This window comes from Budorcas taxicolor, chromosome X (assembly GCF_023091745.1).
Source record: "Budorcas taxicolor isolate Tak-1 chromosome X, Takin1.1, whole genome shotgun sequence".
In the NCBI taxonomy this organism is placed as follows: domain Eukaryota; kingdom Metazoa; phylum Chordata; class Mammalia; order Artiodactyla; family Bovidae; genus Budorcas; species Budorcas taxicolor.
The window spans coordinates 19,952,062-20,087,481 of NC_068935.1; the positions used below are offsets into that span (position 1 = coordinate 19,952,062).

Sequence of the window (135,420 nt, forward strand, 5' to 3'; positions counted from 1 at the left end):
GCACAGGCACTACAGAACTCAGCAGCCAGAGATTCTAGGAACTGACTCCACCCACCAGTGGGCAGGCACCAGTCCCAGAATTCCAGGCTCTGCCTACCAGCAAGCTTGCTCTAACCTTGGGACCAGCCTCATTAACCAGCAGGTAGACACTAGCCATAATATAAACATAGCCCTATAGCCTATGGACCCAGCCCACCCATTAGCAGGCTAGATCCTATTCTGGGATGAGTCAAGCCCTGGTTTTATCCCCAGCAAGCTAACACAAGTGTTGGGAAACCCTGGACCCTGCAGCTAGCCGTATCAGGAACTGGTCCCACCCACCAGCAGTCTGACACCAACTCTGAGACCCCTGATTGCTGCAGCCACACTCCAGGACCTGGCTCTGTCCACTGGAAGTTGACACTAGCCACAGAATCTGGTTTCACCCACCAGCTGGAGGGCACTAGCCCCAGGGTCACCTAGACCCTGACTCTGCCCATCAGTGAGCCAGCACTAGCCCTGGGACCTTGGACTCCTTCCCCAAGGTATTGCAGCCAGCTGCTTCATGATCCATCTCCACCAACTGGCAGCCTTCACAGAAGACAGGGCCTGGCAACCAGTAGAACTGGGGGCTAAATAAGCCTACCAGACCACCCACAGTAGTCAACCTGCCACAACAAAAGGATCCATGCAACCCACATAGAGGACACCCCTAGAGTACAGAGATCTGGTATGAGAGGGGAGTGTGTTGCTGGGATGCACAGGATGTACCCTCTAAAATGCTGCTTCTCTAAGGTTGGGAAATATAAGCAACCTACCAGATAAATAGAAAAAAGAAAAAAAAATCAGCAAGTTAGGCCAAATGAAGCTACAGGGGAACATGTTCTAAATAAAGGAACAAGATAAAACCCCAGAAGAAGAACTAAGAAAAATGGAAATAGGTGATCTGCTTGAGACCGTGGTAATGATAATGATAATTATGGCAATAATAACAAAGATGATCAAATAACTTGAGAGAAGAATAATAGATACACAGAGTGAGAAATTAGAAGTTTTTAACAAAGAATTAGAAAATACAAAAAACAGTCAAACAGAGATGAAGAATACAATAACTGAAATGAAAAATACACTAGAAGGAATCAGTAGTAGACTAAATGATACAGAAAAAGAGATCAGTGAGCTGGAAGACAGAGTAGTGGAAATCACTAACACTAAATAGAAAAAAAAGAATGAAAAGAAATGAAGACAGTTTAAGAGACTTCTGGGACAATATCAAGCACATTAATATTTGTATAATAGGGGTTCCAAAAAGAAAAGAGAGAGAAAGGGGCTAAGAATTTGAGGACACAATAGCCAAAACCTTCCCTAACCCAGGAAGGGAAACAGATATCCAAGTATAGTAAGTACAGCGAGTCCCAAACAGGATTAACCCAAACAGGAACACATCAAGATACAAGTTAATTAAAATGACAAAAATTAAAATAAAGAGATAATGTTAAAATCAGGAAGAAAAAAGCAACAGGTTATATACAAGGGAACACCAGATAAATCTATCAGCTGACTTCAGTAGAAACTCTGTAGGCCATAAGAGAGTAGCACAATTTAGTTTAAATGATGAAAGGGAAACTTTGTAACAAAGAATACCCAGAAAGACTCTTGTTCAGATTTGATGGAGAGATCAAAAAGTTTTATAGACAAGCAAAAGTCACAATAGATCATCACTACCAACTAGCTTTACAGAAACGTTAAAGAGACTTCTCAAAACATAAAAGAAAAGGCCAAAATTAGAAAGATGAGAATTATGAAAGGAAAAAGCTCATCAGTAAGGGAAAATATAAAATAAAGACAATAAAGCATCCATACAGAAAGCTAGCAGGAAGGTTAAAAGAGAAAGGTAGAAAAATTATCTATAATAGTTCAGGTCAGTTCAGTTCAGTCACTCAATTATGTCTGGCTCTTTGTGACCCCATGGACTGCAGCACACCAGGCCTCTCTGGCCATCACCAGCTCCCGGAGTTTGCTCAAACTCATATGCATTGAGTCAGTGATGCTATCCAACCATCTCATTCTCTGTCATCCCCTTATCCTCCTGCCTTCAATCTTTCCCAGCATCAGGGTCTTTTCCAATGAGTCAGTTCTTTGCATCAGGTGGCCAAAGTATTGGAGTTTCAGCTTCAGCATCAGTCCTTCCAATGAATATTCAGGACTGATTTCCTTTAGGGTTGACTGGCTTGATCTCCTTGCAGTCCGTGGGACTCCCAAGAGTCTTCTCCAACACCACAGTTCAAAAGTATCAATTCTTTGGTGCTCATCTTTCTTTATAGTCCAACTCTGACATCCATATATGACTACTGGAAAAACCATAGCTTTGTCTAGATGGACTTTCGTTGGTAAAGTAATGTCTCTGCTTTCTAATATGCTGTCTAGGTTTGTCATAGTTTTTCTTCCAAGGAGCAAGCATTTTTTAATTTCATGGCCACAGTCACCATCTGCAGTGATTTTGGAGGCCAAGAAAGTCTGTAACTGTTTCCATTGTTTCCTGATCTATTTGCCATGAAGTGAAAAACATCTATTTCTGCTTTATTGACTATGTCAAAACCTTTGACTGTGTGGATCACAATAAACTGTGGAAAATTCTGAAAGACATGGGAATACCAGAGCACCTGACCTGCCTCTTGAGAAACCTATATGCAAGTTAGGAAGCAACAGTTATAACTGGACTTGGAACAACAGACTGGTTCCAAATGGGAAAAGGAGTACGTCAAAGCTGTATATTGTCACCCTGCTTATTTAACTTCTATGCAGAGTACATCATGAGAAATGCTGGGCTGGAAGAAGCACAAGCTGGAATCAAGATTGCCAGGAGAAATATCAATAACCTCAGATATGCAGATGACACCACCCTTATGGCAGAAAGTGAAGAGGAACTGAAAAGCCTCTTGAGGAAAGTGAAAGAGGAGAGTGAAAAAGTTGGCTTAAAGCTCAACATTCAGAAAACAAAGATCATGGCATCTGGTCCCATCACTTCATGTGAATTAGATGGGGAAACAGTGTCAGACTTTATTTTTGGGGGCTCCAAAATCACTGCAGATGGTGACTGCAGCCATGAAATTAAAAGACGCTTTCTCCTTGGAAGAAAAGTTATGACCAACCTAGATAGCATATTGAAAAGCAGAGACATTACTTTGCCAACAAAGGTCTGTCTAGTTAAGGCTATGGTTTTTCCTGTGGTCATGTATGGACGTGAGAGTTGGTCTGTGAAGAAGGCTGAGTGCTGAAGAATTGATGCTTTTGAACTGTGGTGTTGGAGAAGACTCTTGAGAGTCCCTTGGACTGCAAGGAGATCCAACCAGTCCATTCTGAAGGAGATCAGCCCTGGGTGTTCTTTGGAAGGAATGATGCTGAGGCTGAAACTCCAATACATTGGCCACCTGATGCAAAGAGCTGACTCATTTGAAAAGACTCTGATGCTGGGAAAGATTGAAGGCGAGAGGAGAAGGGGGCGGCAGAGGATGAGATGGCTGGATGGCATCACTGCCTCGATGGACGTGAGTCTGAGTGAACTCCGGGAGTTGGTGATGGACAGGGAGGCCTGGCATGCTGCAGTTCATGGGGCTGCAAAGAGTTGGACACGACTGAGCAACTGAAGTGAACTGAACTGAACTGATGGGACTGGATGCCATGACCTTAGTTTTTTGAATGTTGAGATTTAAGCCACTTTTTCACTCTCCTTTTTCACTTTCAAGAGGTTCTTTAGCTCCTCTTTTCTTTCTGCCATTCAATATCATAGTAATCCAAGTCTATGTCCCAACCACTAATGCCGAAGAAGCTGAAGTTGAACGGTTCTATGATGACCTACAAGACTTAGAACTTACATGAAAAAAAGATATCCTTTTCATCATAGTGGCATGCAAAAGTAGGAAGTCAAGAGATACTTAGAGTAACAGGCAAGTTTGGCCGGGCCTTGGAGTACAAAATGAAGCAGGGCAAAGGCTAACAGAGTTTTGCCAAGAGAATGCATTGGTCATATCCACAATAAGCAGTTAAGAAATACATGAAACAATTTTATATAAAATATTATATCAAAAATAATAATTGTGAAGGGAGGAGAGTACAAATGAAGCATTATTAAAGTGCATTTGAGATTAAGAATTCAGCAATGATATAGACTGATATACTTAAATCTCATGGTGACCACAAGCCAAAAATTTATAATAGATACACACACACACAAGAGAAATGAATCAAAGCATATCACTAAAGACAATCATCAAATCACAAAAGAACAAAAGAAGAAAGGAGTAAAAAAGTACTGATGATTAATAAAATATCAATAAGAATATAACATATCAATACATTACTATAAATGTAAATAGAAAAATGCTCCAATCAAAAGACATAGAGTGGCTAAATGGATACAAAAACAAGACATGTATATATGCTGCCTAAAATATACTTCAGATTTAAAGACACAGATTGAAAATACGTGGACAGAAAAAGATACTCCATGCAAATGGAAATAAAAAGAAAGCTGGGGTAGCAATACTTATATCAGACAAAACAGACTTTAAAACAAGACTGTTGCAAAAGACAAAGAAGGACATTACATAATAATCAATGGATCAATTCAATAAGAAAATATACAAATTATAAATGTTTGTACCCAACATAGGAGCACCTAAATGTATAAAGCAAATATTAACAGAAATAAATGGAGAAATTGACAGTAACACAATACTAGTAGGGGACTTCAACACCATACTTATACTAATGGATAGATGATCCAGACAGAAAATCAATAAGGAAACACTGGCCTTAAATGACACATAAGATCAGATGGACTTATATACATATATAGAAAACAATGCATCCAAAAGCAGCAGAATAAACATTCTTTTCAAGTGCACATGTAACATCCTCCAGAACAAATCACATGCTAGGTCAAAAAAGAAGCCTCGCTCAGTAAATTTAAGAAAACTGACCACTAAACATCAACTCCTAGGGGAAAAAACACAAAAAAGACAAACACGCAGAGACTAAACAATATACTGCTAAACAACATTGATCATTGAAAAAAATAAAAAAGGAATTTTAAAAATACATGAAGACAAGCTAAAATGAAAACACTATGATCCCAAATTTATAGGCTGCAGCAAAAGCAGTTCTAAGAGTGAAGTTTATAGGGATACAAGCTTATCACAGGAAACTGGAAAAATCTCAAACAACCAAACTAGAAAGAAAATAACAAAACTTAAATTTAGTAGAAGAAATCATAAGGATCAGAGCAGAAATAAATAGAGATGATAAAAGTAGAAAAGATCAATGAAACTAAGAGCTCATTTTTTGAAAAGGTGAACAAAATTGATAAACATTTAGCCAGACTAGAGAAAAAAAGAGAAATGGCCCAAGTCAATAAAATCAGAATGAAAAAGAAGTTAAAACTGCCACCACAGAAATACAAAGGATCATAAGAGACTACTATGAACAACTATATGTCAATGAAATGGACAACCCAGAAGAAATGGAACATCTCCCAAGACTGAACCAGGGAGAAAATAGAAACAAGAAATAACAGAAAATATGAAACAGATCAATCAACAGTAACAAAATTGAATCAGTAATAAATAACTCCTAACAAATGAAAGTCTAGGACCAGATGGATTAATAGGTGAATTCTACCGAATCTTTAGAGAAGAGTTAACAGCTATCTTTCTCAAACTACTCTAAAAAGTTGAAGAGGAAGGTACCAAATTCATTCTATCAGGCCAGCATCACCCTGATACCAAAACCAGGCAAATATATTACAAAAAAAGAAAATTACAGGCCAATATCATTGATGAACATAGATGCAAAAATCTTCAACAGAATATTGACAAACCAAATACAACAATACATTAGAAGGGTCATATACCATGATCAAGTGGGATTCCTCTGAGATGCAAGGATTTTTCAATATCCACAAGTCAATCAATGTTATAGACCACATTAACAAATTGAAGAATAAAAACCCTATGATCATTTCAATAGATACAGAAACAGTTTTGACAAAAATTCAAAAATTCAATATCCATCTATGATATAAATTCTCCAGAAAGTGAGTATGGAGGGAATATACCTCAGTAAACGTCATACATGATAAGCCCACAGCTAACATTGTTCTCAATGGTGAAAAGTTGAAAGCATTTCCTCCAAGGTCAAGAATAAGACACAGATGCTCCCTCTCACAACTTTTATTTAAATAATATTGGAGGTTCTAGTCACAGCAATCAGACAAGAAAACAAGGATTCTGTTTCAATAGGTCTAAGCCCTAACTAGCTTCCAGATGATGCTAACGTTGCTGGTCTTTAGACCACACTTTCAGTAACAAGGGTCTAAACCAGGAGTACACAATAGAAATATTACCAAAGCCACAACTGTGAGCTACATATGTAATTTAAAATTTTCTACTGGCTACATTAAAAATGTAAAAAGAATAGTTGAAATTAAATTTAATAACTTATTTAACCCCAAATATAAAAATACTATAACATAATTAATATGAAGATGATTAATATTTTACACTTTTTTCATAGTAAGCTTTTAAAGGCAGTTTTTATTTTTACATTTAGAGCATATCTCAGGTCATACTAGCCACACTTCATAATTCATTAGCCACAGTTAGCTATTGGCTATCAAAGTGGATAATTCAGAACTAACTCTTCCATGTAGGAACCATAAAGGAGCATCTGAATGATTATTTATGATACTTCCTCTCCTCATTTCTTTCTGTCAAGTAAATCATTATTAAATGAGATTTATATTCAGGAATCCAAGTGCATTTGAGCACAGACATTAACAACATCAAAGCATGGGACTGACTTATGCAGATAAACACAGCTTTTCATTCTTTTTCTCTAAGAAATAGAGAAACATTTACATTTAGCAATAGACATAATAAGAGATGTGAAATATTGCATTGGTTTCTGATGGTTGACTGCACACATGACATTTGCCCAACCTTCTCTTGGTTCTGTCAGGTGAGAGTGGGGTCAATGCAAAGATCCTGGACCAAGATGCTGGTATCTCAGAAAAGCTGATCAAGAGAGCTGGCCAAAGATGTTCAAAGGTGACTCCAGCCCCATTACAGTGATTCAACAGTGTCCTGTGCCTCAGTACAAATGCCTTTGAATACCATAACCCAGCTGAAAGAAAGATCCCATTTGCTGGGAAGAGGATGTGGATCATGAAATGCTTCACTTAGGAATTGTATTAGAGCTGGCACTTAATAGACTGGCAACAATTTTGCAGGAAAAGTTGGAGGGAAATAACATTGCAGAAATAAAAAATATGAACAAAGCTATGTATGAGCCTTGAGGTGAAGAGGAAGGTTTTGAGTTGAATCTTTGTTCTACCACAAACACTACTGTGACTTTCATCCCATTTACTTATCAGTGTGAAATTCCTGCCTTGTTCCTTCTAGTTTCTTGCTCCCCTGTTACCTAACTCATGCTCAGTTGGTTAGCTGATTATTTTCTGTGTAGGAAATTTCTGTAGGAAAATTCCCTTATGTATTTCACTTCTCTTCCCCACCACCCCCATGGGGAAGCTGACTACTGGGCAGCCATTGTACCTCATTGCCTGATATACAAAAAGAAAGACAACTAGATTGAATTCTGAAGAACTATGCTTAATCCTTTTTTTCCTCTTACCTTCAATAATTAATTTAACCTCTTTGAACAATTTTCTTTATTTATGTACTAGTGATAACAAAGTCTTCTGCATAATTTTGTGAGCATTAAATACAATATGTAAGTAAGAATGACTAGCAATTAGTAGATCCTTAATACATTATTTAGTCACCCTTAAAAAAAGTGTGTGAGTGAGAGAAATTAGTAACTTTGAGAAGGCCCTAAAAGTTAATCTGAAACTTTTCTGACAAAGAAAGTATCTAAGGATTAAAGATATATTTTAATTGGTTAGCTTTTCCTTAACGTATTACCTCCCGGAAAGATTGCTTATATGCATTTACAGTTAGAACCCCAATGCATAACTGTAAATAATAAATTATTAAAATATATTACCTGCATCTAGAAATAGTCATGTGTGTGCATGCATGCTAAATTGCTTCAGTTGTGTTCGATTCTTTGTAGCCTATGGACTGCAGCCTGCCAAGCTCTTCTGTCCAGGGGATTCTCCAGGCCAGAATACTGGAGTAGGTTGCCATGCCCTTCTCCATAGGATCTTCCCAACCCAGGGATCGAACTGCGTCTCTTACACCTCCTGCATTGGCAGGTATGTTCTTTACCACTAGTGCCACCTGGGAAGCTACCCAAAATAGTCACGAGAATAAATGAAATTGTATGTTGTTGAATTTAGGCCTTGCAATAAGGTGGGGTTGTTATGAGACTGAACTGCAAAGTCAACTCTAAGGAAATTGTCCAGGGTCAAAATGCCAGTAATATGCATACGTATGCCAGTACCTCAGTTTATGTACCCAAATTGAAGTTGGAGTATGACCTAAGTCAAGGAGACAAGGTTGGGTCTTACAACTTCAAGAAGACTGATAAACAAAAAGGAAAGAAATTAATAAAGGGCTAGGCATCTAACCTAGGTCAGGATACAGGTGGTAGAGTATAATCCTCCTGGACAGAAGTTGTTTTCCCTCTGCATAAAAATTTGATGGCTGACCATCATACACTTACAATTATTTCTCTGTGTAAGTAAAATTTAAAAAGTTCTCTGTTCTAAGAAATTCATTAATTTCATGATATTTTCCTCAAATGAAGTTATGTTTTTAATAAAACAGTATACTACTAGTATATAGAATTTTCATATTTTTATGCCCTTTTCCACTTTGCCAGGGTTTCTAGGAACTCTAAGAAGATGTTTACATAATGTAGCAATGTTGTATAAGTAGACTCATTCAGCAATTTGCAATGTATTATTCATGGCAATGAGAAAAGTTCAGTGTGAAAACATTGTGGCTGAGGTGAACCCAGAGGAAAATTAATAATAGAGATACTTGGGAAAGAATGATACAATACTACATTGATGTTGAGCTATGCAATTTTAATTTTATTGAGGACAATCACTAAAAATAATATGTGTAAGAATCATTTAAAGAATCCTCTAAAGTCTCTGAATATTTGAAGTAACCACTAGAAAAACCATAAGAAGTTTGATCATGGGTTTATTATCCCATGACACATTCAATATACTTGGTCAAAAAAGAATCAGTTAAGATGATATCATTGATTAAGAAAATTCCCAATTGGGAAAACAAGCACAACAGAAATGAAATAAAGGCCAAATGAGGTTCAAATCAGTATTTTCTGGTGATTGGAAATTTATTGTTTTTCCTCCTTCAACCATTTACTCTTGGGGTCTCAATCATTAAAGGGAGGGATTACATTTTATGCACTTGAAGTTTTGACAGCCAATACAATGCTATGGCAGAAAGTATGATTTTTCCAGTAGTCATGTATGGATGTGAGAGTTGGACTATAAAGAAAGCTGAGTGCCGAAGAATTTATGGTTTTGAACTGTGGTGTTGGAGAAGACTCTTGAGAGTCCCTTGGACTGCAAGGAGATCCAACCAGTGCATCCTAAAGGAGATCAGTCCTGGGTGTTCACTGGAAGGACTGATGCTGAAGCTGAAACTCCAATACTTTGGCCACCTGATGTGAAGAGCTGATTCATTTGAAAAGACCCTGGTGTTGGGAAAGATTGAAGGCAGGAGGAGAAGGGGACGACAGAGGATGAGATGGTTAGATGGCATCTGACTCAATGGACATGAGTTTGGGTGAACTCCAGGAGTTGGTGATGGACAGGAAGGCCTGGCGTGCTGCTGTTCATGGGATCGCAAGGAGTCGGACACGACTGGGCAACTGAACTGAACTGAACAATGTTATATTCAGGACTACTGAGAGAGCCCTTGATACCAGAGGTTTCCAAAGTGGATGTACAAGATGATCTATGGGGCACAGGAAGGAAAACGAGAATTTTTATTTAGACTTTTAATTTATTTTGTCTCACTTCTTTTTTACAGAGCTTTATCATAATATCTCATATAACTTACATACCATAAAATTTACCATTTAAAGTGCAAAAGTTGATGATTTTTAGTATATTAAGATTTGTGCAATCATCCTCAGAATCTTATTTTAGAACATTTTTAATACTCCAAAAAGAAATCTCATACCCATTAGCAGTCATCCCCACTCCCTCTTCACCCCATCTCCAGACAATCATTTATCTAATATTTATAAGTTTTCTTATACTGGACACTTCATATACATGAAATTGTATAATAAGTAGTCTTTTACCATAGGTTCTTTCACTTAGCATACAGATTTCAAGGTTCAACTACAGCATATTATGTTATCATACATCATTGTTTCTAAAGCCAAAAAATAGTTCCTTGTATAGTTCAGTTCAGTTCAGTTCAGTTGCTCAGTTGTGTCTGACTCTTTGCAACCCCATGAATCGCAGCACGCCAGGCCTCCCTGTCCATCACCAAATCCCGGAGTTCACTCAGACTCACGTCCATCGAGTCCATGATGCCATCCAGCCATCTCATCCTCGGTTGTCCCCTTCTTCTCTTGCCCCCAATCCCTCCCAGCATCACAGTCCTTTCCAATGAGTCAACTCTTCGCATGAGGTGGCCAAAGTACTGGAGTTTCAGCTTTAGCATCATTCCTTCCAAAGAAATCCCAGGGTTGATCTCCTTCAGAATGGACTGGTTGGATCTCCTTGCAGTCCAAGGGACTCTCAAGAGTCTTCTCCAACACCACAGTTCAAAAGCATCAATTCTTCGGTGCTCAGCCTTCCTCACAGTCCAACTCTCACATCCATACATGACTACTGGAAAAACCATAGATGTACCATATTTTATGTATCCATTGGCTGATGAAAATTTGGGTTGTTTCCACTTTTTAGCTAGTATGAATGGTGCTGCTATGAACACTCATGTAGAAGTTCTTGTGAGGACATACTTTTTTCAATTCTCTTGGGTATATAACTAATTGTGGACCATATGGTAACTTTAACATTTTGAACAACTGCCAGACTTTTCCATAATATCACTTTACATCTCTATCAGCAACACAGAAGGATTCCATTTTCTCCATATTCTCACTAACACTAGCTATTTATTTGATTATAGTCACCTAGTTGTGTGCAGTGGTATCACATACAATTTTGATTTGCATTTTCCTACTAACTAGTGATATTGAAGAACTTTCCATGTATTTATTGGCTATTTGTTTGTCTTCTTTGGAGGGACATATGTTCATATATTTTCTTCATTTTTAAACTGGAAAAATTTTAATTTTTATTTTAAAATTTAAAATAAAAAATTTGTTTTTATTGTTGAGTTGTAAGAATTCTTTATATATTCTGGATACTAGTTCCTGTATTTATTTATTTACTTTTTTGTATTTTGGTTTACAATTTCTAATTTTTTCTTTCTTATTTTTTAAATTATAAAAGTATAATAACACATTTACAGGAGACTTGGAAAATACAGAACAAAGTTACATATCACAATTATTACAATTATAATTACATATTATAATTATTTTTAAGTACATAAATTAAGATTTTCAGTTAGAGTTTCAATATCAAACTTTCAAAAATTAATAGAATGAACAGACAGAAAAGTAGAAGGACATAGTAGACCTGAAAAGCACAATGAACCAATTGAACATAATTAAGATTTATACAATTTTCACACTATAGCAGGATACAAATTCTATTCAAGTTCCCATAGACTATAAAGAAGACACTGGAATATTTCCAGGGATATGAAACAAGGTGCAAAAATTTCATGGTCTAAAGGTATTGAAATCATAGAGTCTGTTCTCTTATCATTGGAACTAGGTTAGAAATCAATATCAAAAGATATTTGAAAATAACCCGCATATTTTCAAGTACAATGTGACATCTACCAAGAGAGATCTTTGGCTTACTCATTGAGAGCCTCAATAAAGTCAGAAGACTGAAAAAACACAGAAGGTGATTGCAGAGAAGAAAGTGTTTAAATGAGAAATTAATATCAAAGATAATTTAAAAATCCATGTATCAGGAAACTAAATGTCCACTTTTAAATGAGGGTGTATCTAAGAAGACATAACAAAGAAAATTAGGAAATATTTGTAACAAAATAAAAGTGAAAAGAGAATTTATCAGAATTTCTTGCATGCAGCTAAAGCTGCTCAACGCAACTAAATGCAATGTAGAATATTGAATAAGGTATGAAAACAAATAATGGACACTAGCATAACATTTTGTGAAATTTGAACAAAGTCTGTAGTTAATAATACTGTGAAAGTGAAGTCGCTCAGTCGCTTACTCGTGTCTGACTCTTTGCGACCCCATGGGCTGTAGCCTACCAGGCTCCTCCATCCATGGGATTTTCCAGGCAAAAATACTGGGGTGGGTTGCCATTTCCTTCTCCAGGAGATCCTCCCGACCCAGGGATTGAACCCGGGTCTCCTACATTGTAGGCAGACGCTTTACCATCTGAGCCACCAGGGAAGTCTGGGCCACCAGACTTCTGGCTCAGACTTCTGGCACCAGCCACCATAATACTGTATCATACATTAATTTCCTGTGTGTGTGTGTGTGTTTACAACATAGTATTTCTTTATATTCTCAGAACTGGATTAGAAGTTTTAAGTTTCATTCAAAATATTTGTTTAAAAAGTCACTAAGATGATAGACTTTCTAGCCTTTTAGCAGTTACATTAGATGCCAAAATACATGAAGTTATATCAAAGTTTTGAGTGAATATAAATTAGAAATCTGGTATTCTACTCATACTAAGTCAAACAAGTGGAATCATGATGTCATAAATTGTTTAGCTAGGCAGAAATTCTTAAGTTTTCTATATAATTTATAATTTTTGAATATGTTTTATAGTAAAAACAATAGTACAATAAGTATATATTATTTATAACTAAATTTGGGGGAGTGTAGTTTAGTGAAAGTCACTCAGTCGTGCCCAGCTCTTTGTGACCCGACTATACAGTCCATGGAATTCTCCAGGCCAGAATACTGGTGTGGGTAGCTGTTCTTTTCTCCAGGGGATCTTCCCAACCCAGGGATTAAACCTAGGTCTCCCACATTACAGGTGGATTCTTTACCAGCTGAGCCACTAGAGAAAAAATAATAGTACAATAAGTATATATTATCTGTAACTAAATTTGGGGAAGTGTACTCAAAAGTATTTTTTTATGGTTAGTGGCTTACAATTAAATCTCTGTAGAGCACTGGTTTAGACCAAAATTATTTTTCCCATTTGTTGTTTTCAAGAAGGGAAAGTTGAGTTGTTAAAGATAAATTTAAGCTCATATATCTTTTAATCACTGTCCTATTGAACTATGTCTGGTAAATACAAAGTAATTTAGGTTATGCTAGATAATTTAATACTTAGGACTTAAGAAACTTTAAATACAGGATATGAGGAAGGGTGGCTAAAATGTGCTACCACATAGTGACCACTCCAGTAATTATCAGTCAAGATAGACATCATCATCATTTAGATTCTACAGATGGAAGATGAACCATGTTAAGTAATGTGGACAAGTCATATAGCTCATGAATGGTAAAGAAAGAATTTGAACTCAAGTCTGACTCCAAAGCCTATTGTTTTCTATGTGACATTGCCTATCAGTTAAATTATAGGTGAGATTTCAGGAATGAGCAAGAAATTAGACTAGATGACTTCCCTTCCAAGCCTGATGTTACAATAACATTTTGATATAAAAAAGCATTCAGGTCTATGTCCCCGGTAATGTTCATAGCTAATAAACATCTAGGGGCAATTACCATTTTATTTTACTGCCTGTAAATAATACCCAGTACAGTGACATGTATAAGGGGAATTAATAACTGTCTGGCATGGTGACATGCCAAACATTCACTTAAAAAAAAGATATGGAATTACTATTTCTGAATTATTATTTCTGTAGATTTTAGTCATCATTTATGTAAGTCAAGAAATTTTATTTATACTTATTGTACTTAGAATGTGACTTTGTATTTATAGAACACATTGAATTTACACTTATTAAAACTAAATTTCACAAAATAAATGTGACATACTTTCATTCTAATGAGGGAGTCATACTCCATGTCTAAATAAATGAGATGAATGGATTACAGCATGAAGATCAATTCATTTTAACCAACTAATTTTTTACAAATCACCATATAAATAAGTTATCACTATCGGTCTGAACTAAATTGCTTTATTAGTGTCTGGTTAAATCATAACAGTTAAGCCTAACCAATAGTCTGCTGCTGCTGCTAAGTCACTTCAGTTGTGTCGGACTCTGTGTGACCCCATAGACGACAGTCCACCAGGCTCCCCCGTCCCTGGGATCCTCCAGGCAAGAATACTGGAGTGGGTTGCCATTTCCTTCTCCAATGCATGAAAGTGAAAAGTGAAAGGGAAGACGCTCAGTCATGTCCAACTCCTAGCGACTCCATGGACTGCAGCTTACCAGGCTCCTCTGTCCATGGGATTTGCCAGGCAAGAGTTCTGGAGTGCCATTGACTTCTCCAACCAATAGTCCAGGGCTTAGATTATACTGCTACCCAAATTATATCCTGAGCAATAAGTCCATTTCATACAGATAGTAAATTAGAGGAGAATAATAGTACAATTATTCTCCATGGAATAGAGAAAGTTCATTTAATTTTACCCAACAGCAAAAAACAGATTTTAAAACATTCCATGTTTAGTGAAGCAAAATCAAGAATATATAAAGTCAATTAAGTTATTTTATATACTCAATGCTTTTACTTGCTCCCAATGTTAATCTTTCCCTTAACTGCCATCATTTTAATACATTGACTGGTACATGCCTCCTTTGTCAAAGGTATTGAGAAATGCATAATAACTGGTATTCTATAATATATAAGATTTCTGTTGGGAATTACTTCTTTTCAGATGAAGCGTTTTTTTTTCTTTTTCCAATGAAGGACCTACACCATAATTAGAAAAATGATGGTCTAAACCCCAGTGGAAAGATCATAATACTTTAATTGGTATTCATTTGTTTTAGGCAAGCCCATGGAGAAAACTAGAAACCACTTTTTATTGAAGTTAAATTGCCAACTGTGAAATCAACTAAATCACATTCTCACTTATATATCTGAAATAATTGGTCCATTTAATTACTTTTTAAGAAGAGCTAGTCATCTGACATTAACTGAACAATCCTGAACAAAAAATTTTAAAATTCTTCAGGTGAAAATATAGGCAAACTTGGAGAGGCAGTAGAATATTTCAAGTATACTTAAAGTTACTATCTGCTAGAAAATCTTATATTTTAAATATGTCAAATGAAGTAATATGTTTCAAATTTTGAGGGTTTCTTAGCAGAAAGATTTAGCTTAATGCCATATGAGCCAGGATTAAGGCCTGTTAAGGGCAAAAAAATTACACTTGAACTTCTCATTCATAAGATAAGAATGATAGCATGTGCTGCTCAGCCGTATCCTAACGTTCCATGATAGGATAAAACCACATTTCAAATTAATTTAGATGATATTTATTGAGTTCAATTTGCATGGTGACCTGGAATTTTTAGGGCAATCAAGGTAACATTCAGTCTGCTTGTCTATATAAATCATCCAAATGTCTGGGAAAATCCAAAATTTCATCATTCAAACTATCTCTTAGACTATGTGTTATACATGAAAGTAACAAAAAAAAACCTTTTACCATAGAATGCTTATTCCATAACAGTATGGTTTTCAGTGATTTTGCCACTGTCAATGCTGAATAAGATTTTATTGACCAAATGTGTTAGTTCCTAGTAAGAACAAGTGCTAATAAAATGCAAGTTATTTATTTTGGGTCTGGAATATTCCAAATAGGTCAGTAACTGGCAAATACTATTCATATCATAGAGATGAAGAAACTGTGGAACATCATAGATAACTGATTGGGTCCTTAGAAATAATAAATTCAGCAGGAGAATTTATAATGTTTTGCATTTGTATAATTCTACGCAGGACTTCATTCACCTCTCTGCCATCCATCCCTGCAGTCCTCCATAAGTAATCCCAACCTCCAGCCTTACCTGAACTTTCATATTCACATTTCAGTGAAAATTTATTGAATATTTACTCTTTGCAAAGTACTGTGCTAAGTGCAGATATAAAGATGAATGAGATGTTCTCAGTAAGCTTAAATCTAGTAAAGGGATCATAATACCACAGATAATATTATAAGAAAGATACAAATAAATATGTGAACATAAAAGAGGAAGACAGCATTTTCACCATGGCAGAATCAGAGCAGTATTAGGAAAAGTATCCGAAACTGAAAAATAAGGCAAAAAGATTGGGGCCACATATTTTCAATGTCATAAGAAAGTGAGGGTCATCCAAGAACTGTTAGGGCAATGATCAGAAAATGTTTTCTATAGAGGTCCAGACAGTAAATATTTTCACTTTTCTGAGCCATACAAGTACTCAACTCTGTCATAACATGAAAGCAGCCATACGCCATTTGTAAACAAATGAGTGGCCAGACTTGGCCCACAGACCAAGCCCTGATCTGGGGGACCTAGCCTGTAATTTGCCAGCCCCTGATCTGGGAGACCTAGGATAATAACTTGTTCAGCTCACTATTCACTATTGATTCAAGGTTCCAGACTTAGTGACGTTGTATGTTAACTTGTAGATTTTTGTCTTGTATAAATGCAAATAATTTCTGTCTGTAGACAGATAACTCCAAAATTGCACATTACTCAGTTTGTATCTAATTAAGTAATCTTATATTCCTATCAACGTGCTGTGCTCTGCTTGACTCAGTTGACTTAGCTGAGTCTGACTCTCTATGACTCCATGGACTATAGCCTGCCAGGCCCCTCTGCCCATAGGGATTCTTCAGCCAAGAATCCTGGAGTGGATTGTCATGCTCTCCTCCAGGGGATCTTCCTGACCCAGGGATTGAACCAGTGTCTACTTGCTGCAGGTGGATTCTTTACCATCTGAGCCACCAGGGAAGCCCATGAATACTGGGGTTGGTAGCCTATCCCTTCTCCAGGGGAACTTCCTGACCCAGGAATTGAACCGGGGTCTCCTGCATTTGCAGGCAGATTCTTTACCAGCTGAGCTATCAGGGAAGCCCATTCCTATCAATATTCTGTTTTAAGATGGTCTTTGATCCAGTCATGACACCTTAATGGTTCCTTCATTAGTTAATAAGTTAAATAAAACCTTTGACATGTATTCATTTTATATATGCTTGATTAGTATCATTTTAGTTGCTTGAAAGTTATGCTTTGACAGTTTTGGAGGTTCCATGTGAAGTGAAAGTCGCTCCCTCATGTCTGACTCTTTGAGACCCCATGGACTATACAGTCCATGGAATTCTCCAGGGCAGAATATTGGAGTGGGTAGCCTTTCCCTTCTTCAGGGGATCTTCCTAACCCAGGGATTGAACCCATGTCTCCCACATTGCAGGCAGATTCTTTACCAGTTGAGCCACAAGGGAAGCCCAAGAATAATGCAGTGGGCAGCCTATTCCTTCTCCAGGGCATCTTCCCAATCCAGGAATCGAAACAGGGTCTCCTGCATTGGAGGCAGAATCTTTACCAACTGAGTGATCAGGGAGATTCTATGGAGATGCCCAAATTGACTCACCTGGTAGATACAAAATACTACATTATGGGAGACTGTAGTCTGTTTAAGACCAAATACATTTTTCTTGGCTGTCAGAGGGAATCCCAAGCAGCAGTAGACTAAAGTTCAAGTAGAACTTGAACTTTGCTTATTCTGTTTCTATAGATTTTATTTTCTCCTCTCTAGTGATTTTTCTGTTTTTCTTTCTTGTTTGTATTTGAAAAAAAGTTATTTCCCCTTGGTGGTAGTAATGATTGAGAATTTGTTTTTATTGTCTGACCATTTGGTGATTTCTGTTGGATAGATGGTGGAGAGCTATTCTCTCTTGAATGAGAAACAGAATCTAGCTTGTTTAGGCTTTTGTTTGCTTATTTATGAACTCAAATCAATTAAGAACTTTTTGCCCACTGTAAAGGAGAACAGCTCTTTCATATCTAGACCTATGAGTTTTTCTGTTTACTCTTGATCTGTGACAGAAGTTGTACAATTGAAGCCATAAGCTTTCCATATATCTGTGTTTCTGTAAATCACAAAGACCTATTCATGAGAACATGAAATAGTTTCCTTCCTATGAAGTTCAGTTCAGTTCAGTCGCTCAGTCATGTCTGACTCTGTGATCCCATGGACTGCAGCACGCCAGGCTCCTCTGTCCATCACCAACTCTTGGAGCCTACTAAAACTCATGTCCATCGCATCGGTGATGCCACCCAGCCATCTCATCCTCTGTCGTCCCCTTCTCCTCACGCCTTCAAACTTTCCCAGCATCAGGCTCTTTTTAAATGAGTCAGTTCTAGAGATGTCAAATTAAAATAATATTCACTAGTTCCAATGGTCTGGGTGTACCGAAGGCTAGATTTGTTAGTATTATATGACAACGAAGACAAATTCCAACTCTGTAATGTAATGTGAATGTGTCCTCCTCAATCTAGAAGGTGGGGCACTGAGATACTAACAAAATTTTAGACAAACAAGAGTCAGATTTTCTGACCTCTACTTATGTAAATAATATCTAAAAGCAGGCATGTTAGGATCCAAAGATAGATGAGCTGCCAAAATGCCGACCATTTGTCTATAATGAGGAATAGCATCTAGGTACATCTACACCATATTTAAAATGTATAAGAGACTTAAGTTTGCTAAAAATCATTGAATGATATACTTGAAATGGGTGAAGTATATGATATGCAAAATATGCCTAAATAATGTTATTAAAATACCCAGGATACTGAGAAAAATCATATTTTTCAAATATGGAGCTTAGAAAATATACAGATATGAAATAAAGTCAATTATAGTCATAAGAAAAGGCAGTCTGTTAGGCATTATAGATATTTAATTCAAACAGATGTCTTACACAGTTGCATTTTAATGTAGGTGAAGCATGCCACTAGAAATAAATTTATTAATGAAATGTCAGTTGCAATTACAACTCTAATTATTTAGGAATAAAATTTTTTCAACAATTTTTTTTTTCTTTTTCTGGAACTTTTCCTATGGTGCATATTTTCAGAAATTTGCAACTCATATAACCGACTCATCAATGACTTTCACCTTGACCACAGATTTATTTGTATGGAAAAACACAACACTATTTGCTAAGTATATGCAATATCTTCCACCTAATTAGTACCTCAGGGCAGGTTGTTTATAAACAGAAAAGAATAAGGGACATGTTAAATATCCCTAGCAGTACTCTCTGCGTACTATCAGCTTTAGAAATAGAGAAGACAGTTTGTATTTTAAGCTACCAAACTGCCATTAAGTACAAGGAATCCAACTAGAATAACAGTATGATTCATGGGGAAATAATGCTCTCTGCAGCTTTATACACTGGAGAAATGAACAGTTTCCTTTAGTTTCAAATTAGAAATATGTTTAGAGGGCAACATGGAAATAGATACTATTATTTCTGTTTTTAATATTAATTTAAAAAAGAATGCTAGTAAAAATGTTTCACACTTGATACTAAATATATCTCAGCTTTGCACATCCCCACCTTCCTACAGTCACTGCCAAGTGACAACCTAGTATCCATTTACTGGGGTCACTGTAGAAATCAGCCATTAATCAGGGAGCATTTGGCTCAAGGGACCTGTAATGGGTTGCAGAGGATTGCACATCATGCTTCACATGCAGATGAGGTTGCCATCTGGTGGATTTTCTCTAACCAAAAGCTAACAACATTTATACTGCTACTGCTGTCACTTCAGTTGTGTCTGACTGTGCGACCCCATAGACGGCAGCCCACCAGGCTCCCCCGTCCCTGGGATTCTCCAGGCAAGAACACTGGAGTGGGTTGCCATTTCCTTCTCCAATGCATGAAAGTGAAAAGTGAAAGTGAAGTCGCTCAGTTGTGTCAGACTCTTAGTGACCCCATGGACTGTAGCCTACCAGGCTCCTCTGTTCATGGGGTTTTCCAGGCAAGAGTACTGGAGTGGGGTGCTATTGCCTTCTCCAAACAACATTTATAGATAAAGCAAAATAATCCTTTTCTAGGTGGGAAAAGCTGCTGCTTTTAGAAAACATCTGATTTCTTTTGACATTTATTAAATGCCCATTATGTGATTTGCTCTGAATGGGTGCCAGTTTTTTATAACTTAAATATGAGGAAGAAATACCTCATATTTATATTATATTATAGTATATTAAAACTTTGGATTTAAAATGTAAACAATGTGGGATGGAAAAAGATTCCATGCAAAGAGTAACCAAAAGAGAGCAAGACTGGCTACATTCATATCAGATAAAATAGACTTTCAATCAAAGTCTGTCACAAGATACAAGAAGGTCACTGTATATTGATAAAGGGATCAGTTCAGAAATGGCAATCCAATAATAGTAGGGGAGTTTAATACCCCACTTGCAACACTGTATAGATCATATAAATAGAAAATTAATAATGAAAGAGCAGATCTGAATAATACTATGGACTAAATGGATCTAACAGACATACAAAACATTGTATCCGATAACACCAAAATATACATTCTTCTCAAGCACACACGGAACATTTTCCAGGATACATCATATGTTGGGCCACAAAGCAAGCCTTACCAAGTTTAAGAAGACTGAAATCCCATCAAGCATCTTTTGCAATCACTAAGGCATAAAACTAGAAATCAATAAAAAGAGGAAAACTGAAAAATTCACAAATATGTGGAAATTAAATAACATACTCTTGAACAACCAATGAATCAAAGAAGAAATCAAAGGGGAAATCAGAAGGCATCCTGAGATAAATGAAAACAAAAACACAACATACCAAAATAAATGGAATGTAGCAAAAGCAGTTCTAAGGGTGAAGTTTAAAACAATAAATGCCTACATTAAGAAAAAAAAAAAAGATCTCAAGTAAACAACCTAACTTTACACCTTTAGGAAATCAGAAAAAGAACAAATTGAGCCCAAAATTAGTAGAAGGAAGGAAATAATAAAAATTAGGAGAGAAATAAGAGACTAGAATGACAATATCAAGAAATCAATAAAACTAAGAGTTGGTTTTTTGAAAAGATAAACAAAATTTAACAACCTTTAACTAGACTAACCAAAAATAAAAGAGAAAGGACTCAAAAAGTAATAAATGTGGTTTTTTAATTTAGCAGACTCTTGCTAAACAAAATATTATATTAATAAAAAAAATATCTAGAAGTAATTTCTGTGACATCTCATTGGTTCCGTTTTAAATGTCAAAGTGACTTCTGATATTAAGTGTATCTTTACCTAACAGCCTTACTATGAGGATTCAGGAGAAGATACATGGCAGAACTATGAATGGTTCTTTCTCTAATTTACTCTAATACAAAATGGCTGTTGATTCAGATATCATCACCTAATGTTTCTACTTTTACTCTTCTCTTCTTCTTTTCCCTAATGAAACTACCCAAAAGTCATTTCCCATGTATTGATATATAAAATCTATCCCTCAGAAGGTGTGACAGTTACTTAAAAGAATGTGTTATGATTATAATAGCCAGGACATGGAAACAACCTAGATGTCCATCAGCAGATGAATGGATAAGAAAGCTGTGGTACATATACACAATGGAGTATTACTCAGCCGTTAAAAAGAATTCATTTGAATCAGTTCTGATGAGATGGACGAAACTGGAGTCGATTATACAGAGTGAAGTAAGCCAGAAAGAAAAACACCAATACAGTATACTAACACATATATATGGAATTTAGAAAGATGGCAATGACGACCCTGTATGCAAGACAGGAAAAAAGACGCAGCTGTCTATAACGGACTTTTGGACTCAGAGGGAGAGGGAGAGGGTGGGATGATATGGGAGAATGGCATTCTATCATGTATACTATCATGTAAGAATTGAATCGCTAGTCTATGTCTGACGCAGGATACAGCATGCTTGGGGCTGGTGCATGGGGATGACCCACAGAGATGTTATGGGGAGGGAGGTGGGAGGGGGGTTCATGTTTGGGAACACATGTAAGAATTAAAGATTTTAAAATTAAAAAAAATAAAAATAAAAATAAAAATAAAAAAAAAAAGAATGTGTTATGAAACCACAATTACTTCTTCCATTTTTACACAAAGGCTAGTTAGCTAACTAAATTCTCTCTCATGGCCATTAGTCAGCTATTTCACAACTACTTATTATTTATTGATCATAAAGGAGAACAGGTGAAAAAGAGCATGGGCTTTGGAGTTGGATCTGGATTAAAATCTTCTGTTTGCTGAGACTCATTTCTCAGCTGTAAGAAAATTAAGTGGGGGAAATGACACTAGAGGAATAGTACTAGGTTGTTTTACGTAAAAGAGCACCTAACAAGTAGATTTTTAATACATCTCAGTAAATATGAGAAATGGGTATTTTTTGTCAGTTGTTAATGTTGTTGTTGTATGTGTGTTTTACTGAAGTCCTATTTACTTTTCCATCCTGAATGTTTTCTATTAACATGACTATGTCTGTATGAAATGCCCCACATCAAAGTTAGTTTAAAAAATAAATCAGCAAGCAAATACATAATATGTAGATACATAAATATATCAATACAAATTTAATACAAATGTAGTGACTACTCTTGGAAATGTGACATCGCCACTGCAGATGGGATGTTATGTGAAAGGGTATTTGTGACTTTGGATAAAATTACTTTTACAGTAAGATGATGCATGTAGTTTTGTATGTAGAAGTGAGGATGATGAGCTCTGGAAAACAGATGACAAGAATAGGCTCTGGTGATGCAGATACTAATGTTGAAAACACATGTGAAAAATCAGGTATTCCATGAAATAGGGGAGAAAAGCAATACAGCTAAATTAATGTATTTAATTTAGAACTTAAATAGAACTTATTTTACTAAATTTAAAATGTAAATGACCTAAATAGATATTCAATTCATTCATTTATATTTCTAAACTTTTTTACAAACCAGTTGACAAGAAAACCTTTTTGGTATCTTCTTATTGAGGTCTCCTTATATTTGAGGATCTATAACACATGCTGCAGAGAAGGTGATGGCACCCCACTCCAGCACTTTTGCCTGGAAAATCTCACGGACAGAGGAGCCTGGTAGGCTGCAGTCCATGGGGTCATGAAGAGTCGGATACGACTGAGCGACTTCACTTTCACTTTTCACTTTCATGCATTGGAGAAGGAAATGGCAACCCACTCCAGTGTTCTTGCCTGGAGAATCCCAGGGACGGGGGAGCCTGGTGGGCTGCCGTCTATGGGGTCGCAGAGAGTCGGACACGACTGAAGCGACTTAGCAGCAACACATGCTGATGACTATATAATCTGTATCTCTAACCTAACCTTTCCTCTTGAACTTCAGACTCAGATACCTAAATATCTCCTAGACAGCTCTACTAGCATGTTCCACAAAAGAGACAGAAAACCAAATTATTAAGAGTGTACACTAGGGGTTAAACAGACTGGGTCCAACTCCTGATTCTATCATTTATCAGCTGTGTAACTTTAGACAAGTTATTTCTCTGATCTTCAGTTTCTTCATTTGTAAAATGGGGATAAAAATAGTACTGATCTTACAGGATTATTGTGAAAATTAAATGAAATATATACCTAATGCACTTGGCTGAATGGACTCTGCTGCTGCTAAGTCACTTCAGTCGTGTCCGACGCTGTGTGACCCCATGGACGGCAGCCCACCAGACTCCCCCGTCCCTGGGATTCTCCAGGCAAGAACACTGGAGTGGGTTGCCATTTCCTTCTCCAATTTTCCAGGCAAGAGTACTGGAGTGGGGTGCCATTGCCTTCTCCGGAATGGACTCTAATAAACAATAAGTTACACATTCCATTATAAGAAACACATGCATATATCTCCCTGAAACCAGTTATTTTTCTGAAGCGTGCCTTAGCTGGCAGCTCTTTTTCTAGACTTGTTCTACCTGAACTGGTTTTAATGATGTTTTGCAGTGATTGTCAAAGGTTAGCATATATGAATGGTACACAAAGAAACATATATATGGAATGTCACCTACAAATTCATTACATTGCAAGTTGGCAAAACAGAAAAAATAAAAATATTTTGCATCATTCATGTAGTATTTGTCACATAATATCATATAGAGTATAGCAGGTATTTTGTATATGCTTTACCTTCAACACTAGATTATGAGCAGCTTGAACAACATTTTAGGCATTTTCATATCCTTTCTCCTGTAATGCTAATCACAATGCCTTGCAGAGAATATATTCAATAGATACCAATCAAATAAGACAAATTTACCTTGTCTTTTTTTTTTAAGACAAATTTTCCAATCTTAAACAATTGGAAGGCTGAAATATATTTTACTAATCACTGGAAGAATTATTTAAATTCTCATTTCTTCATATTACTTCCTTTATTCCTAAACCAATTTTATACATGTTCTTGACCCATGCATTCTTAGTAGCTTGTTTGACTGAATGTGTATTAATCATCACAGGTTGCTATTTTGTAAAGGTTTGATCACTTGGAAATATCAGCCATATTGCTTTAAAAATGTTTAAAAATTATAGAAATGCCTTGATGGGTTTCTCTTTCTTTTTTCTCATTTTTATTCCATATTCTCTCTTATGAAATACTTGATGGTATATTTTGCAAAACAGTGAACTATTGCAATCAAAACTCCTGCTTGAAGTTCCAAATCATTAACCTTCAAATTCAAGTACCTAAGATGAATCACTTAATATCAACACACTCAAAGAATAGCAAAAAGCAAGGATAGAGTACAAAATTATGCTAGGAATACAACTAAGTCTACAGCAGTACTTGAGAAAAAGAGGGATGGGATAGGGAAAGGAAATGAGAATGTTGACCATTTGGTGGCATTCTTTCCCCTCTCCTCCTCCTTACAGACTTATCCTTCCTTTTTTTACTGTTTAAATTCACAGGTCAAATAATCACTAACCATTTATTATGAAATAATTCACAAAGTTTTTAGCATAGTTACTGACATACAGTAAACACTCAAAGGTTAATAAATATTAGTGACTAGTATTATTACTGTGTACAAGCCCATTTCTTTGCTCTTACCCTGACCTCTTTTCCCAAATGTACATATAGGCAGGTGTGTGGTCAGGGTCGAAATAGAGGAGGATCAGACATATTTTGATTTTTAATACTTAAGGTTTGTCTGAATGAATTTTTTAAAATAGTGTCTTGAATTCACCCACTTCATGAAATCAACACTAAAATGCCTGTTCAGTCTCTCAAATCAGGAGTCTTCTCCAACAAGGAACTAAATGACATGCTTCTCAAGATTCCTCAATGAGGGCAATTTATGTCTAAATGTAATTTTTCATAAAAATGCGTTCTGTATCCAAAAAACACTAGAAAAGCACATATAACTTATATTTGTGTATCCAGTTAAATTACCTATAATTTTAAGTATTTGAAAGTTAATATAATTCAGTTTTCTGTAGTAACAGACTTTTCCAGTACAGTAAATAGTCATATATATGACTTACATATTATAGAACTGCTTATTTCATGTTTCTCTGAAACAGATTTTCTTTTTGCCAGTGGGCTTCTCAGTCTCCCATCTTTAATGTTATTAGCTTGGATGGCATTATTTCTCCATATAGAGTGTGCTATAAGACTTCCAGTTAAACCAGGAAGATTAGAAACATCATTTATCTCTGCTGCTGCATGAAGCTCCACTGAAGTGACAATAAAGGAATTTTTTTAAGGTATAAATAGAGAAGGATGAAGAGAACAGGAGAGGAGAAAACAGCAGACAAGTGAAGTCAACAAAATTTTGGAAGCTGGAGAGCAACAGATGAGATGACTGTTAAGCTTACTTAAACTGGAAAAGCTGAAACCTAAGGTTGATGGTGACAGGTTCAGTTTTTAATTTAAAGTTACTGGATATCTCTGAGGTAGTTTGAAGGGAGAGCTAAAAAGAAGAGGATTGATCAAAAGTATGTATAAGAAAAAAATTAGATCCTCAAAGTTCCTTATCAATTTCAACAAAAGATTCAAGAGTTAATACAATATTCTTTTTCACTGTGTGGAGGGTCAGGTGTTTCTTGTTGTTAAGGAAGCTGGCAATGACGACCCTGTATGCAAGACCGGAAAAAAGGCACAGATGTGTATAACGGACTTTTGGACTCAGAGGGAGAGGGAGAGGGTGGGATGATTTGCGAGAATGGCATTCTAACATGTATACTATCATGTAAGAATTGAATCGCCAGTTTATGTCTGACGCAGGATACAGCATGCTTGGGGCTGGTGCATGGGGATGACCCACAGAGATGTTATGGGGAGGGAGGTGGGAGGGGGGTTCATGTTTGGGAATGCATGTAAGAATTAAAGATTTTAAAATTTTAAAAAAAAATAAAAAAAAGGAACCTTGTTTGTTGATTTAGTTGAAAGTAAAACAATGGTTTAGGTTGAAAAAAAGAGTCAAGTTTTATTTTCTATAGTGCTTGAAACATCTTTCCAGAAAAGAAGCTCTAGTGTTGAAAACAATAAGCATAGCTGATGGCTGGATTTTGAAGTTTAATGAAAATGGGGATTGAGTGTCAATTCAATAAATTTTAAGACTGCCCTCTGTCACCTTTCTGCTGGTTGGTTTCTAAGATACTATCAGTTGGGGAGATAGGAGGATTCTGGAGAAGCTAATACAAGTATAAAGCCCTACAGACACTGATATTTGGGGTCTCCCATTAAAAAGACTGAATTTCTTCCCAGTTACTACACAGTGAAGTCCCAACAATGAAGACAGAACTTCTTTTTTGTGCATCATTCTTAAATATTTAAGGCTGTCTAAGTTCCTAGATATTTGAATAAAGTTTCTAAAATGCAAGACAGAGATCAGAACAACAGCAGCAGCAGTAAGGTCAAAGAGAAAAGAAACATAAAAAAACCTATTAATAATATCTTCAGAGAAATGAAATGATACTAAATTCAAGATAAAAGAACAGTATGCTATAAAAAGTGAACTTTAAATGAACAAGAAAGAGCTCTTAGGAATTCAAAATCTTATAAAAGTGAAGGGGAACCTCTTGATGAGGGTGAAAGCAGAGAGTGAAAAAGTGACTTGAAACTCAACATTCAAAAAACTAAGATCATGGCATCCCGTCCCATCACTCCTCAGCAAATAGATGGGGAAAAAGTGGAAGGAGTGACAGATTTTATTTTCTTGGACTCTAAAGACACTGTGGACATCACTGCAGCCATGAAATTAATAGAAGCTTGCTCCTTGGAACAAAAGTTATGACAAACCTAGACAACATATTAAAAAGCAGAGACATCACTTTGCTGAGAAAGGTCTATATAGTCAAAGCTATGGTTTTTCCAATAGTCATGTTATGAATGTGAGAGTTCCCTCAGTCTTCTCCTGGTTGGCTCCTTATCTTTTGAGCCTCAGCTTAAATGTCGGTTCTGCAGAGAAGCTTTCTCTGACCATTGACTCTAAAATAAATTCCCATGCCACCCCAACCCCCGTTATTCTCTCCTGCATTGCTCAGTCCTTTATTGCTCTTTATCACCACATATTTGCAAATATCTTTGTGTGTTTTCACTAGACTCTAAGCTGTCTAGTCTATCTGTGTGTAGCAGATATATATATTGATTGTATATATTAAGTGCTCAATGAATAGTTTTGAATTAATTTGTTTTTATTAAGCAATCTAACCATGACTCTGATATTTATAAAAAATGGTATGTTATATTCCATAGTTTTTGCTATGTTAGCAAAAATTAGATAAAGAGAAATAAGTAAAAACAAATTAACTAAAACAACTCAGATCTTTTAGAAAACTTGCATTCTTGAAAAACATCTAAGTCTTAACAGCTTTTGATTCATCTAAGCACTAGCCTTCTATCAGATAATGGATTTAAGCAATGTCTGGAATTATGTTTTATTCAGTAGAGTCTCCTTTAATCAAGCATTTTATCATTTATAGTTAGGCTGATTATGATAATTTTACACAACAGGGCTTAATTAACATCACTGATCCATACAGGAAGCATATACTCATATAATCAGGATCATATAAATGATTTTTCCTTCTTCCAAAAATAGTTGGTAATAAGATATATAAATTAGTCTCATAGTCATAATAATAGAATTAAATCCTTCATTTAGGTGACTTGTTTCATACTCAATTGGATTTTACCTAAAGAAAGCATTTCATGGTTTCTGATCTTTGTCTTTGTAGCCTAGGAAGGAATGTGAAGTAAAAACCACAAAGGTTCATTTTAATTATTTAAGTAATATTGTAGCTTTGATATGATTTGTAGTGTAATTTTTTATAAGCAGCAATTTCATGTACAGATAGGGTTTGGAAAAGTCTTACAATTTAAGTCTGATAAAAAAGAGATCAGATGTGTAATTTGTCTAACACATTGCTTGTCACATTAAGTGTGCTCAATAAAAATTAGTTTTGTCCCTGCCTGTGATAACTCAAGTAGTGGTGCAGCCAACTCTCACTCATTACAGTTCATTAAAACCTCAATTTTATACCTGTATAGTGGTTTTATTTTAAAATTTAAGCCAAAGACTTTCATCTGATTTATTTGAAATCATTGTTTCTGCTTCTTCGTATTTTCTTTCATATCCTTTTTTGGGTATCCTTTTGAATCTTGATTTTATAGCCCTCTTGTATATTCTTGGGTAAATGAAGTACTTCATTTTATTCAATAGGATCTTGAAGAAATTAGGAAGTCTAGTTGGAATTTTAAAAACATGGCTGAAATAAAAATATCTATTAATAAACTGTCGAGGAGGAAAAAAATCTTCTTTGTCCCTCTACGTTTCTCCAGCTGGGGCCGTGTAAATTAGACTGACAAAAGACAGATTAACAAGAGAAAAACAAACAGAAGTTTATTAACCTGTTTATCAGGTACATGCTCCATATATTCAATAATGAGTAACTGAAAGGGATGGTTAGAGTTTGACATTATATAGCAGTTTTGAATAAAAACAAATTCTTATAGAAGTGACAAGATGAAGGAAAAGGATTTTGAGTTTTTGGGGTGACAAATTAGGAGAAGGTAAATATATGGGGAAACTAAGGGACCATAAAAGCTAATTAGTAAAGCTTGTTATATAGGTTCCTCTGATGTTGACTTCAGGCTGTAAGGGTCTATACTTGTCTCTGATGGTTAACTTCTGTCCATCCTGTTACAGAGGGGAGGTGGACACCTTTACAACTCAGTTCAGTTCAGTTTAGTCGCTCAGTTGTATCCGACTCTTTGCGACCCCGTGGACTGCAGCACGCCAGGCCTCCCTGTCCATCACCAACTCCCGGAGTTTACTCAAACTCATGTCCATTGAGTCGGTGATGCCATCCAACCATGTCATCCTCTGTTGTCTCCTTCTCTTCCTGCCCTCAATCTTTCCCAGCATCAGGATCTTTTCAAATGAGTCAGCTGTTTGCATCAGGTGGTCAAAGTATTGGAGTTTCAGCTTCAACATCAGTCCTTCCAATGATTATTCAGAACTGACTTCTTTAGGATGGACTGGCTGGATCTCCCTGCAGTCCAAGGGACTCTCAAGAGTCTTCTCCAACACGACAGTTCAAAAGCATCAATTCGTTAGCACTCAGCTTTCTTTATAGTCCAACTCTCACATCCATACATAACTACTGCAAAAACCATAGCCTTGACTAGATGGGTTCGCAGAGTCGGACACAACTGAGCAACTAAACTGAACTGACTAGATGGAACTTTGTCGGCAAAGTAATGTCTCTGCTTTTTAATATGCTGTCTAGGTTGGTCATAACTTTCCTTCCAAGGAGTAATTATCTTTTACAAGTACTTTTAGGCAAATACGGTAGGGCAGAGTTTTTCCTGTATCTCCCTCTTCTCAATTACCTTCAGCTCAAAATAATTTTTATGTCAAAGTACCATATTTGCAGTAGCATATGTTGCTACTCTTTAAACCATTTTCTCTACAGTTCTCCAAAAATCGACTCTATTATAGTTCTTTGATTTGACCAGTGTAGACAAGAAATAATTATTTTTGTGTCCCTAACAGTAAGAAAATTACCACCAATAATATTTGGAAGGAGGAGAAACAAAGGGAGAGTCAAGTTTTGGCAAATTTTCAAGAACACATTGGATCCACAAAGCATGTCTCAGCTTTGATAAAAGACACTTAATTTAATAATAAAGGATATATAGAAATTTTGGATGAATGATGAAAAATTAAGGAAATAAATCTAAGCACAACAGGTAGTTTAAGGATTCTATAACATGCAGTACTTAGATTAAGAAGAAACATTGCTGGTTTATCAGACTTTAAGATCATGTTGCTGTTATTTCTTTATATTATAAAACAGATATCATTACTGTAGGCTCATCTCTAAAGGATAAGTCACTGTAGTGTGCCTTGGCAAGCATCTGTAGACTTAGATTCAATCCACTGCTAGTATTATTAGCCCTGCTACTGGGGAAAGAATCACAATCTATTTGAATCTTTGTTTCCTGTCCATAAAATAAAAAGAACGGATTCCATGGTTTCTTAATTCTAAAAGTGCACAAGCCTTTGATCAGTCTATGAACAAATTCATCTATTGTTGAGATAGAAAAGGTACTATGTTTTATTTATCTTTGTATTCCCCATAGGACCTAGCATGGTACCTAATAATATAATTCTTTTTGTTCAATAAATATATATTGAGTATCTTCTAGGTTCCAAGGACAGTACTAAATTCTAGAAATTCAGAGATGACTTAGACCTGCTCTTCACTCCTTTTAGACTTTACAGTCCAGAAGAAGAAAAGAGTGTACAGGTAATTTAAACATCAAGAATTATGACAAGGGTAGGCAAAGAGCAGTATTTGCACATAATGAACATACCTTACAAGGGTCAGAGAAGGGCTTCCTGGAGGAAATTGCACGTCTTCTGAATCTTGAAGGATAGCTAACCAAATTGATGGGGAGGCAGACAAAATAGCAAGAGGAGAAACAAAAAAATATAAAAAGAATATGAACAAATATGGCATATATTCATTGCAGTTTTCCTCTGAACTATTAAAAAATAAAATAATTCCTAGGTTATAAGGGGCTTCCCTTGTGGCTCAGCTTGTAAAGAATCCACCTGCAATGTGAGAGACCTGGGTTCGATCCCTGGGTTGGGAAGATCCCCTGGAGAAGGGAAAGGCTACCCCCTCCAGTATTCTGGCCTGGAGAACTCCATGTACTGTATAGTCCATGGAGTCACAGAGTCATACACGACTGAATGACTTTCACTTTCAGTTACATAAAACCAATATGAAACCACCCTTATCATAAGGATAACTAATGCTACTTTATTTTCCATATTTTTTTTAGATTCTCAGCAGTAGCTCTATGTTTATTTTACCTGAGCAAGTATATATGATATTCCTTCTAAAATGCATGTCAGAAAACCTAAGCTTTATATCTCATGAAAAACTATGAAAGATTTTGAAAGGGGGAAAAAGGATTATTGGGTATCTTATGGAAGGCTTGGCATTGTTTAGCACATCCTTCCTGGTTATCTGACTCTACAGTGTTCTGAGCTTTAACTGGATTAAAAAGAATTCTGGAAATTTTGCCTCAGTCCACTGTTCTGGTTTACAAGTTATCTAAGTAATGTTAGCTCATAAATCTACTCTTTGAAATGGCACTCATGTAAAGTACCTGGTATGGTCCTTTTCCATGAGGCTCTGAGATTCTTCTTTGTTGATGATACAAACTCTAGGCTATAGTAGAACCTTCAGGTAAGCTTTAGAATACAACAAGATCATTAAGAGATTTAATGGCTGTGGTTAATTGATTGCTATTGTTTATTCTATCATAATAGAGGTCCACCTAGAAAAAGCTATGGTTTTTCCAGTAGTCATGTACGGATGTGAGAGTTGGATTATAAAGAAAGCTGAGCGCCGAAGAATTGATGCTTTTGAACTGTGGTGTTGGAGAAGACTCTTGAGTGACCCTTGGACTGCAAGGAGATCAAACCAGTCAATCCTAAAGGAAATCATCCCTGAATATTCATTGGAAGGACTGATGCTAAAGCTGAAACTCCAATACTTTGGCCACCTGATGCGAAGAACTGACTCATTTGAAAAGACCCTGATGCTGGGCAAGATTGAAGGCAGAGGAGAAGGGGAGGACAGAGTATGAGGTGGTTGGGTGGCATCACCAACTCAATGGACATGAGTTTGAGAAAACTCCTGGCATTGGTGAATGACAGGGAGGCCTGGCGTGCTGCAGTCCACAGGGTTGCAAAGAGTCAGACATGACTGAGTGACTGAACTGAACTGACTGAAAATTCTGCATATAACCACTTCATAGTATATAACTACTTCACAGGAGTTTTGATGAGACTTATTTCTGAAAGTAAAACAGTATTTTGGAGGGCACATTCATCACAGAGGGCACTGACAAATTGCCAGGGATTTCCCATAGAGCATGTAATTTCTGAAATGTTTATACCAATATTTTACCAAAACCAACTTAATTTAGTAAAGGCTAAATGTCCTTCTGATCTAACAACTTTTCCCATGCACCTTTACTACAATAACATATTAAACAAACCTAATTATTTCTAGTATTGTTATCGAGTCCAAGGTCACTCTGCTCACCACATGATAGGCCAATAAGTCTGAGAGACCAGGTGTTGAGGCAACACACGCTAAGTCACTTCAGCTGTGTTGTTGTGACCCTATGGACTGTAGCCCACTTCTGCCTATGAGATTTCCTAGGCAAGAATACTGGCATGGGTTGCCATTTCCTCCTCCAGCGAATCTTCCTGACCCATGGATCGAACCCATGTCGCTTAGGTCTCCTGCATTGGCAACTGGGTTCTTTACCACTAGTGTCACCCAGGGAATATAACTTTAATCAGAGACCTGACTGGCCTAGAAGATGGCAGACTAATGTCTGTAAATAACTATCTTGTTGGGGCTTGGATGCCATGTTCTTTATGGATCAGAGATGGGGGGAGGTTAGCAAACAAAGTAAAATGACCATTTAATTCTTACAAATATCTCCCAGAATGGTCAGTTTCACTTACTTACAGTCATTTCACACGTGTATGAAATGGAATATCTCCTGTCGTATCAATAAACAAAGACGCCACAACTATCTGTGATTCTGGCCTCCCAAATGTGATTTTCTGAGCCATGCCAGTAAGCAGCAGATGAGGGGCACCATTTCCCACACAAAGAACTTAAGAATGTTACAATCCTTCACAGGTGGGCAGGGTCAAGCTATCTCCTTATGAGTCAAACAAAGGCACCCTGGCCCAAGGGTCAGGCAAATGGAGGGGCAAGCAGGGCTCTCTGAGGCAGGCCATTATGCACAGTTATAATAATAAATAAGGGCTTCCCTTGTGGCTTAGCTGGTAAATAATCCATCTGCAATGTGGGAGGCCTGGATTTGATGCCTAGGTTGGGAAGATCCCCTGGAGAAGGGAAAGGCTACCCACTCCAGTACTCTGGCCTAGAGAATTCCATGAACTGTATTCAGTTCAGTTCAGTACAGTGCCTCAGTTGTGTCCGACTCTTTGTGACCCCATGAATCACAGCACGCCAGGCCTCCCTGTCCATCACCAACTCCCGGAGTTCACCCAAACTCATGTCCATTGAGTCGGTGATGCCATCCAGCCATCTCATCCTTTGTCATCCCCCTCTCCTCCTGCCCCCAATCCCTCCCAGCATCAAAGTCTTTTCCAATGAGTCAACTCTTTGCATGAGGTGGCCAAAGTACTGGAGTTTCAGCTTTAGCATCAGTCCTTCCAAAGAACACGCAGGACTCATCTCCTTTAGAATAGACTGGTTGGATCTCCTTGCAGCCCAAGGGACTCTCAAGAGTCTTCTCCAACACCACAGTTCAAAAACATCAATTCTTCAGTGCTTAGCTTTCTTCACAGTCCAACTCTCACATCCATACATGACCAGTGGAAAAACCATAGCCTGGACTAGACGGACCTTAGTCGGCAAAGTAATGTCTCTGCTTTTGAATATGCTGTCTAGGTTGGTCATAACTTTCCTTCCAAGGAGTAAGCGTCTTTTAATTTCATGGCTGCAGTCACCATCTGCAGTGATTTTGGAGCCCCAAAACATAAAGTCTGACACTGTTTCCACTGTTTCCCCATCTAATTTCCATGAGGTGATGGGACCAGATGCCATGATCTTCGTTTTCTGAATGTTGAGTTTAAACCAACTTTTTCATTCTCCTCTTTCACTTTAATCAAGAGGCTTTTTAGCTCCTCTTCACTTTCTGCCATAAGGGTGGTGTCATCTGCATATCTGAGGTTATTGATATTTCTCCCGGCAATCTTGATTCCAGCTTGTGCTTCTTCCAGCCCAGCGTTTCTCATGATGTGCTCTGAATATAAGTTAAATAAGCAGGGTGACAATATACAGCCTTGACGTACTCCTTTTCCTATTTGGAACCAGTCTGTTGTTCCATGTCCAGTTCTAACTATTCCTTCCTGACCTGCATACAGGTTTCTCAAGAGGCAGGTCAGGTGGTCTGGTATTCCCATGTCTTTCAGAATTTTCCACAGTTTACTGTGATCTACATAGTCAAAGGATTTGGCATAGTCAATAAAGCAGAAATAGATATTTTTCTGGAAATCTCTTCCTTTTTCCATGATCCAGCAGATGTTGGCAATTTGATTTCTGGTTCCTCTGCCTTTTCTAAAACCAGCTTGAACATCTGGAAGTTCACAGTTCATGTAGTGCTAAAGCCTGGCTTGGAGAATTTTGAGCATTACTTTACTAGCATGTGAGATGATTGCAATTGTGCGGTAGTTTGAGCATTCTTTGGCATTGCCTTTCTTTGGGATTGGAATGAAAACTGACCTTTTCCAGTCCTGTGGTCACTGCTGAGTTTTCCAAATTTGCTGGCACATTGAGTGAAGCACTTTCACAGCATCATCTTTCAGGATCTGAAATAGCTCAACTGGAATTCCATCACCTCCACTAGCTTTGTTCATAGTGATGCTTTCTAAGTCCCACTTGACTTCACATTCCAGGAAGTCTGGCTCTAGGTGAGTGAATACACTATCGTTGTTATCTTGGTCATGAAGATCTTTTTTGTACAGTTCTTCTGTGTATTCTTGCCACCTCTTCTTAATATATTCTGCTTCTGTTAGGTCCATACCATTTCTGTCTTTTATTGAGCCCATCTTTGCATGAAATGCCCTTGGTATCTCTAATTTTCTTGAAGAGATCTCTAGTCTTTCCCATTCTGTCATTTTCCTCTATTTCTTTTCATTGATCTCTGAGGAAGGCTTTCTTATCTCTCCTTGCTATTCTTTGGAACTCTGCATTCAGATGCTTATATGTTTGCTTTTCCTTTTCTCCTTTGCTTTTCACTTCTCTTTTTTTCACAGCTATTTGTAAGGCCTCCCCAGACAGCCATTTTGATTTTTTGCATTTCTTTTCCATGGGGATGCTCTTGATCCATGTCTCCTGTACAACGTCACGAACCTCCGTCTATAGTTCATCAGGCACTCTGTCTATCAGATCTAGTCCCTTAAATCTATTTCTCACTTTCATTGTGTAATCATAAGAGATTTGACTTAGGTCATACCTGAATGGCCTGGTGGTTTTCCCTAATTTCTTCAATTTAAGTCTAAATTTTGCAGTAAGGAGTTAATTGTCTGAGCCACAGTCAGCTACTGGTCTTGTTTTTGCTGACTGTATAGTTTCTCCATCTTTGGCTGCAAAGAATATAACCAATCTGATGTCGGTGTTGGCCATCTGGTGATGTCCATGTGTAGAGTCTTCTCTTGTGTTGTTGGAAGAGGGTGTTTGCTATGACCAGTGCATTCTCTTGGCAAACCCTGTTAGCCTTTGCCCTGCTTCATTCTGTACTCCAATGCCAAATTTGCCTGTACTCCAGGTGTTTCTTGACTTCCTACTGTTGCATTCCAGTCCCCTATAATGAAAAGGACATCTTTTGGGGGTATTAGTTCTGGAAGGTCTTGTAGGTCTTCATAGAACCATTCAACTTCAGCTTCTTCAGCATTATTGGTCTGGGCATAGACTTGGATTACTGTGATAGTGAATGGTTTGCCTTGGAGATGAACAGAGAGCATTCTGCTCTTTTTGAGATTGCATCCAAGTACTGCATTTCAGACTCTTGTTGACCTACGATGGCTACTCCATTTCTTCTAAGGAATTCTTGCCCACAGTAGTAGATATAATGGTCATCTGAGGAAAATTCTTAAAGAGATGGGAATACCAGACTACATGACCTGCCTCTTAAGAAATCCGTATGCAGGTCAGGTAGCAATAGTTAGCCCTGGACATGGAACAACAGGTTCCAAATAGGGAAAGGAGTACTTCAAGGCTGTATACTGTCACCCTGCTTATTTAACTTATATGCAGAGTACATCATGAGAAATCCCGGGCTGGAGGAAGCAAAGCTGGAATCAAGATTGCCGGGAGAAATATCAATAACCCCAGATATGCAGATGATGCGACCCTTATGGGAGAAAGCAAAGAAGAACTAAAGATCCTCTTGATGAAACTGAAAGAGGAGACTAAAAAAGTTGCCTTAAAACTCAACATTCAGAAAACGAAGATCATGGCATCTGGTCCCATTACTTAATGGCAAATAGATGGGGAAACAGTGGAAACAGTGGTAGACTTTATCTTTTTGGGCCCTGAAATCACTGCAGATGGTGAGTACAGCCATGAAATTAAAGATGCTTGCTCCTTGGAAGAAAAGTTATGACCAAGCTAGACAGCATATTAAAAAGCAGAGACATTACTTTGCCAACAAAGTTCCAAATAGTCACAGATATGTTTTTTGCAGTAGTCATGTATGGATATGTGAGTTGGACTATAAAGAAAGCTGAGCACTGAAGAATTGATGCTTTTGAACTGTGGTGTTGGAGGACTCTTGAGAGACCCTTGGACTGCAAGGAGATCCAACCAGTCCATCCTAAAGAAATCAGTCCTGAATATTCATTGGAAGGAGTGATGCTGAAGCTGAAACTCCAATACTTTGGCCACCTGATCGGAAGAACTGACTCATTTGAAAAGACCCTGATGCTGGGAAAGATTGAAAGCAGGAGGAGAAGGGGACAACAGAGTATCAGATGGCTGGATGGCATCAGCGACTCAATGGACATAAGTTTGAGTAAACTCTGGGACTTGGTGATGGACAGGGAGACCTGGAATGCTGCAATCCATGGGGTCACAAAGAGTTGGACACGACTGCGCAAATAAACTGAACACTATTAGAAGTGAAGATTTATGTTCTGTAGTTATTTCCCCCTTAAATATTCAAGGATACAAGAAAGGCAACTTAAGTGATAGAAAATTATTCTTGTAAGACAGAATTTTTGCTATTCAGGCAGATTTTTGTTGTTGTTTAGTGGCGAAGTCATGTCCAGCTTTTTGCCACCCCATGGACTGGAGCACACCAGTCTTCCCTGTCCTTCACTATGTTCTGGAGTTTGCTCAAACTCATGTCCATTGAGTTGGTGATGCCATCCAACCATCTCATCCTCTGTCATCCCCTTCTCCTCTGCTTTCAATCTTTCCCAGCATCAGTGTCTTTTTCAATGAGTCGGTTCTTTGCATCAGGTGGCCAAAGTATTGAAGACTTCAGCTTCAGCATCAGTCCTTCCAATGAATATTCAGGACCAATTTTCTTTAGGAATCACTGGTTTGATTTCCTTGCAGTCCAAAGGACTCTCAAGAGTCTTCTCCAGCACCACAATTTAAAAGCCTCAATTCTTCAGCACTCAGCTTTCTTTATGGTCCAACTCTCAACATCCGTACATGACCACTGCCAAAACCATAGCTTTAACTAAAGGAACGTTTGTTGGCAAAGTAATGTCTCTTCTTTTTAATACACTGCCTAGGTTTCTCATAGGTTTTCTTCCAAGGAGCAATCATCTTTTAATTTCATGGCTGCAGTCACTGTCCACAGTGATTTTGGAGCCCAAGAAAATAAAATCTGCCAGGGTTTCCACTTTTTCCCTGTTTCCCATGAAGTGGTCGGACTGGCAAGGTAAAGAATAATCTTTCCTATGGTAGGTGGAAGCATTATTTACTAAATAAAGGAAGCAACACCATCTAAACTAATGCAGTACTCTAAACATTTTAACATTTTGTAGATTCTTTTCAGATTCAGGTATTATAAACAAACCTAAATAAATTCATTTTCTAAGTTCTTTTTTAAGTCTCATATTCCTTTACAGGATCTGTGAGGTCAAAACAATTTTCATAATAATATTAAGATGTTGTGTGTTTTGTTTGACTCTCATCTTCTCAAAGTGGTGAAATTTGGTATCAAGAAAGGGTTAGTAACATACCAGTTCTTTCATGAATATATAGTGGAGTTCTACAGAGGCTGTGTGATGTGTGATAATGCAATGGATTAAATGTCAAAGCAGATACAAGGACCCATATTCCTTTCTTTTGTAAGCCCAGATAGTAAACAGATTTGCAAAAATGTGAAACATGCTCTTCTTCTCATGAAAATGTTTGTTTTGAAAAATAGTTATTGTTGATAAAAATGGGTCATTTATGTCAACATCCAAGATGCTCATCAGTGTTACTTTTCAATGAATCAATAAATATGTTAAAATGTTCTCATATTTTAGTCTCTAATATGATAAATATCAATAGTTATAACTAACATTATAATCTACATAAATCCAAGCTCTTTGAGGTTCTCAATAATTTTAAAGCATATAAAGAATTATGGAAATAAAAAACTTGCTTTAAAAAAAAAACAACTATTCTTTTTTCTTGAAAAACAAAAGCACAGATACTGCCATAATTCTCTGCACTGCTACTCCTTGAGAAGTCTTAACCACCCATATTAACTATAATTTTTAACTAAAGTGACTAATTTCTAATTTAAATAGAAAAGTGCAGGGTGGATATAATCGAAAACTGTCTGACATATAAGCATGTTAATAGGCTAGCAGAATTTAAGACTACACATGACAACATCTTCTACAAGCCACAGAAATCCTATTGACAACTTCCTAAAGTAGCAAAAAAGAACAAATTCATTACACAACTCCAAGACATAGCTTCTCTATAGCATTTCAAATAAGAAGCAAAAATATATAAAGTCAGAATTATGTTTAGTTTAAACCAGTGTTTCAGTATTCTATGTAACTTTAAAAAGTATCTAGTTGTGCCACAATCATCCACTAATTATTAACTCAATTTAATGTCAATACACAATTTTTTTTAAAGTGTTTAAAGATCTTGGAAATTATCTTCAAACTGGCATACCAGGAAGCACAGTTACTATTGAAATAAAGTTTGCCAGAATATTAACTTAATGCAGTTGAAAAGAAATTTAATTATTCATAATCATAAATCTTTTAGAAGTAATATTAATTTATTAATTTTAGAAGTAATATTAATTTTAAAGTAATATTAATTTATTTGATCAGTAAGCCTGTATAAGAAAAACACACCCAAGCAAATAAAATGCATACTTAACACTTACAAGACAGGGAAAAGACATAATTTCCAAAATTTTACATTAATTATGTAATCTTAGGTTTTTTAAATGTTTCTGGATCAATTTCTGCAAGAAGATTTTTAATTAAAGTCTAGCACATTTAAAGTATTAATATAACCAAGCAAAGGCTCATATACTTGTGCCACAGTAAGCCAAATTCTTGAGCAGGAGTTTTCAGCAAAGTAAGGATTTATCTGCAGGGCATTCAGGACGGTGGGTCTTCCCTGGGGGTTCAAACAGTAAAGAATCTGCCTGCAATTCGGGAGGCCTGCGTTTGATCCCTGGGTAGGGGAGATCCCCCGGAGAAGGACATGGCAACCCACTCCAGTGTTCTTGCCTGGAGAATCCCATGGGCAGAGGAGCCTGGCCTGCCACAATCAACAGGGTCGCAAAGAGTCAGACTTGAGTTAGCCAGTAAGCACTGCACAGTAAGGGAGTGGGATACAAATCTCAGGTCCACTCCTTCTTGGTCTTTGAGTTTTGGGGATGTTTTAAAGGGGAAGAACAAAGTGACATTTCTGATATTTCTTAATAATGATATCAGGAGTCAAAATGTCTCTGGTTTAGAACTCTCTGGACCGTTGCTCTGGGGTCTGTGAGCTCATTTTGCCCTGGAGAAATAACCTGAGATTTTACCAGAATGATAATATCTGCAACAACAGCAATTTTAGTGGACTGACTCTGGTTGATTAGTGCTCCATTAGCATAGGATTGAGGTCAGAGGGGACAAGAAAGGGATTGGGACCAGAAGAGACAGCAAGGGGAAAAAGTTTCAGATAAATTGTCACTCAGTATGGAAACTCAGTTTTGGCAAGGCTCTGTTTCATTAGATATTCGATTTTCTTATTTTCTAGAAATTTAAGAATATTCTACTTCTACATGTGCTTATTACTCTCCATGAGCTCATCAGAACAGTGCTCCTTTAATTTATATCTTCCAGATACAGGAAAAATATCACAGACACAAGGCGAGATCTTTCTGAATTACAGAATATTTTGGAATATTTTGTCTTTATATTCCAATAAATATTCATACTTTATTCCTTTATTTGGCAGAAAATATGCTTATGCTTATATTGTATTATTTAACCATGATCTTTCTTTACTTACTGTTATGATGAAACTGTACGTACCTATGCTAAGTCACTTCAGTCGTGTTGGACTGTAGTCCACCATGCTACTCTGTCCATGGGATTCTCGAGGCAAGAATACTGGAGTGGGTTGCCATTTCCTCCTCCAGGTGAAACTAGTTTTATTAATTCACGAAATTCGGTATCAAGAAAGGGGTAGCAGCATCAGTTCAGTTCAGTTCAGTTGCTCAATCCCACCCCTCAAAAAGACGTTTATTCAAGTCTCAAGATACAAAGTCTTGTTAGAAATACACTTGAAAGTGAATGTGAAAGTGAAGTCGCTCAGTCGTGTCCTACTCTTTGTGACCCCATGGACTCTGGACCACGCTCCTCCATCCATGGGATTTTCTAGGCAAGAGTACTGGAGTGGGTTGCCATTTCATAGGTAATTTTAGCCCATGTTTAAGGTCTAATTTACCTCGAATCTCCTCTGGTATTTAAAAGAATATCTTCTCATAGCATCTCCTCTGTATATAACCAGGCTGTGTAAAGCACACATATCAGCTAAACTGAAATTTTAGGTAGGACATACAGAAAACATTAGAATGAAATAAAGCAGGCAATGATCCTAGTCATGGTCGTAGGACAAAGAAGCGTCTTGAAATATCACCTCTCTACCTGACTGCCTAAGTGTAACACATTTGTGGTATTCACTCATGCTAACATACAATTTTATGTTTGCTTAGAATTTAAATTTATGGTAATTTTACGTTTTAAATAGTTAAATGGATGGGTTCCAAGACAGAGACAGAGGCTCCAGGCCTTAACGCCTCTATTTTACACACAATGCTTGCTAATTGAGATTACTGTCTTTCTATAGCTTCCTAGAGACTCTATAGGGCTCCGGCTACTTGAGAATCTCAGATGGAAGTGCCCAAGCTAATGACGGATTTTTAAAAGGGACTTTTTTTTTTTTTCCCAGATGCCCTGAGCAGACTTGGAAGCAAAACCATCTCTCAAATGTCTCTTGACAAAACAAAGTAGTCAATAAAGAATCCCAAACTTCTGTATCATTAAAAGATCTGTGGTACCGAACCAGGCTGCAAACATAAGGGTGTGAGACTTCACGATTATTATTTTAAATCCCACTTTTGAAAAAAAAAATTGTCAATTTCCCACCTCCTTACTATGAAGGTCCCAGGAACTCCTACACGCAAAGGGCTTACAAAAGTGGTCAGCACTTAGGCCAGGAGCAGTCGTTGCTTTCCTCCCATCCTCGGAGACACAGACCAGGCGCCCACTGCCCCCTGGTGGCCATGGCCGACTTCCGGTTCTTGCACCCAACGCGGCCGCCCGCGTGGCCTCCGATACGTCACATCCGGCCCTTGCGATTCGGCGTTGCGGAACCCGCGCTATGAAGTGCGTTTTTGTTACTGTAGGGACCACCAGCTTTGACGACCTCATTGCGTGTGTATCGGCGCACGACAGTCTGCAAGTGAGTGGGGGAGGCGGGCGGGCGGCGGCTGGGCTCGCCGCTCTGCGCTCGCCAGTCGCTGCCGCCAGCCTGACCGCTAACCTCGGTAACCTTGCCTGGCCGCGGCGCTCGCGAAGAACCCCTAGCAGCTCGACCTCAGGTGCCGCCGCCCCTCGGCCGGCTCCTCCCAGCGCCTGACTGGGCCCTCCTTCCGCTCCCCCGCTCCTCAGAATCCTCCGCCTCCTCTGCCTGTTCCCCGCCGCCTTCCTGGGCCGCTCCTCCCCATCCTTCTCCAGCTCCTCCCTTCCCCCCGGCTTTTCCCCTCCGATTCTCCGCCTCCGCCTCTTCTTCCTCCGGCTTCGCCCCTCCTTTCAGCGGCTCCGCCTCCCCGAGCCGGGGCTCCGGCCCGCCTCCCGGACCCGGGCTCGCCTCGCAGGCCGCTTTTCAAGCCCTCTCAGGGACGCGCCTTTGACGCGCGCCGTGGGGCCCGGCTCGGCCCCAGCCGACCGGTCCTGCTGGCGCGCCGCCCCCGCCTGCCCCAGCCTTGCCCCGCTGCCCTCGGTCCGAGGCCACTGCGCTTTCCCTCCGCCTCAGGCGCCTTCCTGTCCGGCGTCCCAGGAGCGCGTCCTCTCCTCAGGGCTCGTGTTCCCGCAGCCCCAGTTCGGGGCCACGACAACGTTGTGCCTCACTCTTCCTCCGTAGTTTGCAACGTCTCTTTAAGAGTCTTTGCCTTGCTTCCTCTATCTCGCAGGGCCATTTCTTGCCCGACGTGGTGAGATGGGGCGTTTAGATCGTTTAGGGTTAGTGAGGCTCCACGTTGGGGCCCAGGACGGGAAAAAGGAGCTTTTTGAAAAAGTAGCAAATAGGCTCCAGTTCGACTAGTTGACATCCCGTGCTTCGATTGGGGGATTTGTTGCCGTCATTGCTGTTTGCCAGTGGCCTGTTTAAAAGGCCTGATTTTTCTTTTTTTTTCCATTTCAGATAATCCAGAGCCTCGGTTACAACCGACTTGTCCTACAAATAGGTAGAGGAAAGGTGGTACCTGAACCATTCAGTACTGAGTCATTCACTCTGGATGTTTACAGGTATAAGGATTCACTGAAGGAAGACCTTCAGAAAGCAGATCTTGTTATTAGTCACGCAGGTAAAGTGCTTTAGAATCGCCCGGTTTGGTTTTTGATCGACCATAAATAAGAACAGAAACTCGAACTTTTCTGATGTAAAATCACTAGGATAACTCACCAGTAGCCCTTTTGAATATAATACTGATTTCAATATAACAGTCGAGACCAAGAACATTATTGGAGAGGATTTATAAATTCTGGGTGATAAGAAAATGGGAAATCAGTCACTGAAGCCCAGCTTTACAGTTAGGAACCCTAAACACAGAGAGGCAAAATAATATGTCCAATGACATGTGTTAAGAGTTGTCAGTTGAAATTAATACCTGGGCTTAGATCTGCAGGAATGTTCAGCAGTTGATCATTGAGATGCTGCTGGCTTTGGAAGATTTTTTATATTTCTATTAAAAGGTTAAGTAACTTATCCAGTCAGTGAGTGGTAGGCAGGTAACAGTCTGGTACTGGCATCATCTACCCCAAAAAGAATTTTTCACTCAACAGTCTCCTCGCTCCCATTTGAGCTATCTAAATGAGTTTAGACTTAAAAGAATTGGCCCAAATATCGTATATGTGCATGTTTGTGGAGATTTATCCTATTTTGACAGGCAGACTCATAAGGAGTGTCAAAGCGACTGAACAACAACAATGGCTTCCTGTACAGTATGTTGAACCTGAATCTTATTTGTATTCAGGGTCCATGCCCAGGGTGTGCTACTGGTGGGCAAGTTGCAAAGCACTGAATCATAGGTCTTAATATTGTTGGCAGTGATAAAGAATGTATTTTTCAAGTCAGGTTTGTAACACTTACTAGAGAGCAAGACATAACTATTTTTTGTCATTTTGACTCTATGATTAAAAGGCTTGTAGTGTTACCTTGAGTTCAAGCTATAAAGCCTGGTGAAGCACCTTAACTTTTTGTAAAACTATATTGACAAATTTGGTATATTTTTGTAGGTGCAGGAAGCTGTTTGGAGACTTTGGAGAAAAGTAAGCCACTTATAGTGGTTATAAATGAAAGGTTGATGAACAATCATCAACTGGAATTGGCAAAGCAACTATACAAAGACGGGCATCTCTTCTACTGTACCTGCAGGTATACTTGAAACTGATTAGTTGACCTCTTGTCTTAATTCCTTCCTAGCTATTCTTACCTGCCTACCTAACCAACCTGTGTCTTTGACTTCTTACTTTCTCCCACTTAGCAAACATTTTGAGTTTCTCACCAGTAAAACCTGCTTGTTTGTCTTCTACTTTGACTGTGATCTCTGTGTTGTATTTCAGTGTCTATGCTTATTTCATTGCATGTGAATATCTGAATGTGTGTGCACATGTGTCTATTTATGTTCATCTAGGTGTTCAGGTCTCTGAGGATATAAATTTTTGAGTTCATTATTTTTCATTATGCAAGGAAGGCATTTGCGTATTTTCAGTTAAGGTTTTGACTTCAGTAAATCCACTGGAATCCATGAATTAAATTTACTCATTTATTCATTCATTCAACTATACCTAATGCAAAGCAGGCATTGTTTTGGTGTTGTGGAAAGTGAAAGTCACTCAGTCGTGTCCCATTGTTTGCAACCCTAGGGACTGTACAGTCCACGGAATTCTCCAGGCCAGAATACTCGAGTCGGTAGACTTTCCCTTCTCCAGTGGATCTTCCCAACTCAGGGATCGAACCCAGGTCTTCCACATTGCAGGCAGATTCTTTACAGCTGAGCCACAAGGGAAGCCCAAAAATACTGGAGTGGGTAGCCTAGCCCTTGTCCAGCGGATCTTCCTGACCCAGGAATCAAACTGGGGTCTCCTGCATTGCAGGCAGATTCCTTACCAACTGAGCTATCAGGGAAGCCCTTGGTGCTGTGGATATAGTGCTGAACATGACATAAAGTCCCTGCTCTCATGGTACCTGTGTTCCAGTGGTGGGAGATAGACATTAAACAGTTCATAAATAAGCAATCCAGAGAATTTCACATGGTGAAATGTGTTATGGAGAAAATAGGGCAGGGTGATGTGATAGCTGGGGTGCAGATTAATTAGAATGGTCAGGGAAGGCATGACTGGGTGTGCATTTGAGCTGAAACCTGAATGTCTAGAAAGAGCCAGTCATGTGAAGCTCTAGAGTCAGAAGCAACAGTGGAAATTGCAAAGGCCCTAAGTTGGGAATGAGCTTGGAGTTTGGTATGTTTGAGGGTTAGTGTGGCAGAAGTATAGTAAGCAAGGGTGGCTGTAATACGAAGTTGAAGCTGGGTGGGGAGAGTTCACATAAAAATTCTGGTTTTATTCTATGTTTAATAAGAAATATAAAGAGTATTTTAAGCAGAGGAATTGCTTTTTGGTGAGGAGTATTATTTTCTAGAAGTATATTAGAATTCAGCAAGAACTGATCAACATCACAATAGAAGGATGAAGAAAATTCCTGGTTTGTTTTCTATTAATTCTTCTTCAGACACTAGAAGCTTGCCAAAGGGTCAGGTCAGTAATTCCCAATTATTTGATTTTAAATACAGTCCTAATTTGATGTTTTAAAAGGAAAAAACCTCATGGAAGTATTACAGAATAAATATTTCTTATGTTATTAAAAGTTGAAATTCAAAATAAACTTTAAACTCTAGAAGAAATTGGCTAAAACGTAAGCTTTTCTTTTAATTTTATGCTTTTTGTCTCTTAGGCACTCAACAAATACTTGTTCATTCATTATTTATTGAGCACATATTATGTGCCAGGCATTATTCTAGACACTTGGCGTATGTCAGTGAACACAAAGACAAAGATTTTTATTTTCTTTGAGAGGAGACAGATTCATTGAATGTTGCAGGAGCAATGGTTGATGTTCTAATCCCTGTAATGATGGAGGAGAGGGAATGTCAGGGTGGCTTTGTAATGTAGAAGCCATTCTTACAATATTGTGAGTGTGGGGAGAAGCCAGATAATAAACATTACTTGGGCTGCAGATAATTGGCATATCTGTCCTTAGGTAGTTGAGATTGTTACAAGTTAATACCATTTTTGAAGCAGAATAAATAATCGTCTTCCTTAGTTTATGCAAGTTAATTTTTCCAGATACCTTTGATGAGTATTTTCATTCTAAATATTAAATTAGCTTTGGTTTTTATGTTAGTACATTAAAAAAGGGGAAATAGTGATTTCATAAACACTTTCTGACTCTCAGGCTGAAAGGGCAGTTGTATAAGTCTCCAGTTTATTAATCTTTTTTCAGTTCTAGAATTCTTTTTTTACTTGTATTAATTTCAAGAAAGTCACACGCATGAATGCCATAAGAAGAATCAATAATTGGTTGTATTTTCATTTTAGGTGTATCATTTGTTTGCCGCAAATCTAGGCTGGATGACTGTATGTCTGTTCTAACTTAAGTGGCTGCTGTAATATTAAATTTCTTGAAGTAATAATTTTATGTTGTGATTGAAACCTTATTTCCAACATGCATGGCGATTGTACGTTGCTTAATTATATATGGATTTATAATAGTAAATTACTAGCAAAAAAAGTTATTTTACAATCTTCATGCATGGTCTAGTAGTCTCCCCAGCTTATTGTGCTTGTCTTGTAGCTGTCACTCTTGGTTTCATTTATTCTGTTTTCATAAATTAATTTACTTCAAGTTATATCTGCGTAGTCCTGAGAAGTGTTCCAAAACCATATGACCACATTTCTCATGAAATAACATTTCTGAAATCTTTTAGTTGACATAAAAGATAAAGTGACTGTTGCGTTGCTATTGACATAAGCTCTTTGTGTTGTTTTATTATTAGTGTATATACCTGTAATATTAAAATACATTAAAATTCACATAGTTTGAGAAGCATCACATTATTCTTGGAAGTTAGATTCAGTCATCAAGTGGGCAGAATTGCATTATGAAATTTTCTCCCATGTTACCTAATATTTTTCTTCTTTTGTTTTAGCATGCTTCCTGGGCTGTTACAGTCAATGGACTTATCAACACTGAAATGTTTTCCTCCTGGCCAGCCAGAAAAATTTTCTGCATTTTTGGATAAAGTTGTTGGATTACAAAAATAAACACTAAACTCTCAACACTTTAAAACACCCCTCAAATTCAACCCGTGGAATGTGGTTAAATCAAGTTTAATATAGAGTATATGTTTATAGAATAATATAAATTAATAAGTCTCCTACATCTATAGAATGTATAGAAAATTTTATTTGTGAATGTTAGCATTTGGGTCCAAATTCTAATTGCAGTTTCACAAGTTTATTAGATTTTTTCCTAATCTTCATATTTTAGTAAAAGAAATATGTAGTGAACATTCACATAGTTTATCCTTGAATCCCAAAGGACTTGGAATCATGAAAAAAAGAATTAAATATGAAAGCTTTGACAAAAACCTCAAATGTAGTTACTTTATGTTCCTTAGAGTAAACAATGAAACAGTAACAGACTTGTAAAAAAACATTTGAGTCAGAATCTTTAGCTTCATACTCCAAGAAACCAAATTAAAACAAAACAAAACAAAAATGGGTTGTGTTCTGTGAAATAAATTATTTATATAAGCTCAGTAATTACCTTAAAAAGATTAACTTTCGAGTCAGTTGATCTATTATACTTCAAGAAACTATTATCCTGAAGAATAGAGTGGAGTGGATGTATTCATTTTGTTCCTATAAAGTATAAATAGAAAGTGACAACTAAATGTCAAGAAATAATTTCTAGGGCCTGCCTCATGTGAATTAAAAGTCTGGGAAGAAAAGAGTTAGAGAAATAAAAGGAAATATAAAAATTGCAAGGAATTTTGTAACAGTATAATCCCACCCTTATTAATAAACACTGAGTTCACAATGATAAAAAAAAGTGACAAAAATAATCTTACCCAATGTCAAAGCTTTACTGGTTTTAGAGTAAATTAAAAAGCATCTGTGCCGATAGGAATTGCTATTTTTTTTTAAGGACCACCCTCTTACAGTGGTATTTAAACATTTACTGTAGCATCATAGAGGAATTATTTATGTCCTTATAAAATTAATTTTACAAATGAATAAATGATCCGAGGTGTATAATGACCTAAATGTATGGTTTTAAAAGTCACATAGCTCAAAATAGATACTTTATGAAATTCTGAACAGGGTAAGTAGTCTAAAGACCTATAAAATAAACTAGATTATCCATAAATATTGACAGTTTTTTGGTAGAAAGTTTAGATATAACTGATCCATAAAAGAGCATTCACTATAAAGATTTATTTTCGATAGTATTATCCCAAGATGTTGAATATTCTAAACATCTTACTTGGGATGCATTAAATAATGCTTTTGTAGATTTATTTTCCTGATTGTGTTTTACTTAGGCTAATAATAAAATAAATTGTTACTAATGGTAGAAGGTGGTGGCTGAGAAGTACTCTGGGTAGCAGGAGGATGCCAACTTGGATTAAAATTTTGCTGAGATTAATCTAAAAAGTGAGTAATCTATATCTACATGGTTGAGAATTTACAGCACCATAATCATAATTATATTGTATATTAGTGTTAACCAAATGCTATAGGAAAGTCCCTATTCAAATCCATAGAGTTTCACTTTTCTGGGCTTTTCTTTTAAATGTATTTCTCTAGTTTGAGAAAAATTGTGGCTTAAAATTTATGTTGATCACTCAGTCTTTAATTATCTTATGTCATGAAGGATTAGCCATAGGGAATCAGAAATAAATGAAAGGGTCTACTTAAACATTAGACAACTAAAAAGCCTTAAATCCTCTGCTGCTTTCCCACATGAATACATAACCCAGATTTCATTATTTCATTTAGCAGAGGCTTCAACCAGTGGTGTCAGTTGTGTGTAGTGACATCTCGACTACAGCTTTGTGGGAAATTTTGTATCAGTTGTGAGGTTTAAAAATCAGCGAATATCTTAGAATCATTTTAATTTGGCAGGAATCCTCAAGACTCTCTAGTTCATTCCCATCATTTCTCAGGTGAGGAAGAAGGCAAGAGGTTACAACTTGTCTAAAATAATAGCCTTTGACAGAGCTGCCACTAGAAGCAACTTCTTGACTCCCATTCCTGTACTTTTTGTACCATACCATAATACATGTTGTAAGCTTTTTGTTTTCTTTTTATGTTTGCCTAGTATTTGGTTACTTTAATCATATCCAGGGGAGATTTTCTTCATTTCCAGAAGTTTATTTTAGTGGGAATTTCACAATTCACTAAGTTGGGTTTTCCTTTGGTGTGTTGCAACCTTACCTTGGACTTAGAAACCGATTACTCCTGAGTTTTTGGCATCTAGCAAAATGCCATAGATAGGATTGATACTAGATTGAACAAATAGACTTTAAGACAAAGAATTCTAGACTTTTGGAATTGGTAGAGAATTTTAAAAATACCTAGTACAAACCACTCATTTTACAGATGAGGAAAGAGGCTAGGATAAATTAATTGCCAAGTGTTTGTCTGATTGATCCTTATGAAGAAATTAATGGTAACCAAAATTCTATTTGAAATATGTATCCACTAAAATAAAATGTGTTTAGTTTCATTACCTGACAGGGTTTCAGATTTTTGAAATCAATGCCTAAGTGCAGTGCAGTTTATTTAGCAGTTTTATGTTGAGAGATATTGAGAGGTTAAGGCAGTGAAAGAGAAAGTTTAGCATTTCGAGAAATTCACATTGTTGGTAGGTTCAGAGGTGGGCATGTAATGGTAGAAAGTTGATTGATGTTGGAGTAGGTGAAAGGTGATGTGAAGTTATGGATGCTTGGAAAGTAAAGAATTTATAATAGACTGTGCTTATAATTTGGAAGGAAAAAAGAGGATTTGGTGTTAGGTAAGACAGAACTGATGAACTTGTGTGGTTCTGCAACATTGAAAAGTAATCATCTCAAAGTACTGTCTAGTGATTCTAGACACCTAGAACCTAGAATCAGAGCACTGCTTTGTATGTTTTTAAAGGCAAATCATGTAGACACAGGGCAATATAAAAATGTGTACCACTTTGATAATTTGAGGAAGTTTTCCAAGACTAAGGATGTCAGGAATGACTAACAGTAATGTAATTTTTCTTGGTCCTTTATCATGTTAATAATATAAGCACTTAATCTCTCTGATTTGTTAAAAATAGGAAATTATCAGAGATGACGAAAAATCTTCATATGGTCTGAGAAATGAGATGTATGGGCAGATAATTTGAAATTGTGTTTTGGAGTGGGTGGTCCTGATAGCTGTGTGGTAATCAATTTTCTGCTAAACAGTTAATACCATACTTTTATGGGGGAGTGGGGAGTGAAAAATAGTAGTAACAGTTAATACCCATTGCCTGCTTAGTATGTATGGTGTACTGTTTAAAACATTTTATATAAACATACTCATTTATAATATAACCTTATGAAATAGTTACTGTTCCATTTTGCAAGTGAGGAGACTGACCTCAGAGCATAATGTGAAAAAGTAGTTTTATGCTTCTTAAATATCCAAAAGATGATCTGGGAATTGTGATTGTAGCTATGTAATCTATTTCAGTTTTTACATTGCTTATTTGAAAGCATACTGATTGCTAAACTCCCAGTTGGTTACCTGGTTGCAACTTATTTGCCAGGCTCTTGTTTTCTCTTAAAATGTTTGTATTTTGGGCTCTGTTTTTGGTCCTCTTTATATACTTTTTCTTGGTATTTTCACTCCTAGGGTTTCTCTTATTGTCTCCCATATATATCCCCCAACTGTGATTTGAGCTCCTGCATGGTATTTCCAGTTGCCTATAGGTCATGTCGGTCTCATAAATTTCTGAAGTATCCTGAACTTGATGTGCCCTAAACAAATCTTCTTTTCATGCTTCTGAGATCCTTATTTGTATTAATGGTGTCACCATTGAGTCAACCCTCCAGGCTGTAACTTTTACATCTTCAATCCTTTATATATGATTGGTCACCAGATACTCTTAGCTTTACTTCCTAAATGTTTCAAGCCCACTTGTTTATTTGTTCTCTTACTTTTTTTTTGTTATAATTTTTAAACATAAATGCATGGTAAGAATCTACTTTTTGTATCAGCAGGACTCTAGACTTGGTTCCTGCTCTGGAGGAACTCTTACAGTATGCTTGAGGAGGAACTATATTTATGAGTCTTCTGCCAGAAAAACAGTAGGCTGTCTGTAAATGATAAATGCACTTCTGTAATTTAGTCTTTTCTCATTATCTTGATTAGGTATTGGGGCTAGGAAACATTGTCATCTTGCACACTTTCACTTCACACTGTCTTTGACTTGACTTCAAAATCTCTAGTATGCCTCTCATTCAGAAGAAAGATGTGATGACCATCACATGATATGGTGAAGTTTGTAGGATCAAGTGTTTGTAGAAATAGTATCTAAAACATAGCAGTGCTGATCCTATGTAATGTTCTAGTGGTATTTAAGGATCTGTCAAATGACGATACCTGTTGGGGATTTTTGGACAAACATGGTGTTAAAAATCAGAGATTTATAAAAAGCAGTAGCTATAGTGTTTTCCAGTAAGAGAGTACAGAGGATAACCACAAAATCACACTTAATTCCTTGTTAAATGGTTCATTCCTTACATGAATATTCTAGTACAATCTGGTATAGTTCTTTCAATTATGCTTTTTTAGGTGGCTAGATAAAAGATAAGCAAAAAAATTTAGCTTCAGATGGCAAGGTAAAATACACATTTCTTGATGTTGATATTGATTCTTAAAAAATATTTTGAGCAGTTTTTAATACCATCATGTCCTATCTGTTTTGGTATTTCATTTCTAGATCCTTACTGTCTTTATGAATTTTTACTATATCCTGGCAGATTGATACTCTGTCATGATTGATTTTTTGGGCCGGTGGGGGGGTGGGGGTAGGGAGGGGGATCTGTGTTCTGCAGCCTACTAGATCTTAGTTCCCTGAGCAGGGATCAAACCCATGCCCCTGGCAGTGGAAGCAGAGTCTTAACCACTAGACCTTCAGAGAATTCCCATGTCATGATTGTATTTTGATGGCTACAGTCCTGCTTTTAAAGGTAGTCGTTCTTAAGCTTTTGGGAGATCATGAAACCCTTCAAAATACTTAAAACTACTGCTTCTCTGTACTAACATTTTGCCATGAATTACAAGGAATTTACAGGTACCTTGAGGCTGTGCTAGGTTAAGAATCCCTAGATGGAGGCCAACTTCAGTAATTTGATTCCTTGGTCATTGTTCATTAATATTTAATGATAACAGACTCCTTTATAATTAAACCCTCTGATTAAATACATTTAAGTTTAGTGACTTCCAGTTTTTATAATATAAAACAAATCATAAATTTTTCTCATTTGAAACATGCCAAGCAGCATTTTGAAACTAACCTGAATACTTTAACTCAGTATCTATAACCCAAAAACTTTTGTAGTAGTTTCTAATTGATAAAAATAGCTAAATGAAAATTATATACATTTATAGTAGTTATTTTAGGATATATTACATTAGGCTATTTGGTAAAGCAACATAGTGTTGTGATTTACTCACTCACTATCAAGTGTGCTTCTAAGGTATTTGCTGAACTGATAGTCACTGTTGGAATGTTTGTGAGAGGCCATATATTGCATCTTTTTCTGTTCATTTCCTCTTTTTTCCAGAATATACTGATTGTTTCTCTACTACTGTATGAAGAAAGTAGATAATACACCTACTCCCCAAATTTAGGAGTGAAACATGTTTCAAAGTGGTTTTCTGAATTTCAGTTTTTCCATTTGTAAACTAGTAAAACTAACTTCATAGGTGACTTCTAAGACGTGTGGCATATTTGAAAATTAAAAAAAATGTTGAAATAATACATTCCTCTTGGTTAGAGTTTTTGTTTTAAGAAGTAGGAGTAGGCTTAGAGATACTTTCCTAGAATTCAGTCCTAAGTAATAAAGAAAGCAAAATCTTCCTTGAATTTCATATTTAAATTCATATTCAGTCTCTAGCTGGGGTTGTGGTTAGAGAATTAAAGTTTACTTAGAGGAGTAAGGGAATGAGTCTCTTCAGTGCATCAAAACAAAAGAATGTTCTGGTCTTTATTCTCCCTTCCTTTAATCCCCTGTCTGTCTGTAGACTGATTGGACACTGCAAGTAGCTTAAAAAACAACAAAAAACAACCTTCAGTATTTCTGTGTCAATATATTTTTAAACATACTATTTTTCTTTTTTTCGTAATCTGTATTAGAATGCTTCGGGTGGAACTAGGGAAGAGAGGAAATGAAAGCAGGTGGCTCCTGATAATGTTTCTTCTGTTTTGCATATCTGAACAAGAATAAGTGTTCTGGGAAGTCAGTTATTTTTCTTTATTGCCTCCTTCCTAAAACTTTGAGGAGTTGGTATAGGGCCTTATGGCCGGATTTTGTTTTAGAACCATTGTATTTCTTTTCTTCACTAATCTTGCATTGCTAATTCTGTCTTAAATGTTCACCATGAAAAGAAGCGACAGGTTCTAGTTTCAGGGTACTGTTAAAAATGTTTTTTTAAAAAGTTTACCATTATATTTTTCAGTAATGAAAGACCATAACAGGTTTCTATAGAATTGCAGAGCAGTTTCCCCCATTGGCCCCATGTTATTTCACACTGAAAAATGACTGAAGTAAATGATTTATCAATTAAAAAAAATGCTAATTGCCTTTACAGCAGGCAGTGATGTTGTTATATACATATATCTATTAATTTTTTCAGTTTTGTTGACTTATAATTGACATGTAACATTAAGTTGTATAACTTAATGATTTGATATGTATGTATAGTGAAAAATAAGGGCTTCCCTGGTGGCTCAGCTGGTGAAGAATCTGCCTGCAGTGCAGGAGACCTAAGTTCGATCCCTGGGTTGGGAAGATCCCCTGGAGAAGGGAATTGTTACCCACTACAGTATTCTGGCCTGGAGAATTCTATGGACTGTGTAAGTCCATGGGGTCACAAGAGAGTTGGACACGACTGAGCGACTTTGACTTTCATAGCAAAAAATGATTACCACAATAAGTTTAGTTAACATCCATCACTACACATAGTTACGAATTTTGTTATGTTTAAAAATCCAAGTCTGTTTATTTCATTTGACAAGGTAAGATTTATTATTTATTTTAATGTGGGCCATTCTGCCCCACAATTTGCCAGGATAATATGTTAATCCCCCTACAAGCTGTGGTTAATGTTGATCACAAATTTGTTCATCTAAAGGGAGGGTATATCTGTTACCTACTTTTGACTCGCAGAGAATCAGACTTCTTTAGACCTGAAAGAGCTTAGAGATCATATAGCCTGTCAACTTTATTTTACAGTTAAGTGGCAACCCACTCCAGTATTCTTGCCTGGAGAATCCCATGGACAGAGGAGCCTGGTGGGCTACAGTCCACGGGGTCGCAAAGAGTTGGACACCACTGAGCGACTTCACTTTCACTTAAGGAAACCAATGCAGATAGATTGAAATGGCATAACAAATTTCATAATCTTTTCATGATACTGTATTGTCTCAGAAATTAAAATAATTACTCAAAAACATTTTTATACATTTACAACTATACCATATATGTCACAGTGTATGCTTTTAAAAAAAATCCAGGCATATTTAATTTACTCATAGAAACATGAAGGAGTGTTATCTTTGAATTAAAACTATTAGTATTTATATTCTTCATAGTACAGAGAATTTCCCTATTTCATCAGTGAAAGAAGAAATAGACAATTCCAGTTAAAACAACAAATCCCTTTTTCAAGTTGAATTATGGTATGAAAAGTAGTTGTAAAAACACATCAATTTTATGACAGGTCAAATGATTTGTTAATTATTTTTATTTTCTTCAATTTATTTTAATCTGTACCCATAGTACAGTGCTTAAAAGGTCTTTTAGGCAATTGTTTTTCTTCCTATTTTCAATATCAAAGGGAGGAGATGCATTAAGGTTTGGGAAAGTGCCTCTGAGAAGCTATATTTGAACTATGGCTTGATTTTCAGTAGAATTTAGGTGAAATTGTTCTGTTTCTTACCTTATTTTTGGACCAAAGAATAATTTCTTAGTGAACCTTTTTATTTGGCAGATAGCAGTTAACAGGGGGCTTCTCTGGTGGCTCAGTGGTAAAGAATCCGCCTGCCAATGCAGGAGACACAGATTTGATCTCTGGGTCAGGAAGATTCCCTGGAGGGGGAAGTGGCAAACCACTCCAGTATTCTTGCCTGGGAAACCCCATGAATGGAGGAACCTGGTGGTCCATGGGGTTGCAAAAGAGTTGGGGATGACTTCGCAACCAAACAACAACAGCAACAAATACTTATTAAGCAGTTACATAAGCACTTGACATACAGTATCTAATGTAATTATTCCAACATCCTTAGATTTAGATCACAGAAAAATTCCTGGAGTAACATTCCTCAAACTTTGAAAATTTGAAAGCATTAGCTATAGTGCACTAAAAACCATTAGTAACTTGAATGCTAAAGTTGCCTGTTTAACTTTGAAAGTGAAAGTCGCTCAGTTGTGTCCAACTCTTTGCGATCCCATGGACAATACAGTCCATGGAATTCTCCAGGTCAGAATACTGGAGTGGGTAACCTTTCCCTTCTCCGGGGGATCTTCCCAACCTAGGGATCAAACCCAGATCTCCTGCATTGCAGGTGGATTAACTTTGACTTGGCCTTTTTTTCCCTTATGGAAAAGACCAGGTCAAAGTTAAGTAGGTAACTTTGGCATTCCTTGGAGCCTTTAGAACTGGACATGGAACAACAGACTGGTACCAAATAGGAAAAGGAGTACATCAAGGCTGTATATTGTCACCCTGCTTATTTAACTTATATGCAGAGTACATCATGAGAAATGCTAGGCTGGAAGAAGCACAAGCTGGAATCAAGATTGCCGGGAGAAATATCAATAACCTCAGATATGCAGATGACACCACCCTTATGGCAGAAAGTGAAGAGGAACTAAAAAGCCTCTTGATGAAAGAGGAGAGTGAAAAAGTTGGCTTAAAGCTCAACATTCAGAAAACTAAGATCATAGCATCTGGTCCCATCACTTTTTGGGAAATAGATGGGGAAACAGTGGAAACAGTGTCAGACTTTATTTTGGGGGCCTCCAAAATCACTGCAGATGATGACTGCAGCCATGAAATTAAAAGACACTTACTCCTTGGAAGAAAAGTTATGACCAACCTAGATAGTATATTCAAAAGCAGAGACATTACTTTGCCAACAAAGGTCCGTCTAGTCAAGGCTATGGTTTTTCCAGTGGTCATGTATGGATGTGAGAGTTGGACTGTGAAGAAAGATGAGCACTTAAGAATCGATGCTTTTGATGTGGTGTTGGAGAAGACTCTTGAGAGTCCCTTGGACTGCAAGGTGGAGAAGGAAATGGCCACCCACTCCAGTACTCTCGCCTAGAAAATCCTATGGACAGAGGAGCCTGGCAGGCTCCTCAATCCATGGGGTTGCAAAGAGTCAGACAAGACTGAGCGACTTCACTTGGGCTGCAAGGAGATCCAACCAGTCCATTCTGAAGGAGATCAGCCCTGGGTGTTCATTGGAAGGAATGATGCTAAAGCTGAAATTCCAGTACTTTGGCCACCTCATGAGAAGAGTTGACTCATTGGAAAAGACTCTGATGCTGGGAGGGATTGGGGGCAGGAGGAGAAGGGGACGACCGAGGATGAGATGGCTGGATGGCATCACCAACTCGATGGGCATGAGTTTGAGTGAACTCCGGGAGTTGGTGATGGACAGGGGGGCCTGGCATGCTGCGATTCATGGGGTCGCAAAGAGTCAGACACGACTGAGCAACTGAACTGAACTGGAGCCTTTAATTTTGCTAATGGACATATGAACTTCAAAGACAGGATTATAGTATAGGGCCTTGAAACTCTCTTCTCAGCAACACTTATTAATAACTGGTGGAACATCTTGTTCTAGAGCACTGGTTCCCAAAGTGTGATCCTGAGCTAGTAGCATCAGCACCACCTCAGAACTGCTTGTTTAGTTGCTAAGTTGTGCCCAATTCTTTGTGACCCTGTGGACTGTAGCTCACTAGGCTCCTCTGGGAAACCAGGCAAGAATACTGGAGTGGTTTGCCATTTCCTACTCCAGGGCATCTTCTGGACCCAGGGACCAAACCGCATTTCCTGCATTGGCAGGAAGATTATCACTGAGCCACCAGAGAAGCCTTTAGAAATGCAAATTCTTGGGACCCACCCCAGCCCTGGCTGAATCAGAGTTTCTGGGCATGGGGCAATCTTTGTCCAAGCCCTTCCCTTGAGAACTACTGTTCTAGAGGTTTGCAGTATTGGAGTAATTTGCTGCGGAAGAATAGTCAGCCAATTGGGATTTCGAGTGTAATAGATGTTTCAAACGACAGTATGTATTACTATGAAATTGCTTTCTATTACATTCAGGAGGAATTTTAGTATTGTCCTACAAGTCTTTTTTTAAAAGTCCTATTGTACTAATTTGGGGAACATTACTTGTAGTTACCGTTTCTGAGTCTTAGTTCATATCTTCTTTAGAATGCATTCCTTCTATAGTAATTGCAAAAATCAGGAGACAATATTTAGTTCCAGTCCTAGTACTATTGCCAATTTGATGTGAAAACATGAACAAGTCTTATAATTATTTGAAACTTATTTCTTCATCTGTAAAGAATGAAGAACTTATCTTGTTTAAAACAAGAGGTTCTTTTTAGCTGTAACATTCTGCTTATCATTTTTCCAGTTTATTATGTTCTGTTTCTTGCTCACTTTATTGAATTAATTTATTTCCTAAGATAATACATGTAAATATGTAAAATATTAACTAGTTCTACAAGGCTTATAACAAGAGACAGCAGTTCTGTGTCCCGTTCCTCATCTCTGACCCTGCTTCCTGTAGGTAAACATTTTATATGTTTTGTAAATGATACATTCTAACTTGTTTCTTATATTTAAATATCATCTATAGACTTCCTTCTGTGGAAGAGAGGCCTTATCTCCTTCCTCACTTTCTTCCATATTAGGAAGTCTGTTGTTTAGTTGCTAAGTCCTATCCAACTCTTGCAACCCCATGGACCACTAGGCTCATCTGTCCATGGGATTTTCCAGACAAGAATACTGGAGTGGGTTGCCATCTTCTTCAGGGGATCTTCTGACCCATGGATTAAACCTGCATCTCCTGCATTGGCAGGCAGATTCTTTAACACTGAACCACCTGGGAAGCCTCAGGAAGTCTATAGGTGATATTTAAATTTAAAAAACAAAAATTTAGTTTATCAATTATGGTGAGATCTGTTTTCAGCATTGACATTATGATTTCTTTAGTAAATATTCACATATGAGCCATGTTTTATTGACTGATTGCATTTCTGTAAAACTATTTCATTTTTGTTTTTTTCATTTGCTCAGTTTTCTATAGAACTATTCTCAAGCTTTCCATCTGAGGAGGTCATCTTTCCTAGTACGTTTAGACATGGTAGGTTATCTGTAACTTATTTATTTTTTAATATGTCTGTGCTGTAGTTTTATTTTACCTCAACTGGTGGTTCTCTATCTAGTCCTGCTTAAAAGTCTGTCCTCCTGGAATTTCCCCTGCAACCTTACCTTAAAATTTCTTTTGCTTCTCTTTTGGAATCTTCTGTTTCCAGGATTCCATGCACCCCACCCCTTTTTTGTGGTTTAACGTACTAATTTTGGTTTCAGATGTCCTCCACTAGCTTTCTGATAAAGGATGGCACATTTTTTAATCTTTCAAGTTTGAAAATGCCTTCTAGTCTCCCCATCTGATTGATAGCTTGGTATAGAATTCAAGGTTGGAAATAATTTCCCCTCAAATATTGAACTTCATTGTTTTCTAGCTTATAATTCTTCTGTTGAGAATTTTTTATTATTCATATGTGTGATCCTTTGTATAAGATCTGTTTTTCCTCTCAGAAAGCTTTAGAATCGTTATTCCCTGACTTTAGGAATGTTGTTACATGCATTGCAGATCATCTTTTTTGCTTTCATTGTTCTGACTGCTTCATGGACTCTTTCAGTCTAAATATAGACAGTCATATCCTGCAGTGGTAGAATTTTCCTTACGTCATCATCATTTCTTCCCCTGCACTTTCTTCATCTCATTTTGGGACTCCTGTTGGTTGGATATTGGCTTTCCTAAATTGATCCTCTAATTTCCTTGTTTTTATCTCTACAACCTTGTCTGTCTTGTGAGCTCCTCGACTATAAATTCTATTCCTTCTACTGCTTTTGTTTTATTCATTTTTACATTTAAATATAGCAGAATTAGCATTTTCATGTATAGTTCTATACATTTTTAAAAATGTATAATGTAAGATACAGAACTCTTCCACTCCATCTTTAAATCCCCTCCTGTCATCCCTTTATAGTCAACCCTTTCCTGCAGTCTTAACAACTGGCAGCAACTGATCTGTTTTCCCTTTCTGTAGTTTTGTCTTTTCCAGTATGTCATATAAATGCAGTCATACAGTATGTAACCCTTTGAAGCTCTCTTCATTGGCTTAGCACAGTGCATTTGGAATTCACCCATGATCTTGTATGTATCCATAATTATTCTTTATTGTTGAGGAATATTCTGTTTTATGGATATACCACAGTTTTTCCATTCACCATTTTAAGGATGTTTGGATTGTTTCCAGCTTGGGAGGAATCATGATTATTAATAAAGCTGCTATAAATATTCATGTGCAGGTTTTTGTGTGAACTTAAGTTTTCATTTCTCTTGGAAATTTACCCAGAAGTGGGGTTGTTGGGTCATATGACAACTCTGTTTTATTTTACAAGAATCTGCTAAACTATTTTTCCAGAGTGGATGTACTATTTTATATTCCTACCAGCAACATATGAGAGTTCCAGTTGTTCTTCATCTTTGTCAATACTTGCTATTGTCATTTAACAAATATTTTGGTCATTCTATGATGTATGTAGTATTATCTCATTAAAGATAAACACATGGCCAATAGGTACATAAAGAGATAATCAATATTATTAGCCATCAGGGGAATGCAAAAAAAAGCAAAACACAAGGAAAGCACCATTTCATACCTACATGGGATGGCTATAATCCAAGAGATGGATAGTAATGTGATTTGGGAACTCTCCTATGCTGCTGATGAGAATGACAGTAGTGCAGCTGAAGCAATTCCATTCCTAGGTATTACCCAAGAGAATAGAAATGTCCAGACAAAAACTTACACATGAATGTTTATAACAGCATCAGTCATTTGATTGTCAAAAAGTAGAAACTACCCACATATCTGTCAACTGATGAATGGATAACTAAAATCTACCTTAACTATACAAAGGATTGACATACTGATACATAGGTGCTCCTTGAAAACATCATGCTAAGTGAAAGAAGTCAGTTCCACAGGACAGTATATTATATACCATTTGTTCAAAGTGTCCAGAATAGGCAAATACATAGAGACGGAAAGTAAATTAGTGGTTCCCTGGAGTTGGTGGGGATAGGATTGGAGGCTGATGGTTGTGAGATGTGGAGTTTCATTTTGGGGGTAATAAAAGTGTTCTAGAATTGATTGTGGTAATGGATGTATAACTGTAAATATACCAAAAAATAATTGAAATGTCCCTTGTGAGTGAATGGTATAGTATGTGAACTATATTATAAAGCTATTTAAAAATCACCAGTTTTAAGTAATTTTTCAGTAATTTTTAGTGAATATGCAGAGTTGTGCAGACATCACCACAAAAGTTTTATAACATTTTTATCCATCAAAAAGATCCTTTGTGCCTGTTTGCATTTAATACTTATTCCCATCCTAACTGTAGGCAACCACTAACCTGCTTTCTTTCTCTTTAGACTTGTATTTTTGGTATATTTCATATGGATGGAATCATATCTTTTGGAATCATGCCCCTTTTGCATCTGGCTTCTTTTACTTAGGATCCAGTTTCTCCGCAACCATGCTACCACTTGTTATTAGTGATGTCTTATTGTGGTTTTAATTTGCATTTTCCTAATGATTAAATTAGAGATACAAAGGGAACATTTCATGCAAAGATGGGCTCAATAAAGGACAGAAATGGTATGGACCTAACAGAAGCAGAAGATATTAAGAAGAGGTGGCAAGAATAACAGAAGAACTGTACAAAAAAGATCTTCACGACCTGGATAATCACGATGGTGTGATCACTCATCTAGAGCCAGACATCCTAGAATGTGAAGTCAAATGGGCCTTAGAAAGCATCACTACGAACAAAGCTAGTGGGGGTGATGGAATTCCAGTAGAGCTATTTCAAATCCTGAAAGATGATGCTGTGACAGTGCTGCACTCAATATGCCAGCAAGTTTGGAAAACTCAGCAGTGGCCACAGGACTGGAAAAGGTCAGTTTTCATTCCAATGCCAAAGAAAGGCAATGCCAAAGAATGCTCAAACTACCGCACAATTGCACTCATCTTACATGGTAGTAATGTTCAAAATTCTCCAAGCCAGGCTTTAGCAATACGTGAACCATGAACTTCCTGATGTTCAAGCTGGTTTTAGAAAAGGCAGAGGAACCAGAGATCAAATTGCCAATATCCACTGCATCATGGAAAAAGCAAGGGAGTTCCAGAAAAACATCTGTTTCTGCTTTATTGACTATGCCAAAGCCTTTGACTGTGTGGATCACAATAAACTGTGGAAAATTCTGAAAGAGATGGGAATACCAGACCACCTGACCTGCCTTTTGAGAAACCTGTATGCAGGTCAGGAAGCAACAGTTACAACTGGACATGGAACAACAGACTGGTTCCAAATAGGAAAAGGAGTACGTCAAGGCTGTATATTGTCACCCTGCTTATTTAACTTATATGCAGAGTACATCATGAGAAATGCTGGGCTGGAAGAAGCACAAGCTGGAATCAAGATTGCTGGGAGAAATATCAATAACCTCAGATATGCAGATGACACCACCCTTATGGCAGAAAGTGAAGAGGAACTAAAAAGCCTCTTGATGAAAGAGGAGAGTGAAAAAGTTGGCTTAAAGCTCAACATTCAGAAAACAAAGATCATGGCATCCGGTCCCATCACTTCATGGCAAATAGATGGGGAAACAGTGGAAACAGTGTCAGACTTTATTTTTGGGGGCTCCAAAATCACTGCAGATGGTGACTGTAGCCATGAAACTAAAAGACGCTTACTCCTTGGAAGAAAAGTTATGACCAACCTAGATAGTATATTCAAAAGCAGAGACATTACTTTGCCGACTAAGGTCCGTCTAGTCAAGGCTATGGTTTCTCCAGTGGTCATGTATGGATGTGAGAGTTGGACTGTGAAGAAGGCTGAGCACCGAAGAATTGATGCCTTTGAACTGTGGTGTTGGAGAAGACTCTTGAGAGTTCCTTGGACTGCAAGGAGAGCCAACCAGTCCATTCTGAAGGAGATCAGCCCTGGTATTTCTTTGGAAGGACTGATGCTAAAGCTGAAACTCCAGTACTTTGGCCACCTCATGAGAAGAGTTGACTCATTGGAAAAGACTTTGATGCTGGGAGGGATTGGGGGCAGGAGGAGAAGGGGACGACCGAGGATGAGATGGCTTGATGGCATCACTGACTCGATGGACGCAGGTCTGAGTGAACTCCGGGAGTTGGTGATGGACAGGGAGGCCTGGCGTGCATGGGGTCGCAAAGCGACTGAACTGCACTGAACTGAACTGAATGATAAACATCATCTTATGTGCTATAATTAGCCATTCCTGTATCTTTGGTGATATATGTAGTCAAATCTTTGCCCATTTTTAAATTGTTTAGTTGTTTTCTTATTGTTGACTTTTGAGTTCTTTTATATATTTTTGGTACAAAGCTTTTTTGTCAGGTGATATAAAGATATATTCTTTCAGTCTGTGGCTTGTGTTTTCACTTTCCTAACAGTGTCATTTGCAGAGCAAAAGTTCTTAATTTTGGTAAAGTCCAGTTAATCAGTTTTTCTTACATTATACCTAAGTTCTCTTTATTAACTCAAGGTCTTGACAATTTTCTCCTTGCTTCTAAAAGTTTTAAAGTTTTGTTCTATATTTCGATCTTTGATCCATTTTGAGTTAATTGTATCATAGAAGATATGAGGTATAGGTTGAGGATCTTTTTTTTTAATTTTGCATATGGCTGTCAAGTGTTTCTTCCAGCACTGTTTGATAAAACCGTGAATTTTTTCTGTATTGAGCTGCTCTTGCAACTTCGTCAAAAATCATATTTTTATGGGTCTCTGTGTGTTTTCTCTATGTGTTTACATTTACTTTCCTCTATCTACCTTTGTCTTCCTGCCTCTAATATTTTTTCTGTTCTTGCTGTTTCTCCTCTTTTCTGATTCTCTCTCCCATTTTCCCTTTTTCTGTCTCCTTTCTCAAAATGAAATGTATGGGTTAATACTTTTAGTTTAAAGGACAGTAAATATGAAGAATGTCTATTTTCTCTACAAGTAAGAAATTCCAAAAATGAAATAACTTTTTCATTGTAACTCAGTTTTTATCTGAATTTGGGGTCTTAAAGAAAGATGGTGATCCCTCTTCCCAAACCATGTTTCAGGATTTTGCACCAGTGTTTTGATTTCTTTAAAAAATAAGTTAGTCAAGGTAATTTCAAATTGGCATGCTAAAGAAGGTAAAGGTTTTATTTTTTTCTACCATGCTTTTCATTCCTTAACTGTAAAATTGATTATTGATGCTTTTCCTATAGGGGGCAGTGGTTATTACTGCTGGAGCCACAGATAACAGAAAAACAATTTTGAAAGCAACTTAATTCTACAGCTTCTCCAAAACCAGCTTTAGATCTATTTATTTTTAAAAAACACTTAGAAAAAGTAAGGACAAAATTAGATTTTGGCATTTAATTAATACTGGACTGTGGAATCAGGTAATGTGAGTGACCAGTCGTTTTTGAGGCTTACAAAGGTCATATTTACTTTGGTTTTCTCAGAATTCAGAGCAGTTTTTTTCCAGAAAAGTGCCCTAAACATTGAATCACGCCTCTAGTGCTGTGCCACAGCATTTTAAATGTAGCCCATTAGAAAGTTTGTGGGTAAGATATTTTTCATTACACTTCATTTTACATTTTAATTGTTTGCATTTTCAGAGAAATGCCCTTTTTTGCAATTTCTCTTTCTGTTAATGTTATACGATAGTTTGGAGACATTAATCAAGAACCGTGTCAGTAGTTCCTAGCATAACTAATGGATTTAATTTCTGTCATCCTGAAAGTGACAGTCACTCGGTCGTGTCCGACTCTTTGAGACTCCATGGACTATCCATGGAATTCTCCAGGACAGAATACCATTCTATGATCTTAGCATAGGGTTATTATCTAGGAGAATTAAATAAGATTACTTAAATCTCATACCTGAAATAGCCAGATAATTGCTTTGGCACTTTACTTGAGTTGTGACCTCTACCACTTTAGATTAAGGGAGTCCGCCACCCCACCCCCACTTTCTTTGTTTTTTAAGATAGTACAAAAGCTTACTTAGTTAATTGTGTTCAGATTTTTTTCCCCTCTCATCTCCATGAAACTATGAAGGGAGCAGGGAACTTGGCTAGAGACTGAAAATTCGGCAGTCTTAAAGCAGTGTCATGTGGGCTGAACGGCATCATACACACCTGAGCCTTATTGCAGTTCCTTTGCAACCTCGTGCAGCAGTTGCCTTGAATTAAGCTGCAAACTCAGGTTCCTTTTGATCAGAAAGCTCAGCTGCTTGTGCATACTTCTCTCAACCTTGGGCTGGTTGGGTTAATCCCACCCTTCCCCAACTGGGTAGCTCTGCATGTTCCTTCTCCCTCTCATGTCTCCTTCTCAAATCAAGTTCTCTGTTTGTAGGAGCATCGGCTCTTCCTCTTCTTTTCACAGGGTCCTGACTTAACCTGGGCAAGCCAGCCCGTTGCTTCTGCTCCTGAGAAGTGCCAAGATTCTGCAGCGCTGACTCCAACTGCCTTCTCATGCCTAGACTTTGGGCTGCTTTCCGGATACCTGCATAAGCAAGCCCTTGTCACTGCTACCTATTCCTTCCTGCGCTCTGCTTTTTCCTTCTTGCCACACGTGTGTTCCCTTCACCCCCTGCCCACCTCTATCCCCTGTACACAATGCATAAAGGATGGAAAAAGTACTGCGGCCAGAAGCCTCTGAATGAGGCATCAATGGATGAATATTTAGGCAGCTTAGGGCTGTTTCGAAAGCTCACTGCCAAGGATGCCTCTTGCCTCTTTCGTGCTATTTCGGAGCAGGTAAAAGGAAAACAAATATACCTTTCCCATGCTAAGTTTTTGGAGTTTGAGACTTGGCACAGTACTGTAATTGCAAGAACTGTAACCCACCAAAACAAAATTCCCTTCTCTTTTTTGTATTTAAAACATTACGTTCTCTCTGGTACTTAACTAGCTTGGTGTGTGCCTTTGCCGATTAGTTCAAATATATTGCTGTGCCTTTGTTGTCTTTGCTAAATGCCACTTTGGAATGTAAGAGATAACATAATGGGGTTAAAAAATCTTTGAAATGTATCTTGATCCTTTATAAGCAACTCTGTCTTCTTCTAAATTTTATACCTAAGGAAAAATTTATAGATGGTGCCCATAAGTAGTAGAAGCGGGGAGCATGACAGAATCATGGCTCCTCAGTATCACTAAAGATGACAAAAACAGATTTTAGTAAGATCAGGACTTAATTTCCGAATTTCCTACATATGTTCTGAATGGAGGGGGGAGGCTTGAGTATCTAGTTCATAGTCTTATGTTAGAAGCTTCTATTTCAAATGACTGCTGACAGTGAGCTGGTCTTTTCTCTTTTAGTTGTTTTGCAGCCAGGTCCATCACTTGGAAATCAGGAAGGCTTGTGTCTCATATATGAGAGAAAATCAACAAACTTTTGAATCTGTAAGTAGAATATATTTCTAAGGAAGAGTTGTTTGTAGAATATGCAGCAGATAGGAAATGGATTTTGAGCACCTATGTATGAATATTGTATTCCGCAGTCTCCTCTTGGTAGCAAATATTTAATTTTTCAGTTAGCTTCTTTTCCCCTGGGTAGCATACTTCCGGATCTCCTCCCAGAACTAGATTGTTTTGTACTCTAAAAATTATGAAAGCTTATCTTTATCCTTCCCACCATTTATCCCCCTCATACCCCAACAGTTACATTTTGACCATGTTATCCATATCACGGTTTTCTTAAGTAATCATAGTTCACAAAAGGTTTGGCTATGTTAATATTTTTAAACGTGCATTTTAAAATTTGTACAAATGAGAACTTCTGTTCTTAATTTATGCTCAATGATCATCAGTCAACTTGATGAATCATGTAAAACTTAACTATAAGGGAACAAATTAGTCCCAAACATGTCTTTTCCTGTGAAAAACTGGTAATTAGAGCACTTCCACTAATTGATTGACTTTAAAACAACTTCTAGAACACAGCTTTGTATATGTTGAAGTGTAAGTTGGAGTATAAGTTGAAGTCTTGTTAACAAAATGAGGCTTTATCAAGGTCTGATTTGAAGTGTCCCTTTTCCTGTGGCTGTTACTTTCGTTGTTGTTCTTTTTTTTTTTTTCTTTAAATACACTCCTAGCCATTCCAGTGCTATTTGTTCTCCTGACTATACTATGGATATTTGCCTGCTGTTCGAGGTTTACTCTTAATTTTCTCAATAGGTTTCAGTGAGTTGTAAAACTATATGAAGCCTTCTTGATTTTGAAGCATTTTACCTTGAAGTTAGTCTTCACCACACCTGGGAAAAGGGTTATTCGTGAAATTACTTCAAATGCAAGACCATGGTGTAAAGCAGTGCATCTTAAGTATTTTTGTGCATACCAATCACCTGGGGATCTTGTTAAAAAACAAATTCTGATTCAGTAGATCTGACCTGGGGCCCAAGATTTCTGCAGTTAACAAATTCCTGAGTGATGCTTCTGTTGTTCATGGACCACGTTTTGAGTAACAAAGATGTGGGTAAAATTTTAAAACCATTTGGATGAATCTCAGATTAACTAGGCAGAGTGAAAGAAGCCAGACTTTCCAAAAAGTACATGTTGTATGATTTTCTTTATATAAAACTCCAGAAAATACAAACTACAAACCAGTCTATAGAAAAACAGCAGATCAATCATTGGTTGCTTTGGGATCAGTGAAGTTATACAGGCACACAAGGAAACTTATGGGGGTGATGGACATACTCACTATCACGATTGTCATGATGGTTTCATGGGTGCATATGTATGTTAACTTAATTGTGTCATTTAAATATGTATGGTTTATTGTATGTCAGTTATACCTCAAAACTGTTTAAAAAGGTGGTTGAGAAAAATTGAAATGATTTTTTAAGTCTAGTGATACACATGAATGGAATTAGATATATATTATCTCATATTCCCTGAGATTAATTTTTATTGAGGTATATCTTACATCTGATAAAATTCACCATTTTATGTTTTAGCGTTTTAAGTTTTGGCAATAATATACAGTCATATAGCTGCCACTGCAGTCAAGATATAAAAATATTTCCATCATCTAAAAGTTCCCTTTTGCTCATTTTGAAACGAATGAAATTCCCTTTAAAGTTCCTCAGTTCAACTTTGTAAATGAATGTCTGCTGTCAGATTTTAAATACTTATAATTATTATGCTTGCTTGATTTATGCAAATTGTTGCTTAAGTTGGCATTTCAAAAGAAACTCAAAGGCATGCCATTTGATGAAATGCACTGATATGTGGATAAGCCAGGACATTTTCTAAGATACTTTTAATAATAGTCCAGCTTTTCTCCACTCAACTTTTGTGTATGTGCAAATCTTCTTGAGGTGCTGTGCAAAGTAGTCATTTAATATCCTAATTGTTCAGCTGAACAGAAACTCACTGGAGGATTATATTGCAGAATATACTCAGATTTCTGTAATGCTATGTATTTGGTTAAGTCAAGTTTGTTTTATTTTTGAAGTATGTGGAGGGATCTTTTGAGAAATACCTGGAACGGTTGGGAGATCCCAAGGTAAGATCAACTATGGGGTTTAATCTTTTCAGAGTATTTGGAATAGTAGCCTAAATATCATTCAGCTGTGTCACTTGAGCTAGAGCCAATCTATTTTCTTAAGTAGCCAGCTGTGTTGAGTCAGATACTTCTTGCAAAACTTGAGAGGCTGGCGATTGACCTGTTGTTTTGTGTTGAATATTGAAAATTGTGTGCTAACAATTTTATCATCCATAGACTAGCGAAATTATACACTGCTTGGAAACAGGACTGACCTAAACCTTTTCACTTTAATGTGGGAGGGGGGTGGTAATGAATATTACTAGGAGGTCATTGTTTTTATTAAATAATTTCTCTGATTTGTAGTTATCTTTCTTTTATGTGTGACTAAGATTCATAAACATATTTAATTAAAAAATAATTTTATGTGATTAAATTATAGTTCTAGACTTAACACATTTACTATAAATACCTTGTTAGCTTCTGTTCTTACACTAATTGCATTTTTATTGTGCCTTTTAAATCTCCCATATTACTGTCCTTATAGCAAACTAAGATCTTTAAGTCGACTTTTTTTTTTCAGAATAAGTTTATGTTAATAGGTAACTATCACAGTATCCCAAGCTCAAAGAAAGTTATAGTGTGTTGTACAAATTCATCTAAAACAGTGTTAAGCGCCTAAAAAATAATTGTTAAACTTGCAAAAACTTCTACCTCCTAGGTACAGAATGTTTTTAAAAACTTTATATACTCTTTATGTTTAGGAAAGTGCTGGCCAGCTGGAAATCAGAGCTCTTTCTCTAATTTATAAGTAAGTTGAATCTGTTTATTGAGAGAGTGTGTGTGTAAGATTTCTAATAGAGTCCCTCAATGATTGAGAATATTTGAGGTTTGATATGTTGATAAGTAAAATAAAGCAGTCTAAGCAAAGTCAATGACAAAATTTGTGTCTGTTTGAATGGGATAATAAAGGATTTTAAGAATTGCCAGTATTATTCCTTTAGAAAATCAGAATACTCTAGAATTTTTGTATATTTAACTTTGTGCCTCTTGTGCATGCATGCTCTGTGGGGCAATATGACTTCCAATAGGGTAGAAATTGTTTCCTGAGGACAAAAAAATACTAGATATTACATTGGTTTATGATCCTTCAAAGGATCACGGTTCATAAACATGATTATAGTGTGTGTGTGTATATATATATAAACTAGATATATAGTATATTTGTTGTAATAAATTTTTGTAAGGAAATTAAGAAAAGTATTTCTTTGTTCTTTAGAGAGGCAGTAATGGTGTAAAAATTTGAAGGACACTGCTCTATTGCTTTGAAAGTTCCGTTTAGGTCTTTAAAACTGTGAAGTGGCATTTCTGAAAGCATAGGCTTTTGAAAATAGCTGTAAAATGTGGGTTGTAGGGAATCTTGTTCATTTAAGGAGTTGGATCTGTGGATGACTTCTTCATTCTTAGGATGTGAGATGGAACATACCTTGATAGAGTCAGAACTCTCTTGTATGGGAACTTGTTCAAAGGTAGTGTTTTGCAGTCTGCTTATCCTTCCCTAAATCCAGCAAGAAGTAATACAGAAGAGGTATCGAGCAGGAAGCTAATCAGACGATGGTTTTAAATAAGGGACCAGTTTTTAAATTGGCCTGCTTTTTGTTTTTATATGGCTCTAGCTAAGAATGCTTTTTGAAAATTTTTAAATGGTTTTTTAAAAAGAATAACATTTCATGGCATATGAAAATTATGTAAAAGTCAAATTTCAATGTCCATAAAGCATTATTGGAACATAATCATGTACATTTGTATATACATTGTCTATGGCTGCTTTCAGACTAAAAAGTCAAAGTTGAGTAAATCATATAGCCTGCAAAAGCCTTATGTTTGTTATCTGGTCATTTACCAAGAAAATCTTTCATTTACTAAGAAAATTTTGCCAACCCCTGCTTTAAATAAATAGGAGCCTCCAAAACTTACAGATACTCATACAGTGGAAAGTTTATCTTCTTTACTCCTCCTTTCCTCAAATAAAAATGCATTTTTAAAATGCAGAGGACTTTAGGGACAGTTAGCTAGCTATGCTGAATTAAAATTTAACCTCTTAAACATTTGAGTTATTTTATATGAACAAAGTAGGCAGTTTAAAAGCACAACTATTCGTTCCTATAACTACTTCTTGTGTATACTAAATTGTCTCTTCTCACCCATCTTTGTTTTCTACCCATGTAGTCGGGATTTCATTCTTTATCGCTATCCTGGCAAGCCTCCAACTTATGTCACAGATAATGGCTATGAAGACAAGGTAAGAAAAGTGAGTGTTTACTAAAATAAACACTTGAATGATACTACCAGTTTGCTATCGACAAATCATCCTTTTTTAACCCAATTAATGAAAAATAAGCACAGTCTAAAAGCCAAGATTTTTTACAACCAAGCCTTTTCCTCTCCAGTTAGCCTTAGTATTGTTAGCTTTCTTTCTGAACAACCTGATCCTGTCACGCCTCTGTAGTAGGAAAAACCCACCCAAAACCCTAATTGACTCTTCACTGATTAGAAGATAGGATCAAACTCTGAAGCAAGACATTCAGTGCCCTTGTTGTTGTTCAGTTGTTCAGTTGTATCTGACTCTTTGTGACCCCATGGACTGCAGCATGCCAGGCTTCCCTGTCTTTCACCATCTCCTGGACCTTGCTCCAACTCCTATCCATTGAGTCAGTGATGTCATTCCAACTGTCTCCTCCTCTGTCTACCTCTTCTCCTACCATCAGTCTTTCCCAGTATCAGGGTCTTTTCCAGTGAGTCAGCTCTTCTCATCAGGTATTGGAGCTTCAGCTTTAGCATCGGTCCCTCCGCTGAATATTCAGGACTGATCTCCTTTCGGATGGACTGGATGGATCTCCTTGCAGTCCAAGGGACTGTCAAGAGTCTTCTCCAACACCACAGTTCAAAAGCATCAATTCTTCGGTGCTCAGCTTTCTTTATGGTCCAACTTTCATATCCATACATGACTACTGGAAAAACCATAGTTTTGACTACAGACATTTGTCAGTAAAGTAAGTCTCTGCTTTTTAATATGCTGTTTAGGTTTGTCATAGCTTTTCTTCCAAGGAGCAAGCATCTTTTAATTTCAAGGCTGCAGTCACCATCTTCAGTGATTTTGGAGCCCAAGAAAAAAGTCTATCACTGGTTCTACTGTTTCCCCATCTATTTGCCATGAAGTGATGAGACCAGATGCCATGATCTTAGTTTTTTGAATGTTGAGTTTTAAGCCAGCTTTTTCACTTTCCTCTTTCAGCTTCATCAAGAGGCTCTTTAGTTCCTCTTCACTTTTTGCCAGGGTCCCAAACCTTCTCTCCAGCTTCATTGTCCTTCAGCCTTAGTATATCATGAGGCCAGAGTGTCCAGCTTTCATGATTTCCTATGTATCTAAAATGTCAGTTTCTTTGAAACCTTACCAACTCCCTTGGAGTTATTGCCTCCTTTTTTGTTCCCCTAGCATCACCCAAGTAATTATAGTGTTTATAACCTTATATATGTTTTCATGTCTGTTTTTCTTGTTAGTCTGAAAGTTTCTTAAGTATAGGGACATTGTGCTAAACTACTGTCTAGTAAAGTGCCTGGAAAAATAGTAGGAGATTGTTGTGTTGCTTGAGAACTCTCAGCAGGTAAACAAGTTGTTTTTCAGCATACAGCTTTTCTTCTAAAGAGTTTCTAAGAACACCCTTCTATCCACATGATTTGATTAGTGAATACAGATTACACAGGACTTGAGTTTTGTCTGTTTCATACCATAGAGCAAAATTCAGGCATCATTTTGATAGTAAGAAAAGACTAGACAGTGGTAGAACTGTTAGAATATTACATTAATCTAGATAGAGGACCTGAACTAGGCAAGTGGCATTAAGAATAGAAAAGACTGAATAGGATGCAAGAGATAACTTCAATCTTAAGTATAAAGTGGAACATGTTAATTATTTTACCAATGTGTACTAAGTCACTTCATTTGTGTCCAACTCTTTGCGACCCCATGGACTGTAGCCCACCAGGTTCCTCTGTCCATGGGATTCTCTAGGCAAGAATACTGGAGGGGGTTGCCATTTCCTTCTCCAGGGGATCTTCCTGACCCGGGATTGAACCTGTGTCTTTTATGTCTCCTGCACTGGCAGGAGGATTCTTTACCACTAGTGCCACCTGGAAAGTCAAGTACTTCCCTTTTTTTTTTTTCATCAATAGTATTTAAAATACTATTTTACCAGTAGTACTGTCAATTTGTTCAGTAAACATTAAGCCCCTATAGTGTACCAGTCAATTGACTGGGCTTTGGGGATACCAAAATTAATAAAGCAGAATCCTTGCCTTTTTCTTATGAAGACAGACATGTAAATGATACAGTGCAGTGATATATTTTATAATAGAAATAGATGCAAGGAGCATAGAAGAAAAAGCCCTTCACGTGCTTGAGGGAGTACAGAAAGTTTCATGGTAGTTGTAATATTTAAGTGGAATATCCAAAAAATGAATCTAACAAATATGAAGTGTGGTCTATTCAGAGGAAACACTATATGCAAAGGCATAGAAGCAAGAGTTAATTTGTTAGCTGATTCCTTCAATCTCTAATTTTTTCAAACAATTTAAAGGCCAGGCTTACTAACCAAATTATTTCAGTAAAAATGCTCCCTGGCTCCATATGATGAAATCTGTTTATATAAATCTGTCTAAGACCTTTTTGAATTTTTGTTCAAAAACCTCTATCTTGTGTAAGGGATGTAATCCCAAGTGATCAAGTCTGTTTCATTTTGAAGCCACCTCTGGCATCACCAACATGAGGTAACAAAGAGAATTCTCTGTGATCTATAAAAGGATAGTGTCACAAAGTTTCCTTAGTAGAAAATTATCATAAGCACTCTTTTTTTTCTACTTTCCTACACTACCCTGGCTAATTTCTCCCAGTAAACCAGTTCTCTGACCCCAGGTCTATTATTCTTCCCTAGTCTTTTTTTTTTTTATTGAAATCACAACTCTATCAATATAATCCATTTCAAAGTTCTGAGAGGGCATATCAAGCTAAAGTAAAACACAACAAAATTTAAGTTGCAAAGTTTCACCCACCCCAAGCAGTATTTGCATTTAAGAGGAGGTTTAGTAGTATTGCTCCTATATAGCATATTGATACACTGCTATACAATATAGTGAATAACATTTTGAATAAATTGAAATTATTCCCCATAGTCTTTTAAGTTTGGGATTTTGGTGTATTTGTCCTGTTTTCTCCATTTTTAGAAGCTAAGCTATATCTTTTGACTTCTGTTAGGCTTTCTGTTATATTCACTCAATTTGTAAAAGTTCCCGTCTTTTGCAAATTTATAAATCAGGACTTGTGTGGTATATTATCAGGAATGTTATTGAGGCTCAGAGTGTTACCTTAGTAGTGGTTTTAATCTTGACATTTAAAAGTAAGTGTCTTACCTCCCTTAGCATGATTATCTCTAGGTCCATTCATACTGCTGCAAATGCCATTATTTCATTTTTTTTGTCTGAGTAATGTTCTGGTGTGTGTGTGTGTGTGTGTGTGTGTGTGTGTGTGTGTATAAACCACATCTTTTTGGAAATCAACCACATACAAAGATGGTAAGAAGGTTAAAAGACAAAGTAGTGAAATATCTATATCCATAATCAGTGAAGGGATACATAAAATAGATGTAAAATATGATGTCAAAACAGTAGTTAGGGGAGAAGGGTAAAAATGCAGTTGATAAGATGCATCTGAAATTAAGAGATCAGCAGTTTAAAATCATCACGTATATGTAGATAAATTGCCATATATAAATTTAATGCTAACTGCAAACCAGAAATCTATAATAAATATACTCACATAATAGAGAAAAGAATCCAAATGTTAAGATTAGAGGAAGTCATTGGCTCATAAGGGAAGAGAACAGAAGAAAGGAACAAAAAATTACAAAAACAACTTCAAAACAGTTTAAAAAAGAATAAAAGGATTGAAAATTGTGTCAAGTATCTTGAGTAACTTAAACTCTCTAGTATACTGCTAGTATGAGTATAAATTGCATAACCACTTTGGAAAATATTTTTTTATGGACATGGTTGGTTTACTGTATTGTGCTAGTTTCAGGTGTGCAGTGGGGTGATTCAGTTATATATATTATATATATATATTTTTCAGATTCTTTTCACTTATTAAAAAATAAAAGTAAATAAAGGTCACTGTCCAGAAAATCTTTTAATGGCATGCAAGTTTCATTTATCTGTATTTAGATTTTAAAACTTGCTTTTTTCCCAGCTCTATTGAGATTTAATTGACATATATGCTAAGTGGAGTGAGTCAAACAGAGAAAGACAAATACTGTATGATATCACATGTGGAATCTGAAAGTTACTTAAAAAAATTTTTTTAAAGCAAATACCTTAAATTTTGATTCTGATTAGCAGCTTCAAATATTTCAGAGTTGTAAGATATCCAGCATTACTTGTTCTGTGTGTTTTTCTTTTTTTTTCAGATTCTACTCTGCTATTCAAGTAATGGTCATTATGATTCAGTGTACTCAAAGCAATTTCAGTCAAGTGCAGCTGTTTGTCAAGGTATGTGAAGGCTTTATAAATGTTTGGGTGTGCTTTCAGATGATTTGTTGCCAATCTTCAAATTGGGGGGTCTACCATAAATAGCTCTTCTAAAACTCTGTTGGTGCCTGTTGAATTTGTATACTGGATTATAGCTATTTTCACATTGTTATGAAAAACTCTTGAACTGGAGTCTTGATTATTTTTTTTTCCTTTAGCTGTATTGTATGAAATTCTCTATAAAGATGTGTTTGTTGTGGATGAAGAAGAGTTGAAGACTGCAGTTGAGTTGTTTCGAAGTGGTTCCAAGAAGAACAGGAACAATGCTGTGACTGGCAATGAGGATGTCCATATTGACTACAAGAGTTCAACTCAAGATAGGTAACAAAGGGAAGAGGGATGTCAGCTATAGGATCATCTTGTCTGTGCATCATTGGAAATTGAAAGGGACCTGGCAGGCTTGTGATTTAGACTATTTCTATACAGTCATCTCTCAACATTTGCAGAGGATTGGTGCCAGGACCTCTGCAAACACCAAAACGCTCAATGCTCAAGTCCCTTATATAAAATGGTGTAGTATGTGCAGTCGGCCCTCTCCATATCCATTGGCTCTGCATCCACAGGTTCAACCAATTCCATCTGCTGTTGTTTGAATCTGAGAATGTGGAACCTGCTGAAATGAAGGGGCCAACTTCATGTACACACACATGTATTTTTTAATGGGAGAAGAGACGTTTTACCAAAAGATATGTTGCATTGTGAAACACCCAGACTTTGGGTGTTTGATCCAAGTCAGAATCATTCTTTATTCCTTTTCTCCTGTTAATATGTCTTGTGTCAATTTTTAGTCCAGCCAGAAGAACTCAAGAGGGGTGGGGGGGAATTTTCCCCTCCTGACAAATCTCGAGTCTGACTCCAGAATCAGTTTTTTAGTTGCTAGAAGAAACTTTAGAACTATCTAATCCCATGATTCTCAAACTTATATACAAATTACTTAGGGTGGTTGTTTAGAAAGGCACATTTTGGGGCCTCCTTTTAAAATTGAAGGTCAGAATAGGGCCAGGAATCTACTTTTTAAGCAAGTATACCCAAATATTCTGTACAGGTAGGCCATGACTACACTTTGGGTGGGGGCGGGGGAGGGTGGTGACAACTAGTTCTAAATCAGTACATCGATTTGTAGATGGTAACTGAGGTTCATAGTGGTTACTTGACACATACATCCAGCTACTAGAAAAGAATCTCTCAGGCTAAAGGGGAGTTTTAGGCGCTTTTGAGTGTCTGCCTTTGGTACTCACTAGAAGTATACATTGTGTGGCCTCTTAGGAAGCAGCTGTGTTGAAAAGATTTAGTCAGAAACTTTGAGATCATAAAGTAGCTGTCATTTTATATTTCTTCCTGATTCTTCTGTCTGGAATTCAGATAGGTTTGGTGCTAGTCAGATGTAACCTTTTTGTTGTCTTGCAGTTCTGTTTCTTGAATGTTTAATGCTTGGTTTTTTCTTGTTTTTGGATAAAGAGGTTTTTTTTTTTTTTTTTTTTTTTTTAAAAACAAACAAACTTACAGTCAGCACTCCTAATCCAGATGCAGAGCTTATGGATATAAAAGGCTGACCATGAGGGACTTGAGAATCTTGAATCTGGTACCTGCCTGCAGTCCTGGAGCCAATCTCCCATGGATACCAAGAGATGACTGTATTAGGGGTGTGGGGGGTGGCAACCATTTATATCAGGGTAGAAGTTGCTTCGTGCTTCACTGATTATTCATCCTAAGAACTTGAGGCTTAGTTTTAGGGAACAGACTGGTGGACATAGTAGGGGAAGGAGAAGGTAGACAAATTGAGAAATTAGCATTGACATACATACACTACCAATGCGTAAAATAGATAACTAGCGGGAAGCTGCTGTATAACACAGGGAGCCCAATCTGGTGCTCTGTGATGACGTAGAGGGGTGGAATGGGGGAAGGGAAGGAGGTTCAAGAGGGAGGGGATATATATACACACATATATATATAATATATATAATTATGATTGATTCACATTGGTATATGGCAGAGACCACCACAACATTATAAAGCAATTATCCTCCAATTAAAAAAAAAAAACCTGAGGCTTACAGAAACTTAAAGTAGTAGGAAGGCAAGGTGTATTAGTTATTTTCTGCTACATAACTATTTCCACAAACTTAGGAGCTTAAAACAATATTCTTATCTCATAGTTTATGTGGGTTAGGAATCTGGGCACAGCTTAGCTGGGTCTTCTGCTTAGGATGTCACAAGAATGTAATGAGGGTTTTGATCAAGATTGAGTTATCTGGAGCTTTGACTGGGGAAAAATCCAGGTGGTTCTTGGTGGTATTCAATTTCCATGCAGCTCTAGGACTAAGAACTTCAGCTTTTTGTTGACAACCAGAGATAACCCTCAGCTCCTTGCTGCATGGCGTTGGTGAACATGGCTGATTCCTTATAGTGAACAAAAGAGAGAGAGATCAGCAAGACAGGCACTACATTGTTATGCTATGTAATGATACCAGTTCAGTTCAATTCAGTCACTCAGTCATGTCCAGCTCTTTGCAACCCCATGGACCGCAGCACACCAGGCCTCGCTGTCCATCATCAGCTACCAGAATTTACCCAAACTCCTATCCATGGAGTTGGTGATGCCATCCAACCATCTCATCCTTTGTCATCCCCTTCTCCTCCTACCTTCAATCTTTTCCAGCATCAGGGTCTTCAAATGAGTCAGCTCTTTGCATCAGGTGGCCAAAATATTGGAGTTTCAGCTTCAGCATTGGTCCTTCCAATGAATATTCAGGACTGATTTCCTTTAGGATGGACTGGTTGGATCTCCTTGCAGTCCAAGGGACTCTCAAGAGTCTTCCACAGTATCACAGTTCAAACACATCAGTTCTTCGGCACTCAGCTTTCTTTATAGTCCAACTCTCACAGCCATACATGACTATTGCAAAAACCATAGCTTTGACATTTGTTGGCAAAGTAATGTCTCTGCTTTTTAATATGCTGTCTAGGTTGGTCATAACTTTCCTTCCAAGGAGTAAGCATCTTTTAATTTCAAGGCCGCAGTCACCATCTGTAGTGATTTTGGAGCACCCCCCCAAAATAAAGTCAGCCACTGTTTCCCCATGTATGTTTCCCCATGAAGTGATGGGACCAGATGCCATGATATTAGTTTTGTTGTGTTTTAAGCCAGCTTTTTCACTCTCCTCTTTCACTTTCATCAAGAGACTCTTTAGTTCTTCTTCAGTTTCTGCCATAAGGGTGGTGTCATCTGCATATCTGAGGTTATTGATATTTCTCCTGGCAGTCTTGATTTCAGCTTGTGCTTCATCCAGCCCAGTGTTTCTCATGATGTACTCTGCATAGAGGTTAAATAAGCAGGGTGACAATATACAGCCTTGACGTACTCCCTTTCCTATTTGGAACCAGTCTGTTGTTCCATGTCCAGTTCTAACTGTTGCTTCCTGACCTGCATACAGACTTCTCAGGAGGCAGGTCGGGTGGTCTGGTATTCTCATCTCTTTAAGAATTTTCCAGTTTGTTGTGGTCTACACAGGCAAAGGCTTTGGTGTAATCAATAAAGCAGAAGTAGATGTTTTCCTGGAATTCTCTTGCTTTTTCTGTGATCCAGCAGATGTTGGCAATTTGATCTCTGGTTCCTCTGCCTTTTCTAAATCCAAGTTGAACCTTTGGAAGTTCACAGTTTATGTATTGTTGAAGCCTGGCTTAGAGAATTTTGAGCATTACTTTGCTAGTATGTGAGATGAACGCAATTCTGTGGTAGTTTGAACATTTTTCGGCATTGCCCTTCTTCGGGATTGAAATGAAAACTGACCTTTTCGCGTCCTGTGGCCACTGCTGAGTTTTCCAAATTTGCTGGTGTGTTGAATGCAGCACTTGCACAGCATCATCTTTTAGGATTTCAAATAGCTCAACTGGAATTCAATTACCTCCACTAGCTTTGTTTGTAGTGTTGCTTCCTAAGGCTCACTTGACTTCACATTACAGGATGTCTGGCTCTAGGTGAGTGATCACACCATCGTGATTATCTTGGTCGTGAAGATCTTTTTTGTACAGTTCTTCTGTGTATTCTTGCCACCTCTTCTTAATATCTTCTGCTTCTGTTAGGTCTATACCATTTATGTCCTTTATTGAGCCCATCTTTGCATGAAATGTTCCCTTGGTATTTCTGATTTTCTTGAAGAGATTTCTAGTCTTTCCCATTCTACTGTTTTCCTCTGTTTCTTTGCACTGATCACTGAGGAAGGCTTTCTTATCTCTTCTTGCTATTCTTTGGAACTCTGCATTGAAATGGGTATATCTTTCCTTTTCTCCTTTGCTTTTCGCCTCTCTTCTTTTCACAGCTATTTGGAAGGCCTCCTCAGACAGCCATTTTGCTTTTTTTGCATTTCTTTTTCTTGGGGATTGTGTTTATCTCTGTCTCCTATACAATGTCACACACCTCTGTCCATAGTTCCTCAGGCACTCTGTCTATCAGGTCTATTCCCTTAAATCTATTTCTCACTTTCACTGTATAATTGTAAGGGATTTGATTTAGGTCATACCTGAGTGGTCTAGTGGTTTTCCCTACTTTTTTCAATTTAAGTCTGAATTTGGCAATTAGGAGTTTATGATCTAAGCCACAGTCAGCTCCTGGTCTTGTTTTTGCTGACCGTGTAGAGTTTCTCCATCTTTGGCTGCAAAGAATATAACCAATCTGATTTTGGTGTTGGCCATCTGGTGATGTCCATGTGTAGAGTCTTCTCTTGTGTTGTTGGAAGAGGGTGTTTGCTATGACCAGTGCGTTCTCTTGGAAAAACTCTATTAGCCTTTGCCCTGCTTCATTCCGTACTCGAAGGCCAAATTTGCCTGTTACTCCAGGTGTTTCTTGACTTCCTACTTTTGCATTTCAGTCCCCTATAATGAAAAGGGCATCTTTTGGGGGTGTTAGTTCTAAAAGGTCTTGTAGGTCTTCATAGAACCGTTCAACTTCAGCTTCTTTACTGGTTGGGGCGTAGGCTTGGATTACCGTGATATTGAATGGCATGCCTTTGAAATGAACAGAGTTCATTCTGTTGTTTTTGAGATTGCATCCAAGTACTGCATTTCGGATTCTTTTGTTGACTATGACGGCTACTCCATTTCTTCTAAGGGATTCTTGCTCACAGTAGTAGATATAATAGTCATCTGAGTTAAATTCACTCATTCCATTTTAGTTTGCTGATTCCTAAAATGTCAACGTTCACTCGTACCATCTCCTGTGTTTGACCGCTTCCAGTTTGCCTTGATTCATGGACCTAACATTCCAGGTTCCTATGCAATATTGCTCTTTACAGCATTGGACTTTGCTTCTATCACCAGTCATATCCACCACTAGGTGCTGTTTTTGCTTTGGCTCTGTCTCTTCATTCTTTCTGCAGTTATTTCTCTGCTCATCTCCAGTAGCATATTGGGCACCTACCGACCTGGGGAATTCATCTTTCAGTGACCTATCTTTTTGCCTTTTCATACTCTTCATGGGGTTCTCAAGGCAAGAATACTATACATCATGTATATAATGATATACATCCTGTCTATTCATTAGATGCAGGCTTAGAGGGGAATCGTACAAGCATGTGAACACCAGGTTGTGGGGACCATATGGACCATCTTAAGATTTTTTCCGCACAGGAGGATTGAAATACAGAAGGTGTCTGTAGCACGTACTTTAAGAAAAAGAAGCATAATGTTGGGATGTTGGGATGAAAAATTTGCCTCATTTTTAGAACTGAACTACTTTACCACTAGGTGGTGATATAGTCATTAGACTTAAGACTTCTTAGCTATTGCATTTATATAAAGCTCTTTGTTCTAAATCTTTTCAATTAGGACTGAAGAGTGGGGTGCCTGCTGCAATGTTGAAAATATACCAGAGGGGTACAATCAAGGAACAGACGAAACAAAGGTTTGAGATCTTCTAGGGCAAATAATTTTCATAATCTTGGCTTGCAATATTATAAGTTAAACTAGTAAAGGTCAGATGGTCCATTTTAGTTATATAGGGTGGGGGAGGAGCTGATGTTTTCCTTTGTGGAAGTCTTGATCTGAAAATGTAAAATGTGTGCTTAATGTTCTCTGAATTTTTATTCTTATGGAGTTGTAATTTTTTTCCAAAGCTTACTCTGAACACTTCAGAAATTTCAGAAGCTGTTGTTTTCAAGTTAAAGTAATATTAGAAACCTGGTGGATATTTGGTTTGCAGTCAATCTTCTGTTGCTAAGGTTTCTTTTTGTCATTAAAGAGAATAATGTTTATTCCTGTTTCACTCAAAGAAAATAGGCAGTAATCCTAGTTAGAGAAGCAAGAGGAATTTTACCAATCTGTATAGGTCTAAAATCAAGCAGACCTTCAGTTTGAGACTAGCTAAATAGGGCAAATATTACTAGAACAATCTTTGTGTATGCCCTCAAGTGCTGGTAATTTGGAAACAGTATGGAATACCATGACATTCTAGGAAAGCAGAAGAAAAAGCTAAGTCTTTGGAAATTGTAACAGATTTTGTTCAGAATGAAGTAGTTTTCAGATTTGTCCAGGTGACTTTAGGGTACAGAAACACTTGCACCTCTGTGTGTATATCAAGATGAGACTTGTTGAATAGCCCTGACTGAATCTTTAATTCTTGTCTGTGTTGCATTGGTTTATATATGTCCTGAGTTATTGGATGCTTTAGAAAATATTTCCCTTCTGTCATCTATAACCTTTTAGATTTCTGCATATTACTTATTTAGACTCCTGATTTTTAAAATACACAGTAAAACTTATTGTGGTTTTTATTTCTTTTAATAAAGAAGGAAAGGCCTATATGTACAGAGTTTTATAAAAAGGAAAAGAACCTTTTTTCTTCCTTCTTCATAGAAGGAAGACTTAAGGATGGTGAGTTGTAGCATGATTATTTTTGTTTTAGTCTCCAGAAAATCCATCAAAGATGCTCTTCCCCTATAAGGTGCTCAAAGCCCTGGATCCAGAAATCTATCGTAATGTAGAATTTGATGTTTGGTTGGACAGCAGAAAAGGTAATGAAATAACAGGATATTTTTGAATCCTGACAGATCTAGGAGAACAGTTTTGCAAATTCTTTTAAAATAAGAGATGTTTTCAAACCATGGTTATGAAAAACACTTTTATATGTTTATATGGTACTTTTTAGCCTACTCAATACATGATTTAAGTCCAAAGGAGGAAGCAAATAGGTATAGAATTGGTGAGGGATCTTTTAGAGTCATTTAGTTCATCAGGGACTTCAACTTTGCAAAGACTCCGTCTTAGATAACTTTGAGAGTACCAGAATTGTAAGTGGAAATAAATTCCACTTAAGTTTAATGTGTTAAGATGGATGATAGATGAATAGGTCAAGTGTTAGCAAACTGTGACATGTGAGTCAAATCCAATCTGCCACCTGTTTTTGTATGGTCCATGAACCAAGAATGGTTTTCTATTTTTAAGTGGCAGGGAAAAATTAAAAGAACAATATGTTGTGACACATGAAAATTATATTCAATTTTCAGTGACCATAAGGTTTTATGACATATTTAAATAGTTGCAACAGAGTCTGTATGGCCTACATTCTTTAAAATATTTATTATCTGTCTCTTTACAGAGAAAATTTGCCAACCTTTGAAATAGATAATTGCTTCTCTCTCCTTATTAACTAAGTTGATCAAATTAGGTCTTAAAGTTCTGCCATCAGTGTAGCCTTTAATGTTTCGTATTCAACTCCTTGGACCTTGGTGGTGAGCCTAGGTAAAGTTAATAATCTAGAATGAGATTAATACTTTGTAGAACACAATAAATTGCTAAAAATACAGTTGACCCTTGAACAACATGAAGGTTAAGGTCACTGATCCTCCAGGCGGTTGAAAATCCAGATATAATTTGTAGTCTGCCCTCAGTATTCCCAATTCCTCTGTATCCACAGTTCCACATCCTCAGATTCAACCAACCTTGGTATTTGTAGTACTATTGAAAAAAATCTACATATGAGTGGATCCCTGCAGTTCAAACCCATGTTGTTCAGGGGAAAACTGTATTGCTTTGAAGAAGCTGCATAGTGTTTCTTTTTCTTTTTTTTTCTTTTCTTAAAAAATTGAAGTGTTACTTTCAAATTGAACCTTATTGGTGTATGACTAATTCTAAGATTACAACCTCCAAGTTTCCACTTATTTGTGTCTTAAAGCACAGAACTATTCTGGCAAATCTCCTTAAATTGACCACAGTAATAACCTGTTAAGAGTGATGGAAAGACCTTTCAGGACAGTGGTCCCTCACCTTTTTGTCACTAGGGACTGATTTCGTGGAAGACAGTTTTTCCGTGGACCGGGAGGGGAATGGTTTTGGGATGGTTCAAGCATGTTACATGTATTGTGCACTTTATTTTTATTATTACATCAGCTCCACCTCAGATCATCAGGCGTTAGATCCCGGAGGTTGGGGAACCCTGCTTCTGGACATTTTCCCTACAGATTTTATATTATAGGGATTGGTAGCATTGTCAAGAACACTGTGGTAAAAACAAATTAGAAAATGAACTGTTGTAAAACAGGAAAGGAACCAGTTCAGTTGAGCTTGAATCTTCATTTTCTTTTAATAGAACTTCAAAAATCTGATTATATGGAGTATGCTGGGAGACAGTACTATTTGGGAGACAAATGTCAGGTTAGTTTCTTCTTTAAAGAATCAGTAATTTGTTTTTCTGCGATTGTGGTTTTAGTCATTAATATGTGATTAACAAAACTAATTAACGTTTATATTAGGTTTTAATTACAAACTTGTGATTATATGTAAAGTGTAAAGCTTGTTCAGCTTGTGCTGCCTCCATTGAACTGGACTGGCAGTGTTTATTATCAGCTGCTTTAATAAGTAGATACTGAACTCCCTTTCAGGAGAAGTATTTTTGCTTAGCAAAAGCCAGATCTGCTGATAGACTCAAGACTAGATGTGTTCTTACTGTCTCTTCCCCTCTTTCAGGTTCGCTTGGAATCAGGTGGAAGATATTATAATGCTCATATTCAGGAAGTTGGAAATGAAAACAGTTCAGTAACAGTCTTCATTGAAGAGCTGGCAGAAAAGTAAGAATATAATAATTTGTTCAATTAATTAAAATCTATGGCTCTTGATGCCTTTTTATAGTCTTAAATTGAGAATTACCAGGATGCTAGTAAGAGAACAAAGTTATATCTGGTACTGGCCTAAGATGACTTATTTTGAATTGTAAAAGCATGTGATGAAGTATGAAATTTCAGTATGTCTATGCATAAGTTTTGAAATCCTAGGTAATAGCCAACTTATTAGAAATAATAAGTACAACAAAATTCTGATATAAATTTATACTAATTTGAAAACTAGTTTGCTAACTGAGCCTCTGCCAATATCAAATTAGGGTAGTCCATTCGTTCTCAAACTTAAACATACCCCAGAATTACATGGAGAGCTTGTTAAAATTCAGATTGATGAGTTCTGTCCCCAAAGTTTGATTTAGGAAGTTTGTGGTGGGGTCCAAGACTTTGAACTTGTTATAAGTTTCCAGGTGATACTAATGCTGTTGGTCCACTTTGAGAACCATTAAACTAGGCTGTGCTGCCCTAACAACCGGACTCTCAGCAAACTTAAGAAGGAGTTCATTTCTTTCTCATTTAGCATGTTCATAGTAGGTCAACAAAGGGGCCCAGGTTGACAAGGGCTCTATCCAGACATATGCTGCCATGATCACAGGCAGGTGGAAAATGAAATCTTGACAAACCATGTGCTGACTTTTAAAGCATATGCTCACATTTTACTGGCCAAAATACGTTACATAATTAAGCCTAAAGTCAGTGGGGTGAGAAAATAAAATCCTTCTCCAAGGAGAGGCAGCAATTATTTGTAAACTAGTCTACCACAATCTTTCCTACTTTATGTGCTATAAACAGCTATACCTGTGGCGGATTCATGTTGATGTATGGCAAAACCAATACAATATTGTAAAGTAATTAACCTCCAATTAAATAAATTTATATTAAAAACAGCTATGAATTTATACAAACTGCTCTTAGTTTTCTAATGTACAAAGAAAACTTCAATAAGGAGGCTAGGGGTTACAGGTTTAAGTAGAAAACACTTGAAAATGAAGCAGGAGGGATGTGTATAAAATGAGAATTGACTGTTTTGCAGTGGCTTCATGTTGTTATCTCTACCTTTAAGGCATGTTGTTCCACTAGTTGACTTAAAACCAGTTACCCAAGTGACACCTGTTCCTGCCTGGAATGCTATGCCCAGTAGGAAAGGAAGAAGTTACCAGAAAATTTCTGGGGGCTACATCCCAGAAATAGGTTTGTATACTAAAAGTTTTATTATTGTCCTCTTCTTGTACTTACGTACATTGCACTTATTTTTAAAGCTGTAACTTAAGTCTTATCCTGGTTTAGAGTTCCTCCTTTGACACTACTGAAGTTTTGGGATGGATAATACTTTGTTGTAGGGAGCTGTCCTATGCATTATAGGATGCTTGGCAGCATCCCTGGCCTCTGCTCACCAGATGCCAGCAGCATTCTTCTCCAAGTTATGAGAACCAAAAATGTCTCCAGACATTGCCAAATGTGCCACAAGGAGGGAAGGGGCAAAATTGTCCCTACCTGAGAACTACTGTGTGGGTGACTTTGTTTAAGCTTAAGCTGGGGTGGACTTTAATCTCTAAAACTTGAAAAGATTTCTCAAAGAACTAGGAAAGCATCTCATGGAAGCAACCAGAGATATTAATAGGCATGATTTCTTGGATAATAGTAACATAGGAAATTGAATGACTAACTGTTTTGATGACAAAAGTTGCCTGTACTAAAGACAGTGCTGAGATGTCCATCAATAACAGAAGTTACTTGTTCATTTTGCCCTTCCAAATGGAACACCTAGTACATCCTTTTTTTTTTCTAGTACATCCTTTGAAAATACAGACATTTCTTCCCCTGTATTCATATGGATTTCCTAGAAAAACATCTGAGTGTTCTAGACATTTGTGGGATACCTTGGACCTTTTGCTTTGGTTATGAAGCTTATTGCTTACTGCTTTGTTTTCTTGAAAGCTATGTCAGAGATGGACATGAAGCAACGGAAGAAGATGTTCAAGAAAGTTAGAGGGAAAGAGGTTTATATGACTATGGCTTACAGCAGGGAAGAACCCCTTCTCCCACCCAGGCTTCAGCACAGTATGCCTTATGGGCATGGCCCTCCAATGCACTACTCACAGACAGCTGGCAATGTTATGTCTAATGAACATTTTCATCCTCAACATTCATCTCAGAGACAAGGTCGGGGATATGGGATGCCCAGGTAGGTCTTAACTAACTTTGAAGATAATGTACATCTCTGTTTAGACATTGGAAATAATTCCTGGGCAGAATTACGGTGGAACTTGGAAATATCTTAATAGTTTAGATTTCTCTTACAATCTCTACCTGAAGGGACATAGAGAATGGAAATGATGTATACTTAAATTCTTGGCAAACTTATGGAAGACTCGTATTCTCACAGTCTAGGAGAATATGGAGCAGTTGAAAACATGCTAGAAGATAGAATGCCATCAAGCTGAGTGCCATGTATATGGCACTGAATCTATCAATAATGAATAGGCCAAACCATAATGGAAAAGAATAGGAAAAAAGAATGTATGTGTGTATATATATATAACTGAGTCACTTTACAGCAGGAATTAATACAACATTGTAAATCAGCTGTACTTCAATTAAAAACAATGGATAGGCCTAATGTCAGTAGTGAGGAAAGCAAAGCTCTTTCAATTTGATTGTTTTTAGAAAGATACGTTAATTCTGTTTAACTACAAAGACTGACTACTCAGACAGCAGTAAAAAAGAGTTCTGCTTTTCCCCCCCTATTCTTAGGGATTCATCTCGCTTTATAAACAGGCACAACATGGCAGGCCCTAAAGTCGGTTTTTACCCTGGTCCAGGTAAAAGGTGCTGCCAGAGCTATGATAACTTCTATAGATCTCGGTAAGTGAACTTTAAGTGTGGAAGGTTAGAGAAAATGAGTGAGTTTGACTTTATTGCTATGCAATAAATATATGGACTAATATTTTTAAAGTGTCAACATAGAGGCATTTGAACTAGTATTTAGAAATTTAGAAACAAGTTAGTATCATATTTTATCTTTTTATCCCCTTCTAATTCTGCAAACTTAAGTTCCTTTAGACGTAGTCACCGCCAGATGCATTGTATGAATAAGGAATGCCAATTTAGCTTTGCTCCAGAGAATGGACAAATGCCCAGGGGCTTGGAAGAAACCATTACATTTTACGAAGTTGAAGAAGGGGATGAAACTGCTTATCCAGCTTTACCTGTAAGTAGTTCAAAGTTTTACTCACAAAGCTATTTACTTTATTTTTTTTAAATGTAATGTGGATACATTTTAGCTATTTTGCAAATTACCAAATAAAGCCCTTCCTAGAAAACATGAATTTTCATCTTAGAGCTTTTAAAAATTAGAGAGGGAATTTTTTAAGCTGTCCTTACATAAGAGGTGTCAGAGAAGGCAATGGCACCCCACTCCAGTACTCTTGCCTGAAAAATCCCATGGACAGAAGAGCCTAGGAGGCTACAGTCCACAGGGTCACAAAGAGTCAGACACGACTGAGCGACTTCACTTTTCACGCATTGGGGAAGGAAATGGCGACCCACTCCAGTTTTCTTGCCTGGAGAATCCCAGGGACCGGGGAGCGTGTTGGGCTGCCGTCTATGGCGTCGCACAGAGTCAGACACGACTAAAGTGACTTAGCAGCAGCAACAGAAGAGGCTTAGAGATGGACTTGCCTATATAAGTATGGGCTAAAATTTTGTTTTCTTGATCATTACTTCCTCGCATATTTTTGATTCTGAAGTACATTTTAAATATTTGTAGCTTTTTCTCTGACTATATAGGGGCATTGTGTTTGTGTGTATCTCTTTGGTACAGAATCATGGAGGGCCCTCTACAATGGTTCCTGCTTCTTCGAGATACTGTGTTGCAAGGCGAGGACATAGCTCAGGAAAACAGCCTTTGAATTCAGAGGAGGGTGATGGCCAGAGTGACAGTGGTGAGTCAGTTACAGGTCAATATTTTTTATTTATTTATTTATTTTTATGTTATTGTATTTTATTTTTATTTATTTATTTTTTTTTACTTTACAATATTGTATTGGTTTTGCCATACATCAACATGAATCCGCCACGGGTGTACACGAGTTCCCTATCCTGAACCCCCCTCTCACCTCCCTCCCCATACCATCCCTCTGGGTCATCCCAGTGCACCAGCCCCAAGCATCCTGTATCCTGCATTGAACCTGGACTGGTAATTCGTTTCTTGTATGATATTATACATGTTTCAATGCCATTGTCCCAAATCATCCCACCCTCTCCATCTCCCACAGAGTCCAAAAGACTGTTCTATACATCTGTTTCTCTTTTGCTATCTCGCATACAGGGTTATCGTTACCATCTTTCTAAATTCCATATATATGCGTTAGTATACTGTATTGGTGTTTTTCTTTCTGGCTTACCTCACTGTGTGTAATTGGCTCCAGTTTCATCCACCTCATTAGAACTGATTCAAATGTATTCTTTTTAATGGCTGAGTAATACTCCATTGTGGATATGTACCACAGCTTTCTTATCCATTCATCTGCTGATGGACATCTAGGTTGCTTCCATATCCTGGCTGTTAGAAACAGTGCTGCAATGAACATTGGGGTACACGTGTCTCTTTCAATTCTGGTTTCCTCAGTGTGTATGCCCAGCAGTGGGATTGCTGGGTCATAAGGCAGTTCTATTTCCAGTTTTTGAAGGAATCTCCACACTGTTCTCCATAGTGGCTGTACTAATTTGCATTCCCACCAACAGTGTAAGAGGGTTCCCTTTTCTCCACACCCTCTCCAGCATTTATTGCTTGTACACTTTTGGATAGCAGCCATTCTGACTGGCGTGAAATGGTACCTCATTGTGGTTTTGATTTGCATTTCTCTGACAATGAGTGATGTTGAGCATCTTTTCATGTGTTTGCTAGCCATCTGTATGTCTTCTTTGGAGAAATGTCTATTTAGTTCTTTGGCCCATATTTTGATTGGGTCGTTTATTTTTCTGGAATTGAGCTGCAGGAGTTGCTTGTATATTTTTGATATTAGTTGTCAGTTGCTTCATTTGCTATTATTTTCTCCCATTCTGAATGCTGTCTTTTCACCTTGCTTATAGTTTCCTTTGTTGTGCAGAAGCTTTTAATTTTAATTAGGTCCCATTTGTTTAGTTTTTCTTTTATTTCCAGTATTCTGGGAGGTGGGACATAGAGGATCCTGCTGTGATTTATGTCGGAGAGTGTTTTTTTAAAAAGATGATTCTTGTGGTATGAGCACAACAGGGCTAAAGTTTTGGTTTGGAAAGGGTCCCACTCCGTTCTGGCAGCTCATTTTGAAAGTTATCAGTTCTTGTATCAGAGCTTGCTAGATTTTCAAGATGTCTTGATATTTTTCAGAAAGACAGACTTCTATTTCTGTGAGGTCACTACATTGTTAAAATGTTCAGTTCTCTGATAGGTCTTCAGTGAGTTTTGATTTGGTGAGATTTCAGTATTGGAAATATCTATTCTTATTAGTAAGGAACTGTTTATGTTGTCCATACCATTTGTATAATTACTTTAGATTTTCCCGTGATTGTTATTTTACAAGACTGCTATGAAATAATTTCTTTTCCTGAAGAAATCTATTTGATTTATGAACATTACTGTTCATTGAGTTCTAATGGCCATATGCTGTACTAAGCAATTATATTTAAAATTTAATGTAATACTTTGTTCCTCTGAGGAATGTGTATCTTTGTTCTATATATGAGGAAATTGAGATTCAAAGGGAAAATGACATAGCTAAAATCATATACTTGGTAAATGGCAGAGATTTGATTATTTATGACAGCTTTACTTAGATATAACTTACACATTTGTACACTTCACCTAACATGTACAATTCAGTGTTTAAAGTGAAAACGGTGGCTTTCAGTATAGTCATGAAGTTGCATAAATTATTACAATCAATTTTAGAAAAAGAAACCCTGTACCCATTAGTGGCCTTCCCTAGTGGCTCAGCTGTTAAAGAATCCACCTACAGTGTGGGAGACCTGGGTTCGATCCCTGGGTTAGAAAGATCCCCTGGAGAAGGGAAAGGCTACCCATTCCAGTATTCTGGCCTGGAGAATTCCATGGACTGTACAGTCCATGGGGTCCAAAGAGTCGGACATGACTGAACAACTTTCACTTCACTAGTGGCTCAGACAGTAGAGGATCTGCCAGCGATGCAGGAGACCTGAGTTCAGTTCTTGGGTTGGGAAGATCCCCTGGAGGAGGGAATGGAAACCCACTTCAGTATTCTTGCCTGGAGAATTCCATGGACAGAGGAGCCTGAGAGGCCACAGCCTAGGGAGTCATAGAGAATCAGACACGACTGAGCAACTAACACTTTTACCTATTAGTGGTCATTCCCATTATCCCCCCAGCATCCCCTTCCCTGCTACCAGTCATAGGTAGCCATCAGTCTGCTTTCTGTCTTAATGGATTTGCCTGTTCTGGATATTTCACATAAAAGGATTCATGTAATACATGGTCCTTTGTGACTGGCAGAGATCAGTTTTGAACTTGGTTTTATCTGACTTTAAAGTATATATATGTGTATATATACACACACCGTTAATAGTTGTTAGGAGTGCCTTGCATCGTGAAATGTGCTTTTTTTTTTTTTTTTTTTTTTTTTTTTTTTTACTGTTTTTCTGTAAAATGATATATGCCTACTGAAACACTTCTGGAGGAACTGGGTGGATTAAGGAGGTATGAGGTCTGAATGATTTGACTTACTGGTCAGCGTCCTTTCTTGTTATATTCTTCTTGCTGCTATTTATGATGAAGAAAATAGATATTTTTAAGAATTTAATGAAGACAAAATATCTAGAGCAAGAATGATCTTTGAAGAATTTGCACATGTATGTGTATGACTGCGCTTATGTATGCGTATTCTTGGCTCTTTTACTTAGGATGACCCTTTGTCTATTTCTTTTAGTGTGGTGGGTACATTCAGATGTACTGTTCACCTATAGTGGCATATTTAGAGTAACCAAGTATTTTTTTTCTCACATTAAATCCTGTTTTCTGGAGGAGCTGCCTGCATGTGTATTTGATAAGTGACATGTTTAAGAATCAAATCCACTTTTGACCTTTGGGGTTTTATTTGGTGGAAAGCGGTCCAACTGAAGGTTGATTTTCTCTGAATTTCAATGATATAGCAGTCTTAGAGAAAAGTACTTCAGTCCTCTAAGCCATCTTCTGACAACAAACTGATTTTCAATGTATTATATACCTGTATCAGGCTGAAAAATAGATGAGGTATGACATATTCCTTTAATGTTCACCTAAGCAACCTATTGGTTATTATAGTCACATTACTTTATAATCACCATTTCCTGTATGTCAAGCATCATGCTATGTTCTTTTCACCCCACTAGGAGCTAGGTACTATTATCCCTGTTTTATAGTGAAGAAATGAAGACACAGAAATTAAATAACCTGCCTAAAGTGATACAGTTATTCAAGATTCAAATGTAGACAGTCCTAACTCCAGAGCCAGTGAAGTTAATCACCATAATCTACTGCCAGAATTGGACAGAGCTGGGTTTTTCACGTCTGCCTGAACTCTTAAGAAGCAAGGGAATTTTCAAAGGAGAAATTTGTACTGTTTATAGCCAGTCTGACTAATATCTGTTGACTATTATGAAAGCTTTAAATCACTTGTTTCAAGGATGTATACATTTTAGTTCTGAACATGTACCCATAAAACTTGAGAAAAAGCAAGTGCTGGCCATCTGATGCTGCTGAGCAAAAAGCTCTACATAAATGCACTTTTTCTGTCTTTTTTTTAGGGGGATATCATGAAGAATATATTTATCCTCCAGGTCAGTGAGATCTGATATTCATTATTTATAAAATTTTGAACTATAAAATAATGCTCATTATTGTACTTTGGTTATATCTTCTAGAACCAGACTATGACACTTCAGGTGTTTATAGCACAGCTGAATCTACTGCAAACTTGGTAGGTATTTAATTATAGTCACAAACACATATAGCTCCTGTGTACTAAAGCACTGTTCTAAGAGCTATGCACTTAAATGTGTTTAAGTCAGAACAGTCCTATGAGGTATTAGGGTATCATTCTGATTTTGTAGATGAAGAAATTGAGACCCAGAAATTAGCTCAACTAAAATCACATTTTTCTGGAAATTATCCTAGATGTTCCTAATATGTGTTGATACAAGAGGAAATTTGAACATTGGCAGTGATGATTTTTTTAGAGGATTTTGTCATGGGTCATTAATCTCAGGTATTTAAGTGAGCAAGAGTTTATTTCTGGGTTATGCTACTTGCATAGTGGAGGTCTTTAGGAGGGCTCTGCTTAGGGGCTTAGGCTGATGGAAGTTCCAGGACATGATTGGTAAGACAGGAAACAAAAGGTAGTGAATGGTGCACTGGCTCTTATAGCTTCCACGTGGAGGTGACATGTATTAATTACTTTTCCATTTCTTTTTCATTGGACTGAGCATGTTTCCCTTGAGACTCTTAACTTCTCTGTGCCTGGAAGTCAAAAACTTGGAAATATTTTAATAACACTAAGGATTACAACATTTAACCAAACTCCCTCATACGGACCGATTACTTCCTTCCACGTCAAAGGAGGCAACCCCAAAATCTACTTCAGTGTGATTAAACTCAGAGCCCAAGGTTTCTGAAAAATGTGTAGTACTCTTTGTATTGGGTCTAGATGTGGTTCCTCTTGATCTGGAGGCCTAAAACCAAAGATACAAAGTTATTTACCCCCTACATACCCAATTTACAGTGGTAGACCAGGGACTAAAAACTTGCAATTGGAGTTCCCATCAGATCCAGGGAGAATGGGAAAAACAGTTACTGGCCTGTAGCATTTCTGACATCATGCTGGACAGACATTTTGAGGGCCCCCATCCTGGGCATTGGGACTGTTTCCTGGAGAAGCTCCCTGGTTACTGGGGCTCTTGATTATGCCACAGCCCTTCCTTCCTTGGACGTGTTTGAAGCAGGCATTGGAGAATAATCCTTGTTGGCAGCTGAGCAGCTTCCTCACACTGCTTCTTACTCATAGGAAATTGAGAGCCCAAGGCTGTTTTTAATCTTAATTGGATAGTTTTAGTTCTGCTCATGGTTTCTTTGGCTGTGTGATTAATTTATTGTACAGCTTCTCTGATTCCTTCCTGTTAGTTTCATGTGCCAGTAGCCATACTGACATTAGATTTGCTATAATTCTTTGCATTCTTATTCCTTTCATGGCTCAGTGTGTAAAGAATATGCCTACAATGCAGGAGACACAGGTTCGATGCTGGGTTGGGAAGATCCCCTGGAGGAGGAAATGGCAACCCACTCCAGTATTCTTGCCTGGAAAATCCCATGGACAGAGGAACCTGGTGGACTATAGTACATGGGTCACAAAGAGTCGGACATGGCTGAGCGACAAAGACACACATTCCATCACATTCTTATCCCTGTTTCTCTACTTGAGTGCAAATACCTTGAGCTTATCAATCATTGATAGAAGAGTCATAACCTTTGTATACTTTCCCCATGAGCCATTTTGTCCAAATGCAAGGACTAACTGGATGTTATATCCTTAATTGTACTCCTGGTTTGAGATACCTTAGTGCAGTCATATTTTAATGATTTGAGTCTTGCTTCAAGGCCAGCCTTTAACTTCTCTTTGTTGTTCAAAATATTTATCAATTTTGTCTTTTACAGTTTTGAGTTGAAGCAGTTAGTTACCTCTTCAAACCCTAAAAGCCCCAGTATTCAAGAATTCTATTCCCTTTTATTCCTGCCTACAAACTACTTTTCCTTACACATCTTAAAATACCTTGCTAAAATCTGCCAGCAGTAATCAAAACAAAAAACTAATGTTCTGTTTCCTAAACCTCTTCCCTTAAGAGCTACAAGTTCATAATCTTCTCAAGTCAAGTTTCTGTTACAGCAGCACCCTAATTTTAGTTACCAGTTACTGTTTTGGTCAAGCTAAGTTATGCTGTGGCAGCAATCCCCCAAAATCTCAGCAGCTTAACACAGTTGTTCTTACTAATGTTATAGGAACAGTGCAGGTTGGTAGCAGGCTTTTGTTCATCAGAGTCACTCAAGAACCCAAGCTGATGGACCATGTACTTTCATAGTCATCTTGGCAGAGCTGAAGATAAGGAAATTAAACACTGGGTATCAATATTTCTGCTCATATGTCATTGTCCAAACAAGCCACAAGGCCATACCTAACTAGATGAGGCCAGGAAGAGCAACATACCCATATACCTAGGAGGAGAATTGGAATATCTGTGAAGTTGAATGACTACCTTCTGTTCTCTGTGATTAATTTAAACTTTGATAGATAGCTTCATGTACTTAATTTTTGTTTTTACTGTTTAGGCAATACTTCTTAGGAAGGTGAAGAAAACTGTGATATATAATTCTCTTCCCATTATTTCTCCTTCCCTTCCTTTGTCCCTGCTAGAGAAATAGTTTTTCCCCTCCCTCTGTCATTACTATTCTCAGTATTACATGCTTTTTTTTCCCACTCTTTTTATACCATTTCTTGAAATAGCCACCCAAGTTGAAAAGGCAAGTGAAAATCTCACCTTCAGGGATGACAGTAGACATTTTCTTTTTGTGTGTTTAATTTCATTTGTTACATCTTCCTTTTTGCTCTGAACTTAGTTTATCATACATCCCCAGTAGATTTCAGTCTCTTCATGATGTGTTCTGCTCCCAACCCCCAGTCACCAAGTTTCTAAGTAATTTTTCCACAGCATTCTGAGAGGAGAGGAGCTCTGCAGAACTTAAAGATTTCCAGGCACAGACTCTTCTTCTAACCACAGCATTTATTATTCTTACTTTCATGCCTAAGTATCACCTAAATCCTTCCCTAGAAATGTTTGGAATTCACACTGGGCCTTCTGAGCCAGGGCTGAGTTCACTTTTGGCAGGTATTTGGTTTGCACTTGGGGCTTCCCTGGACCAGAGTTCGATCCCTGGGTCAGGAAGATCCCCTGGAGAAAGGAATGGCAGCCCATTCCAGTATTCTTGCCTGGAGAATTCCATGGATTAGGGGAGCCTGGCTGGCTGCAGTCTATGGGGTGGCAAAGAGTTGGACATGACTGAGTGACTAACACTTTTACTTTGTGCTGTACTTAAAACCAAACTTCTGAAATGTTCACTCTTCAGGTCCACGTTAAGTTGTGCTTGTCTTTGTCACATTGTGGTTCCTCTTGTTTTCTGTAATTACTTCCCCTGATTTCGTCTGTGTTCTTACTATGAGTACCAGTTTCTGCTGCTAGTTTATTTTCCTGTCATGACAATCTGTCATGCATAATCCTGAGTCCTTTAAAATCATTTTTGCTTTCACAAAGACAAGGTCTTGAACCAAAGGAGAATGATGTTTGGGTTATACTACATCCTGCTTGTAGGATGCATCTGACCAGTTATCCACCCTTGTTCCAAGCTGTATCTTTAGATGGACTTCTTTCTTTTAGCAACACTGTTGCTGGTGCTCATGATTTTGAGCTTTTTATGGCAAGAGAGGACACTGAGAAAGTGTTTAAATTACAGTCCTCTGTTACATTTTAGTATCTGCATTGCGACTAGACTTGGATATGATCAAGATTTCTACAGTAGGAAATATTAGGTTAGTGCAAAAGTAATTGCGGTTTTTTTGTATTGTTGAAATTTGCCTTTGTACTGGAATACATTCTTAAATAAATGTGGTTGTGTTATACATTATTTTAATGTGCATTTCTCAGGTTTTTTTTTTTTTGCTAATGACTTGTTATGTGCAGTTTGTTTTTTATTTTAGACTGTGGAAATGGTGTTAGACAAAAAGTAAATTCGAGTGATTTTCTTATTTGAGTTCAAAATGGATTGTAAAGCAGCAGAGACAACTTGCAACAACAATGTATTTGACCCAGGAACTGCTAATGACCATACAGTGCAGTGGTGGTTCAACAAGTTTTGCGAAGTAGTTGGGAGCCTTCAAGATGAGGAGTATAGTGGCCGGCCATCAGAAGTTGACAAGAACCAATTGAGAGCAATCATTGAAGCTGATCCTCTTACAACAATCCAAGAAGTTGCTGAAGAACTCAGTGTCAACCATTCTGTGGTCATTTGGCATTTGAAGCAAATTGGAAAGGTGAAAAAGCTTGATAAGTGGGTGCTTCATGAGCTGATCTGAAATAAAAAAAAAATCATTGGAAGTGTCATCTTCTCTTACTCTGTGCAACAACAGCAAACCATTTCTTGATTGGATTGTGATATGTAATGAAAAGTGGATTTTATATAACTGCCGATGACCAGCTCAGTGGTTGGAACAATAAGAAACTCCAAAGCACTCCCCAAAGCCAAACTTGCACCAAGAAAAGGTCATGGTCACTGTTTGGTGGTCTGCTGCCAGTCTGATACACTATAATTTTATGAATCCTTGCGAAACCATTACATCTGAGAAGTATGCTCAGAAAATCAATTAGATGCACTGCAAACTGCAATGCCTGCAGCTGGCATCAGTCAACAGAAAGGGTTGCATTCTCCACGACAGCACCCAACCACATGTTGCACAACCAGCACTTCAAAAGTTGAATGAATTGGGCTATGAAGCTTTACCTCATCTCCCATACTCACCTGACCTCTTGCTGACTGACTACCACTTCTTCAAGCATATCGACAATGTTTTTCAGGGAGAACACTTCCACAACCAGTAGGATGCAGAAAGTGTTTCCCAGAGTTTGTCAAATTCCAAAGCATAGATTTTTTACGCTGAAAGAATAAGCAAGCTTATTTCTCATTGGCAAAAATGTGTTGATTGTAATGGTTCCTATTTTTATTAATAAAGATGTGTCTGAGCCTACTTACAATGATTTAAAATTCACAGTCTGAAACCGCAATTACATCTGCACCAACCTAGTAGAACAGTCACCTTAGTCAGGCACTAGAGTGATGCCTTTTGGAGTGTTATCATAGTAGTCACTTCCAAATCTGAATACTTTTAGGACAGATCAGTTTCACTTAATATTAGGAGATATTAAAACAAAGCAGATCTTTTATTGGTGTATTGTTTAATTTCTTGATTTCCCCATATTTGTATTTGTGTATTTATTAAAGTCTCTTCAGGCTAGAAGACCATGTTCTATGCCTCCTCAGGACACAGTTACCTCATACAACTACCCCCAGAAGGTAATCTTTTTTTTTTTATTTTGCAGTTAGTTGAAGTGGCCTGAGCAGAGGAAAATGAATTTTTTCTTTTTGTTCTCTTTTCCCTTCATCATACTTCAAAGAAGCTGCTTATATTCATATTTTAAGTATTCTTGTACTTCCTGGTGCCTGGCACAGTATTTAGTAAATTTATTAACAAATTGATCATCTACTGTTTCAGACACTTTTCTACCTGCTGACACTAAACTATTCATAGTCTCTCTACTCTGAACCTCTTATATAATGAATAAGTTAATGTCACTTACCTGTCAAGTCTGTGTCATTTCCTGAAAATTAAAATGTAAAGCTTTCCTATAGAATGGGGAGCTGGCATCAAAAAGGTAGCTGAAACCATAGGAGTTAGTAAGATCATCCTGGGAAAAGGAAGAGATTGAGAAGAACTTCTAGAACAGAGCCTATCACCATTTAAAAATGGGTAGGGAAGGAATAGCCAAGGAGGGAGGAAAGCAGGAGAATGTATTATTATGGAAGTCCAGGAAAAAAAATATTTCAATGAATAGTCGTGTCAGTTGCTGCCAAGCAGTCAAGCAACATAAGGACTAAAAAGAGTCTACTATGACTTGTTGTCATGGAAATCATTGTGACTTTGAATATAATTTCTGAGAACCAGAGAGGGTAGCAACCACATTGCAATGGGTAATAAGAAAATGGAGACTGCAAGTAAGGATGGTATTCATGAAGAAGAAGCTATTATCATTTGTTGAACATCTCTCTGTGCACAGCCCTGTATTTGGTGCTGTGGCCTAATCAGAAAAACAAATTGCAATCTTATGGAGTTTTTTTAAAAAAAGCAAAGAACACTTTTTTTTTAAGTGTATTTGTATGGGGAAATATATATGCATATTAAAAATGCAATATAAATTTCTGGATAATATTCAAGAAACCCAGAGGTTATTTGTTTGTTAAGAGAGGATCTAAGCAGATAGAAGACAGGGGTTGGAGGGAAATTTTTCATTGTATATACAAGTTTATACTTGGTTTTTGAATAATAATGTATTACCTTTCCAGAAAAATATTTAAAAAGTAAAGCTCTCAAAGTAATCTGGGATCTTCTAAAAGAAATAACCTTCCTGTATTAGGTTTACATGAAGATTGACTTTTTGGTGTTATCAGAATACTATTTCCTGAAATTTAGGATCAGATAAGAGACTAATATTATTTGAGAAACCAAACTTAAGAGTTCTAAAATTTCTTCAACACTTACAGGTGATGGTAAATTCTGCAGCAGTTGCAGCTTCCTGTGCCAATAATGTTCCAGCTCCAGCCTTACCTAACTGTGCAGCTGCTAATCAAGCTAGTAGTACCACTTCAGTTTCCTCACAGAATGCTATACAGCCTCTGTTTGTATCTCCACCTACACAAGGCAGGCCAGGTAGGTTATTAGTGGTTGCTTAATTTGGAAGCCTCTTTTTCTATTCAGGGACATGCACATACAGCAATTCTAGTGATTAGATAAAATTACTTGAATTTCCAGTATTAAGTTTGTTTAATCTACTAATAATGTATGTTCTATAGTTGAGGAATCCATGAGATTTGAGAGGGCTTCAATTTTTTTTCTTGTAAATTTGGCTTTGATATGATTTCATAGCTATTTTGCTACCCCATTGAAAATTTAGAGTACTTGTACTAGTTTTTCAAATTTTGAGTTAAGTTTTATTATACTAAAATTAAGGTAGAGGTGTTTCACACTCTTACAGAATGAAAAGTTTGGCTCTAGAATTTAAGAGATCTAAGTTAGAATCTTTGTTTTACAACTTACTAGCTATGTAACTTTGGACAAGTTATTGAATCTTTCTTACCTGTAAACTTGGAGCTACTCATAGTACCAGTTTATGAAGTTGTTGTAAAATTTCATTGAGTTAATATAGTTTAAAATTCTCAAGAGAATTCTGGGAAAGTGGTGGCAACCACAGCATAGCTTTTCAGTCTGTGTCACCAAATAAAAATGGAAATAGCAAAACCAGAACCCATTGGACAATGCTTAACAACAAAACTAGGTGACAAGGTCTCCCCATGAACCTTAAAATTTAAGCAGGTAGGGACAAACCACCAGGCACGAGACCTGCATGCTGTCAGGGTCTATATGGGAGCAAGAAGACAGAAGCACCGGGGATGTTGTCTGATGAACCTGAGAACAGAAGAACCCTGAAAGAGCTAATAAGAATTCACTGAAAAGTGGGGCAGCCAATTTGGAAGGAGCAGCTAGGGCTGGAAAGGGATTTGACCTCTCCAGTACTCGGTGAGTGCTTTGGGTACACGGTAAAGGGACTGAAGGGCTTGGAACAGTTTGGCCCCTAAGAACTCTCAAAACTGACCTTGGCAGGACTACCTTTTGGGATAGTATTCCTCACTGGGGAGAAACTCCTGGGAGTAGAATCAGAACTGATGAGGATAGGGAAAAGAGCAAGTCCAGACTGAAGTTGTGGAGAACAGAGCCAAGGAATACTAGAAAGTAGTCATATTTTAAGCACTATATAAAAAGCAATTGAGAGTCATATGAAGTTCGAAGAGCTTTCTTGTATTCCATCTCCTTTCAGAGTTTGTGAAAAATAATTTCACATAAAAATGAATGAAAGAAAAGCCCTACATAAACGTATACAGAGGTGTTTTAAGGGGAAAATGATGATATCCCTGTAGACAGTAAAAGCATGTCATACATGTGTACATTAAACAGAACTTAACAACTATTTCAAAATGAGATAAAGACATTAATAAAATAATACAAAATATTAAAACATAAATCAGGATTAGAAAAATTCAGAGGAGGTGAAAGAACTCAGAAAAGTATTAGAAATGGAAGAAAGTCATTTTGGTAATGAAGACTAAACTACAAAGAACATGACCGATTATATACAGTAGATAATGCTTTAAGAGAAAGATGTAAAAGAGGGGTAAATCTAAAATGAAAAAAAAAAAAGAGACTCAAAAGTGACATACTGAAGTTAGGCAAAGGATATCCAGCACTGATAGAAGTTCTGAAGAAGAAAACCAACATAAGGGAAAAGAGTACTAAAATCTACAATTCAGAAAATTTTCCTGACATTAAAAAAAACTTTAGAACCACATACTGAAACAGCACTCAGCATAACTGAGATAACTGAGCCAGAACAACCAACACCAGCATATTCTAGTAAAACAACTGGACTTAAAGAAAGTGCTTTGTTTATCTAGATAAAAGCCTATGGAGTATAAAGGAAATAAAATGATAGTCATCCAACTTTGACAGCAGTGCTTCAGCTAGAAGAAAATGGAGTGACATTTAATGAAATGATATGTGAACCAAAGATTTTATATCCAACCAAACATTTTCAGGCTTAAAGGGTAATATATAAGAATTCAGAGAATATTGTTCTCATGAGTACTTCTTGAAAAATCTACTAAAGATACGCTTTCAAGCAAGGTAATCACTAGCCACATAGGACACTTTATTAATAATAATTACTATTAAGTAAATCTTCAGTTGCTCAGTCACACTAACCACATACCAAGTGCTCAAAGCCACATGTGGCTAGTGCACTGTATTGGACAGTGCAGATACAGAATATTTCTGTCAAGGAAAGTTGTATTGGATGGACAAAGTATTAAAGAATGAATTTTGACTTTTAGACCACCAAAATAGAGACATCAACATAAGACTTGATTGTGAATATTAAATACATATTTACACAAAATAAAGGCTGAGAGGTTGATGATACACTATGTAAAAGCCTTATGTTTGAACAATGTAGATATAGTATAGCTATTTTTAAAAACAGCAGAATTGAGAGACAATATGCCAAACATTTTTTAATGCTTTCAATAAACACATCAAGTTTTATATAGCAATCTATACTTACTTGTTTTTCACAGACTATAATGTCAGCTACAATACATGAGTATGGGATATTCCAATTTTATTCTCTGTGTCCTTGCACTCCAGGTCTCAGTATGGAAGAAAGTTAATACAGATATATACTAAAAAGGCTAAGGAAAAATTTTTATGGTATTATATTACATTTCAATTGGAAATATCAATATGAACTTGAAGTATTTTAGCTTTAAATTTATTTCCTAGCTCTGTCTACTGAAAAGGCCTAGAAACAATGAGTATCTTTAGCATTCAGTTTGTGACACTGAAATACCATTTCTCACTTCAAAGCAAATAGCTTTGTGGAGAAATTTCTGCTTCCAGGTTTGGGCAGGAAATGTTCAAGATGAGCCTGGATCATCTTGTCATGCTAGATGTCAAGGAAGCTACCAAAGAGTACTGGGATCATATCTAAAGGACTCAAGAGCCATTTTAGAGAGGTTCTCACTAGCCAGAGATGCAACAGTTTGAGCTTGAATAATGATCATTGTAATAGGTTGGGACATATCAAATATATTTAAAAGTTCCTGATGATATTTTAGAAATTGATTCCCTTGTGATTAACAGATATAAATAACTATACATAAAATAGATGAAAAAAAAACAAGGATTTACTGTATAGCACAGGGAACTCTATTCAATATCTTATAATAACATAATAGAAAATAATCTGAAATATGTATATATAACTAAAAAAATTGGTTCTCAAGAGGATATGAAATAATTTTGCTTTCTTGAAAACTGGACACTATAGTGAAAGAATCAAGTATTTATCCTACCTTTCTTATATGAACTTTCCTACTGGGATAACCAAATAGTAGATGAGAGGAAGTATTTCTATATATTCTGATCAGTAAAAAAAGAAGTGGCAAAATATGCTCATCTTGCAGTCCTTACTGACTGAATGGACTCACATTAAACAGCAATAATTGTTAAGACTGCAAAGATAGTGAGACGTTACCTATAGACTATTAAAGGAATCAATCTTGAGTCTGATCTAGTCTTCTGGATCTAGTTGCCTATTTACAGGAAAGACAAGAACATGTTGAAATGCACAGTGAGTATGTAATCAGCAAAATCTAGACTGGGAAACTCAACAAGTCGAGGGTTCCTTGAAAGAAAAATTGAAAGGAAATGACAGGGATGGAAAAAGGACCAAGATATTGAAAGATATTCAGGATCTCAATTTTTAAAAACTTCCTTAAGGATGCATATTTGGGTGACAAAATGCTTAAAAATACAAAGTGATTACTATGAAAGCCAGGATAATGATTGATTATGGTGGGGTAAGAGAGTGGTAGTGGCTTCCCAGCTGACACTAGTGGTAAAGAACCCACCTGCCAATGCAGGAGATGCCAGAAACAAGGGTTTGATCCCTGGGTGGGGAAGATAACCTGGAGGAGAGCATGGCAACCCCCTCCAATATTCCTGCCTGGAGAATCCCATGGTCAGAGGAGCTGGCAGGCTACAGTCCATAGGGTTGCAAAGAATCGGACATGACTGAAGCAACTAGGCATACAGCACTCAAGACTGTGGTGATTGTGATAGAGTGCGTGGAATGTTTCTGAAATGGCTGGCAGACTTTTCTTTCTTAATCTGGATAGTGTCCACTTGAAACGAATTTGTTGGATTTGTTTTCTATATCTGTTTTATTTATAATGTAAAAATTGTGTGCTTAGCCAGTGCCTCGAACAAAACATTCTCTATATGTGTGTGTGTGTGTGTGTGTGTGTATATATATATGTTCATTAATGTTCTCAGAAATTTTCCATTGAAAGTGTTAATGTAGACACTGTGGTTTTTTTTTTTTACTTTGTGCTAATAACTGTTGGGCTTCCCAGGTGGCTCTAGTGGTAAAGAACCTGCCTGTCAATGCAGGAGGCTTAAGAGCTGCAGGTTCGATCCCTGGGTCAGGAAGATCCTCTAGAGAAGGGCATGGCAACCCACTCCAGTGTTCTTGCTTGGAGAATCCCATAGACAGAGGAGTCTGGCAAGCTACAGTCCATGGCATCGCACAGAGTCAGACACGAATGAAGCAACTTAGCAGACATGCATGCTAATAATAGTAAGGGAAAGTGTTGGCTATCTGCTTCTAGCAGATGTCTGAGCTTAAAAAACAAGTGATACATGAATCAAACATTGTAATACCCCATTTATGTAGAATAATTGAAAACTATTCTGTAAATTCCAGATTTGTGTTTTTTGTCAGTCAGTCAGTTCAGTCGCTCAGTCATGTCCGACTCTTTGTGACCCCATGAGTCACAGCACGCCAGGCCTCCCTGTCCATCACCAACTCCCGGAGTTCACTCAAACTCATGTCTATCGAGTTGGTGATGCCATCAAGCCATCTCATCCTCTGTCATCCCCTTCTCCTCCTGCCCCCAATCCCTCCCAGCATCAGAGTCTTTTCTAATAAGTCAACTCTTCTCATGAGGTAGCCAAAGTATTGGAGTTTCAGCTTCAGCATCAGTCCTTCCAATGAACACCCAGGACTGATCTCCTTTAGGATGGACTGGTTGGATCTCCTTGCAGTCCAAGGGACTCTCAAGAGTCTTCTCCAACACCACAGTTCAAAAGCATCAATTCTTTGGTGCTCAGCTTTCTTCACAGTCCAACTCTCACATCCATACATGACCAGTGGAAAAACCATAGCCTTGACTAGATGGACCTTTGTTGGCAAAGTAATGTCTCCACTTTTCAATATGCTATCGAGGCAGGTCATAACTTCCCTTCCAAGGAGTAAGCGTCTTTTAATTTCATGGCTGCAGTCACCATCTGCAGTGATTTTGGAGCCCCCCAAAATAAAGTCTGACATTGTTTCCACTGTTTCCCTATCTATTTCCCATGAAGTGATGGGGCTAGATGCCATGATCTTCGTTTTCTGAATGTTGAGCTTTAAGCCAACTTCTTTACTCTCCTCATTCACTTTCATCAAGAGGCTTTTTATTTCCTCTTCACTTTGCATTTCTAAGAAGGTATGCTGCCTTTGTTTTACTTTTTTTGTGTCTCTTGTGAACCTCAGCTATAACTCTAATAGGTAATGAGTGCTTTTTAGTTGTTGTTTATCATTCCTGTCAGTCCTCTAGATAAAATTCATGTTTCCCCTTGTTCTTCACGTGTGTCTGTCTGGCAGCCCCATCCCATCTTCCTTTAAGTCACTTCTTACCTGCCAGGTAACTAGATGCTATGATTGCTTTTATTATGAGTGTCTTCATAGGCATTAAATCCTGTTAACTGATTTTTTTGGTAACTGTTTCCAAGTATTTTGCCAGGGCCAGAACTAGTGACTCACTTGCTTTGGGTGCAACATTTAAGGGAGTGTTAAAAAAACACATAGCGATCAAGATAAATAACACTTTAATGCACTATATGAGAAAAGATTAATGCAAAAAAAAGAATCCTTGATACACAAAGTATCAAAAATTTTTAAAAAGACAAGAACTCTCAGCCAGACTTAGGATGAGATGAGTGAGGCAGTCACTCTTGGGGTCATGCAAGTGCAAGCTTGGATCCTGTCTTTTAGAATTTTGTTATTCATCATGGATTGTTTTTTATTTTAATTTGGTGGCCCTTTAAATTTTGTACCTCACTGCACTTTGGTCCTGGCCCTGCCCATTGATCTCTAGAGAATCCAAATCTTCATGTTCTCTTCTGAAATGTCCTGAAGCAGCCTGCAGCTGCTTGGACAAGTAAATAAACTTTCTGAATGCATTTCATTGGTTTTCATTCACATTTTAGAAAAGTTTGCTTCCATTTTTCTGGATCCCTTCTTTGAACTATACCTGTTAAGCCTCTTTGGAGCCCCAGTAAATCTGTAGATGAGATACTCATGCATCTCTAGAGCAACTGAAAGTTTTAAAAGTTCTTTCTTATGGAGTATATTATAATATGCATTTTAAAATAAAGGTGAGTTCAGACAAAATAACCACCAAATTTCTTCTATCCTTGATTCTCTCAGGCCCATGAGAACTTATTTAGCTACTTATATGTCTAGTAGTTGGTTTTTACCTTGCAATCATAATCACTTCTACTCTTTTTAGCTAATTGAACTCATTTCAGTTGCTTTTTTTGAAAAAAATATGGTGTTATTTGAGTGCTAATCTAGAAGAAATGAGTGAGGCTTTGTTGAAGCCATTATTTTATAGAAAACAAACCATAAAGTCCTTAGAGCATTTGGAGATGTTCTAAAAATTAAATTCCTCTTCTAAAACTATAAAAGTGGAGATTTCTACATGCATGACAAAACTCCAAAATCAAAAGTTATTTGAACAATTTTTTAAAATGTACTGTTTAATTTAGATACAGTAAAATTCATTTTTGGTGCCCTGTTCTATGAGTTTTAACAATGCATTGTACAACCACCACCAAAATCAAGAGAGAACAGTTTCATTGCCCCCAAAAGAGTTAGTTATCAAGTTTTAATCACCCCAAGACTTACATTTCCTTTTACTGTTGGCCTGTAGCTATATAGAGGTTATATTGTTGTTGTTGTTAAGTCGCTAGGTCCTGTCCAAATCTTTGTGACCCTATGGACTGCAGCACACCAGGCTTCCCTGTCCTTCACTATCTCCCAGAGTTTGCTCTAATCCATGTCCATTGAGTCATTGATGCTATCTAACCATCTTATCCTCTGCCACCCTCCTTTCCTTTTGCCTTCCGTCTTTCCCTGCATCAGGGACTTTTCCAGTGAGTTGGCTCTTTGCACCAGGTGGCAAAAGAACTGGAGCTTCAGCCTGTCCTTCCAATGAATATTCAGGGTTGATTTCCTTTAGGATTGACTGGTTTGATCTCCTTGCTGTCCAAGGGACTCTTGGGAGTCTTCTCCAGCACCACAGTTCAAAAGCATCAATTCTTTGGTGCTCAGCCTTCTGTATCATCCAACTCTTAACATCCGTACATGACTACTGGAAAAACCATAGGTTTGACTAAATGAACCTTTGTTGGCAAAGTGACGTCTCTGCTTTTTTAATATGCTGTCTATATTTGTTAATAGCTTTTCTTCCAAGGAACAAGCGTCTTTTAATTTCATGGTTGTACTCACCGTTCACAGTGATTTTGGAGTCAAAGAAAGATCTCTCACCGTTTCCATTGTTTCCCCATCTATTTGCCATGAAATGATGGGACTGAATTCCTTGGTCTTAGTGTTTTGAATGTTGAGTTTTAAGCCAGCTTTTTCACTCTCCTCTTTAACCCTTCCCTAGAGGCTCTTCAAGCTTCCCCAGTAGCTCAGATGGTAAAGTGTCTGCAATGAGGGAGACCTAGGTTTGATGCCTGGGTTGGGAAGATCCCCAGAGAAGGAAATGGTGACCCACTCCACTACTCTTGCCTGCAAAATCCCATGGACGGAGGAGCCTGATGGGCTACAGTCCATGGGGTCGCAGAGTCAGACGTGACTGAGTGACTTCACTCACTCACTCATCTGCATATCTGAGGTTCTTGATATTTCTCCCAGTAATCTTGATTCCTGCTTGTGATTCATCCCAGCCAGCATTTCACTTGATGTACTCCACATATAAGTTATATAAACAAGGTGACAGTATACAGCCTTGTCTTTCTCCTTTCCCAAGTTTGAACCAGTCCATGGTTCATGTAAGGTTCTGACTATTGCTTCTTGACCCACATACAGGTTTCTCAGGAGACAGATAAGGTGGTCTGGTATTCCCATCTCTTAAGTATTTTCCACAGTTGTGATTCACACATTCAAGGATTTAGTGTAGTCAGTGAAGCAGAAGTAGATGTTTTTCTGGAACTCTGTTGCTTTCTCCATTATCCAGTGAATGTTGGCAATTTGATATCTGGTTCCCCTGCCTCTTTGAAACCCAGCTTGCACATCTCACTTCACATACTCCTGAAGCCTAGCTTGAAGGATTTTGAGCATAACCTTGCTAGCATGTGAAATGAACACAGTTGTTCTATGGTTTGAACATTCTTTGGCATTGCCTTTCTTTGGGATTGGAATGAAAACTGACCTTTTCCAGTCCTACGGCCACTGCTGAGTTTTTCAAATTTGCTGGCATATTGAGTGCAGCACTTTCACAGCATCATCTTTTAGGATTTGAAATAGCTCAGGTGGAATTCCATCACCTCCACTAACTTTGTTTGTAGTAATGCTTCCTAAGGCCCACTTGACTTCACACTGCAGGATATCTGGCTCTAGGTGAGGGATTACACCATCGTGGTTATACAAGTCCTTAAGACCTTTTTTTATAGCTCTTCTCTGTATTATTGCCACCTCTTCTTAATCTCTTCTGCTTCTGTTAGGTCCTGTTTCTGTCAGGAAACTGTTTATGTCCTTTATTGTGCCCATCCTTGCATGAACTATTCCTATGATATCTCTGGTTTTCTTGAAGAGATCTCAGTCTTTCCTATTTTGTTGTTTTCATCTACTACTTTGCATTGTTCATTTAAGAAGGCCTTCTTATCTCTCCTTGCTATACTATGGAACACTGCATTCAGTTGGATATATCTTTCCCTTTCTCCCTTGCTTTTTGCTTCTCTTCTTTCCTCAGCTATCTGTAAAGCCTCCTCAGACAGCCATTTTCCTTTCTTCCATTTCTTTTTTCTTTGGGATGGTTTTTGTCACTGCCTCCTGTGCAATGTAGCCTCCGTTCATAATTCTTTGGGCACTCTTGTCTACCAGATCTAATCCCTTGAATCTATTCATCACCTCCACTGTATAGTCATAAGGGACTTGATTTAGGTATTATTTGAATGGCCTAGTGGTTTTCCTTTCTTCAGTTTAATCCTGAATTTTTCAATAAGCAGTTCATGATCTGAGCTACAGTCAGTTCCAAGTCTTATTTTTGCTGACTATGTAGAGCTTCTCCATTTTCAACTGCAAAGAATATAATCAGTCTGATTTTGGTATTGACCATTTGGTGGTGTTCATGTGTAGAGTCATCTCTTGTGTTGTTAGAAAAGGTTGTTTGCTATGACCAGTGTGTTCTCTTGACAAAACTCTGTTAGCCTTTGCCCTGCTTCATTTTATACTTCAAGGCCAAACTTGCCTGTTAACACCAGGTATCTCTTGACTTCCTACTTTTGCATTGCAGTCTCCCATGATGAAAAGGACACCTGTTTTTGGTGTTAATTCTAGAAGGTCCTACAGGGATTACTTCTGATACTTGGCCTTAAATTCCTTTTGCTAAATTACCAGAATAACAATTTCAGCTTATGTGGACAACACTTATACTAAATTAAGTGTTCTAAAACTCTGAATTTAAACCTTTATTGACTACTGAGCCTAAACTTTCTATAGTTCTGAGGGTTAAAATTATAATACAGGTAACACAGTGATATGGAAAAGGCGATGGCACCCCACTCCAGTACTCTTGCCTGGAAAATCCCATGGACAGAGGAGCCTGGTAGGCTGCAGTCCATGGGGTCACAAAGAGTTGGACATGACTGAGCAACTTCACTTTCATGCATTGGAGAAGGAAATGGCAACCCACTCCAGTGTTCTTGCCTGGAGAATTCCAGGGATAGGGGAGCCTGGTGGGCTGCTGTCTTTGGGGTCGCACAGAGTCAGGTACGACTGAAGCGACTTAGCAGCAGCAGCAACACAGTGATAAAATTTAGTACTTGAATTTCTAAGTCAGCTAAGATGTTCAATTAAACTTGAAAGGTTGTATCAATAATCTTCCAAAAAATTTAACAGATTTATCTAACATAGTGTGTGTGTATATGTATATATATATATATATATATATATATATATATATATATATATATATATGGAGATATTTATTTTTACTAGGTTGGAGCTTCATTGTTTACTTTATCATCATAGGGGAATGTATTTATATTTAAACAAAATTGTATTTAAATTTCTTATGTCAAAAACTGTGAAACTCCTAAATGAATCTTGTTTTTAAACTATAGTAACAGTTACAGAAAATTAAAGAAGATAAGGTGGTTTCATGTAGCCTGTTTTAGATTCTGTAGGTCATCACAAATGGAACTGTTATGATTTAGAGTTCTCTATATTCCTCTGATACTACCAAGTAGAAATCTTCAAGGATTGCTTAAATTTGTAATCTGTGCAATTTAGCCTCTCCTATTAGTGTCTACATCTTGTGATTTTGCAGATGGTTGAAAACATCCTTAACTTTGTATTAAGCTAAGTAAAATTTTTGCCTTAATAATATTTATGTACCTGTTTAAAATCTTAGTAGTCAAACCTTGTAGCTTCCAGTTTTCATTTTTCCTTTTAATGTCAAGTAATTTCCTTAACTCACAATAACCTATATTGAACTCATTTTCAGTTCGCTTGTCTAAAAGAATATGGACAGTTTACCTTCTGAGTTTTTGTTTTTAAGTCAAACCATAAGACTTAGAGAGTTGCTTGTTGAAATTGAGAACACAAAAGACATAGATGAGCTACTGCTTATAAGGTGTTACAGTTGTGGCATCCCTACTTCGTTTGTTTCTTTTGTAGTGATTGCTTCACCATCGTATCCATACCTCTCTGCTCCTATTCCTGCTGCTGCTGCCCCTCTACCACCTCCACCTCCTCCATTACCACCACCAACTCCTCCTTCTCCTCTTGAGGTAGGAGAGGCTTCAAACTTAGCACTGCCACCTCCACCTTATTCCTGTGATCCAAGTGGCAGTGATCTGCCTCAAGGTAAGTAGATTTTGACAGTAAGGTGAGGGTTATTTAGGTCTGTTTTTCTCTTTTTAATTTTAGAGCATATCTCTCTTTGGTTGATCAATGAGGGTAGGGTGGGGGGACCAAAAGGAAACTGAGAGCAGTGCTGGGGAAATGACTAAGGAAAGGAGCAACTGAAAGCTAAGAATATCTTTTGCATCATCGAGAAGAGGATGATTGAGCTGACTCATGCTGCTTTTCTAAGGTAGCTACATGTCTGCCCTAAAGAAGATTTGCAGCTGGGTATCTATTCTCAACTATTTTTCTTGAAAAGTAGGAGTTGATAACAAAATTTTCTCCATTTCTTTTATTTAATGCCCACACAAGTACATGAAATTATAGCGTTATTGATATTTAGGATTCCAACTGAATTTGAGGAATTGGAAAAGGTTTTTGGGAGAGGAGTTGCTCGGGAGGTCTGGTCTGCCTTGAATTTCCTTAATTAAACAAAGGATAGCTTTCCATTGGAAGTTTGTTGTTACCCCTCAGTGTATCCCAAGAGAATCGTAATTGAAAGTTGTTGGTAGCTTATTTATACTTTCTTTTCTTTTTTGATGTAACTTTCCATTGATTCTTTTAACTGCTTCTCTGTTTTATTTTGTTCTTTTTTTCAGCCCCTAAGGTAGTCTTCAAGATCTTCAACTTCATTCTGTTCTTCTCTTCCTTAAAAGTTGATATCAACTTTTATGTAGATGATTTCTAAATCTGTCTGGCCTTGGCCTGTACTTACTTGCTAGACAGTTTCATTTGGCTTTCTTTCTTTTATTTCAGATTCACTCTGTAATAAAATTCATCTTTATCTCCCTTCTTTCTTCTCTTTATGCTGTGTAAAACATTGACTCTTCTTGGTTTTCTATTTTGTTAATAATGTATCATTTCCACCTAATTCACCTAGGATCTAAACTCTGATCCCTTTACTCCTCTCCTTTCACCTACCTACCCTTGACCAAGATCTTCTCAGCACATAATGCTGATTATTGCATTTTCTAACATTTTGAGAATGTTTAAATATAAATTTGAATTTTAAAATGAATATTCATATATCTACCACCTATATTCCTTTGTAAACATTTAACTATACTTGCATTACTATATATTTCTGTTTTTTCCTCCATCCATCTCTCTGTTCATCAATTAATCCATCTTTTCAAAGATGGATTTCAAAATAAGTTGTAGACATCATTCTTCCCCATAAAAACTTCAGCATATGTATCATTTACTAGAGTTTGGATCTATTTTTCTTTTGGTGTGATGTCTACTTATAATGAGCAAAACTTATGTGTACACTTGCTGAGTTTTGACAAAAAAGTATGTGCAATTGTATAACCCAAATACCCATCAAGGTATAGAACATCATTATCCACAAAGTTCCCTCATTCCCCTTTCCAGTCATTCCCCACCCCTATCTCTACTTCCCCTTAGAGATAATCACTATTCTGATATTTTTCTCCCATAGTTTTACCTGTTTTAAAATTTCTTGTGAATATAATCATGCAATATGTACGCTTTATGAATGGTTTCGTAAACTCAATGCAGTGTTTTTGAGATTCTTCCATGTTGCTTCATATATCAGTAGTCTGTGTTGCTAAGTAGTATTTCATTGTATAGGTGTTCCACAGTTTGTCCATTCTCCTGTTGAGGGACACCTGGACTATTTCTAATTTGGGTCTGTTATGTATAAAGCTGCTATGAATATGCTTGTAAAAGTCTTTCTGAACATGTGTTTTCATTTCCCTTGGGCAGATACCTAGGAATGAAATTTATGGCTTATAGATAAGTGTGTGTTTAGTTTTATAAGAGCCTGCTGGTCATTATTCCAAACTTGTACCTTATCTCCTAATTTTACAAGAACTCTATGCACCTGGTTTTCTACTTCTAAGCCTTTTCTAACATGGTGAACCTACTCACATTCTTCCCCCAACCCCCACTCTTCCATATAATTTCCTATTTAAATCCTATCATTTTCATGATCCCACCCCAATTACATTTCAAAGTGATGTTTTTCAGTTCTTATAGTCCTTGCCTGCCATTTTTTGACAGCTTGAGATATAATTCATACACCATACAAGTCATCCATGTAAAGTATATATAATTCAGTGCTTTTTAGTATATTCACAGATTTGTGCAGCCATCACCACTGTCTAATTCCAGAACATTTTCATAACCCCAAAAGGAACCCTGTACCCATTAGCAGTTAGTCTTCATTTTCTCTGGCCCTGGCAACTACTGTTCTGCTTTCCATCTCTAGATTTGCCTTTTCTGGACATACAGTTCTGCCTATTCTGGAGTCGTATAGTATGTGGTCTTTTGTAGGCTGACTTCTTTCACTTGGCATAGTGTTTTCAAGGTTCATCCATGTTGTAACATATGTCATTATTTCCTTCTTTTTTCAGCTGAGTAACAGTCCATTATATATAGACACACTTTATTTTATTATCTATTAGTTGATGGACATTTGGGTTGTTACTACATTTTTGCTATTGTGAATAATACTGGTGTGTATTTTGTATGCAAATTTCATGTGGATGTATGTGAATACCAAGAGGTGGAATCCCATGCCATTTGTGGGTTTACTTCCTGCTATTATCTTTTCATATTCTTCAGCTTCAGTATTAGGCTTTTATACTGTACTCCCACATAATAGTCAGAATACAAGCTCATTCTTTTAAAGAGGCAGTAAATACATTTGTATGTATTGGGAGTCTCCAACTTAGGGGAGGGGCTTTCTGAGAGTTTGTTAGTAAAACTCGTTATACTGATAAGAATATACGTGAATTCCAGATCAATCAGTAAAAATGCATTTAGAGCTATAATTGAAATGCTAAGGCTATTCCCTCTTCTCTCATACATCTAGTTTTTGTTTATTTATAGAAATTTTTAATTAAGTTCTATGTCTGGAGAAATTTTATCACCTTAGGGTATAATTTGAGTTACCTTGCTCATTGCCTCCTCTTTTTGGAGTTCTAGTGGTGGTATGTTTGTCATGTTAAATAAAAACAAGGTAGATTGTTTTAAACAATGCTGGTTATCTTAGTGGACATCACTGATTCTGGCATTCATAGATCATTAATTTGTACTGTGTCTTAGCTCCGAAGGCCAGTATGATTGTTTTTGTAGTAGATTTGTATTAAAATTCTAGTCTTGAGACAAGCAAGAAAATGCCTTTATTACATTCTTTCTAAGTATTTGCATAGTAGTATTCCTATAACATCTACCTAATATTAAGAGTAGAATTTAAATATGTATTTCTTGATTAAACCTTCAGTTAGAACATGATCTTAGTGGTAGGTAAATGGTCATTTACTATAAGGTAGGATTGAGGGTAGTGTTGATGTGGGAAGACTACATTTGTTGTATATACATTAATAGTCGAAGAGAAGAGCTCTTTAAGTGGTAAGTTTTAATTTTTTATGTCATCTAGTCACTAAAATTTAAATATTTAATTTTAGATACAAAAGTTTTGCAGTACTATTTCAATCTGGGATTACAGGTAAGAGTCCTATTAAAATTGCTTTGATTTAAAAAAAGCTATCTTAAAAATGTAAGCTGTTTTGATAATCAGACTCTTGAACCTTAAAACCCAAGAATACTTTGAGTGACCTAAAAGGTTTATTTCTGTCTTTATATCTCTGAAGGTGACCCAGGCCAATTTTGTACTTTAACCTCCTAGTGCTTCAGCTTTTCTTATAAAATAGTTGTTAAATTGTTGTGAATGGGGTCTCTATGCAGTACAACTTTAGCATATATTGGCTTCCATGTTTAACATCATATGCTGACTGTTCACTATGTTTTTCTTTCTCAAATGGATTATTCTATTTACTTAAAACATTTTTGTGGCTATTTCTGTATTTTACGTGAAAAGTAATTAGACTAAGTCAAAGACATTTAAAGAACTGTATTATTTTTAAAGCACTCGTGTTCATAGATACTTGCCAAAAACTGATTTTTACCATTTCCCTGAGTTATAGAAAGGGAATATTGACAAATATCTTAATAACACTGAAAGGTATCTCTGATATCAGGTAAGAGCTCTTTTACTTTATTCTTTCAGGGATCATTTCCCCTTGAAATACACTTCTAATAAAATAAGATGGCATATTTTCTGAAAAAGAATAATGCATCTTAAAATTTGGCCAATGATATACTAAATTAAATAGTCTCCTGGATAATACTCAGATTAGTTTGTATTTTCCAAGACACTGATTTCCCTAAAACCTTGAACATATCATTTCCAAGAAACTATCTTCCCCGATAGGCACACATTTATAATTTAAGGGTAATGGAGTGGATTTTTGTTCTTGAGACTATATTTCCTAAATGCAGTTTCAAGAATTGGAGAAATAAAATGCTTGCCCCTTCAGTTATGTTAATTATAGTCAAATGTAGAAACAAAGCAGAGGCAGTTTTATTATTTATCTATTTTTAGTATTTTTAAGTATAGTTGCTGTACAATATTATATGTTATGGGTGTACAGTATAGTGATGCGCAGTTTTTAAAGGTTATGCTCCATTTATAGTTATTATAAAATATTGACTATGTTCCCTGTGTTGTATAGTCTCCTACATTTTGTTGTTATTGTTCTTTGGTCGCTAAGCCATGTCCTATTCTTTTGCAACCCCATGGACTGTAGCCTGCCCGGCTCCTCTGCCCATGGGATTTCCCAGGCAAGAACTCTGAAGTGGGGTGCCATTTCCTTCTCCAGGGGACCTTCCTGACACAGAGATTGAACCCACATCTCCTGCATTGCAAGCAGATTCTTATGTACAATAGATATTTTAATATTTTCTCATATTAAAAGTAATAGCATTCATTATGGAGCATATGGAAAATACTAATGTGTAAAGAAAACTGAAATCACTTGTGTAATCAATGTACACTTTGATATATTTCCAATCAATGTACACTTTGATATATTTCCTTACAGCTTATTTCATAAAATATGGACTAGGCTATGTAGGTTTGTAAACTTTCTAAGTTAAACAATATGGACACTTTTTTTTTGATGTCATGATTGTTTTATTGCCTGTATTGTATTACATCATGGCTGTATCATAATGCACTCTAGTTTCTTATTGTTGAATATTTAGGCTGTTAATTTTTTTGCCTTTAAAAATAATGCTATAACAAATATCTTTGTATACAAACCATTGTGTACATCTCTAATTTCCTTAGAGTGCTTTCCTTAAAGAATTCCTGGTCCAAATATGAAATACAAAGGCTGAGAAAGAGCTTAAAGTTGCTATAGAGAATAGATTTTCTAAATATCATGTCCTTTATTTCAAAAGTCATTGTTATCTCACCTGAAAATCATGGCCTAGCTTTTTTTTCCTCAGTGAACAATGGTACTACTTTAAGAAAAGAAATAGTAAAGTGTTTTTTTTTTCTCCACTTTCTTGCCCAAGTGCTACCACCACAGCTACTGGCACTCCATGGTCTATGTGCCACAGATACAACAGCAGCAGCTTCATGCAGAGAATTATCCAGTCTATACTGAGCCGCCACCTCTAGTAGATCAAATCATTCCTCAGTTATACAGTGAGGTGGAGAGACAAGATGGCACACAGGCAGAAGTATCAGCAAATGGTAAGCATGTAGTGAGAAATTTTCTACAAGAAAGACAATTGAATTTTATTGTGTGTAACAGTAATAGCCTTCAGATGTTATACTAGACCAACATTTCTTTAATTTATTTTACATAACCATGTAACTGTGTATTGCAACAAAAGTGTAGAAATAGGAAGTTCAGTTTAAACCTTTTCCTAAATTTGGTTCATTTAATCAGCTATATTTTTTAAATTTTGCATACATATATATATGTTTTTTTTTTTTTGAGAAGTAAATGGCAACCCACTCCAATATTCTTGCCTGGAGAAGCCCATGGACAGAGGAGCCTGGTGGGCTATAGTCCATGGGGTTGCAAGAGTTGGACACGACTTAGTGACTAAACTACCCATATATATTTTTAATTGGAGGATAATTGCTTTACAATGCTGTGGTGGTCTCTTCCATACATCACTGTGGATCAGTCATAATTTTATATACATGTCTTCTCCCTCTTGAGCCTTCCCCCCTCCATTTCACCCCTCTGGGTCATCAACTGAGCACCAGGCTGAGCTCCCTCTGTTATACAGCAGCTTCCCACTAGCTATCTATTTCACACATGATAGTGTGTATATGTCAATGCTACTTTCTCAATTTGTCCTACCCTCTCCTTCCTCCCACTGTGTCCACCTGTCTGTTCTCTATGTCTACATCTGCATTGCTTCACTGTGAATAGGTTCATCAGTACTATTTTTTAGACTCCATATATATGCGTTAATATACTATATTTGTTTTTCTCTTTCTGACTTTCTTCACTGTGCATAAGAGGCTCTAGGTTCATCCACCTCACAACTGACTCTAATTTATTCTTTTATGGCTGAATAATATGTACCATGGCTTTGTTATCCATTCATCCTACACCAGCATTTTTTAAAGCATGGTACATGAACCTCTTGGGGTCCCTTGGGACTCTTTCAAAGGATCCATGAGGCTAAAAGTATTCATTGTAATACATGGATTTTGTCTCTTCTGCTGTGTTAGATTTGCATTAAGGGTGCAAATATCAGTGTGGGTAGAATAGCTGGCACCTAAGCACAAATCAAAGCAGGGGCACCAAACTGTGCTAGTAATCAGCATCTTCACACATGCTTGATATAAAAATGCCAGCTTTATTTGTGTTTGATCAAAGATGTTCTTATTTTACTAAATTTTTAATATTTGAAAAATTGTATTTAATATTGTATATGACAAAATAGGAAGTATTCAGAAAGCTCTCTGCATATCTAAGTATGATAATTGACTTTAAAAGAAAATGATTTGTGAGCTTGAGTTTCGAGCTAAACTAGCTGACTTTCATGGAACGCTATTTTTACTTGACAGAATGATAGACAAACTGTGGTTGTTCAGACTGGGGATCTGGCAGACATTTTCTCAGATGAACAACTAAGCCTGTAACTTCAAGAAGGGCAATGGATAGTATGTATTTTTGTCAAAGATAGAGATTCCAACTTTCAAATATAAGTTATCCAGAATTCCAATTTTTATCTAATAACCATGAGCTTGACAGCTTCTAATACATAATTATTTCTTTTAATAAAATAGTTGATGGGGGACTATTTATGATACAGTTTTTTACATTGTATAGTGAAATGTGTCAACATGTGGGAGATCTGTATAACTTAGTGAAATAGTATTTTCACAATTACCATGTATAATCTTACCTGTGCATGATTTTGTAAAAGATGTCTGCAAGAAAAAGTGATGGATTTTAATGTTAACAAAGTATGAAAAGTCCACATTGCGATTGACCTCTCAGAAATCACCACTTAGCTAGTTTTGGTGTAGCATCAAAGAATATCTACAGTTATCTGAAAAGGCTAATTATTAAGACTTCTCTCTTTTCCAGCCACATATCTGTATGAGGCCAGATTTTCTTCATGTATTTCAACTAAATATATCATAATGCGTACGTGTGTTAAGTCACTTCAGTCATGTCCAACGTTTTGCTATATAAGAGTCCACCAGACTCCTCTGTCCATGGCATTCTCCAGGCAAGAATACTGAAGTGGATATATCGTAATAGATAAAATACAGAAGCAGATATGAGAATCCAGCTGTCTTCTATTAAGCCACACATTAGAGATTGCACAAGTGTAAAATAGTGCCACTGGTTTCACAGTTTCTTTTTTTGAGGGGGCGAATAATACAGATTTTTATGAAAAATGAGTTTAACATTGACTTATTTTTATGTGAAATAACATATTTAACTTAGTTTAATTCCTAATGGATAAATATTGATAAATATAACCCACATAAGCAAAAGATATTTGAGATCCTAAATTTTTAAGAATGTAAAGGGATCCTGAGACCAAAGAGTTTGAGACCTCTGTGCCAGACCATAAGGATGCTTGCTTTTTCTGTCAGTTTATAGTATAATATAGATCAGGAGGCATTTTGAAGGGTTTAGAATAGGATCTTTGGACTGCCCATCTTAGAATCAGCAGGAGGTAGAACAATGTATACTAACCTAACCAAATCTGCTTTCCATTCCAGCAGCTGCTACTTGATGGATGTGATTTCTGCTAAGTTACCTAACCTTCTTAAGTCTGATTTTATGTAAAATGGGAAATAATATATTATATGACTTTCCAGACTTGTTATAAGAACTAAATGAAACCTTATATGTATAAATATACTGATCCTGTTGCATGTGAGGAATGTGAATTTTATTTCTCTCCTCCCTTTTCGAAGGCATATTATAGTTTAGAATATTCAGTTCAGTTCAGTTCAGTCGCTCAATCGTGTCCAACTCTTTGCGACCCCATGAATTGCAGCACGCCAGGCTTCCCTGTCCATCACCATCTCCAGGAGTTCACTCAGACTCACGTCCATCGAGTCCGTGATGCCATCCAGCCATCTCATCCTCGGTTGTCCCCTTCTCCTCCTGCCCCCAATCCCTCCCAGCATCAGAGTCTTTTCCAATGAGTCAACTCTTCGCATGACGTGGCCAAAGTACTGGAGCTTCAGCTTCAGCATTATTCCTTCCAAAGAAATCCCAGGGTTGATCTCCTTCAGAATGGACTGGTTGGATCTCCTTGCTGTCCAAGGGACTCTCAAGAGTCTTCTCCAACACGACAGTTCAAAAGCATCAATTCTTTGGTGCTCAGCCTTCTTCACAGTCTGACTCTCATATCCATGCATGACCACAGGAAAAACCATAGCCTTGACTAGACGGACCTTAGTCGGCAAAGTAATGTCTCTGATTTTGAATATACTATCTAGGTTGGTCATAACTTCTCTTCCAAGGAGTAAGCGTCTTTTAATTTCATGGCTGCAGTCACCATCTGCAGTGATTTTGGAGCCCCCAAAAATAAAGTCTGACACTGTTTCCACTATTTCCCATGAAGTGATGGGACCAGATGCCATGATCTTCATTTTCTGAATGTTGAGCTTCAAGCCAACTTTTTGCTCTCCTCTTTCACTTGCATCAAGAGGCTTTTTAGTTCCTCTTCCCTTTCTGCCATAAGGGTGGTGTCATCTGCATATCTGAGGTTATTGATATTTCTCCTGGCAATCTTGATTCCAGCTTGTGCTTCTTCCAGCCCAGTGTTTCTCATGATGTACTCTGCATAGAAGTTAAATAAGCAGGGTGACAATATACAGCCTTGACGTACTCCTTTTCCTATTTGGAACCAGTCTGTTGTTCCATGTCCAGTTCTAACTGTTGCTTCCTGACCTGCATTCAGATTTCTCAAGAGGCAGGTGAGGTGGTCTGGTATTCCCATCTCTTTCAGAATTTTCCACAGTTTCTTGTGATTCACACAGTCAAACGCTTTGGCATAGTCAATAAAGCAGAAGTAGATGTTTTTCTGGAGCTCTCTTGCTTTTTCCATGATCCAGTGGATGTTGGCAATTTGATCTCTGGTTCCTCTGCCTTTTCTAAAACCAGCTTGAACATCAGGGAGTTCACGGTTCACGTATCGCTGAAGCCTGGCTTGGAGAATTTTGAGCATTACTTTACTAGCATGTGAGATGAGTGCAATTGTGTGGTAGTTTGAGCATTCTTTGGCATTGCCTTTCTTTGGAATTGGAATGAAAACTGACCTTTTCCAGTCCTGTGGCCACTGCTGAGTTTTCCAAATTTGCTGGCATATTGAGTGCAGCATTTTCACAGCATCATCTTTCAGGATTTGAAACAGCTCAACTGGAATTCCATCACCTCCACTAGCTTTGTTCATAGTGATGCTTTCTAAGGCCCACTTGACTTCACGTTCCAAGATGTCTGACTCTAGATTAGTGATCACATCATGATTATCTTGGTCATATAGCTCTTTTTTGTACAGTTCTTCTGTGTATTCTTGCCACCTCTTCTTAATATCTTCTGCTTCTGTTAGGTCCAGACCATTTCTGTCCTTTATCGAGCCCATTGTATGAAATGTTCCCTTGGTATCTCTGATTTTCTTGAAGAGATCTCTAGTCTTTCCCATTCTGTTGTTTTCCTCTGTTTCTTTGCATTGATCGCTGAAGAAGGCTTTCTTATCTCTTCTTGCTATTCTTTGGAACTCTGCATTCAGATGCTTATATCTTTCCTTTTCTCTTTTGCTTTTTGCCTCTTTTCTTTTCACAGCTATTTGTAAGGCCTCCCCAGACAGCCATTTTGCTTTTTTGCATTTCTTTTCCATGGGGATGGTCTCGATCCCTGTCTCCTGTACAATGTCACAAACCTCATTCCATCGTTCATCAGGCACTCTGTCTATCAGATCTAGTCCCTTAAATCTATTTCTCACTTCCACTGTATAATCATAAGGGATTTGATTTAAGTCATAATATTAGGACTATAATATCTCATCCCTCATGTGGTGGTATGATGTGCTCCATGGTAATACAAATTAAAATATCAACTTTTATTGCCTTTTTGTTCCATGTACCTTTTATAGAGCTATTTTTATTGTAGTAAACATAAGACAGTGCCTGTCTTAATTTCACAAAATGACATTAAGATATCCCAAGTAATAAAGGAATCCATTAAAAAAAAACATTTATATAGTCACTATAATTGCAGAACAGCATCTGTTTATTTCCACTAAAACTGATGCAGTGGAAGTGCTATAAAATTGATGCTAGCATGTTAATGACATTCAAGAGATGACTCTTAAATTTTTGGAATGCTTTTCAGAATTTTACCTTTAAGTATAGACAAGACTGTAAAAACACTTGAACTTTTAATTGCTAAAATAATACAAAATGGTTATTTGGGTGATATGTGTCATATGGAAAAAATATTTGATAATTCTGACCAACTCTTTTAATAACTTAATTGACAAAAATGACTCTAGAGAATGTTTCTTTGTGTATTTTGTCCGTTGATACCTAAACTCATCCCCAAAAGGTAGCTGTCTCTATGTGGAGTACATTTGATATATTTTATATACATATGTATTTAATTCTAATTAGAAAATTTTTATATTTTAGTAGTCTGTTTTAGTCACTAATATTCATATCTAAAGTGTTCCTCCTACAATTGTAGGATCTTTTCTTAGAGTTAATGCTAAATTTCATTTTTACCTCAAGAATATCTATTTCTGTTGATGTTTAGTGAATCTTTGTATATGAAGTGTACTGTGTGCTTTCTTTGTTTCAGGTACTTTTCCAAATGCTGACCCTGCATCTGTCCCTCATGGAGCAGTCTATTATCCAGTGATGTCAGATCTGTATGGGCAGCCACCTTTGCCAGGTTTTGATTCCTGCCTTCCTGTTGTGCCAGATTATCCCTGTGTTGCTCCCTGGCATCCAGTTGGTGCAGCGTATGGTGGTTCTCTGCAAATTCATGGTGCTATGAATCCTGGGCCACTTGGCTATATTGCTGCCCCTCCAGCTTCTCATTATGTACCTCAGAATATGTAAGATTCAGCAGTATGAAGTATTGCACTGCCATCTTTCTTGCTATTTTGACTTTAAAAAGTGTTTTATGTTAGTGTTTAAGTGATTTAGGGTTGTTAGAGTGGTTACTATTATATCTGTCTTTAAGATTATTTTATCTTTTGATTTAAAATAGTACTTTAAAATAAAGGAGTATTTCTTTGGGTTGTGAATAACGAAATTGAGATGAATGTACAACTAGCCCCATATTTGAGCACATTTCATTGTATTCAGCTGCTTTCCTGTCAGCCAGCTTGTCAGCTTTATATTAGCTGATTGTACCAATTGATAAAAGGAATAAATCATACGAACTGTTTCCTTGGTTCAGATGTCACACATCATATTAAACAATGCAAAATTGGAAAGCCTTCTACTTTTTTCTAGAAAATGAAGCAAAACCAAGAGCATTTGCTTCTGGGTAACTAAATAATATTAAAAGAGAGAGCTCTTCAGGTTTCTTAAGAATCATCTGACCTGAGTTGCATTCTATGATATTAACCAGTTTTGAAGGCACATGGTGCTCTGCTTTAGATTTATCCCATATGCTATTGTTTAATATTGGATTTATGTAATTGTTTTACTGCACAGTATTGATGTCCTTTGCACAGTTAGCAGTAAATAAAAATTAGCATTTAAAATTGCTAAAATGAGTGAGATGTTTTTCTCTTTTGCGTTTTCATGGCAGCAAAGAGTACCAGATATTTGATTGTTTCCATATGTTTTCTCCAGGTATTTTGGTTGGCAAAAAACATGAATTTATAGCATGAACTGGCAGGGTCAATTGAAATATTATTTAATCTCAAGCTATTGCAATGCATACTATCATATCTAGTTCTTTTCTCTTGAGAATGTTCCTTTAAGTTGTGTTTCTGTTTTTCCTTTTTAAAATCTACTAATTCCCTCATGGAATTTTAATCTAGATTTACTTTCTCATTATTGGGTTCTTCAAATAGTTGTTTAATCTTTTTCTTAAATTAATTATTTTAATGGAGGTTAATTACTTTACAATACTGTAGTGGTTTTTGCCATACATTGACATGAATCAGCCATGGGTGTACATGTGTTCCCCATCCTGAACCCCCCTCTCAACTTCCTCCCATCCCACCCCATCAGGGTCATCCCAGTACACTGGCCCTGAGCACTCTCTCTCATGCATTGAACCTGGACTTGTGATCTGTTTCACATATGGTAATGTACATGTTTCAGTGCTATTCTCTCAAATCATCCCACCCTAGCCTTCTCCCACAGAGTCCAAAAGTCTGTTCTTTACATCTGTGTCTCTTTTGCTGTCTTGCATATAGGGTCATGGTTACCATCTATCTAAATTCCATATATATGTGTTAATATACTCTATCGGTGTTTTTCTTTCTGGCATACTTCACTGTGTATAACAGGCTCCAGTTTCATCCACCTCATTAGAACTGATTCAAATGCATTCTTTTTAATAGCTGAGTAATATTCCACTGTGTATATGTACCACAGCTTTCTTATCCATTTGTCTGCCGGTGGACATCTAGGTTGCCTCCATGTCCTGGCTATTGTAAACAGTGTTGCGATGAACATTGGGGTGCATGTGTCTCTTTCATTTCTGGTTTCCTCAGTGTGTATCCCCAGCAGTGGGATTGCTCGGTCATATGGCAGTTGTATTTCAAGTTTTTGAAGGAATCTCCACACTGTTCTCCATAGTGGCTGTACTAATTTGCATTACCACCAACAGTGTAAGAGGGTTCCCTTTTCTCTGCACCCTCTCTAGCATTTATTTTTTGTAGACTTTTTGATAGCAGCCATTCTGACTGGTGTGAGATGGTACCTCATTGTGGTCTTGATTTGCATTTCTCTGATAATGAGTGATGTTGAGCATCTTTTCATGTGTTTGTTAGCCATCTGTATGTCTTTGGAGAAATATCTATTTAGTTCTTTGGCCCATTTTTTGATTGGGTCGTTTATTTTTCTGGAATTGAGCTACATGAGCTGCTTGTATGTTTTTGAGATTAACTCTTTGTCAGTTGCTTCATTTGCTATTATTTTCTCCCATTCTGAAGGCTGTATTTTCACCTTGCTTATAGTTTCCTTGGTTGTGCAGAAGCTTTTAAGTTTAATTAGGTCCCACTGGTTTACTTTTTCTTTTATTTCCATTACTCTGGGAGATGGGTTGTAGAGGATCCTGCTGTGATTTATGTCAGAGTGTTTTGCCTATGTTTTCCTCTAGGAGTTTTATAGTTTCTGGTCTTACATTTAGATCTTTAATCCATTTTGAATTTATTTTTGTGTATGGTGTTAGAAAGTGTTCTAGTTTCATTCTTTTACAAGTGGTTGACCAGTTTTCCCAGCACCACTTGTTAAAGAGATTGCCTTTTCTCCATTGTATATTCTTGCCTCCTTTCTCAAAGAGAAGGTGTCCATAGGTGAGTGGATTTGTCTCTGGGCTTTCTATTTTGTTCCATTGATCTATATTTCTGTCTTTGTGCCAGTACCTTACTGTCTTGATGACTGTGGCTTTGTAGTAGAGCCTGAAGTCAGGCAGGTTGATCCCTCCAGTTCCATTCTTCTTTCTCAAGATTGCTTTGGCTATTCGAGGGTTTTTGTATTTCCATACAAATTGTGAAATTATTTGTTCTAGCTCTGTGAAAAATACCGTTGGTAGCTTGATAGGGATTGCATTGAATCTACAGATTGCTTTGGGTACTATACTCATCTTCACTATATTGATTCTTCTGATCCATGAACATGGTATATTTCTCCATCTATTAGTGTCATCTTTGATTTCATTCAGCAGTGTTTTATAGTTTTCTATATATAGGTCTTTAGTTTCTTTAGGTAGATATATTCCTAAGTATTTTATTCTTTTCATTGCAATGGTGAATGGAATTGTTTCCTTAATTTCTCTTTCTTTTTTCTCATTATTAGTGTATGGGAATGCAAGGGATTTCTGTGTGTTGATTTTATATCCTGTCACTTTACTATATTCATTGATTAACTCTAGTAATTTTCTGGTGGAATCTTTAGGGTTTTCTATGTAGAGGATCATGTCATCTGCAAACAGTGAGAGTTTTACTCTTCTTTTCCAATTTGGATTCCTTTTATTTCTTTTTCTGCTCTGATTGGTGTGGCCGAAACTTCCAAAACTATGTTGAATAGTCGTGGTGAGAATGGGCACCCTTGTCTTGTTCCTGACTTTAGGGGAAATGCTTTCAATTTTTCACCATTGAGGATAATGTTTTCTGTCGGTTTATCATACATGGCTTTTATTATGTTGAGGTATGTTCCTTCTGTTCCTGCTTTCTGCAAGGCTTTTGTCATAAATGGATGTTGAATTTTGTCAAAGACTTTCTCTGCATCTATTGAGATAATCATATGGCTTTTATTTTTCAATTTGTTAATGTGGTGAATTACATTGATTGATTTGTGGATATTGAAGAATTCTTGCATCCCTGGAATAAAGCCCACTTGGTCATGATGTATGATTTTTTTAATGTGTTGTTGCATTCTGATTGCTAGAATTTTGTTAAGGATTTTTGCATCTATATTCACCAGTGATATTGGCTTGTAGTTTTCTTTTTTTGTGGCATCTTTGTCAGGTTTTGGTATTAGGGTGATGGTGGCCTCATAGAATGAGTTTGGAAGTTTACCTTCCTCTGCAATTTTCTGGAAGAGTTTGAGTAGGATAGGTGTTAGCTCTTCTCTAAATTTTCGGTAGAATTCAGCTGTGGAGCTGTCTGGTCCAGGGATCTTGTTTGCTGGATGATTTCTGATTACAGTTTGTGCTTGTGATGGGTCTGTTAAGATTTTCTATTTCTTGTTGGTTCAGTTTTGGAAAGTTACACTTTTCTAAGAATTTGTCCATTTCTTCCAAGTTGTGCATTTTATTGCCATATAGTTGCTGATAGTACTCTCTTATGATCCTTTGTATTTCTGTGTTGTCTGTTGTGATTTCTCCTTTTTTATTTCTAATTTTGTTAATTTGATTCTCCTCCCTTTTTTTCTTGATGAGTCTGTCTAATGGTTTGTCTATTTTATCTATCTTCTCAAAGAACCAGCTTTTAGCTTTGTTGATTTTTGCTGTGTTTTTTTCTTTTTCATTTATTTCTGCCCTAATTTTTTTTATTTCTTTCTTTCTACTAACCCTGGGGTTCTTCATTTTTTCTTTTTGGTGTAGAGTTAGGTTTTTTATTTGACATTTCTCTTGTTTCTTGAGGTAAACTTGTATTGCTATGAACCTTCCCCTTAGCACTGCTTTTACTGAATCCCATAGGTTTATGTTGTTGTGTTTTCATTTTCATTCGTTTCTATGCATATTTTGATTTATTTTTTGATTTTTTCTGTGATTTGTTGGTTATTCAGAAGTGTGTTGTTTAGCCTCCATATGTTTGTATTTTTACGTTTTTTTCCTGTAGTTTACATCTAATCGTACCGCATTGTGATGAGCAAAGATGCTTGGAATGATTTGAATTATTTTGAATTTACCAAGGCTAGATTTATGGCCCAGGATGTGATCTATCCCGAAGTTTCCGTGTGCACTTAAGAAAAAGGTGAAATTCATTGTTTTGGGGTGAAATGTCCTATAGGTATCAATTAGGTCTAACTGGTCCATTGTATCATTTAAAGTTTGTGTTTCGTTGCAAATTTTCTGTTTAGTTGATCTATCCATAGGTGTGAGTAGGGTATTAAAGTCTCCCACTATTACTGTGTTACTGTTAATTTCCCCTTTCATACTTGTTCACATTTGTCTTACTTATTGCAGTGCTCCTATGTTGGGTGAATATATATTTATAATTGTTATGTCTTCTTCTTGGATTGATTCTTTGATCATTATGTAGTGTCCTTCTTTGTCTCTTTTCATGGCCTTTATTTCAAAGTCTAATTTATCTGATGTGAGTATTGCTACTCCTGCTTTCTTTTGGTTTCCATTTGTGTGAAATATCTTTTTCCAGCCCTTCACTTTCAGTCTGTATGTGTCCCTTGTTTTGACATGGGTCTCTCGTAGACAGCAGATACACGAATTTTGTCTTTGTATCCATTCAGCCAGTCTTTGTCTTTTGGTTGGGGCATTCAACCCATTTACATTTAAGGTAATTATTGATAAGTATGATCCTGTTGCCATTTACTATGTTGTCTTGGGTTCAAGTTTATACACCTTTTTTTGTGTTTCCTGTCTAGAGAAGATCCTTTAGCATTTGTTTCAGAGCTGGTTTGGTGGTGCTGAATTCTCTCAGCTTTTGCATGTCTGTAAAGCTTTTGATTTCTCCTTCATATTTGAATGAGATCTTGCTAGATATAGTAGTCTGGGTTGTAGATGTTTCTCTTTCATCACTTAAGTATGTCCTGCCATTCCCTCAGTCCATAGTTCATCAGGCACTCTATCTATCAGATCTAGGCCCTTAAATCTATCTCTCACTTCCACTGTATAATCATAAGGGATTTGATTTAGGTCATACCTGAATGGTCTAGTGGTTTTCCCTACTTTCTTCAACTTTAAGTCTGAATTTGGCAATAAAGAGCTCATGATCTGAGCCACAGTCAGCTCCTGGTCTTGTTTTTGCTGACTGTATAGAACTTCTCCATCTTTGGCTGCAAAGAATATAATCAATCTGATTTCAGTGTTGACCATCTGGTGATGTCCATGTGTAGAGTCTTCTCTTGTGTTGTTGGAAGATGGTGTTTGCTATGACCAGTGTGTTCTTTTGGCAAAACTCGATTAGCCTTTGCCCTGCTTCATTCCATATTTCAAGGCCAAATCTGCCTGTTACTCCAGGTGTTTCTTGACTTCCTACTTTTGCATTCCAGTCCCATATAATGAAAAAGAAATCTTTCTTGGGTGTTAGTTCTAAAAGGTCTTCTTGTAGGTCTTAATAGAACCATTCAACTTCAGCTTCTTCAGGACGTGAGTTTGAGTGAACTCTGGGAGTTGGTGATGGACAGGGAGGCCTGGCGTGGTGCAATTCATGGGGTCGCAAAGAGTCAGACATGACTGAGTGACTGAACTGAACTGCCATTCCCTTCTGACCTGAAGAGTTTCTATTGAAAGATCAGCTGTTATCCTTATGGGAATTCCCTTGTGTGTTATTTGTTGCTTTTCCCTTGCTGCTTTTAATATTTGCTCTTTGTTTTTGATCTTTGTTAATTTGATTAATATGTGTCTTGGGGTGTTTTGCCTTGGGTTTATCCTGTTTGGGACTCTCTGGGGTTCTTGGACTTGGGTGACTATTTTCTTCCCCATTTTAGGGAAGTTTTCGACTATTATCTCTCAAGTATTTTCTCATGGCCTTTCTTTTTGTCTTCTTCTTCTGCTGTGATTCTAATGTTGGGGCGTTTGACATTGTCCCACTTCCCAGGTCTAAGCTGCTCAGGTTCAGGTTCTTGGGTACTGCACAAAGGCACAGACTCGGTTGGGCCTTTGTTTTGTGCACTTCCCAGGTCCGAGCAGCTCAGGCACCAGGTGCTTGGGAAGTGCGCTGTCCCAGGTGTTTGGTGTGTCCTATCACCTCCCAGGTCCCGGCTGCTTGGTTTCCTGGGTGTGCAACGAGAGTGCCGTCTCAGGTATGCTATGTGTCTCCTCTGGGGAGCTGATCTCAAGCCTTGAATCTCCTGGTGGATGTCAACCATCCAGGATCCAAGGAAGACTTGGTTAGCAACTGGGAGCCTGCTCACAATTTGGTGGATGATCTGTCTCTGGGGCTGAGATTGCCCCTTGCCTTCTGCCTCTGGCTGTCGCCTGCCTGCCTCTCTGCCTCTGGCAGGGGAATGGGCCCATCTGCAGCTGGCTAGCTCTCCTCTGGTATTCACTCAGTCCTTTGTTTTGTGAGCAGACCAGGGTGTGCCTTAGGTTAGAGCTTTGTGCAGGAACGTTTTCTCTCTCCTTTTTTTTCTCTCTCTGATTAACCAACAGTTTGGGTTGCTATCTCATGTTAGCTCCCTCAGATTGTCTTCAGGGCATTCAGGCCCTGTCTTTACCATAAGCATGCAACCTGTGCCTCCCTGTTCAGCCCCCGCTTGCTGCTGGTGGACATGAGCATTGGGGTACTTCTCCACTGGGAGCTGCAGTTAGGCACATATTCTGTAGGTTTTTTTTTTTTTTCCCCCTCCGGTTATGTTACCCTCTGAGATTCCAGAACTCCCCACAGACCTGCCAGTGAGAGGGTTTCCTGATGTTTGGAAACTTCTCCTCCTTCACAACTCCCTCCCTGGGATGGGTCTCGGTCCCTAACTCTTTTGTCTCTATTTTTGTCTTTTATATTTTTTCCTACCTTCTTTGGAAGAGAATGCACTGCCTTTCTGGGTGACTGGTGTCCTCCGCTAGCATTCAGAAGTTGTTTTGTGGAATTTGCCCAGCATTCAGATGATCTTTTGATGAATTTGTGGGGGAGAAAGTGGTCTCCCTGTCCTTTTCCTCTGCTGTCTTAGGACTGCCCCTGTTGAATCTTTAAGTTGTTTAGATTTACCTCATCTCTCCCCAGGCCTACCTTATCTTCAGCTTTCTGTGAGACTTATTTTATCAGCCTTTCTGCCTTCTCCCTTTCACCTACCCAAAGACCACAAAATTTTCTGTATTCATTAATTTTCTGAGGTGTAATTCATCACAATGCTCTGCTCTATCTCACCTACAAACGTCTATTTGGTTACCACAGAACTTACTGCCTCCTTTAAAAGTTATTTATGCTTGTGAATCATTCTGTTCTTTTCCACCTTAAGCCATACGCCAGGGAAAAAGAACCATTTGAGACTCAGGGCTTGAACAGTTGAAAAAACTAGAATGGAATCCAATTCAAAGAGGATATCCTATCTTCAATATACTATTCTTTAGATAATTGATAATAGTGTCAAATCAGTCAGTGTACTAGTTAAAGCTTCTGCTTCATAATAGACATGGAACTGGTAGTGTTTTGGTTTTCCATCCTTAATCTTTAGAAATTCTTGCTCTGCATGTTGGCATCTGACAACTTTAATAAAGAAAGATGGACAGTAGTACCTGATCAGCTTTTCTCTACTAACCTCCTGGGTTCACAATTTGTGCAGCCTACAGATTGTTTTAAGTAAATGTTGATTATAGTCAAGCTTCAAATCTAGAACAACCCCTCTCCAGTGTTTTTCAAATATGCAGCATTTCTGAAATGTATATAGCTCATAGCAAGTGATTTTCCTATATCTTCAACTGTCAATGGTTCACTAATTAGCTTCTAAGCAGTGTTTTAGAAGGTTGTAGTGTATCTTGAGAATGTGGGTCTAGAAATTATGTAACTTTGAGATAAATATGTTTGCCTTAGGCTTCCAGTTAATTTGTTTATATTTTAAACTTGTAGGTTGTTGCCTTGCCTTGATTTCCATTGCTAATTTAATGCAATTTAATGAAATACTTGTTATTAACTTAGAAACCCAAGATCAACCTAATTGTTTTTATCAGAATTGAAATCAATGGTATGGTATGTATGCTCTGTTTATAAGTCATACAAATATAGTCCACTAGTTTATACTTTACATTCAGACTTCCCTAAGAGATAATCAAGGAGTGTGCCCTGACCCTCCTATACTGTTTTGGGAGTTGGAACAGTGAAGGTAACCTGTGAAGTGAAAGTCACTCACTCTTTGTGACCTCATGGACTGTAGCCCATGTGGCTTCCCTGTCCATGGGATTCTCCAGGCAAGAATACTGGAGTGGGTCGCCATTTCCTTCCAGGGAATCTTCCTGACCCAGGGATTGAACCTGAGTCTAATGCATTGCAAGCAGATTCTTTACCATCTGAGCCACCAGGGAAATGAAGGTAACCTGTACTGCTGCAGAAATCAGCAGTGGGTTTTGAAGGCAGCTTCCAGGTAAAAAGGAAGAGGTCTTTCTGGTAATAATAACTCCAAACCTAGGACTTGGAGCACAAAATGAGTCAGGGCAAAGGCTAACAGTTTTGCCAAGAGAACTCGGTCATAGTAAACAACCCCTTCCAACAACATAAGAGACAACTCTACACATGGGTATCACCAAATGGTCAATACTGAAATCGGATTGATTATATTCTTTGCAGCTGAAGATGGACAAGCTCTATACAGTCATCAAAAACAAGATCTAGAGCTGACTGTGGCTCAGATCATCAGCTCCTTATTGCAAAATTCAGACTTAAATTGAAGAAAGTAGGTGAAACCACTAGGCTATTCAGGTATGACCTCAATCAAATCCCTTATGATAATACAATGGAAGTGACAAATAGATTCAGGGGGTTAGATCTGATAGAGTACCTGAAAAACTATGGATGGAGGTTCATAACATTTTACAGGAGGCAAAGAACAAAATCATCCCTGAGAGAAAGAAATGCAAAAAGGCAAAATGGTTGTCTGAAGAGGTCTTAAAAATAGCTGAAAAAAGAAGCGAAAGGGAAAAGTATACCCATCTGAATGCAGAGTTTCAAAGAATAGCAAGGAGAGAAAAGAAAGCCTGCTTAAGTAAACAATGCAAAGAAATAGAGGAAAACAATAGAATGAGAAAGATTAGAGATCTCTTCAAGAAAATCAGAGATACTAAGGGAACGTTTCATACAAAGATGGACACAACAAAGGACAGAAGCTAATATAGACCTAACAGAAGCAGAAGAGATTAAGAAGAGGTGGCAAGAATACACAGAACTATACAAAAAAGATCTTAACCTGGAAAACCACGATGGTGTGACCACTCACTAGAGCCAGACATCCTGGAATGTGAAGTCAAGTGGGCCTTAGGAAGAATTACTACAAGCAAAGTTAGTGGAGGTGATGGAATACCTGCTGAGCTATTTCAAATCCTAAAAGATGATGCCGTTAAAGGGCTGCACTCAGTATGCCAGCAAAATTGGAAAACTCAGCAGTGACTACAGGACTGGAAAAGGTCAGTTTTCATTCCAGTCCTAAAGAAGGGCAATGCCAAAGAATGTCCAGACTACCGTACAATTATGTTCATTTCATAGACTAGTAAATTTGTGCTCAAAATCCTTCAAGCTAGGCTTCAATAGTGCATAAACTGAGAACTTCCTGATGTACAAACTGGATTTAGAAAAGGCAGAAGAACCAGAGATCAAATTGCCAACATTCGTTGGATCATAGAAAAAAATGAGAATTTTAGAAAAACATCTGCTTCATTGAGTATGTTAAAACTTTTAACTGTGGATTACAACAAATTGTAAAAAAAAAAAATTCTTGAAGAGACAAGAATACCAGACCACCTTATCTGCTTCCTGAGAAGCCTGTATGCAGGTCGAGAAGCAAAAGTTAGAACTGAATATGGAACAACATACTGACTCAAAATTGGGAAAGGAGTATATCAAGGCTGTATAAACTGATTCAGAATTGGGAAAGGAGTACATCAGGACTGTATATTGTCATCCTGTTTATTTAACTTATATGCAGATTACATGTGAAATGCCAGGCTAGATAAAGCACAAGCTGGAATCAAGATTGGTGGGAGAAATACCTATAACCTCTAATATGCAGATGACAGAACCCTGGTAGCAGAAAGTGAAGAGGCTCTAAAGAGCTTCTTTATGAAGGTGAAAGAGGAGAGTGAAAAAGCTGGCTTAAAACTCAACATTCAAAACTTTCAGATCATGTCATCCGGTCCCATCACTTTATGGCAAATAGATGGGGAAACAATGGAAACAGTGACAGACATTATTTTCTTGGGCTCCAAAATCACTGGGTCCAGTGACTGCAGCCATGAAATTAAGACACTTGCTCCTTGGAAGAAAAGCAGTGATAAACCAAGACAGCATATTAAAAAGCAGAGAAATCATTTTGCCAACAAAGGTGTGTATAGTCAAAGCTATGGTTTTTCTAGTAGTCATATGTGAGTTGGACCATAAAGAAGACAGAGCACTGAAGAATTGATGCTTACAAACTGTGGTGCTGGAGAAGACTCTTGAGAGTCCCTTGGACTGCTAGATCCAAACCAGTCAGTCCTAAAGGAAATCAACCCTGAATATTCATTGGAAGGACTGATGCTGAAGCTGAAACTCCAATACTTTGGTCACCTGATGTGAAGAACTGACTCATTGGAAGAAACCCTGATGCTGGGAAAGATTGAAGGCAGGAGGAGAAGGGGGCAACAGAGGATGAGATGGTTGGATTGTATCATTGACTCAATGGACATGAGTTTGAGCAAGCTCTGAGAGACAGCGAAGGACAGGGAAGCCTGGCGTGCTGCAGTCCATGGGGTTGCAAAGAGTTGGACATGACTGAGCAACTGAACAAAAATAAAAGATGTATATTTGATCAACATATTGTAAGCATATAGTATATATAAGTGTATATATTATATAGAGTATATATAAAATATAGTATTATAGTGTATATATAGTATATATAAGTATATGCAACATAAGTTGTATACTTATATACAACATAAGTCTACTACTGTGGTAGACTTTTTATATATCGCCTCTTTAGTTACGATGTTACAAAAGGCATCCTGTCTTTTATTGGCTGTTACACCCGGATTTCATCCATTTAGAGTTATTAGGGTAAGGAGGATGTAAAGGCACTGTGGTTTGTCCTGGACCCTTTACTTTCACCCCTTTCCTGAGATAAATTTGATTTATACCAGAAGTAGAAAGCTGTATCATTTCCATAGTGAGGAAAAACCATTAGAATTCATTTTTATGCAGTGTATATTTATTCTTAAAACTAATTGTGGGTTTCTGCCTTGATTAAGAGCAGATGAAAAGATTGAATCTGTTTTGCTGGTGAAATTCAAGACTTGTGAATTTAAAACATCTTTCATTTCCTTAGAGCCTAAAACAAGGCATAACCTTTTAATTAGCTTTAGAAATAAAGGTATAAACAAACATTATGATTTTAATGCAAACAGCATATATTCAGAACTTAATTTAGACATAAGTCTCCATAAATAATGAAATGGTCCATCGGAGGAGGGTGAACTTAACCTAGATTTTTCTAAATCTGGGGCAGACTTAGTCCATTTTACAGGAAACCTCTTTGAAGCCATTTATATTTCCATTTATAATGAAAATTCAGGAGAACTCATACAGCAAAAGGCAACCTCTTGTTTCCCCAATCTTACCTAGAATGTTAAATTTCAGTTTGAGCAACTTGATTTAAAACACTTGTCTTCTCTCCTGCCTCAGTTATCAAAGGGATTTCCAGGGATGTGTAGGATGTCTGTATATGGGGAGATAAAGTTTTGGGAAAGGATGGACCTGAGATTAGGTAACTACCTACCATCCGTATCTAAAAAAGCTTTAAGACTTAAAAAAGCATAAAGCAGTAAAAACTGCTTTAGAGTATTTTGGGTGTCACATCAAAATAATCTGGGGAATGGAGTTTAAAGATGAAAGGTAAGCTACACATTTGTAACTATTAAAACTTGAGTTCATTGTTCTATTCTCTCTACTTTTGTGTTTGAAATCTGTCTTACTAGTTGAAGAAAAACTGCCTTGGAAACTGACCATCTAGAGAATGAATGATACAGTTAGTCAAAGTTCAAATTTTTAAATATTTTGCCTTGAATCCTGAAAAGAAACAAGGTTTTAGAGATGCTGTCATAGTAGTTCAGTCACTCAGTCATGTCTGACTCTTTGCAACTCCATGAACTGCAGAATGCCAAGCTTCCCTGTCTGTCACCAACTCCCGGAACTTGCTCAACTTCATGTCCATCGAGTCAGTGATCCCATCCAACCATCTCACCCTCTGTTGTCCCCTTCTCCTGCCCTCAATCTTTCCCAGCATCAGGGTCTTTTCCAATGAGTCAGTTCTTTGCATCAGAGGGTCAAAGTACTGGAATTTCATCTTCAGCATCAGCCCTTCCAATGAATATTCAGAGTTAATTTCATTTAGGATTGACTGGTTTGATCTAGAAGTTCAAGGGACTCTCAAGAGTCTTCTCCAACACCACAGTTCAAAAGCATCAATTCTTCAGTGCTCAACTTTCTTTATAGTCCCAACTCTCACATCCATACCTGACTACTGGAAAAACCATAGCTTTGACTAGATGGACCTTTATCGGCAAAATAATGTCTCTGCTTTTTAATATGCTGTCTAGATTTATCACTGTTTTTCTTCCAAGGAGAAAGCATCTTTTAATTTCATGGCTGTAGTCACCATCTGAAGTGATTTTTGAGCCCCCCAAAATCTATCATTGTTTCCATTGTTTCCTGGTCTGTTTGCCATGAAGTGATGGGAGCAGATGCCATGATCTTAGTTTTTTGAATGTTGAGTTTTAAGCCAACTTTTTCACTCTTCTCTTTCACTTTCATCAAGAGGCTCTTTAGTTCTTCTTTGCTTTCTGCTGTAAGGGTGGTGTCATCTGCATATATGAGATTATTGATATTTCTCCTGGGAGTCTTGATTCTAGCTTGTGCTTCATCCAAGCTGACATTTTGTGTGATGTATTCTGCATATAAGTTAAGCGGGGTGACAGTATACAGCTCTGACATACTCCTTTCCCAATTTGGAGCCAGTCTGTTGTTCTGTGTCTAGTTCTAACTGTTACTTCTTGACCTGCATACAGATTTCTAGGGAGCAGACAAGGTAGTCTGGTATTCCCATCTCTTTAAGAATTTTCCACAGTTTGTTGTCATCCACACAGTCAAAGGCTTTGGTATAGTCAATAAAGCAGAAATAGGTGTTTTTCTGGAACTCTCCTGCTTTTTCCATGATCCAGTGGACGTTGGCAATTTGATCTCTGGTTCCTCTGCCTTTTCTAAAACCAGCTTGAACATCTGGAAGTTCACTGTTCACATAGTGTTGAAGCCTGGCTTGGAGAATTTTGAGCATTACTTTGCTAGCATGTGAGATGAGTGCAATTGTGCAGTAGTTTGAGCATTCTTTGCCATTGCCTTTTTTTGGAATTGGAATGAAAACACCTTTTCCAGTCCTGTGGCCACTGCTGAGTTTTCCAAATTTGCTGGCATATTGAGTGCAGCACTTTCACAGCATCATCTTCCAGGATTTGAAATAGCTCAACTGGAATTCCATCACCTCCACTAACTTTGTAGTGATGCTTCCTAAGGCCTGCTTGACTTCGCATTCCAGGATGTCTGGCTCTAGGTGAGTGATCACACCATCGTGGTTATTTGAGTCGTGAAGGTCTTTTTTGTATAGTTCTGTGTATTCTTGCCACCTCCTCTTAGTATTTTCTGCTTCTGTTAGGTCCATACCATTTCTGTCCTTTATTGAGCCCATCTTTGCATGAAATGTTCCCTTGGTATCTCTAATTTTCCTGAAGAGATCTCTAGTCTTTCCCATTCTGTTGTTTTCCTCTATTTCTTTGCATTGATCACTGTGGAAGGCTTTCTTATTTCTCCTTGCTATTCTTTGGAACTCTGCATTCAAATGGGTCTATGTTTCCTTTTCTCCTTTGCCTTTAGCTTCTCTTTTCTCTGCTATTTGTAAGGCTTCCTCAGACAACCATTTTGCCTTTTTGCATTTCTTTTTCTTATGCCAAATATTGATAATAGGTTTTATATGGATGTTTGGCCCCTTTTCCTAAT

At 37.3% G+C, this 135,420-nt stretch overlaps 1 protein-coding gene across 1 annotated transcript; it reads left to right on the forward strand.

Moving 5' to 3' along the window:
* Nucleotides 1–41,970: 41,970 nt before the first annotated feature.
* ALG13 (ALG13 UDP-N-acetylglucosaminyltransferase subunit) lies at nt 41,971–121,288 on the forward strand. The gene is given in 30 exon segments (XM_052663151.1): nt 41,971–42,060; nt 43,021–43,183; nt 44,115–44,253; nt 64,949–64,974; nt 64,977–65,101; nt 65,103–65,173; nt 65,175–65,322; nt 65,884–65,967; nt 68,024–68,074; nt 68,818–68,864; nt 70,283–70,355; nt 74,572–74,653; nt 74,851–75,013; nt 80,519–80,594; nt 81,594–81,702; nt 83,277–83,341; nt 83,654–83,754; nt 84,866–84,993; nt 85,741–85,987; nt 86,557–86,667; nt 86,857–87,013; nt 87,626–87,746; nt 91,600–91,632; nt 91,717–91,772; nt 96,893–96,964; nt 98,210–98,375; nt 109,288–109,476; nt 112,950–112,990; nt 114,904–115,084; nt 120,684–121,288. Coding segments are annotated over 30 exon segments (3,369 nt in total). The 5' UTR covers nt 41,971–41,979; the 3' UTR covers nt 120,947–121,288.
* Nucleotides 121,289–135,420: the final 14,132 nt, after the last annotated feature.